The sequence below is a fragment of the Acanthochromis polyacanthus genome, chromosome 22 (genome assembly GCF_021347895.1).
Source record: "Acanthochromis polyacanthus isolate Apoly-LR-REF ecotype Palm Island chromosome 22, KAUST_Apoly_ChrSc, whole genome shotgun sequence".
Taxonomy (NCBI): domain Eukaryota; kingdom Metazoa; phylum Chordata; class Actinopteri; family Pomacentridae; genus Acanthochromis; species Acanthochromis polyacanthus.
The window spans coordinates 8,644,194-8,752,092 of record NC_067134.1 but is presented as its reverse complement, the minus strand read 5'-3'; the positions used below and the strand labels follow the sequence as shown (position 1 = coordinate 8,752,092).

General features: G+C 39.0%; 4 protein-coding genes, 1 long non-coding RNA gene and 1 other non-coding gene across 31 annotated transcripts; 3 read left to right on the top strand and 3 right to left on the bottom strand.

Annotated features, from left to right (window-relative positions):
• Window positions 1-11,781: 11,781 nt before the first annotated feature.
• LOC110969725 (CLIP-associating protein 1-A-like) lies at window positions 11,782-82,359 on the bottom strand. Of its 22 annotated transcripts, XM_051941626.1 has the most exons (42): window positions 82,172-82,359; window positions 81,267-81,630; window positions 77,251-77,329; window positions 76,010-76,113; window positions 75,788-75,879; window positions 74,147-74,222; window positions 67,972-68,069; window positions 63,110-63,180; window positions 47,063-47,203; window positions 46,530-46,606; window positions 46,353-46,445; window positions 46,129-46,274; window positions 43,787-43,922; window positions 43,485-43,555; window positions 42,941-43,000; window positions 41,496-41,573; window positions 41,236-41,403; window positions 39,943-39,983; window positions 38,256-38,456; window positions 37,869-37,895; window positions 36,465-36,554; window positions 36,207-36,380; window positions 35,523-35,627; window positions 34,920-34,976; window positions 34,232-34,329; window positions 32,430-32,453; window positions 30,386-30,636; window positions 29,353-29,416; window positions 27,945-28,108; window positions 26,496-26,718; window positions 26,313-26,408; window positions 24,982-25,122; window positions 24,686-24,783; window positions 23,828-23,950; window positions 20,991-21,138; window positions 19,954-20,170; window positions 19,825-19,878; window positions 18,948-19,150; window positions 17,762-17,890; window positions 16,874-17,080; window positions 16,649-16,765; window positions 11,782-15,709 (listed from the first exon to the last, which is right to left on the bottom strand). In XM_051941626.1, the coding sequence occupies exons 2-42, from the start codon at window positions 81,447-81,449 to the stop codon at window positions 15,626-15,628; spliced, it is 4,809 nt and encodes a 1,602-aa protein (XP_051797586.1). In that variant the 5' UTR covers window positions 81,450-81,630; window positions 82,172-82,359; the 3' UTR covers window positions 11,782-15,625. The 22 variants fall into 22 exon arrangements, with proteins under 22 accessions (XP_051797586.1, XP_051797585.1, XP_051797592.1 ...); XM_051941625.1 differs by having other exon boundaries at window positions 81,267-82,359; XM_051941632.1 differs by lacking the exon at window positions 23,828-23,950 and having other exon boundaries at window positions 81,267-82,359.
• Window positions 64,390-69,249, top strand: LOC127531765 (tripartite motif-containing protein 16-like). Of its 2 annotated transcripts, none has more exons than XM_051941728.1 (2): window positions 64,390-66,291; window positions 68,795-69,249. In XM_051941728.1, the coding sequence occupies exons 1-2, from the start codon at window positions 64,752-64,754 to the stop codon at window positions 68,932-68,934; spliced, it is 1,680 nt and encodes a 559-aa protein (XP_051797688.1). In that variant the 5' UTR covers window positions 64,390-64,751; the 3' UTR covers window positions 68,935-69,249. The 2 variants fall into 2 exon arrangements, 1 of the variants encoding a protein (XP_051797688.1); XR_007938851.1 differs by lacking the exon at window positions 68,795-69,249 and adding an exon at window positions 68,417-68,602 and having other exon boundaries at window positions 64,628-68,385.
• LOC127531767 (tripartite motif-containing protein 16-like) lies at window positions 69,112-74,137 on the bottom strand. Its single transcript, XM_051941729.1, has one exon. It carries the CDS (start codon window positions 71,701-71,703, stop codon window positions 70,030-70,032), a length of 1,674 nt encoding a protein of 557 aa, XP_051797689.1. The 5' UTR covers window positions 71,704-74,137; the 3' UTR covers window positions 69,112-70,029.
• LOC127532224 (U4atac minor spliceosomal RNA) lies at window positions 77,628-77,756 on the top strand. Its single transcript, XR_007939622.1, has one exon. It is a non-coding gene; the product is annotated as a U4atac minor spliceosomal RNA (small nuclear RNA).
• A 1,764-nt stretch (window positions 82,360-84,123) lies between the features above and the next one.
• On the bottom strand, window positions 84,124-93,750 carry LOC110970792 (NACHT, LRR and PYD domains-containing protein 3-like). Of its 4 annotated transcripts, XM_051941652.1 has the most exons (11): window positions 93,602-93,748; window positions 93,399-93,518; window positions 93,143-93,265; window positions 91,460-91,532; window positions 91,071-91,299; window positions 89,107-90,889; window positions 88,856-89,029; window positions 86,627-86,800; window positions 86,156-86,329; window positions 85,291-85,337; window positions 84,124-85,142 (listed from the first exon to the last, which is right to left on the bottom strand). In XM_051941652.1, the coding sequence occupies exons 1-11, from the start codon at window positions 93,688-93,690 to the stop codon at window positions 84,622-84,624; spliced, it is 3,507 nt and encodes a 1,168-aa protein (XP_051797612.1). In that variant the 5' UTR covers window positions 93,691-93,748; the 3' UTR covers window positions 84,124-84,621. The 4 variants fall into 4 exon arrangements, with proteins under 4 accessions (XP_051797612.1, XP_051797613.1, XP_051797614.1 ...); XM_051941653.1 differs by lacking the exon at window positions 86,627-86,800 and having other exon boundaries at window positions 93,602-93,749; XM_051941655.1 differs by lacking the exon at window positions 84,124-85,142 and having other exon boundaries at window positions 85,291-86,079; window positions 93,602-93,750.
• A 2,370-nt stretch (window positions 93,751-96,120) lies between these two features.
• LOC127531779 (uncharacterized) lies at window positions 96,121-96,931 on the top strand. Its single transcript, XR_007938869.1, has 2 exons — window positions 96,121-96,600; window positions 96,708-96,931. It is a non-coding gene; the product is annotated as an uncharacterized LOC127531779 (long non-coding RNA).
• Window positions 96,932-107,899: the final 10,968 nt, after the last annotated feature.

Genomic DNA, 107,899 nt, shown 5'->3' with positions numbered 1-107,899 from the left:
CAAAATGTGACAAAAACATCATAGTTTAGCATGTCGTCTAAAATGTGACAAAAACATCATAGTGTAGCATGTCGTCCAAAAATTGACATAAACATCATAGTTTAGCATGTCGTCCAAAATGTGACAAAAACATCATAGTTTAGTATGTCGTCCAAAATGTGACAAAAACGTCATAGTTTAGCATATCGTCCAAAAATTGACATAAACATCATAGTTTAGCATGTCGTCCAAAATGTGACAAAAACATCATAGTTTAGTATGTCGTCCAAAATGTGACAAAAACGTCATAGTGTAGCATGTCGTCCAAAAATTGACATAAACATCATAGTTTAGCATGTTGTCCAAAATGTGACAAAAACGTCATAGTTTAGTATGTCGTCCAAAATGTGACAAAAACGTCATCGTTTAGCATGTCGCCCAAAATGTGACAAAAACGTCATAGTTTCGTAGGTCGTCCAAAATGTGACAAAAACGTCATAGTTTAGTATGTCGTCCAAAATGTGACAAAAACGTCATAGTTTAGTATGTCGTCCAAAATGTGACAAAAACGTCATAGTTTAGCATGTTGTCCAAAATGTGACAAAAACGTCATAGTTTAGTATGTCGTCCAAAAATTGACAAAAACATCATAGTTTAGCATGTCGTCCAAAATGTGACAAAAACGTCATAGTTTAGCATGTCGTCCAAAAAGTGGAAAAAACGTCTTAGTTTAGCATGTCATCCAAAATGTGACCAAAAACGTCATAGTTTTGTATGTCGTCCAAAATGTGACAAAAACGTCATAGTTTAGCATATCGTCCAAAAATTGACATAAACATCATAGTTTAGCATGTCGTCCAAAATCTGACAAAAACGTCATAGTTTAGCATGTCGTCCAAAAAGTGGAAAAAACGTCTTAGTTTAGCATGTCATCCAAAATGTGACCAAAAACGTCATAGTTTTGTATGTCGTCCAAAAAGTGGAAAAAACGTTATAGTTTAGTATGTCGTCCAAAATGTGACAAAAACATCATAGTTTAGTATGTCGTCCAAAATGTGACAAAAACGTCATAGTTTAGCATGTCGTCCAAAAAGTGGAAAAAAAATCATAGTTTAGCAGGTCGCCCAAAATGTGACCAAAACCTTATAGTTTAGTATGTCGTCCAAAATATGACAAAAGCGTCATAGTTTAGCATGTCACCCAAAGCGTGACAAAAACGTCATAGTTTAGTATGTCGTCCAAAATGTGACAAAAACGTCATAGTTTAGCATGTTGTCCAAAATGTGACAAAAACGTCATAGTTTAGCATATCGTCCAAAAATTGACATAAACATCATAGTTTAGCATGTCGTCCAAAATGTGACAAAAACATCATAGTTTAGTATGTCGTCCAAAATGTGACAAAAACGTCATAGTGTAGCATGTCGTCCAAAAATTGACATAAACATCATAGTTTAGCATGTTGTCCAAAATGTGACAAAAACGTCATAGTTTAGTATGTCGTCCAAAATGTGACAAAAACGTCATCGTTTAGCATGTCGCCCAAAATGTGACAAAAACGTCATAGTTTAGTAGGTCGTCCAAAATGTGACAAAAACATCATAGTTTAGCATGTCGTCTAAAATGTGACAAAAACATCATAGTGTAGCATGTCGTCCAAAAATTGACATAAACATCATAGTTTAGCATGTCGTCCAAAATGTGACAAAAACATCATAGTTTAGTATGTCGTCCAAAATGTGACAAAAACGTCATAGTTTAGCATATCGTCCAAAAATTGACATAAACATCATAGTTTAGCATGTCGTCCAAAATGTGACAAAAACATCATAGTTTAGTATGTCGTCCAAAATGTGACAAAAACGTCATAGTGTAGCATGTCGTCCAAAAATTGACATAAACATCATAGTTTAGCATGTTGTCCAAAATGTGACAAAAACGTCATAGTTTAGTATGTCGTCCAAAATGTGACAAAAACGTCATCGTTTAGCATGTCGCCCAAAATGTGACAAAAACGTCATAGTTTCGTAGGTCGTCCAAAATGTGACAAAAACGTCATAGTTTAGTATGTCGTCCAAAATGTGACAAAAACGTCATAGTTTAGTATGTCGTCCAAAATGTGACAAAAACGTCATAGTTTAGCATGTTGTCCAAAATGTGACAAAAACGTCATAGTTTAGTATGTCGTCCAAAAATTGACAAAAACATCATAGTTTAGCATGTCGTCCAAAATGTGACAAAAACGTCATAGTTTAGCATGTCGTCCAAAAAGTGGAAAAAACGTCTTAGTTTAGCATGTCATCCAAAATGTGACCAAAAACGTCATAGTTTTGTATGTCGTCCAAAATGTGACAAAAACGTCATAGTTTAGCATATCGTCCAAAAATTGACATAAACATCATAGTTTAGCATGTCGTCCAAAATCTGACAAAAACGTCATAGTTTAGCATGTCGTCCAAAAAGTGGAAAAAATGTCTTAGTTTAGCATGTCATCCAAAATGTGACCAAAAACGTCATAGTTTTGTATGTCGTCCAAAAAGTGGAAAAAACGTTATAGTTTAGTATGTCGTCCAAAATGTGACAAAAACATCATAGTTTAGTATGTCGTCCAAAATGTGACAAAAACGTCATAGTTTAGCATGTCGTCCAAAAAGTGGAAAAAAAATCATAGTTTAGCAGGTCGCCCAAAATGTGACCAAAACCTTATAGTTTAGTATGTCGTCCAAAATATGACAAAAGCGTCATAGTTTAGCATGTCACCCAAAGCGTGACAAAAACGTCATAGTTTAGTATGTCGTCCAAAATGTGACAAAAACGTCATAGTTTAGCATGTTGTCCAAAATGTGACAAAAACGTCATAGTTTAGCATATCGTCCAAAAATTGACATAAACATCATAGTTTAGCATGTCGTCCAAAATGTCACAAAAACATCATAGTTTAGTATGTCGTCCAAAATGTGACAAAAACGTCATAGTGTAGCATGTCGTCCAAAAATTGACATAAACATCATAGTTTAGCATGTTGTCCAAAATGTGACAAAAACGTCATAGTTTAGTATGTCGTCCAAAATGTGACAAAAACGTCATCGTTTAGCATGTCGCCCAAAATGTGACAAAAACGTCATAGTTTCGTAGGTCGTCCAAAATGTGACAAAAACGTCATAGTTTAGTATGTCGTCCAAAATGTGACAAAAACGTCATAGTTTAGTATGTCGTCCAAAATGTGACAAAAACGTCATAGTTTAGCATGTTGTCCAAAATGTGACAAAAACGTCATAGTTTAGTATGTCGTCCAAAAATTGACAAAAACATCATAGTTTTGTATGTCGTCCAAAATGTGACAAAAACATCATAGTTTAGCATGTTGTCCAAAATGTGACAAAAACGTCATAGTTTAGTATGTCGTCCAAAATGTGACAAAAACATCATAGTTTAGCATGTTGTCCAAAATGTGACAAAAACATCATAGTTTAGCATGTCACCCAAAGCGTGACAAAAACGTCATAGTTTAGCATGTCGCCCAAAATGTGACAAAAACGTCATAGTTTAGTAGGTCGTCCAAAATGTGACAAAAACGTCATAGTTTAGTATGTCGTCCAAAATGTGACAAAAACGTCATAGTTTAGTATGTCGTCCAAAATGTGACAAAAACATCATAGTTTAGCATGTTGTCCAAAATGTGACAAAACGTCATAGTTTAGTATGTCGTCCAAAATGTGACAAAAACGTCATAGTTTAGCATGTTGTCCAAAATGTGACAAAAACGTCATAGTTTAGTATGTCGTCCAAAAATTGACAAAAACATCATAGTTTAGCATGTCGTCCAAAATCTGACAAAAACGTCATAGTTTAGCATGTCGTCCAAAAAGTGGAAAAAATGTCTTAGTTTAGCATGTCATCCAAAATGTGACCAAAAACGTCATAGTTTTGTATGTCGTCCAAAAAGTGGAAAAAACGTTATAGTTTAGTATGTCGTCCAAAATGTGACAAAAACATCATAGTTTAGTATGTCGTCCAAAATGTGACAAAAACGTCATAGTTTAGCATGTCGTCCAAAAAGTGGAAAAAAAATCATAGTTTAGCAGGTCGCCCAAAATGTGACCAAAACCTTATAGTTTAGTATGTCGTCCAAAATATGACAAAAGCGTCATAGTTTAGCATGTCACCCAAAGCGTGACAAAAACGTCATAGTTTAGTATGTCGTCCAAAATGTGACAAAAACGTCATAGTTTAGCATGTTGTCCAAAATGTGACAAAAACGTCATAGTTTAGCATATCGTCCAAAAATTGACATAAACATCATAGTTTAGCATGTCGTCCAAAATGTCACAAAAACATCATAGTTTAGTATGTCGTCCAAAATGTGACAAAAACGTCATAGTGTAGCATGTCGTCCAAAAATTGACATAAACATCATAGTTTAGCATGTTGTCCAAAATGTGACAAAAACGTCATAGTTTAGTATGTCGTCCAAAATGTGACAAAAACGTCATCGTTTAGCATGTCGCCCAAAATGTGACAAAAACGTCATAGTTTCGTAGGTCGTCCAAAATGTGACAAAAACGTCATAGTTTAGTATGTCGTCCAAAATGTGACAAAAACGTCATAGTTTAGTATGTCGTCCAAAATGTGACAAAAACGTCATAGTTTAGCATGTTGTCCAAAATGTGACAAAAACGTCATAGTTTAGTATGTCGTCCAAAAATTGACAAAAACATCATAGTTTTGTATGTCGTCCAAAATGTGACAAAAACATCATAGTTTAGCATGTTGTCCAAAATGTGACAAAAACGTCATAGTTTAGTATGTCGTCCAAAATGTGACAAAAACATCATAGTTTAGCATGTTGTCCAAAATGTGACAAAAACATCATAGTTTAGCATGTCACCCAAAGCGTGACAAAAACGTCATAGTTTAGCATGTCGCCCAAAATGTGACAAAAACGTCATAGTTTAGTAGGTCGTCCAAAATGTGACAAAAACGTCATAGTTTAGTATGTCGTCCAAAATGTGACAAAAACGTCATAGTTTAGTATGTCGTCCAAAATGTGACATAAACATCATAGTTTAGCATGTTGTCCAAAATGTGACAAAACGTCATAGTTTAGTATGTCGTCCAAAATGTGACAAAAACGTCATAGTTTAGCATGTTGTCCAAAATGTGACAAAAACGTCATAGTTTAGTATGTCGTCCAAAAATTGACAAAAACATCATAGTTTAGCATGTCGTCCAAAATCTGACAAAAACGTCATAGTTTAGCATGTCGTCCAAAAAGTGGAAAAAACGTCTTAGTTTAGCATGTCATCCAAAATGTGACCAAAAACGTCATAGTTTTGTATGTCGTCCAAAAAGTGGAAAAAACGTCATAGTTTAGTATGTCGTCCAAAATGTGACAAAAACATCATAGTTTAGCATGTTGTCCAAAATGTGACAAAAACATCATAGTTTAGCATGTCGTCCAAAATGTGACAAAAACGTCATAGTGTAGCATGTCGTCCAAAAATTGACATAAACATCATAGTTTAGCATGTCGTCCAAAATGTGACAAAAACATCATAGTTTAGTATGTCGTCCAAAATGTGACAAAAACGTCATAGTTTATTTAGCATGTCGTCCAAAAAGTGGAAAAAAAATCATAGTTTAGCAGGTCGCCCAAAATGTGACCAAAACGTTATAGTTTAGTATGTCGTCCAAAATATGACAAAAACGTCATAGTTTAGCATGTCACCCAAAGCGTGACAAAAACGTCATAGTTTAGCATGTCGCCCAAAATGTGACAAAAACGTCATAGTTTAGTAGGTCGTCCAAAATGTGACAAAAACATCATAGTTTAGTATGTCGTCCAAAATGTGACAAAAACGTCATAGTTTAGTATGTCGTCCAAAATGTGACAAAAACGTCATAGTTTAGCATGTTGTCCAAAATGTGACAAAAACGTCATAGTTTAGTATGTCGTCCAAAATGTGACAAAAACGTCATAGTTTAGTATGTCGTCCAAAAATTGACAAAAACATCATAGTTTAGCATGTCGTCCAAAATCTGACAAAAACGTCATAGTTTAGCATGTTGTCCAAAATGTGACAAAAACATCATAGTTTAGCATGTCACCCAAAGCGTGACAAAAACGTCATAGTTTAGCATGTCGCCCAAAATGTGACAAAAACGTCATAGTTTAGTATGTCGTCCAAAATGTGACAAAAACGTCATAGTTTAGTATGTCGTCCAAAATGTGACAAAAACGTCATAGTTTAGTATGTCGTCCAAAATGTGACAAAAACATCATAGTTTAGCATGTTGTCCAAAATGTGACAAAACGTCATAGTTTAGTATGTCGTCCAAAATGTGACAAAAACGTCATAGTTTAGCATGTTGTCCAAAATGTGACAAAAACGTCATAGTTTAGTATGTCGTCCAAAAATTGACAAAAACATCATAGTTTAGCATGTCGTCCAAAATCTGACAAAAACGTCATAGTTTAGCATGTCGTCCAAAAAGTGGAAAAAACGTCTTAGTTTAGCATGTCATCCAAAATGTGACCAAAAACGTCATAGTTTTGTATGTCGTCCAAAAAGTGGAAAAAACGTCATAGTTTAGTATGTCGTCCAAAATGTGACAAAAACATCATAGTTTAGCATGTTGTCCAAAATGTGACAAAAACATCATAGTTTAGCATGTCGTCCAAAATGTGACAAAAACGTCATAGTGTAGCATGTCGTCCAAAAATTGACATAAACATCATAGTTTAGCATGTCGTCCAAAATGTGACAAAAACATCATAGTTTAGTATGTCGTCCAAAATGTGACAAAAACGTCATAGTTTAGCATGTCGTCCAAAAAGTGGAAAAAAAATCATAGTTTAGCAGGTCGCCCAAAATGTGACCAAAACCTTATAGTTTAGTATGTCGTCCAAAATATGACAAAAACGTCATAGTTTAGCATGTCACCCAAAGCGTGACAAAAACGTCATAGTTTAGCATGTCGTCCAAAATGTGACAAAAACATCATAGTTTAGTATGTCGTCCAAAATGTGACAAAAACGTCATAGTTTAGTATGTCGTCCAAAATGTGACAAAACGTCATAGTTTAGCATGTTGTCCAAAATGTGACAAAAACGTCATAGTTTAGTATGTCGTCCAAAATGTGACAAAAACGTCATAGTTTAGTATGTCGTCCAAAAATTGACAAAAACATCATAGTTTAGCATGTCGTCCAAAATCTGACAAAAACGTCATAGTTTAGCATGTCGTCCAAAAAGTGGAAAAAACGTCTTAGTTTAGCATGTCATCCAAAATGTGACCAAAAACGTCATAGTTTTGTATGTCGTCCAAAAAGTGGAAAAAACGTTATAGTTTAGTATGTTGTCCAAAATGTGACAAAAACATCATAGTTTAGTATGTCGTCCAAAAAGTGGAAAAATCGTCATAGTTTAGTAGGTCGTCCAAAATGTGACAAAAACATCATAGTTTAGTATGTCGTCCAAAATGTGACAAAAACATCATAGTTTAGCATGTCGTCCAAAAATTGACATAAACATCATAGTTTAGCATGTCGTCCAAAATGTGACAAAAACATCATAGTTTAGTATGTCGTCCAAAATGTGACAAAAACGTCATAGTTTAGCATGTCACCCAAAAAGTGGAAAAAAATCATAGTTTAGCAGGTCGCCCAAAATGTGACAAAAATGTCATAGTTTAGTATGTCGTCCAAAATGTGACCAAAAACGTCATAGTTTAGCATGTCGTCCAAAAAGTGGAAAAAACGTCATAATTTTGTATGTCGTCCAAAAAGTGGAAAAAACGTCTTAGTTTAGTATGTCGTCCAAAATGTGACCAAAAACGTCATAGTTTAGCATGTCACCCAAAGCGTGACAAAAACGTCATAGTTTAGCATGTCACCCAAAAAGTGGAAAAAAAATCATAGTTTAGCAGGTCGCCCAAAATGTGACAAAAATGTCATAGTTTAGTATGTCGTCCAAAATGTGACCAAAAACGTCATAGTTTAGCATGTCGTCCAAAAAGTGGAAAAAACGTCATAATTTTGTATGTCGTCCAAAAAGTGGAAAAAACGTCTTAGTTTAGTATGTCGTCCAAAATGTGACCAAAAACGTCATAGTTTAGCATGTCACCCAAAGCGTGACAAAAACGTCATAGTTTAGTAGGTCGTCCAAAATGTGACAAAAACGTCATAGTTTAGTAGGTCGTCCAAAATGTGACAAAAACGTCATAGTTTAGTATGTCGATCAAAATATGACAATAACATCATAGTTTAGTATGTTGTCCAAAATGTGACAAAAACATCATAGTTTAGTATGTCGTCCAAAATGTGACCAAAAACGTCATAGTTTAGCATGTCGTCCAAAAAGTGGAAAAAACGTCTTAGTTTAGTATGTCGTCCAAAATGTGACCAAAAACGTCATCGTTTAGTATGTCGTCCTAAAAGGGGAAAAAACGTCATCGTTGAGTATGTTGCCCAAAATGTGACCAAAAACATCATAGTTTAGTATGTCGTCCAAAATGTGACAAAAACGTCATAGTTTAGTATGTCGTCCAAAATGTGACCAAAAACGTCATAGTTTAGCATGTCGTCCAAAAAGTGGAAAAAACGTCATAATTTTGTATGTCGTCCAAAAAGTGGAAAAAACGTCTTAGTTTAGTATGTCGTCCAAAATGTGACCAAAAACGTCATAGTTTAGCATGTCACCCAAAGCGTGACAAAAACGTCATAGTTTAGCATGTCACCCAAAAAGTGGAAAAAAAATCATAGTTTAGCAGGTCGCCCAAAATGTGACAAAAATGTCATAGTTTAGTATGTCGTCCAAAATGTGACCAAAAACGTCATAGTTTAGCATGTCGTCCAAAAAGTGGAAAAAACGTCATAATTTTGTATGTCGTCCAAAAAGTGGAAAAAACGTCTTAGTTTAGTATGTCGTCCAAAATGTGACCAAAAACGTCATAGTTTAGCATGTCACCCAAAGCGTGACAAAAACGTCATAGTTTAGTAGGTCGTCCAAAATGTGACAAAAACGTCATAGTTTAGTAGGTCGTCCAAAATGTGACAAAAACGTCATAGTTTAGTATGTCGATCAAAATATGACAATAACATCATAGTTTAGTATGTTGTCCAAAATGTGACAAAAACATCATAGTTTAGTATGTCGTCCAAAATGTGACCAAAAACGTCATAGTTTAGCATGTCGTCCAAAAAGTGGAAAAAACGTCTTAGTTCAGTATGTCGTCCAAAATGTGACCAAAAACGTCATCGTTTAGTATGTCGTCCTAAAAGGGGAAAAAACGTCATCGTTGAGTATGTTGCCCAAAATGTGACCAAAAACATCATAGTTTAGTATGTCGTCCAAAATGTGACAAAAACGTCATAGTTTAGTATGTCGTCCAAAATGTGACAAACAAAAAAATATCATTTAGTATATCGTCCAAAATTGTCACGCCAGGAAGAACTGAACCCATCTGAAGGAGCACAGAACAGGAAACAGAAGAAGGGACAAAATACCAGTTTATTCCAAAGATTTAAGCCAAAATTAAACCAGATTAAATATATTGATAGAATACCAAGACTGAACTAACTAAGGGAATAAACAGGATTAACTAAGAATTCAATAATCCGAATTAACCAGAAGCCAAGATAACTAGGGGAATAAACTAACTCATAAACGAGGGAGGAAGGGGAGGAGGGCGGCCAGGCTTCCAGGGACTGGCTGTCTGGGAGGACGCTCGGCTGCGGGCTGCTGGCAGAGAGCGGTGGTGATTTCTGGAGGATGAGCCTGGAGAGAGCCGATCTTCTTCGAGAGAGGGAGGAGTGGAGGTTCGGTGGGCTGCCGGCAAAACGGAGACAGGCATGGAGATCCAGAGGCTGAGGCGGGTTTTCCGCCGATGATCTGGCACGGTGGACGAGAGCAGAACTGCGCAGAGCGGCCAGCGGAATGCAGGAGCAGAAGCAACGATCTGGCAGGTAGTGAGAAGTGAAGAACCGGTCTTTGTGGCAGAGGAGATTGTACAGGTTTGCTGGACCGCAGCTGTCCGGAGTTTCTGCTGATTAAAAGAGAGTGATTAAGTCGTTCAAAGTGTCCCAAAAAACGTCATAGTATAGTATGTTGCCTGAAAATTTATGAAAATAACATAGTATAATATTTCGTCCGAACAGTCCACAAAAACATCATAGTATAGTGTGTCGTCTCAAAAGTCACCAAAAATGTTCTATTATAGTATGCCGTCCAAAAATTGATGAAAATGTGATACGATAGTATGTCGTCCGAGAATTGATAAAAATGTCATAGTTTACGCTGTCATCGAGCAGTCACCAAAAATGTCATAGTATAGTATGTCATCCAGCAGTCACCAAAAACATCATAGTACAGTATGTTGCCAGAAAAATTATGAAAATGTCATAGTATAATATTTGGTCCGAACAGTGACCAAAAACATCATCGTATAGTATGTCGTCAGAAAAGTCACCAAAAATGTAAAACTATAGCATGTCGTCCGAAAATTAATAAAAATTTTATAGTATAGTATGTTGTCCAAAAGATCACCAAAAATGTCACAGTATTGTATGGCGTCTGAATATTGATAAAAATGTCATAGTATAGCATGTCGTACGAAAACTGACTAAAATGTTATAGTACAGTATGCTGTCCAGAAAGTCACCTAAAATGTCATAGCATGTCTTCTGAAAATTGATAAAAATGTCATAGTCTCGTATGTCATCTGAAAAATCACAAAAGATACTTTATTAATCTCCAAAGAAAAATTCAGTACATGCAAGCAATGCCAGCAGCACTTCTGAGGATTCTCTCTGATCTTTGGCTTTATATTGGAGTTGGTAGAAGGTCAGATTTGGATTACAGACCAATATGGAGACAACTGGTCTGCTTAGTCACATCACAATAAACGATATCTGATCTCCTGCAGTGTCTGTCTGTCTAAAGGCCATTATGACCTTAGAAAGGGGAAAGAGTCATTTTTCCTTCACAACTCTCGTGACCTCAGAGATTTTCTTACAAAGCTACAATATTAAATCCTAATACATCACACATCACTCTGAAATATCTAACAACATGCTCTATAAATGAATCCAGCTTTACAGGGATACGCTGATGTCTCTGCAGTTCATTACAACATTTTCACATGAGAAAGTTTTCACAGTTTAAATGTGTAGATTTCCACATGTATGTTGCATAAAATCAGCTGTAAATCTGCCCTACCATTAATTTATCAACACAGCAACAGGATAAATAAGATATTTGTTCAGTTTTAAGTTTGTTTAGTTCTGCTCTACTCCAAAACAATAAATGTCTCACATGACAGTTTGATATTTATTAGCTGGCTCTAACATGTCAACCTAAAACATGAACCTTCAAAGTAAAACACATGAAAGATATCCTGTAAATACAGTTTACAGTTCATCCTTCTCTTCCTCAAAGATGGTGTTGTCAGGCTTCTTGACCCATCTAAATTTCAACCCTGCTGTGATCCCTTTCTCTTTCAGCTTCTCTTTCAGCTTCTCCTCCAGCTGAAAAACAAGTTCATGAGCAGAAAGAAAAGATTTTGATTCTTCTTGTTCTTACAGATTTATGTCCCTTAAATTTAAATGTTAACATGAAACTATCTCATCTCACACTGACCAGTTTCAGGATGGCCTCCGTCACAGCGGGGTCATTCAGGTCCATTGTGGATTTTTGTCAAATTTTGTAGTTTTGCATGTGATGTGGAAACTTACCTTCAAACTGCATCAGAGGTAAAAGTAGAAAGATACAACAATAATAAAGTAAATAAAAACCCAGAGACGTGAAGTGTGAACGTTTATTTAATGTAAATTCTATCACAGGTGAGAACCAAACATTTAATATATATACACAGGAAGTAGAGCTACCAAAATAAAAGCATGCGGGCAGAACTCAGCGTATTTACAGGCTCCAGTTTGTAGCCGAAGGCACCAAATGAGGAAGTAGAAGCTCGTTGTTGGAGGAACTAAAGTTTAAACTCGTGGTTTAACAGTCGCAGAGTGAAATAAGGCCGACGAACTTTCTGCTGAGACGTTAAAATCAGAAGCTACAGGAGCTCACAACTTGATTTATTTAACTTCAGACTCCACTTCCTGCTGAAACCCAGTTAGGTTCTCGTTACTGTTCCATTTTGTCTCTGAATTTGTGATATGTCTAAATTTGTCTCATTTTTATCATTGTTTAAATTTGTCAAAGTTGCATAATTTTATGCCTCATTTTCTTCATTTTTTTTGTCTCCTGTTTTGTGTTGTTTTGTGCTAATTTATCTACTTTTTGTCATTTTATGTCTCGTTTGTGTACTTTGGTTTTTATTTGTCCATTTTTTTGTAATTTTCTGTATTTGTTGTGGGTTTTTTGTCTCATTTCTCTAATTTGTCATTTTAGGTCTCGATTGTTTTGTTCTGTTTGTGTCATATTTTGTACTTTTATGTCATAATGTCTCATTTTTTCATTTTGTGTAACAGATTTCCATGAGGTCTGAATTGTTTCAGACAAATTTCAAGGAATTTTGTGCAACTTTTAAGTCTTCTAGGACAGACTGACTTATTAAAGACATTTTGGTCGTTTAGGATAAATTCTGAGCATTTCTGGACACATTTCAAATCTTTTTGGACAGACATTGAGCTAGTTGAGATATTTGTGGTCATTCTGAAATAATTTTGGGCAACTTTTCGGCATTTAGGTAATACTTTCAGTTGAATATCTGTTTTTGACAAGGCTACAGTACTTTTAGACAAACTGAGTAATTCTGAACAGAGTGCAAGGCCTTTTGCTCAACTTTTGATTGATTTTCAGTAATTTTACACAAGGTTTGAAGACTTTTGCGCAATTTAAAAGATATTTTACACCAATTTCAGGACATTTTTAACCATTGTGGAGTTGTTTTTGTCCATGGCGATCAACCTGTAGCTTCATTTTTAGCGTCACAACAAACCGACGAATGGCTCCGGCTCCTCGTTGGTTTGAGGACGATAAAGTTTCTGAGCAGCAGAACGTCGGTTGTGGAAGCGAGGAGGAAACTCCTCACAGTTTATTGCTGACGTTCTGATCGTCCGAACCTTCGGACACATTGGGAATATTTCACATTTTTCCGGTGGAAGTCTCAGACGGACTCGCATTCGGTTCACAACACAAGCAGCTGATTTAAAATGTTTAAGATCATCATCAGATATTTGACAGGAATGAAACCAACAGTAGTCTCCACTCGGCAGCAGATTCACCTTTCAGTGGTTTGAAATATTTACAGCAGAAATACACCAGATCTGACATTTATCGGCTGGTTTCCATTTAAAAGCAACTTTTTTAGTTCTTTAAATCGATGTAAGCATTGGATTGGGGCTTTTTTCTCGACAGCTTTCTACGTTTGGATTGAAAAAGTGGAAAAAATAACGTACATTTATACATTAACATGAGCAGGTCTGCTAATAAAACTTAGCATGAAACTGAACAGACAAAAACAAAGTTTTATAGGGATATTACATTAAAAAGACGTGTTTTTGCTGTTTTGGACATTGAGAAAATTTGTAAATAAATATATATAAAAAAACCCATTTAAGTTAATTATATTCTGTAAAAAAAAAAAAAAAAAAAAGCTCAAATTCTCAAACATAAAATCTCATTTTAAGTCATTGTGGAGAATTGGACACGTTTCAAGTCATTCTAGACACATTTTAAGTCATTTTTTTAAAAACCTTTTTTTGGTTTGTTTAGACCAATTTTGAATTATTTTACAATTAAAGTCCACAAATTTATCTTGAACGTGAAAAGAATCAAGAAAAAAAATAGTTTTATTGGGATATCACATTAAAAAGACGTGTTTTTTTTTAGACTTTTTTAACTAAATATAGGGAAAAAAACACCAAATAAGTTAATCAGATTCTGTAAAAATCTCAAATTTCCAAACTTAAATCTAATTTCGCATCATTTTTTACACTGTTTTTGTGGTTTGTTTAGATCAATTTTGAGTTATTTTCCAATAACAGTCTACAAATTTATCTTTTACGCAAAAATAATCGGGGAAAAACAAAGTTTTATTGGGATATTCCAATAAAAGCAGTGTTGTTGTCGACCTAAACTGCAGCATAAAGTCACGTAAAGCAGTGTTTTCCAATGAATTTTAGTGATTTAACAAATTCTATCTAGTTTAACCAGCTGACACTTGAATTCAATGTTGACTAAACTGTAAAATACCTCCTTTTTCTCCAGTTTTTAGCAGGAACCTGTAGCTGAGTGTCGTTTTTAAATGGAAATCCATCCGATAAGAGTCGCGCAGACAGAATTCTTGGTTCCTTCATACATGAAAAATGATTTCTTAAATAACAACACTGATATTTTCTGCTGCTACTTGGGCCCAATATAATAAAACTTGCTTTGAATATATATATTTCTATCTGTAGTGCTTTAAATCATTGGCCAGCCAAATGATCGATCGCAGCAGACTGACATGAACTTCACATTCTTCCCACGGCAGAACCTTTGACTCGTCAACTCTTGAATTCAGCCTTGGAAGCCTGGAGGACGCTCCAGGGCGGATTTACCAGGCAGTAGTTCAGGAACGGGTGAGCTCTTTACATTCAGCTTACAATAAGGTTTGATGTGTCAAAGCAAAACGTCGCTCAGAGAAGTGAATCAAAGGAGAAAAACACTGACAGTTTAGAGGAACAACTAAAAGTCTTCATAGAACTCACCTCAAGTCTTTGTGAGAACATTTTCACCTCCTCAGATTCAGAAATAAGTTTAAAAAATGGTTGGCTGACTGGTTTACTACTGGTCTTCACGACCTGTTAAGGACTGCTTTCAGACTGTATTTTGGGCAGTTTTGGACTTTAGGAGTAGTGTAGGTTTGGTTTTGGTCCTGGTTCTAGACCTTTTGAGGACTGATTTCAGACTGTCTTAGGTGGGTCTTTGACTTTTTTTTTAATCCAAAACCTAATATCAAGCATGGTGGTGGCAGCACTGGAGTGTGGAACTGGAGCTTCACACAAAGTAAATAGAATAATGAAGGAGGAGGATTACCTCCAAGTTCTTCAGGAAAACCTAAAACCATCAGCATGCGGGATGCTTCAACCTGACAATGAGTCTAAACACACATCAGATGTGGTAAAGAAATGGTTCCATCAGGCTGGAATGAAGGTTCTGGACTTGTCTCCCCAAACTCAATAACTTAAACTCATCAAGAACCTGAAGAACCAAGTCAGAAAGACGTAAGTCAGTTAAGTTGATCATATAATGATACTGCCACCTCCATGCTTGATGGTAGGTATAGTGTCCAGAGGAGTCAAAGATCAACCAGAAGCTTGTGGACGGAAACCAGAAGGGACATTGAACCAAATATTAACTTTTCTGTATGTATATATGCTCAGAGGAGTGAATCAAAGGATAAAAACCCTGATAGTTTCGAGGAAGCTCCGCTAAAACTTTTCGTCAAACTCACCTCGAGTCTTTGTGAGAACGTTTTCTGTTCCTCACATTCAGTCGCGGTTTTAAAAATGGTTTCTAGGAAGTCTTAAGGCTCGTGACTAACGGTGGAGGCTCTTCATGATGGGATGGTGGAGGCACAGGGCCCGGTCCGACACAGAACGCCTTCCTACTGGCAACGGCCGCAGGAAGGAGGAGGTCCTAGTGGAGTCAGTAGGAGGAGATGTCGGAGGAGCTGCTGCTGTTGCTGGTGGAGGTCTGGGCTCTCTTGATGTACAGGTTGAGCAGTTTCATCTAGAAGAGAAACAGCAGCAGGATTAGCAGAAGTCTCCTTCATGGTGCTCCTTCATCAGCTAAACTACACTACAGAGTCTAGCAGGTTTAATAGACGGGCTAACATAAAAACCACGTACAGCACGGTATTCTTTAGATTCCAGTGACTCCATAACTCATCAGGTATTCTAGTCCTTTCATAGATTTATTAAGTCTTCTGGAAATATGACAACATCTACTGGATCATAAAGACATACACAGTAACCTGAATTATCAGTTTTGTTGATGTAGAAAGTTGTGTTCATCAAAACTTCACTCAAGTAAGCTGCTGATCACATGGACAAAGAAAAGGCCTTCTGGAGGAAAGTTCTGTGGTCAGATGGAACAAAAACTGAGCAGAAATATGTTTGGACAGAACACCAAAACTGCCATCAAGCATGGTGGTGGCAGTATCATGCTCTGTGGAACTGAAGCTTCACACAAAGGAAATGGTGACATGAAGGAGGAGGATTACCTCCACATTCTTCAGGAATACCTAAAACCATCTTCGACACAGTTGGATGTTCCAACCAGACAATGAGTCCAAACACACATCAGACGTGGTAAAGAAATGGTTCCATCAGGCTGGAATGAAGGTTCTAGACTGGACTCCCCAAAGTCCCGACAGATGAAGAAACAAGTCAGACTTGAGTCAGTTGAGTTGATAGTATAATGATACCGCCACCGCCATGCTTGACGGTAGCTACAGTGTCCAGAGGAGTCAAAGATCAACCAGAAGCTTGGGGGCAGAAACCAAAAGGGACCTTCAACCAAATATGAACTTTTCTATATGTATATTTTTGACCCAGTAGATTTCATCACATTCCCAGAAGATGTCTTTGACGAGGACAACATTTCCAGACTTAGTTTTCTAGTTCTAGATGAATACTTCCTTTAATTTGACAGTAAGAGCTGGAGGACCTTGCTGCCGGTCAGCTGAGCCAGGTAAGGCTTCAGCTCCTCTCCGATCACAGAGTAGATGGCCACCAGGCAGAAGACGCTGGCCTTCCTCACGCTGCTCTCCGTGTTGTCGTAGCCCTGCAGAAGATAAAAAACACTTTAGAAACGAAAAAAGGGGGTAATCGAGCAGAAGGCTCCTCTGATGAGCTGAGACGGCCTCTTTCACAGCTGATTATGGATTCTCACCTGCAGCAGTCCAGGTATGACGTCCGGCAGCAGCAGGTGCAGCGGCTCCTTGGCGATGCGCTCAATGGCTCTGGTCTGCATCTTGATGGCGGCCAGGTTGATGGGGTAGTCGGCCGTCTGCACGATGGGACACAGCACCTTGATGCATTGCTCCGGCTGGGCGGAGCCAGCCAGCGTGGATGCCGCCTCCTCGGCCGCCCGGACAACCTGAGGACCACAGTTTAGCTTTAGCATGAAACACCTGAAGTAGCTGGCAGATATGTAAAATAAAGTGCACTTTGGGGTACAAGCATGAAACTGTTGTCCATGGCCCAGGGAATATTACTGGTTATGGGGCCAAAAATCTAAAGGCCCCTGTCAGCTGAGGCAGCCATTTTTAAATATGGCTGCCATTTGAAATTTACTGAGCACATATCTTGGCCCCTGATACTTGTAGAGGCATGATTCTGGTGTTTTTATCCACGTTTTCAGGGTCAAGGAATCTATTAAAAACATCCCTGACTTAATTGGATCACCTGGTTGTAGCATTGTGATGTGGCAGTTATTTTGATTTTCAAAATGGCCACCAAGCTCCTATTCATGTCCACATCTTGACTTCTGTAAATAGTAGAGGCAGGATTCTGGTGTCTATTCTCATGTTTTCCAGGTCAAAAAATCCATTAAAGACATTGCTAAGATCGTTTTACTTTTAGTTTCATGCAGGGCATTTTGAAAATGGCCGCCACAGCTGACATGGACCTTATGATTTTTGGCTCCAAAAATATTCTTTGGACCTTGGACAATAACTATGCCAAGTTTCATACTTGTACCTAAAAATGCACAATCCTTAGCTAAATTTACACATATCTGCATGGCTAAAGGTGGCGCCCTGTCCGTCCACGACCTCACCTCTTTGTGGGAGTCCTTGTGGGCCTCTAGTGTCTTCATGATGGTGAGCTCGGCGTAGTTCTTGAACCGGGCCGGCTGGTTCCTCAGGATCTCCTTCAGGACTCGCAGGGCCAGGGCTCGAATCGTGTGCTGAGGAAACAGTTGTTCCACCTTAATTCATCACATTTCTACCTTAAATCATCACAATTCCACCATCTCTGACCTGCCTGGAAACTACGAAGAACAAAATATGGTTATCTAGATAAAATGTTTTCAATGTTTCAGACAAGTCTGAGTCACAGTGGAGGAACTTCAGGTCACTTTGGTCAAATTGTACATGATTTTCAACACATTTCACATCATTTTGGACAAATTTAGGGTCATTCTGGAAAACTTGGAATCATTATAGATCGTTTTCATTTGACATGTTTTCCATCATTTTAGACATGTTTAATACTTCAGACCATTTTGCGTAGTTTTGGACAAGTTTCAAGCACTGTCGGACAATTCTGTATGTCACAAATTTGGAGTAATTTTAGACCATTTTCAGTCTTTTTTGACCCTTTTTTCATAATTTTGCACAAATTTAGAGTAATTTTGGACATAACATGACTGTCATGAGTCACATAATTTTAGATAAATCTAGAGTAATTTTGGATGATTAACTTTGAGTCATTTTTGACAGGTTTGAATTCATTTACAATTTTATGTTAAGAAATTCAAGCCACATTTAACTTTGGACATATTCTCTAGTCATTTTGGTCCAATTCTATGTAATTTTGGAGAAATTTTGAATGAATGTGGATGGATTTTAAGTCATTTTGGACACTAATTGAGTAATTTGCGACACATTGAGCCATTTTGAACACTTTTTGAGTCACTTTGGTAAAACTTTTAGTCATTTTGGACACCTTTGAGTCATTGTAGCACGTTTTTCTTACTTCAGCTCAGCCATAATCAGAGAATATTTGAGCTACTTGTTTAATATTACAGATTCTGAATCACTGAAATGATGAGAAGCAGTTTTTTTAATCTTTAATAGTTCCTGAGACTGTTTGCAACTTTACCGAGTAGACTCCCCACATGATGATGCTGCCACCACCGTGCTTCAGACCGATATGTGAATTCAGTGTTTGATGTGTGGAGTTAACAGATTCTGTTTTAGTTTGTGATGGTCCAGTTTGATACTGGAGGTGTTTCTCCTCACATCTTTGTCTCCCAGAGTCTCCAGCAGCAGCAGCAGCATGGTTTTGAAGTGTTCCTCCCAGACCACCAGGCTGTCCTCTCGGGCCACCTTCAGGAGCTCCAGCAGGGTCCCCCGCCGCTCCTCCGGGCCCCGGTCCGGCGCCTGGCCCTGGGACAGATCCTTCAGCAGCCCCCCGACCAGCTCCAGCTGCTCTGCAGGACCGGCTGCAGTCACAAAAGGCTTCGTTATAGCAGATGTTCAACAGGTTTCACATCTTTAGACATGCCTCTGGTTGTCTTTTGAGTCATTTTAAACAAACTGAATTTGGGTGAGCATTTTGGTCAAGTTGTTGTAATTTAGGAGAAATTTCAGCACCACTTTAGGTAAGTTTCAAGTCATTTTAGTAAATTTTGAGTCACTTTGAACAAGTAGAGAATCATTTCAGAGAGGTTTCAAGTAACACTGAACAAATTTCAAGTAATTCTGAGCTGATTTCAAGTCTTTTCTGTGAAATTTCAAGTCATTTCAGACCAAATTTGTCACTTTGGACAAGTTATTTTAGACATTTCTGGTACACGTTGAACAGGTTATAACTCATTTTGTACAATTTTAGGGCAAAAATGATTCAAACTTTCAAGTCTTTTTGGACAAACTTCAGTCATTTTGGACAAGTTTTAAGTCTTTATAGACAATTTTGCATTTTTATATTTTTACTATTATGCCTCATTTTAGACACATTTAGAGTCATTTTGGATTTATATTTTTTTAAAGTCTTTTTGGTCATATTTTGAGTTACAGACAAATTCTGAATCACTTCAGACAATTTTGAGTCACTTTACACAGTTCTGAGTCCCTTTAAACAACTTGCTGTTTGAAATGTCTGGAACGGTGTTTTTACCCGGGAAGCTTTTAGGGTTCAGGATCTTGTTTTCCACACTTTCTTGCCGGCGTCCTAAAGAAGAAACATAATAAAGTTTCAGCTTTGAGGACTCGACCTGCCGAACATAAATAAACTCCTGAACCCTACCATCTCTCTCCACGGCGTCCTCGTACAGCGCCTCCTTCAGGGCGGCCTTGTCCATGCTGTCGCTGTAGTTATAAGGGTTGTATTCTCTAAACCGCGGCCCAGCGAAGGACCGTGGTGAAGGAGTGTTGAGCAGCGACGTCTTGTTGTCCAGAGCCATCCGACCACCGTCCACCATGTCACCACGAGGGTCAGAGTCCGAGGACGCCCCGACGCCCGGCTGGCAGGACGACAACGGACATCAAGGTTTCGTCATTCGTAGAGTTTTAGTCCAATCCAACTTTATTTCTAAAGCACTTTAAAAACAACACTGTCGACCAAATGCTGTACACATTAAAACAAAATAAATAAAAATACAAATAAAATAGTCCAAGTGTAAAAACAAGACGACATGGTCATCAATATCCCCCGCCACATGTGATGTCTATGAGTCTATATCCAAAATAGTGATAAAGGGCCATAACTCTGTTAAATATTATCACACAGGTCTCATTTTCGAACTTGATCAAGGTGTCCATGGTGTGAAGCTACACACTAAATTTCGTAATCCTAGCTGTAATAGTTTCCAAGAAAAGCTGTCCCCTTCATCTCGGACGGACAGACGGACGGACGGACGGACGGACGGACGGACGGACGGACGCCAAACCTATATCCCCCTTTTCCACTTCGTGGAGGCGGGGGATAATAAGACACAGGTTGTACTGTAAAAGTCATACGTAGAGTTTTAGTCATTCTTCAAGTTTTAGCCATTCACCATTTAAGTAATTTTGGACACATTTTGAGCAACTTCTGACAAATTGAGATTTCTTTTGGACATTTTCAGTCATTTTTGTACAATTCTGAGTCATTTGGGTAAAATGAGTGATTTTTAGTATTTTGGTCAAATTCTGCATAATTTTCAGTCACTGTGATCAAATCATGAGTCATTTCAAACATTTTGGACACTTTCTGCATCATTTTGGACACTTGGTTTTGGTGAACATTAAAGTAATTCAGACGTTTTCCCTCCTCTGTGGTCTTTTGGTCAGTTTCGTCCTCACCATGCCGTCTCTCTTGCCGTCTCGTCTCAGAGGCTCCATCAGGTCTTCTTGGCTGCGGAAGCTGAAGTTCTGGATGGCCTCGGTGACGCCCCGCAGCGAGCTGTAGATCTCCTCCGAGTTCAGGTTCTCGCTGTCGTACTCCAACAGGCTGCAGAGGAACAACACACACGGAGTTTCATTCGTCCACCTGTCGGCAGGACTTTATCTTTAACTGGAAGCTTGATGACTCAGGACTCTCTAGACATGGACGAAACGCCAACTGTGCATGTTTCATTGTTAATGTATTCATTCCAAATCTCCAAGAGTTCAGTGAGAAGAAAACTGCACGTTTCCACTCATTCTGCCAAAAGTTTGAGACAGTCTGGGCCACGCTGAGCTGTTTGAGATGACTTTTTAGCAAAATTGGACAGCTTTGGAGTCCTTTCAGACAAATTTTGACTCGTTTTGGATGATCTTGAGCTAAATTTGTCAAATTTTGAATAACTCTAGACAACTTTTTAGTCAGGTCTCCACCCAAAAGAGCAAAACCAGGACACCAGTACCATCCTTGTGACAAAATTTGATACTTTCTTAGATTTTTAGGGGCCAATAGCTACTCATATTGTAATATTAGACAATTTTGAACCAATATTGAAGTCATTTTCAACAAGTTTCTATTACTTTTGGAGAAATTTAGAGCCATTTTGGATGAATTGTGCCTGAAGTTTTGAGTCATTCTGGATCAATTTTAAGTCAGTTTGGACGAATATTGAATCCTGCTGGACAAGTTTCAAGTCATGTGTGACACCTTTTGTAATTTATAGCATATTTCAAATCATTTTGCCAATTTTTTTTTGTTGCCATTTTTAGATGACTTGCCTTATTTTGGATGATTCTGAGCCATTTTGGGCATATTAGACAAATCTCAGATCATTTTGAACCCATTTTGAGTCAGTTTGGACAAATTAATGCATTTTAGCAAGTTTGATGCCATTTTCATTTAATTTTGCACAAACAGACACATTTCAAGCCATTTTGGACGATTTATAGTCAATTTCATCAAATTTCAAGTAGTTATGATCAGATTCTGTCCCCTTTTGGACAAGTTTAAAGTAATTTATGACACATTTCACAGCACTTTTGCATAAATTTCAAGCATTTTGGCCAAATTTTGAGCCATTTTTGAGTCACTTTAGATAAAATGTAAGTAATGTTGGATAATTTTGCGTAATTTGGGTTAGAAATTCAAGCATTTTAAAGTCAGTAAATGTTTAGAAAAGTTGCAAATGTCCGGGATAAAGATCACACGAGGGTTTGTCCATGACTAGGAGGCTGGATTACGTGGATTAAAGCCGTGCACGTCGACCACAGACCTGATGGATTCAGTTCAGACAGAAAAGCATGGAGGACGTTTAAAGCAGACGAGGATGTTTTCAGGGCTTCACAGTGAAATACGACATTCAACACAAACTGCAGCTGAAAACTCAGAAGAATTGGTTGGATGCTTCTGTTTAAATATGAAGGTGAACATTTGTGTTGCTCCACTGATCATTAAAACTAAACTAAGTTCTGAATTATGACAATTTCACTGGTTTTCAGATCTGCAAATTTTTATATTTTCACCCCAAAAACCTGTCATACAGGGGAGGCCATTGTAAAGGTTCAATAGCTCCAAAAATATAACTTCCACAAGACAAACTTAGAGTTTCTATTAATTTTAGACAAGTTTTCAGTCATGCTAGACAGATTTTGACTTACTGTGGACAATCTTGATCTATTTTCTAATTATTCAGGACAATTTTTAGTCATTGTGGACGAAATGTAAGTTAATTTGGGCAAATTTCAAGTCATTTCAGACGAGCTATAAGTAATGTTGGACATAGTTGAGCCAATCTGGTCAAGGTTTAAGTAGTTCTGGACAATTTTGGGTCATTCTGGACAAATTATAAACAATTTTTGGCAATTCATAGTCATTTCTAACCATTGTGGACAAATTTCAAGTCATTTTAGGTCATTTTGAACAAGTTTTGAGTCATTTGGAAAAATCATTAATCATTCTAGGCAATTTATTATCCTGTTTGGCAAATTTCCAATCATTTTGGGCAACTTTAGAGTCATATATGACAAGATATAATTATTTGGACAAGTTTTAAGTCATTTTAGAAAAGTCTCAAGTAATTTTGGAGCCATTTGGAGAAATTCTGAATAATTTTCGACAATTTATAGCCATGTTTGACACGTTTCTAATCCTTTTGGACAAATTTTCAGTCACTCTGAAAATTTTTTGAATAATTTTGTGTATTTTGGGACAAGTTTCAAGTATTTTTGTCAATTTTTTAGTCATTCTGAACAAGTTTAGAGTCATTTTACACAAGTTATAAGTAATGTTGGACATACTTGAGCCAATTTGGCAAGTTTGAAGTAATTTTGGACACGTTTCAAGTCATTTCAGACAATTTTGAGCAATTTTGGGCAAATTTACAGTCATTCTAGACAAATTATAAGTAATGCTGGACATATTTGAGGCAATCTGGACAAGTTTCAAGAATTTTTGGAAAACTTTGGGTAATTTGAACAAGTTTTAAGCCATTTTAGACAAATTTCAGTCATTTTGGAGAAGTTTTAACAGAAAATAGTAAAACAGGGACACCAGGACTGCCCCCGTTTGAAACCTGAAAACATGAAATTCTCAAAATTATTCACAGAACTGAGTTTTTCAGCTCCAATGAACACGTTAAAGACGACTGATGAAGACGTGAGACGGTGCAGCAACATGTTCCTTGAATCCTTTCCAGGTACTGAGATTGGTGCCGAAGCTGGACTGTAAAGCCCCGCTGGATGAGGAGGAGAGGGGTTACCTGGGGGAGGAAGACGGCCTCAGGGCCTGGAGGGAGCAGTGGGTAGAGGGTGGAGGTAGAGGGGAAGGAAAGGGTGGAGGAGGCAGCCGGGAAAGGCCATCAGAGCTCCAACCCCACAGCCGACTGCAGCCGGTGGGGAACAAGGAGGAGCACGAACTGGTCAGTGTTAGCATCGTTAGCATCATTAGCATCATTAGTGTTATTAGCATCTTTAGCATCATTAGCATCAATAGGATCAATAGCATCGTCAGTATCGTTGGCATCATTAGCACTGTTAGCATCCTTAGTGTCGTTAGCATCTTTAGCATCGTCAGCATTGTTAGCATTGTCAGTATCATTAGCATCATCAGCACCTTTAGTATCATCAGTATCATTAGCATCGATAGCATCGTCAGTATCGCCATCAAATTTTTCAGTTATACAAGAAAATTTTGAGTCTTTTTGTATGCATTGCAAGTCATTTTGGACACTTTTACATCATTCTGGACAAGTTTTGAGTCGATTTGAATATTTCATGCAATTCTGGACAAAAAGTTTTACCATTATGGAAAAAATTTCAGTCATTCTGGACAAACTTTCAGTCATTCTAGATCATTTTGAGTCATCTTGGACAAGTCTCAAGTCATTCTGAGTATAATTTTGAACATGTTTCAAGTAATTTTGGACAATTTTGTAAATAAGTTTGCACTTTCTTCCATTTCAAGGGCCAGTAGTTATTCATTCTGTAATTTTCCCATCATTGTGGACACATTTTTCAGTTATTCTAGATCATTTAGATTTTTTGTGTATGAGTCTTGAGTCATTCTGGGTCAAATTTAGATTAATTTTAGTAATCTTAAAAAAAGTGAATGTTAGTACCTGGGTGAAAGGGAACAGTTGGTGGGTGAAGTCAGCGGACTGCTGCGACTGCCGGGCTGTCGAGGAGGCGTCCGACCGGTCGAGTTACTGGGAGACGCCTGAACATTGACAGAAAAAGAAACACCAGATTGAGTTTGAAATCTGAAAAAGAAACAGCAGTTACATCAACAATACTGAACCAGTTTCTGTAAGAAATCAGGATTTTTGAACATTCTAGAGACACGCGTCTAAGCTGTTTAATGTGAGATAAATCTGGACATCTGAACACGCGAAGCAGCACTTCCTGTCTGCGTTACCATGGCGACGCTGCTGTTCCTCAGGTGGTTGTGCAGCAGTCTGGTGGTTCCGTCCTGGAAGGTTTTAGGCAACGCTCCGAGCAGCATCGTGAACTCTGGAGTGTTGAGCTGGAAGAGAGCGATCAGAACCACCTGGGCCGCCTGAACACACAACAACAGACACAATAATAACACAACAATAACACCGCTAATATAGATAATGACATACAAACCTATTATATATATGACTGTAATATAATTAATGAAGAAATAATTATTAAAATCACTCATTGACTCATTTTCAGAGCGGTTCTTTTCTCACGCTGAAACTTGAGGCTGTTTGAATTTACAAATGAGTTTGAAGCACGGCGGCGGCGTCATCATCATGATGCTGCCGCTGCCGTGCTTCAGACTGATCTGAAATTCATCATCATTTATCACAGATAAACAGAGAAACAGGAAGAAGGTTTCAGATGTTAATGAGCAGACTCGTTACAGTCAGAAAGAGTTTCCACTCCAAGTGAAATGATTTTAAATAAATTCATGCAGAGTTCGCTGAAAAAGAAGTCTCAGTTAGGTTTACATTAGTTAGTCTCCAACATTTCATGCAGAGAAGCTGAAAAAACTCTACTTTTTCCTGATTTTACCAGGTAATGTGAGTAGAAAACAAACTGTTAGTCTTTTCACACCCACTCCAACACAAGGCAAGAGATGTTTATGATTTAAATACAGTAAAAAAGTGAAAATATAGACGTTTATATTTATATGTTTTTATAGTCAACATGTAAATGAATACTTTTTTGGAGTTAAATAAAACTTGGAGAATCCATAAAATATCACCTCAAAGAATTATTTATTTATTATCATTATTTTTTTAGCCACTAATCTGCGTGAGTTTTCTCTCAAATTACAGCAAAAATATACACATATGTAATAAAAAATAAAACAACTTTTACTGTTCTTAGAACATTAAAAATGTATTATTATTAAATACAAATTGTACAATGAAACAACAGATTTGATGTCACCAGTTTATTTCATTGAATCAAATTTAATAACATTTTGCAAATTTAAATATGATAAAATATTAATGAGGATTTTTTTCATTGAACATCTGAATTAATAGCTTTTTTTCTATGATTTTATCTTTAATTTAACAAAACGGTAAAATAGATGTTTTTCTGATTTAAATATAATAAAAACGCTTCATTATTTACAGTGTTTTCCTATTTTTTTCCTCTCACACATTCTAATCTTTGAGTTTTCCCTGGCAGAAATAAGAAGCAGTTCAGGCGTCCCAGTCAGCGTTAGGAGGTTATTCTGGCCGCTCATGCCGATTGGTTGAGCTCTACCTGCTTGCACCTGTCCTCCAGGTGGGCCTCCCCCGGCAGAGAGGCCACGGTGCCGGGTCGGCCGGGCCAGTCCTCCCCTGCCCAGCTATGGAGGGTCTGGGTGGAGCAGGACGGCGACAGAAAACGTGACTAACGGGGAAACTGGAAGTGAAGGAGCTGCGAGGAGCATGGCGGCGGCGGTACCTTTCGGACGTCGGAGCTCTTGGGCTCGGTGGTCCAGGTGATGATCCGGGACACGGCCAGGCGGGTCTCGCTGGAGTTGACGAAGTCGGCCGGGTCCATGAGGCGAGCCAGAGCCTCGATGTAGCGCAGGATGGCCACCTTCACCTTCAGGTTGGGCGTCTGCGTCTGGTCCACGATGAAACGCATCAGGATGTTGAACTGCTGCTCGTACGGGAACGACTCCCTGATTAGAAATAAAAACGTTCACACACCGAGAACTGTGATGGAAAATACAGAGGTGGTAACGTTCAGAAACTGTGGAAATGACAGCAGATATCTGTAAAAGAATCATGATTTAGCTCATTTAAATACAGTACATATGGTGAAAGTTTACAGTCAAACACTAGAATAGAACTAAGTATATATAAAAATAAATATTTTTTCATTTCTGTATTTTTTCCAGTTCCAATATAAATTAATACTTATTTGGTGAATATTTTACTAAAAGTCTGTAAAATAACAGTTAAAAAAAATTGACCATTTTTCTATCCTAAATGTACATAATTTTTCTTTTAAATTACAGCATGTATCTGTAAAGTACAGATTTTTTTGCAGATTTAAATATCACATCGTAGATAAACAAATTACTATTTGTAAAATACAGTTATTACTGAATTTATTATTAAATTATTAATTGAATTATATAATTAAAAAATACGAAAAATATAATTTAAATAATTATTACATGTGTAAATTATCCAATTAATTAATTAATTTATTTATTTATTATTAAACTATTAATTGAATTGCTAAAAAGGTTTAATAATTATTAAACAATATAATTTTTTAAAATGTATTACTAAATTAGCAAATTAATTAATGCATTAGTTCATTCATTATTAAATCATTATTTAATTATTTAATTTCAAAAAATATTTAATAAATAAGAATCTAATTAATAAATTATTAAAGGCATTATTACATTATTAAATTTAAATTCATTTTTAACTTAACTTTTTTTAAAAAATAATTAGTAAATAATAGAATTGAAACAGTAAATTATTAAATAAACTAACAACACAGAAAATTTTATATTTTATAAAATAAAAATCAATAAAGGAAATTCACTCAGCTCCTACCAGATTTGTGTTGTTTTGTCAAATCTAATGTTCGTTTTACATCAGAAACTGTCACAGGTCTCCACTTTTTAGGACATTTTGACAGTATGGATTTTTCCAGGCAGGATTGTTTTGATTTCTTTGAAACTCTTTGAAGGTAAAGTCTTCATAACCATTTAAAACCCATTAAAAATGTAATTATTCCTTCATTATTAAATTATTTTCTGAAAATGATTTGCTGTTTGTAGTCTTAGTGGCTTTAATAAATATGTGCATCGTGTAGATTTCATGTTTTTATGTCTGCTGAGTCATTCTGTTCTTTAAAAAGCCTTCTCTCTCTGGAGGCTCTGACCTGGTGACGTCCAGGGCCTTCTGGACTTTGGCCTGGACCGAGCCCAGCAGGTCGGCTCCCATCTTCTTCAGCAGCTGAGTGAGGAGGACGAACATCCAGTCGTGGAGGTCGTCTCTGTGCAGCAGGATGAAGTCCACCAGCGTCTCCAGGAACATGCTGAACACCTGAAACACAACCAGCGTCCGTCAGAAAGAGAACAGAGCAGCAAGAAGAGATCCACACAGGAGCATGACGAGGAGATCCAAACTTACTCTCTGCAGTCGGTTAGTGTCCACGGTGGCGTTGAGGCGTGCAACGAGAAAACACACGTTAGAGCTGCAGACCTGGACGAAGCTTCACTTTATTTATGGGTGTATCATAAGCAAAAACATTCTCAATGTTACCATCAAATGTTGTCAATTAATCAATTATTTCTAAATTACAGAATTTTTTTCTAAAAAAGTACAGGTGTTTTCATAATTTTTTGTTTTGTATCATTTGTCAGCATGTAAGTTAATACTTTTATTTCTGGGATTTTACCAAATACAGTTTTTTTCTTTCAAATTTGACTAAAAAAATTATGATCAAACATTGTAAAAAAATTACTATTTTTATAATTACAGAATTTTCTTTTTTCTCATTTTTTAATAAAATAAATTTTATTTTTTTTCCAGGAGAAACATGTAAAAAATTATATTGTTGCTGATTTGAATACAGTTAAGTGGAAATTATTTCAGTTTTCTCCTCTTTTCAAAAAAAAAGATCTCTCGATTAAAAAAATGTTTAGCAATTTTAAAATCTTAATGTGATTTGCTTTTTAATTTAAAATGTAAGTAAATATCTGTAAAATAATTATTTTTTTTAAAAATAATTATTTTAAAATAATCAATTTTTTCAGTCCTGAGTGTAATTTTTCCTTCAAATAAAATAAAATATCTGTAAACTCGTTCTATTTCTTATGTATTAAATACAGTAAAATCTTTGCAGTTTTACGGTTTCTGGACATAAAATAGTATTTTGTCTTGAATAAATCTTAACATTCAGAAGTCTCTACAAGGTGCTGTTTAACCTTTAAATCAAGTTGTGTTGAAGAAAAGTTTTAAAATCCTAATCTCAGGAGGAATCAGAACTAAAAACAGGAAGCTGTTCATTTTCCTCGGTGCACTAGGGGGCGCTGTGGCTCCATAATGGAAGAGCAGCTTCCAGCTCTGCAGGTGTTGGTTAGTTCTGAGATTGATTAAAGTGATGAAGTGATTGATTAGTGAGTGATTAAAGCAATTGGTACTTGATTGATTAAAGTGACTAACTGGTGATTGATTAAACTGGTTAATAAGTGACTGATTGAACAGGTTAATAAGTGATTGATGAAGTAGTGATTGATTAAAGTGATTGATGAATTAGTGATTGATTAAAGTGATTGATTACTGACCTTGCTGTGAGGATCTGCAAACATCCTGGTGAAGATCTCACAGAGCCTCTTCAGCTCCACACGGCTGAAAAACAGCAGCACAAAATCAATATATTAATCTATCAATATATCAGCAGATCAATATCATCTCAGTCCCACAAATTTAAAGCTACAGAAGTAAGTTTTGGTTTTTGGTTAATTTCAGTGTAAAGAAAAACCTAAACAATCTAAATTTTTTGTGTGTTTTTTCTGCTCTTTGACAGTCCATCAGCTTCACTTTCAGATGTTTTTCTGCCTCTTCTGTTCAGTTTGTTCAGTGTTGTTGAAGAAAACCCTCCAGACTTGCATGTTTTCTGTGGTCTCTGGCTGCTCTGAATGCTCTCATTCTGTATTTTTTACTAGTTTTATCCTGTCTGAGTGTTTCGCACACAGAAATGTAAAGTTCTAGTGCAGGATTCCCAAATGAATAAGGAGAATAGAATAAAACCAGCAAACATTTTAAAGAGTTTTCCTTAAATCTTCAGTCCTAAAAACTGCCAAACTGAAAAAGAGTTTTTAAAAATACGAGTGGAGCTGTGAAACTGCTGCGAAACGCTAAAGATAACAGACTTTTAGAGGATCAAACTGTTTCCTCCAGACTCTTTTTACATGCAGTATCTATTATCTTACTTGATGAATCTGATGTTAAACTTTTTACTTTTTTAGGTATCTGGCTTCACACGCTGTTTTGTAGTTATTTTATTTTGACTGTTTTATTTTTTCAGTTTTCTTATATTTTCACAACAAAATATGTGATTTATTTTTTTTTACAAGCAAATATTTTTAGTATTGATTTAGATAAAACGGGAGGATTTATTAAAATGTAAAGTATATTTATTGATAATTGCATTTTATAATTTCAGTTGTAGTTAAATTAGACTAAACGCCTCTGATTTTACTTGGTTGGAATCTTTTCATCGTTTTTGTTTCTAGTTCAGATTTTCTTTTTTACTGTCTTGTCGTTTGTTTTTCTCGGTGCATCTTTACTTTTTTCCTGATGCTTGTTTGGACCCACCTGAGCGTCCTGTGGCTCCGTAGAAGGTTCTGCAGGCCCAGCAGACCCTCCTTCCTCTCGGACCAGTTGGCGCTGGCGCAGCGGTTCAGAACCTCGGCCACGTCCTCCGTCTGACGCAGGAAATGCGGCGGAGCGTTGCCTCCGTTGCGGGAGCCGTAGGAGCGCTCTGAGCAGGCGCTGGAGGCGTCGCTGTTGGCGTCGTCATCCGAGTACATCCCTGGAGACTCGAAGCGCCGCCGGACCGGCCGCCGCTGTAGTGAGGAAAACAGGAAGTGAGGTTCTAGTGGAGGAACCCAAACGTTCTGATCCGACATGCAGCTACAGACTCATGCAGCTCTGAGATTAGGAGGTTAAACGCTGAACGGGTTATGAAAAGATCATTATTATAGTCATCATCTGTACCTAAACAGAGAAATTCTACAAGATGTTTATGCACATTTAAATACATTATCTTATATTCTGACACAACATGAAACAGCAGAAACGTAAAATAATTTGTTTTTTTGATTGAAATACAGTAAAAATAGCAAAATTTTATAACAATACAATTCATGATTTTACTGAACACACTTTTTCTTTCAAATTTGACCAAAAAACTATTTTATGATCAAATGTTTTTAAAAAACAAATTACTATTTTTATAAATATTTGTAATAATTATAAATTAATTATTTTTCCCTTTTATTTTACAGTTTCTGAACAATTTTTTACATGTAAATGAAAAACCATAGATACAAATACATTTTATATTTTTAAAAATCTTCTGCAGAAACTCAAAACATATATTTGTGGCTGTTCTGAATATTGCAAATTATATCAATTTTCTCTTTTCAAATAAAAAATATTCTAAAAATAAATAGAAAAAATGCTGAGCAATTTTCAAGTCTGAACATAAATGTTTTTTATTTAAAATTTAAATAAATATCTGTATCGTATGGTCAAATGTTGTAAAAAGAACAGATTTTTATAACACACACGCTTTATTTTATTTTATCTACAGCTTTTGAACAGTTGTTTAACATTTAATTTACAAAAACATAAAATATTTTCATCATTTTTAATCTTTAATATCCACATTTTTTCTTTCAAATAGCAGCAGAAACATGAAATAAAGGGATATTTTTTGCTGAATTAAATACAGTAAAAAAAATATTTTATGATCAAATGTAAAAGGAAAAATGACTATAGTTAAAAACATTGATTTTTAAGTGGATTTTATTCACAGTTTTGCTCTTTTTTTCTTTCCGTGTTTTTACTAAAAACTGTAACACAACAGTTTATTATTCAGCATCTTTCAGGCGTCAACATACAGAACTTTTCTTTCAAACTGCAGCAAATATCTACAAAATAATGAGTTTTTTTACTGTTTAAATATAGTTTTTTTGCTGTTTAAATACAGTAAATAATGGTGCAATTTTACAAAAATACAATTCATAAAAATACTTATTTTTAAGTGGATTTTATTCACAGTTTAGGTCTGTTTTTAACAGTCAACATATAATTGAGCATTTTGTGTTTTTTTTTCAAATCTGTAACATAACTGTTTAAAAAAATTATTCATCATCTTTCATGTGTTAATATACACATAACCATTCTTGCAAATTGCAGGAAATATCTGGAAAATAATGTGTATTTTTCTTTTTAAAGACAATAAAATGTTGTAATTTTACAGTGAAATGTCATTTTAAAAAATGCTGTTTTTAAAACGACATATTTCTGATGTGTCCTTTTTGTTGTTTGTTTTTTGGATTAATTTTTATGAACAGAAATGAGGAAACAGAATGAACAGCTGCGTCCGTGTCAGAGTGCTTTCACGATTTCAGTATTTAAACAATTAAGTTCAAACATTTCCTTTTATTTTCATGTGTGAACACTTTTTGGAACTTAATAAACCTGGTTTTTAATCAAACCTCCCACACTTGACACGGACGCTTTATTCTGAAAGGATGACGTTAGAAATAACTTCAGCTGATAAACGATCTTAGATGTGGAACAAAGTGAAGCTTCGTGCTCGACATGCAAAGACCAGCAGAGATTTCTGTACCTTACTCCTTGAGTCTCCTAAGAGCTGAAATTTACAAAGTCCAGAGACAAAAGAGCAAAGAGGAAATTAAACTTTTTTCATTTGTGTTACAGGATAAAGCTGCTGCTGTTTTACTCTTATTCAAACCATCACTTTCTCTTCACCTGATCTCTGATTTGCTGCAGCTTTTTAAAGCATGAACTGTAGATATTTCTAAAGATATGTGTGAAACTTCAGCTTGATGTAGAAAAAAAAATGAGATAAAATGATCTTAAAATGTGCCCGTCAACCCACTTTCATCAAGTTTTTACTCAAATTCAAATTTGAGGCTGTTTGAATTTACATATTAGCCTAAAGCACGGTGGTGGCAGCATCATGCTGTGGGGATGCTTCTCCGAAAAGTTGCAAACAGTCTCAGGAATTATTAATTATAAAAACTTTGAACGGTAGTAAAGTTGCTCTATATTAGTGAAAGTTATTCTAAAATGAGTTAAAGTTGCTCTATATTAGCTTAAGTTGCTCTATATGATTTAAAGTTGCTCTATATTAAAGTTGTTTTATATTAGTGAAAGTTGCTCGGAATGAGTTAAAGTTGCTCTATATTAGCTGAAATTGCTCTATATTAGCTTTAGTTGCTCTATATCTTGCTAAAGTTGCTCTGTATTAGTTAAAGTTGCTGTAAATTAGTTAAAGTTGCTCTATATTTCATATTATTTCATGTATTTGTTCAATATTTTACATTCTGAATCAATGACATGATAGCCTAGCTGCGCTAGACAACCCACAGCAACGAATTTAATTCTCTGCCAGGGTGGGTCTAGTTACCCTCCATAAGGCTCGAGGCTGGATTCTCCTAAAACTGGCCGGACCAATCACCATGAAGTGTAGAGTCAGAAGGCGGGCGTAACTAAGTGACGACAGAGGCGCGACGATTCTGACAGAAACAACCGGCGCACAATAAACAGTTATCTTTGGACTCGGCTTTGGCCACAGCCCTTAAAGATTTGAAGCTAAAATTCAACTTGAAAGATAAACAAAGGGCGGCACTGAAGTGTTTCATTGAGAAGAAAGACGTATTTGGACTTATGCCGATGGGATATGGCAAATCCTTAATATACCAGTTGGCTCCGCTGGTTGGGAAGCTAATGGGACTTAGCCACAATCCGCCGGCGCTCTAGGAACTCCGTCAGCCTATTCGTTGCGCTGATTGGTTGTATACCTACCCAATTGCTGCAGAGGGATTTGATAGACAACCTTTTAGCCCGCCTCCCTCCCTGTCGAGAGTTTCTACACCCTTGTGCCTTCAGAACATGGGTCTAGCACGGCTAGGCTAATGACATGATGATTTACAGTGAAAATTTTCCATCTTTAATTGTTTCTGAGACTGTCAGCAACTTTACAGAGAAGAATCCCCACATGATGATGCTGCCACCACCGTGCTTCAGACCGATAGGTGAATTCAATGTGAGAAAAAAAAGCTGAAAGTGGGACGATGGGTGATTTTTAAAAATGAAATGACATCTCAGAAAGTATCTAATATATGTAGCGATAACTGTGAAAGTTTCAGGTTTCATCTTCAACAGTTCCTGAAATGTTCTCTTTCAAACAGCCTCAAATTTAACGTGAGAAAAAAACCTGATGAAGGCGGGGTGACGGGCTATTTCTTAAAAATTTCTCTCAGAAAGCATTTGATATGTGAAGCTCAAATTTCACAGATATTTCTAAAATAGCCACAGTCTAATATAAAAAGGTTTCCAGTAAACCAGAGTTGGTGGAGCAGAAGACCCGGATGATTTGAGATGGATTAAATTCTCTTTTCTTACCAGAGCGTCGGCGACGGCAGCCTCGACTTCGGTGCCGGTGTTCAGGATCTTCATGGCGTTGACGGAGGCCGAGATCCGAGCCTGATGTGAGAGTCGGTCTGGACAGGAAAAGACGAAGCACACATCAATGTCAGGATCACGATGGGCGCTTTACTTCCACATTCAACTGTATGAAGCTGTGAAGAGCGCCTTGGTTCAGGAACTGAGCTCAAATTACATGAGATGATTTCACAAATAATTGTTTAGGTTGGGCTGTTCGTGACCATTGACAGTTCCAGTTTAATCAAGGTGAGTTTGTTTGTTGACAAAGACAACATGACGGTTTTAAACCAGACCCAACCCAAAGCAATGAGCCGTTATTTGAACCAAAGACGTCCAAATCTAAGCAGCAGAATAACAAAGAAAATGCAAAAAGTCAAACAAATGACAAACTAAAGCCGCTCTTTCCTGCAAATAATAATCATAAAACCACCACAGCAACAAAATGACGTATAAATGTGAGGTCGGCTGATGTTTAGTGTCGCCCCCTGCTGGGGAATGAGATGTTTTGCTTTATGCAGCTCTGAGCCGACTTCAGCCATGCAGGGGGAGGATTCACTGAGCAGCAGGACTCCTTTAGCCGGATAAATGAGCGTGAGTCGTGGGAGGATAAATGGATTTATTCTGCTTTATCTGCCTCACAGGTCACCTGAGTAGCACTCTGCAGAGGACAGGGCGCTGGTAGAACGGGAGTGACGGCGGGTCGCTGGAGGAAAACGCAAAGTTAGAAGAGACCAGGAGTAGATATTTATTTAAATTCTTAATTGGAAAAAAAATATTTCTGGCTGCATTAAATCAACAGAAGTCTGGGCGGCATAACTGAGCTAATGCTGAGGTTTAAGGGTGGATGAACTGCCTGGGTTTCACCAAACTGGACGTTTTTGTTTTGTGCTTTCACTGTAGCGGTCTAGTCTATCAGTGTTTGTTATCGCCCAGGCCTACGCCAACATGCCGCGTTTGTTGTAAGCCAACCTTTACAACCTGTTTTTTTATATAAGAGCTCTAGTACACATTTTCATGCCTTTGCACTATTTAATCAGATTATTCATTAGAACAGACATTAGGAAGCAGAGCATGCAGAGGAACATCAGGAACAACAGTGATTTAGGCATGCAGGTTAAGAAGAAATGCCATTGGATCTTCCAGAATGCTGAAAGCTTCTATTCTCCAACACTACAGTACCTTAAATTAAACCAACATGACGGGGAGGATAGAGGATTTTTCTGGGGGGATTCTTCGGTGCCATACTCACCCAGGGGGGAGAAACCCCTGGCGGGGCTGGTGTCACGGCTGCTCTCGCGACTGGTTTCGCGGCTGCAGCCTTGACTCATGCTGGGTCGGGGGATTCGACTCCGGGCTGGACGGACAGACGGACGGACGGACAGATGGACAGACAGACAGACAGCAGTGCAGGACGAGAGTTTAGCTTGTAGCACATCAAACACCTGAAGCTAGATGGTTAGCGATGCAGGAGAAAAAAATGGAGGAAGACTCCGGGAGGCGGCAGGTTCAGTTTCAGTTATTAGTATGAGGTGAGATCAGCATGCAAGTCGCCTTCAGGAAGAAACAACAAAGAATATCCCATCTCAAGAGCTTGATCTAAAGAAGAAGTCGGTGTTTCTAATTTGCAGAACCGTTATCGTCTACACTGTGATCCTAAAGCTCAGGATCATTCAGGAAATGGTGATTCTGCAAACTCAGACCAATGATTTGGTTTTCAGTCCTTGTATTTCAGCCTTAATCAAAAACTAAGCACACACATGCAGCTGAACACACGCTAACAACGTGGCAAAATGTGTATTTTTTGCAGTTTCCCTGAACTGACACCTTCAACACCTTGCAGTCTTTTTATTTGAGCTACTTCTTTCAGTAATTTCCAGATTTGGAGAGGTGTGTTGTAGAGATACGCAGTAAATTCTCAGTTTTCTGTCCTCACCGGTGCCGGATCTGGTGGGGCTGGTCTCTCGGCTGCAGCCGTGGCTCCGGTGACCCCGAGGTCGGCTCTTGTCGGTCAGACTGCTGCTGGCGGCGGCGGTTCCCATGGTCGGTCTGGGGATCCTGGCATAGGTGGAGCCCAGAAGTCGACCTGGAGAACCGGACCGACTTCCAGCTGAAACACAGGAGGAGATATCTGGAGTTTAATGTCACATATGAGAAGCTTGATCAGACGGAAATGAAATGAGAATCTGCTCACGTTGAGACTGAGACACGACTTTTCCTCGGCTGCGACCGCGACTGTCTGACGGACCGTTTCCTGCACTCGTTCTCCGGGTTCGGACCCGACCTGAAGAGGCAGAAATGACGATAAAGAAAGGACAGAAAAGGAATCAGATTAAAGCTCAAACTCTGAAAAGAAACACCGATGCTGGTTTAAACTTCTGTCATGCAGAAGCAGCAAAACAAAAGGAGGAACACTGACAGTTTTCAGAATACACCGAGCTGTTTGGTTTCTCGAGAGAAAATTCCAGAAAAGGTGAATTTATGAAGGTTTAACGTCCTTAATCGGAAACTTAAAACACAAAATAAGAGAATTTTATTTATCTTTATTGTAAGAAGACATCTGCTCTCTAAAATGATTTATTTTATTCATCTTTAATCATCAGGGATCTTCAGCTCGACCATCTCTGATTTATTTGAAACTCACTTTTAACATACAATATGAATATTTAAAATGAAATTTGTGACATTTTAGCTTCACATATTTAATAATTTCTTCTACAAAAGTTTTAAAAATCACTCATGCACTTTGAGCAGGTATTTCTCACATCGAAAATTTCACGTTTTTAATTTTCAATAGTTCCTGAAACAATTAACAATTTTACCGAGAAGCGTCCCCATACCATGATGCTGCCGCCGCCATGCTTCAGACTGATATGTGAGCACTAAGGTGTCAAAAACCTGGATATTAATGTACTAAAGTAGCAAAAACTGGGATATTAATGCACTAAAGTGTGAAAAACTTGGATATTATTTTATTAACGAGTCAGAAATCTGGAGATTAATGCATAAAATACCCCAAAAATCTGGATATTAATGTAATAAAGTGTCAAAATCCTCTATATTAATGCACTAAAGAGTCGAAAATGTGTATATTAATGTGCTAAAGAGTGAAAAACCTCAACAGGTATTTTCCTTTAAACAGCCTCAAATTTCATTGGGAGGAAAAACCTGCTCGAAGTGAGTCGACAAATATTCACATTTTATGCTATATAAGCTTCAGACAAATCCAAGATGGTGGAGCAGAAATTTAAGGTGGAATGACTCTTCTATACAAACAGAATAGATGGACGTGCAGTTGTACTTTGAAGACAAAACAACAAATACAGACTCAGAGAGAGACATCAGATCAACATGCAAGTTTTCCTTCAGTTCAGTCATTGAAGTGAGAGAATAGGACTGTAAAGGAGGGTAAATGCTAATACAGAGTTCAGTCTGAGGATGTTTTCATCTTCAGCCCACGTATCGGAGCCGACTGATCTCCCGTAAACATGCTCAGACAGTCCATGCACTGACAGATCCACCACAGACGAACCAACACGTCACCATGATGGAGGGTAAACACAGCGAGGAGCTTCGTTCCTCCGTCCACTCAGCTTACCGTCTGCACCGACAGACCACGAGTCGTCTGACGGGTGGGCGACCAGGAGAAACACAACAGGTGTTTAGGGTCAACAGGTAAGACGAGGAGGAGGTGGGGGGGCGGAAACAGCAGGTACGACTTGGACATGGACATTATTGGACTTAGTGTATTGTTGTATTATTGTGTCAAAAACCTAAATATTAATGAACTAAAATGTCAAAAATCTTTAATAGCAAAGGGGTTTTTGTCGATTTTGTACATCTTTTCTTGGTCTGTATGCCTGTTGGGCTTCTGTAATGTGAACATTTCCTCAGTGAAGGATCAGGAAAGTTTGTTTTCTTTTTAGAACTTTCCACACAGACTGTTTTCAGAACTAATAACGTTCCATCTGATTTGTCGTCTTACCCAGCGAGGCGTAGGATCCGGGGGGCAGAGCGGAGGCCGAGCTGAAAGGTGAAGCGTGCATGGTGGCGGTGGTGTGCACGGGCGGCATCCTGGTCCTGGCGGTGGCGGTGGCAGCGGCGTTCACGTCCACGTCGCTGCGAGAACGCTGCAGAGAACCGGGAGACGAGGCCGCCGGCGTCCGGGAGGAATGAGGAGCTTTGGCTGCAGGACGGAAAAACTCACTTTAGCTTTTTTAACTTTAACACAACCCATCAACAACCTCTGATCTGTCTGAAGTTTAAATACCATCAAATATGAGTACGTATGCTCATATTTCTACGATTTCAGATTCACATATCAAATATTTTCTGACATATATAAACATTAAAACTTGATGCTGCTAGAATTTACATAATAGTCTGAAGCACGGTGGTGGAGGCATCATGATGAATTTACATATTAGTCTGAAGCACGGTGGTGGAGGCATCATGATGAATTTACATATTAGTCTGAAGCATGGTGGCGGAGGCATCATGATGAATTTACATAATAGTCTGAAGCACGGTGGCGGAGGCATCATGATGAATTTACATATTAGTCTGAAGCACGGTGGCGGAGGCATCATGATGAATTTACATATTAGTCTGAAGCACGGTGGCGGAGGCATCATGATGAATTTACATATTAGTCTGAAGCACGGTGGCGGAGGCATCATGATGAATTTACATATTAGTCTGAAGCACGGTGGCGGAGGCATCATGATGAATTTACATATTAGTCTGAAGCACGGTGGCGGAGGCATCATGATGAATTTACATATTAGTCTGAAGCACGGTGGCGGAGGCATCATGATGAATTTACATATTAGTCTGAAGCACGGTGGCGGAGGCATCATGATGAATTTACATATTAGTCTGAAGCACGGTGGCGGAGGCATCATGATGAATTTACATATTAGTCTGAAGCACGGTGGTGGAGGCATCATGATGAATTTACATATTAGTCTGAAGCACGGTGGTGGAGGCATCATGATGAATTTACATATTAGTCTGAAGCACGGTGGTGGAGGCATCATGATGAATTTACATATTAGTCTGAAGCACGGTGGTGGAGGCATCATGATGAATTTACATAATCGTCTGAAGCACGGTGGCGGAGGCATCATGATGAATTTACATATTAGTCTGAAGCACGGTGGTGGAGGCATCATGATGAATTTACATATTAGTCTGAAGCACGGTGGCGGAGGCATCATGATGAATTTACATAATAGTCTGAAGCACGGTGGCGGAGGCATCATGATGAATTTACATATTAGTCTGAAGCACGGTGGCGGAGGCATCATGATGAATTTACATAATCGTCTGAAGCACGGTGGTGGAGGCATCATGATGAATTTACATAATAGTCTGAAGCACGGTGGCGGAGGCATCATGATGAATTTACATAATAGTCTGAAGCACGGTGGTGGAGGCATCATGATGAATTTACATAATAGTCTGAAGCACGGTGGTGGAGGCATCATGATGAATTTACATAATAGTCTGAAGCACGGTGGCGGCAGCATCATGATGAATTCACGTACATTTAAAAACATTTGAGATGAAACAACTCCATAATTGTCTCATCTTTTGGTCAGGATTTTCCACTTTTTGACAGATATTTGATTGTGTTTGTGTAGATGGAAGATGTTTCAGGTTTCACTTACATCTGCTGCTTCCCACAGAGCTTTTAGCCGTCAGAGGTCGACTGGAGGAGGAAAATAAAAGAGAAAGGTTTGGAGAAAACAAATGAACAAACAGCTACTAAATCACAGGAGTAATGAGAGGTTTCTAGGCTTCCAGATATTTGAGAGAATTTGGGTCATTTTGGACAAATTTTAAAACATTCTGGTCAAATTTTGTCCATTTAGGACAAATCTTAGTCACTTTTAATTAATTTGAGTCATTTTCATTTTGTTTTTCAAGGCATTTTGGACGATTTTTGATTTGTTTTGGACAAAAGTTGATAATTTTGAGACATTTTGGGAAAACTTTAAGTCATTTTGAATAAATGTTAATTTGGGATAATTTTTGACTCATTTTGAACATGTCTCGACTCATTAACACACTGTTGGTCATTTTGGAATCAACTATCATGAATTTGGAATCATTTCGAGGAATCAAGGAAAAATTGTGCTCATTTTGGACGAATTTCAACTCATTTTGGAGAGGCTTTGAGTTATTTAAGAAAATTTTGGTCATTTTGGAATAATTTATGAAAAATCTTCACTAATTTTGGAAAAAGCTCTGAGTCATTTTGGACAAGTTCTCGTAAATTTCAACAAAATAAGAGTACTTCTGGAATATTTTATGGTAATTTTTGATCTATTTTACACAAATGTCAAGCCATTTTGGATAGTTTGGCAGTCCGTTTGGAGTCTTCTTATGCCATTTTCGACAACTTGCTGTCATTTTGAAAAAGAATTGAGTAATTAAAAAAATGCACAAACTTTAAATAGTTTTTTGGACAAATTTCAAGTCATTTTGGACAAATTGTGTTAATTTTAGACAATTTTTTGACTCATTTTAAACATGCTTTGGCTCATTATTAAGACATTCTTGGTCATTTTGGAATCATTTTTGATAAATTTTGAATCATTTTGGAAAAAACTTTGAGCTATTGAGGACAATTGATGTTCATTTTGGACAGATTTTAACTAATTTTGGACAGGGTTTGAGATATTTATGACATTTTGGTCATTTTGTACAAGTTTTTGTAATTGTTGAAAAGGTAATTTTGGAGTACTTCAGGGTCATTTTTCATCTATTTAACCCCAATTTTGAGTCAATGAACAGTTTATAGTAATTCTCGATAAAATTTGGAGTCCTTTCAGATAAATCTGAAGCCATTTTGCACAAATTCTGAGTAAGGGTGAAGAAAACTGTGACAGGAGCTAAAACTGCTCGCTGCTCTGAGGGTTAATCAATAAGCCAATCAATCAGAGGAGGAGTCGTCGTACTTGAGGCTCTCCTGAGACGACGAGGAGGATCGATCGGAGGCAGGAAGTGACGCCAGACTGTCGCCGCTCCTCAGGTGAGCCTGCAGAGCCTTCTGATAGGACGACTCCAGGCCCTGGAACAGAAGCTCCGCCTCCCGGCTGAAGTGAGCGTGGAAACCCCAGTAACACCTGCAACATAAAACCCAACAGATCACTGCTCCGGCGTTGCTCGGATCACCTCCAGCCTCTAATCCTGACGCTGGTCCGGCTGCTCCACCTACTTCCTGGCCACGGATCGAGCCTCGGCGTCGGCGTCGTGGATTCCTTTCTTTATGGTTTCCATTAAAACCGCTCCGTGTCTGCAGGGACAGAAAACATGCAATTTTATTATATTCCACATTCAGAAGAATCTGTGTATTTTTAAAATTTCTACATATAAAAAAAATGTATCCAGTACCAACTTGCGTGTATTTCTTTGTTTATTTTTACTTTTCTATGGTCCTAAGTGATGTGAAATTGATCCAGAATTACTCAAAAATTTTCTGAAAATGTCTCAAAATCATTGTCAAAAATTATTCCAAAACAAAGCAATTGGATCAAAAATTTCCAAAATGACTTCAACTATGTCTAACAGGTTTTTATTGATTTGAAACTTGCTTCTCAAACTTTGCTGAAAATGTCAAAATTTTCCGAAATGGTTAAAAATGTTTTTAAATGATTGAAAATTGTCTTAAATGTGTCCTAAATAAGTCAAACTACATCAAAAATGTCCTCAGTGACTCGAAAGCTGTGAAAAAATTACTGAAACTTTGTAAAAAATTACAAAAACATGTCCAAAATGACTCAAAAGTTTCAAGAAATTACCAAAAGTTGCCCAAAATTATCCTAGGATTTTTTCTCTTTCAGCTTTTTCAAAAACTGAAAAAAAAAAATTTGGTCAAAATAACAAAAAATGTCCCAAATAACTCAACTTTTGTCAAAAAATCTGTCACAAATGTCTTTTATTAGTGAAAGCCTGTCCAAGATAACCTAAACTACATCCAGAATGTTCTTACTGATTTGAACCTTGTCTAACATTACTCAAATTTTGTTGAAAATGTCAAAAAGTGACACCAAAATGATCAAAAATGCCTCTTAAAAATGAAAATCTGACCAAAATGACTGAAAACTTCAAAGAATAGACTAAAATCTGTCCAAAATAACTTCAAATACACTAATATTTGTAGAAAACAACTGAAAATATCCCAAAATCTGTACAAAATGACTGAAAATATCTAGATTTTTTTTTTACCACTGCCAGTGAAATCAGAAGTCTGAGCAGCGTCTGAGTCAAACGGTGGAGAACCAGAAAAGTTTCCGTCTTTATGATTCTAATAAACTGATTATCTGAGGCTCTTTGTTTGGTGCTTGATCGATCAGAACCAGAGATCTCCCCCCGGTAACGAGGATCAGCTCTGGTTTCTCCCCGGCGACGGAAACACAGCGAGCCTTTGGGAGGCGTCGCCATGGAAACCGCCGAGACAGGCCGGTGTCACGTTTCCTCACACCGACAGTCAGTGTCTTTGTTTTCGATTTACTGTGCAAAAGTCTGTCAAGTCCACAGTTTGAATGTAGAAATCAACAAAAAAAGAGACTGTTTGTGCAAATTTAAAGCATGAAAATGTGAAATCTGAAGTCTTTTCCAACGTTTTCAATGAAAAGCAGTCGACAGCGTGACGTTTCTCACCTCTCCAGAGCGCTCGTCTGCCACTCGTGCAGCAGCAGGTCCATGAACTCGAAGCAGCGCCTGAAAAACCACAAAATAAAACCTCACAGGAAGTCTGATACCACCTCTAAAAACTACTGAGAATAAATACAGCAACAATTTCTGGATAAATATCAGGAAAACTGATGAAAATAATCCTAATTCTCAATTAATATGTAAATTAAAATAGAAATAAGTCAGAAAAAAACAATAAATATTCAAAAAAGTATGCAAAAATGTTACAATATAAATAAAATATAAATACATTAATATTGATAAAATAAAATAAAATCATAAACAATATTAAAAATAAAAAGTCAAAAAAATATACAACGGCATAAAAATAAATTAATAAAATTAAACAAAAAACTGTAAAAATACATGAATATAACTGAAAGGAAAATATATATAAATTAAAAATATTTACAAAATTTTAACATAAAAATAGTGCAATTAAATAACTATAAAACACAAACCTACTATAAATGCATGGGTAAAATAAACTAAAATAAAATGTGACTCTCACCTTCTGACAGCCACAGATTTGGAGGTACAGTTGCTGGTGATGATGGGGATGAGGCGTGGGTAGTGTGTGTGCTGCAAAACAACAACAAACAGTTAAAAAAAGCCTATTTCTCATGTTTTTTAATGAGGCTCACGCTGTGCCATTAGTAACTGACAACAACAAAGTGTTTTCTTTTGGACATGAAATGGGATTTGCAGCACTAAATCTGATTTTTGTCTGTTGCTGAGCTAACGTCATTAGCTGCCGCCTGGTGAGCAGCTAAACCAGATTAGACGTGTCTGCATGTCGGTGTGTTTTCGTACTCGGAGGATGAGGCGGATGGCGGCCACGCCGGAGGTGGCCATGACTTTGGCACTGTTGGGGACCAGGTTGAGGAGAGTCGGCATGATGGCCTCGGCTGCGTGGTCGAACCGGCCGCCGAGCACCGAGGACAGGTGGCTGGAGACACGAAGGGTTGGAGGTCAGCACAAAAACAGTGACAAACAAAAGTGACTGGAATTTAAAATCCTTCTTCTGACATATAAAGCTCTTAATAACCAATCTCCATCATATCTTAAAGATCTGATAGTACCTTATTATCCTAGTAGAACTCTTCGCTCTCAAGCTGCAGGCTTACTTGTTGTTCCTAGAATTTCTAAAAGTAGAATGGGAGGCAGAGCCTTCAGTTATCAGCTCCTCTCCTGTGGAACCTGCTCCCAGTTTGGGTTCGAGAGGCAGACACCCTCTCTATTTTTAAGACCAGGCTTAAAACGTTCCTTTTTGACAAATCTTATAGTTGGGGCTGACTGGGTGACCCACAGGGGTTCGGCTTGTGTCTTCATTTGCACAGCTGACTCCCTCTTGGACGTCCCTTCGTTCTGCCTCTAGTCATGCTGCTATAGGCCTATAGGCTGCTGGGGGACTTTTCTTGACGCACTGAGCCCTTCTCTATCTACCTTTACATTTAATATGTATACCGTTATTGCAGTACATTCACTCTGTTTCCCCCTGTGCTATTTCTCCGAGTGTCCCTGGTCCCAGAGCTGGATGCTTCAGATCTGCGGTCGATGTTCCACCAGCTGGTCCAGTCTCCACCATGTCCACTGTGGGATGCTGCTGCTGACCTTCCTCCAGCCCTCTGCTTCCAACTCCCTTTTTCCACCAGTCAACTCTGCATTGCCTTCACTATACTGTTATGCTAACTTACATACTGTTTGAATTTTACTGCTAGCTATATATGGAGTATGTTTAATGTCAGAGCCGTACATCATAAGAGTAAACTATGAGTCAGTTTTCAATGTTAGCTTATACTTTGTCTGTGTCACATATCCTGTCATGCATGTATCCAAATGTGTGTTGTGTTTTCCTTGCTTTCCTTGCCTCCATCTTCTCCCATCCCTCCCCCTTGCCCTCTTCTGTCCTTCTCAACCCGCCCGGCCAGCAGGCAGATGGGTCCCCCCTATATAGAGCCGGGTTCTGCTCGAGGTTTCTTCCCTGTTAAAAGGGTGTTTTTCCTTGCCACTGTCGCCTTTGGGCTTGCTCTGGGGGTCAGGCATTTGGGTTCTGTAAAGCGTCTTGAGACGAGTTGACTGTAATTGACGCTATATAAATAAAATTGAATTGAATTGAATTGAATTGGAAATGGGTTAAAATATGTCTGAAGTGACTGAAAAACTTCTTAAAATACCTTAAAATATCGCCAAAATAACTCAATAGCCTAAAATCTGTCCAAAATAACCGAAAAAACTGCTGATAACAGCCTAAAATCTGTCCAAAATAATTGAAAATACCCTGAAATCTGTCTGAAGCGACTGAAAATAGACTAGAATCTGTTCAAAATAACTGAAAACTGCCGAGCAGAGCTTAAAATCTGTCCAGAATAATTAAAAATAGTCTAAAATCTGTTCAAAATGATGTAAGATTGACTAAAATCTGTCCAAAATGACTGAAAATAGCCTAAAATATGTCCAAATTAACCAAAATAACATAAAGTCTGTCCAAAGTGACTGAAAAGGAATCTTCGTTCGATGTTTGTTTAAGTTAGAAACCATCCGTTCACTCGGTTTACTTTTCAGGGTTAGGGTTTGAACTTTTCCTGACTTGCAGGGATTTACACCCAAAGTTTCCATCTAATTCCTGTCACTCTAATATAATTTTCTATGATGGAATCATTCAAACATGTGAAAGCAATCAAGCATTTTGGTTCTTTTATAGATTTATTATCATGGACAAAGAAAAGGCTTTCTGGAGGAAAGTTCTGTGATCAGAACGAATACTGAGAGGGTGAGGCCTTTAACCCCAAGAACACCAAACCTACCATCAAGCAAGTTTAGAACCAGGATCTAAATCTAATCTAAACCAGTCCAGTAAAACATTCACAACCAGTCAGAACACAGTCTGAAACCGGTCCTAAAAAAGTCCAGAACCAGTCCAACAAACAGTCTGAAATCAGTGCAGAAGCACTTCTAGAAAGCCCCGAGCATGATGCTGCCACCTCCATGCTTGGTGGTATGTTCGGTGTTCTGGTTTAAGGCCTCACCTTCATGCATGATTGCTTTTTTGTGACAAAGATTCACTTGTTTCAATGGTTCATTATAGAAAACTCAGAGTTCTAGGAGTGGACGTATGTTGGATTGATCTGATCGGTGACGTCCAAACGTCTTACCCCAGGGTGATGCAGGCCTCTCTAACCACCTGAGACCTCAGGTCCTTGGCAGACAGCTTAAACGACGCCTCCATGAGTCGCAGCTGCTGCAGAAAACCATCAAACTCTGCAGCTCCAGCGAGCAGCAGCGAACGCACCTTCTTCAGCTGCAGGAACACACAGGAAACAGGTCAGTGGGTGTTCTCACCCAACCCATAACTCAACCTGAGATGAGGACTTCTTACGGCTGCAACCCGGAGCTCCCAGTCCCGCTTGTCATCAGACAGAACATCTCGTATCTTCGCCATGGCTTCCTCCACCTCCCTGTTAGAGTAAATCTGATGGAGCAGGACGACAAAGGATGAAGTTTAACATTAATTACTCATCTGTTCTGTCTGTGTGGGATAAAGACGAGCTCCTACCTGCACTGTGGGAACATCCTCAAATGCCTGGATGAAGTCCTCCTCATCCACAGCTCCAGCACCGGATCCATCCCTCCCTGCAAACAACACCGAGACCACAGTTTAGCATCCTTCCAGCTTTTTACTGAATTACTTCTTTTGTAAGTGAGTCAGTGTTTACTGTTGAGGAAAATTCTAAAAAACTGACTCATTTTCTTCAGTGACCCTGACAAGATGACATGAAGTTTTTATGAGTTGGCAGAGAGCGTAATGCTGCTCAGAAGTGAGAAAAGTCGACACAAACACCTCATGACTTTATTCATGTCTCCATAGATGTCTCAGAACTTTGCTGGCCATGTGAGAAACTGAACTTTAGCTCGTTGCTTCCACTTGTTTAGGAGTCTTTCTTCTGAGTTTATTAAAAACCTGCAGCATTCAACAGCAGCAGGATCCATACAAATATGTCCAAAGACAGCACAAACATCTCCAGTTGTGGTGTTTCAACTCTCGCACTGATGTAGTTCTGTTTGTTTCTTCCACTTGTTGGTTCTGACCTGTAGACTTGGTGCTGGAGGCTGAGGCGGGCCGTCGAAACGAACCCATGCTCACCGCCTTCCTCCCGGACAGCGAGGCGCCTTTGGACGAGGACGAGGAGCGACCGCCGTCCACCGAGTCATCGTCCTCGAAGTTCTTGTCTGAAACAAAGACAGACGGAGGCTTCTGGTCACGTGACTGGAGAACAGAGGAAAGGCCATCGGGCAGGCGGATTCTGACATTTCTGCATCTTATCTTTCTGCTGACACAGAGGACATAGCTGGCATTCCTGCAACACAACCAGCTGAAGATCAGACACACAAACTGAACAGTAGGTCCAGTGTTCTTCCCAGTATGGAGAGACCACAGCAGGACATGTGAGGAAACATTGTACAGCAGCAATACCACATGTTACTGAAAATGAATTATTAAAGAAAAGTATGAGTATTTGTTGCTTTTATGTCATTACAGATAGAATAATATTTTGATTTGAACAGAAGACATAAAAAATAAGTTACATTTTTTTTATTTTTTGAAAGCTTCATGCCAACGTCATCAAAAGTTTTCTTTTTGTTTACATTTTATTTGTAGTTTGATTTAAAAAGTCCTTAAGTGATTACGTGCAAACATTTTAAATATCTATAATCTCCTGGTGTTAAAACTGTATTCTGCAGAAGTTCAAATGTGAAAATAAAAACATAAAAAAAAAAAACACTAAATGGCCGAATATTTTTTCTCTAATGTCCAAAAAGGTTCTGAATCTACAAATTTATTAATAAAAACGATGCTGATGATTTTCTTGGTAAATCAAATAAAGGGAGTAAAAATGTCAGAAGATCGAGGCTTAGATTCCTCATTACGCATAAAAATTTAAAGATTTATAGTTTATTGCTACTTAAGAAGAAAAACAAGACTGCAACATTCCACAAAAAGATGCAAAATCACCACAAAACGACAGAAAACTCCACAAAAAACACTAAATTACCACAGAAGACACACAAATCCCATAAAAAGATGCAACATTGCCACAAAAACACACAAGAAACCTTCAAAAAGACACAAAATCACCAAAAAAAATACACAAAATCACCAAAAAAAGACATGGAAATCATCCAAAATATGCAAAATCACCACAAAGACACACAAAATTAAAACAAAACATACTATATTACTAAAACAAGGCCCCAAAACGACACAAAAAGATGCAAAATCACCACAAAAACACAGAAAACCTCCTGAAAAACACTCTAAACAACCAAAAAGCACACAAAAATCCTACAAAAAGATGCAAAATCACCACAAAAACACAGAAAACCTCCTGAAAAACACTCTAAACAACCAAAAAGCACACAAAAATCCTACAAAAAGATGCAAAATCACCACAAAAGCAGTGGAAACTTCACAAAACATACTAAATTACCAAAACAAGACAAAAAGATGCAAAATCCCCTCAAAAAGACATACGATATTCAAAAAAAACACCCTAGATTAAGAAAAAAGATGCAACACTTTCCCCAAAAAGACCCAAAATCACCACAAAGGCTTAAAAAAACCCTCAGATTTATTTTGTACTTTCACACGTGGATCTGTTGAATGTTATTCAAGAAGGAGATTAAAGCTCCTGTGCTGGATTTTAACTCCTCCAACAGCCGGGTGAGTTTCCCCTCAGCTCAGGAATCTGCTCGGCCAGCGATCGATCCTTCTTCATTATTTAACGTTTGCACACACACAGCAGCAGGACGCTTAGAAAACGCATCGGTCATGGCCATCAGGTCGCAGTTCCTCCTGCGAGCAGAATCCACAGCTCCCAATATCAACACAAGGGGACTGTGTGAAGGAAAAAACCCTGAACTTAAGATCAACAGAAACGCAACACGACGGGACCAAACCAGGACCAAAGATCTCTGCCAGCAAAGCACACTTTCCAGCCTAAAATCAGTTTATTGGGACATTATTGAGTAGAGAGGCAAAGTCTAGAGAGGCTGGAAACCTGTAGCGTTTGCAGGTTAACAAACATGTCTGACAGAGTCCTCAAAATGTTTAAAGGTTACAGAGAAAGGTCACCACAAAGAAGCAAAATCTACACAAAGAGTCACAAAAACTCCACAAAAAGATGCAAAGACACCACAAAGGCTCAGAACTCCCACAAAACGATGCAACATGACCTCAAAGACACAAAACCACCACAAAAACACTAAAATCACCAGACAAGACACATAAACCCAACAAAAAAAGCAGAATCACCATAAACAGACAGAAAACTTCACAAAACGTACTAAATGACCAAAATAAGCCCAAAAAAACTTCACAAAACCACCAAAAATACATGGAAATCCCCCCAAACACGCAAGAGCACCACAAAATGATAACACTCCACAAAACATACCAAGTTACCAAACCAAGACCCAAAAACTCCATAAAAAGACACAAAATCACTTCAGAAAGCTATAAAACCTCAACAGAAACACACCAATGTATCAATCGAGAAACATAAACCCTACAGAAAGATGAAAAATCACCACAAAAACACTCTAAATGACCAAACAAGACATATAGACCCCACTAAAAGATGGAAAACTCCACAAAACATGGCAAATTACCAAAATAAGACCCCAAAACTCCACAAACAATTTGAAAAAGTGCGACAAAATACTCAAAATTTCCCAAACAAGACCCCAAAACTGCACAAAAAGACCCAAAATCTCCATAGACACAGTTAGGGCCTCTTTAAAAATGTACCAATTAGGCTCAAAAAGTGAAAAAAACAACAACTTTATTTATGAATAATCCAACTAATCAGGGTAGAAATCATGGTGAAAGGAAAAGGGCTGTAGCTGCTGGCCAAAAGAAACAAAAGAGGGGTGGTGAACGAGGCTAACCCGGCAATGGGCCCTCGGACCAGTCACCATCCCTATCTAAACCGCCTAACCAAAAATAACTGCTACGAAAGGAAAACGGCAAAAAGAGGACTACCAGCAACTACAGCCAAACTAAAACAACAAATCCCAGCAATCTAAACACGCATGGGGGGAGAATAAATCAAACTCATTGTTAATCACGAAAGGAGAGTTTCCCCAAACACCCTCACACGTTTACAGAGGGAGGACATGTGGCTTTGTGGTGCTCATGCCTGCCTCCCTCTCCTGCCTCCCTAAATACCCTCCTCCTCCCTAAGCGCTGACAGCACTCAGGTGTGCTGCAGCTGCACAGGTAAAGGGAGGAGTGAGATCAGAGAGAGGCAGCAGCCAGCCACACATAACACTATTTTACCAATCGAGACACAAAAATCCTACAAACAGACACAAGATCATCACAAAAGACACAAGAAATCGTGTAAAAAACATGCAAAATCACCTCAATAAAACAGAAAGGTCCACAAAATACTCTACATCACCAAAATATGAGCAAAAAAACTTCCCAAAAAGACGCGAAATCCCCTCAAAAAAGAAACAAAATCTCCACAAAAACACTCTAAATTACCAAACAACACACATAAACCCTACAAAATGATGCAAAATCCCCACAAAAATCACCAAAAAAGACACGGATATCCACAAAACAGTCTAAATGACCAAAACAAGACACATAAACACCACAAAAAAAGATGAAAAATCTCCACAAAACCGACCAAACAGAACCAGACCCGTGTGATGAACCTGGACAGACCATCTAATGAAGCCACTGGCGTTAATTTTAACGTTGACGGAGCAGCTCTGTCCTCTTAAAGTCCACTCTGTCCTGACCTTAACTCTCAGACTGTGTTTACATTCTCTCTCCTCTTCCTTCATTCATTCATCGCTTTCATCCCTGCAGCAGCTTACAGGAGCAGATCCGCCTGCAGACCAGTTTCCTCAGCATGCCGACGGACGGACAGACGGACGGACGGACAGACGGACGGACAGACAGGCCGGTGGTCCTCCTCACGTCTCCCCCAGACGAGGAGACATCAGAGGGGAAGAGCAGCCTGGCCTCCCCCCTCTCCTCCCTGGAAACATGTGCCTCGATCCTCCTCCTCCTCGGCTTCGTCCTCTAATTCACTCCACGGGATGGAGGAGGAAGCAGGAAGAGCAGGAGGAGCAGCAGGAGTGGACCAATGGGAGGAGGAAGGAGGCGGGGCTGGTGGGCGGGGCCAGGGATGACGGAGACATGATGACTCAGGAAGGAGGAAGAGGAAGGACAGCGGGGTTCATCCAGCTGCTGCAGAGGTTTCATCTCTGCGAGCTCAGTTCTGCTCGACGTGCAAATACGCAGGCTTTAAATCATAAAAAGGCAAAGAAAATGATAGAAAGTGACATACAACTCCCAGAAAAGCACACAAGCAGACCAAAAGAACACACACAACCCTACAAAAAGATGTAAAATCACCACCTAAATATGCAAATTCACCAAAACCAAACTAAATCACACAGAAAAGATGCAAAATTACCAGCAAAACGATGCAAAATCAGCGCAGAGAGGCACCAAAACCATAGAAAGAGTGGCAAAATTCTCACAATAAGATGCAAAATCACCACAAAAATACAGAAGAACAATATAAATGACCAAAAAATTAGCATAACCTTTACAAAATACAAGAAATCACCACAAAAAGATGCAACATGACCGCAAGCACATGTAAAATCAGCCAAAAAGACACAACTCCCGCCTCTCCAAAAAAAAAAAAGTTGCTAAATCACCATTAAAAGGCTTAAACCCCCCATACAGGCACACAAAACTACCAAAAAAAGACACACAACTCTACAAAAAGCACCCAAATATGCAATTTCACTAGAACCACAATAAATCACATAGAAAATATGCTAAATTAACCACAAATAGACACCAAAATTATAGAAAGAAATGCACAATTGTCACAATAAGATGCAAAATCACCACAAAAATACACAACAATATGAATGACCTTTACAAAATACAAAAAATCACCACAAACAGATGCAAAAACCTCACAAAGCTCTCCCAATACACAAAATTACCCAAAAAAAGAAACAAAAACCTTACAAGAAGATGCAAAATCACAACAAAAAACCTACAACTCCCACAAAAAGACACAAAAAAATAAAAAAATGCACATAAAATCCTCAGAAAACACACTCAGTTACCAAAAAAGACAGAAGAACCTTACAAAAGGACACAAAAACCTCACAAAAAGACATTAAATGAGCACAGAAAGATGTCGACAACAACAGAGCAGTTCCAGTGTTTGTCCAGCAGAGGGCAGCGTCACTCAGCTGCTAGTTTTATCTGGACACCAGTTCTACTTCCTCCTTCCTGTTTCAAAGGTAAACATTCAGAGAAAACAGGAAGAGGAAGGTCATGAACTGGTTAGAATAAAGACTTTGCACTAAAACAACTGATTATTTACACAAATCTTCGATCTGAATCCACACAGACGCTCCAAGATCTGTAAAAATCCAACATACAACCTTCAACCGAACAAACCTTTAGACAGAAGAGTTCTCCAAGATAAGGATCGTAAAGATCTACATCTGGACAGTAACAATCCAACATAAAACCTCCAGATTGTTCAACAAACCCTTAGATAGAAGAGTTCTCAAAGACCATCATCAGGAAGATCTCCATCTGGACAGTAACAATCCAACATACAACCTTCAACTGAACAAACCTTTAGATGGAAGAGTTCTCCAAGATAAGGATCGTAAAGATCTACATCTGGACAGTAACAATCCAACATACAACCTTCAACTGAACAAACCTTTAGATGGAAGAGTTCTCCAAGATAAGGATCGTAAAGATCTACATCTGGACAGTAACAATCCAACATACAACCTTCAGCTGAACAAACCTTTAGATAGAAGAGTTCTCAAAGACAATACTCATAAAGACAACAACCATGACTGAACTCAGCACAGAAAATCCCCTGTTTCCTGTTTAAAATGTCAAAAATAAAATACATCTCCATCCTGATGACATTTACAATGATAGAAACTGGAACAAATCCTGTTCTGGTTACAAACAAATTCAGTATTTCAATGGACATTTTTCATTGGGTTACTGTCTTTCTGAGGGGAGTTTGCGTCTTCTTGTAAGGTTTTTGTTTCTTTTTTTTGCTATTTTAGTGTGTTTTCGTAGGGTTTTTGTGTCTTTTTTTAAATCTTGTGTCTTTTTGTTTGGGACTTGTAGGGTTTTTGTGGTAATTTTACATCTTTTTGTAAGGTTTTTGCTTCTTTCTTTGGTATTTTCATGTGTTCTGTGGGAATTTTGTGTATTGTTGTAGGGTTTTTGTGTCTTTTTGAGGTAATTTTGCATCTTGTAAGGCTTTTATTTCTTTTTTTGATAATTTATTGAGTTCTGTGGAAATTATGTGTGTTTTGTCGGGTTTTGTGTGTTTTTTTGCTATGTAGTGTGTTTCTGTGGTGATTTCGCATCATTTGTAAGGTTTTTGTTTCTTTTTTGGTAAATTTATGTTCTCTTGTACGAGGGTTGCAGGGTTTTTGTATCTTCTTGTGGTGATTTTGTATGTTTTTGTCAGGTTTTTGTCTCTTTTTTGGTCATTTAGTGTGTTTTGTGGAAATGTAGTTTGTTTTTCTAGGGTTTTTGTGTCCTTTTTTTATGTTTTCTAATCATTTCATCCAGAAAGTAGCGGCTAGACTGACTGATAACAAACATACTGGTTAGCTGCAGTCTTATTTTACATCATAATTCTTTAGGGGCCAAGAACACACTGTGATCTTTTCACTTTGAAGCATCATCAGTGATTAAATTTCACACTTCTCTGATTTGGTCATTTGCATCTAATTTCTCAGTTAATTAAGCTTTTTAAGTCATTTTTCAGACTAAATAAAGCCCAGAAATCACTAGTTTCAGCTGCTCCAATGTGTAAATCTGCTGCATGTCATGTCTTAATACAACAGCCAACTACAGATCTTTGATTCTGATCAAACAAATCAGTATTTAAATAGACGTTTTTCATATATCCTTGATGTTTTGCAGAACAATAACTCATTTAAATGATGAAGAGAGGAACTGGCAGACAGACTGGTGATAAAAAGCTGCAGGGTAAGACTTTGAATTGACAGATTTGATGTGTGCAGCTCCTCTCCCACGCTCCCCGGCTTCTTTTACTCGTAAACTTAAATTCATTTTGTGAATTCACATCGGTGAGATCAGCTGTCAGACTCCATCAGGCTTCCAGCTCCTGAAGACTTTTAGGCGCTGCCAGGAGGAAAGCTTGTGACCTGGCTTTCAGACGAGCGTCGCAATTAGTCTCAGACACTTTGTTCCCCCTGGTGATTATCACAAATCAGTTTTTATTCTCTCCAACAAAGCTGTAAAAGTTCTGGTGGCAGCGCTTCAGTTTCAGTTTTACTGGACTTCAACTGAACTGACGTCGCCTGAAGTATAGAATTATGATCACGCAGCTACTTTCTTGATTAAATGACTCGAAAACCTCAAAAACAATAAAAAAAATGTCCATTAAAATACTGATTTCTTTGGGGAAAAGACCACAATTAAAGATCTTCAGTTAGCTGATATATTAAGACACAAAATGCAACAGGTTTACACATTTAAACAACTAAAACTAGGAAAATTTTGTCTTTTCTTTTGTCTAAAAGTGACTAAAATGCTCAAACCGTTATCAAAATAGCTGTAGATTATTAAATCAGAGGTGTGAAGTTTAAATGTGGTTGACACTTCAAAGTGAAATTATCACAGTTTGTTCTTAACGCGTACAGAATTGTGATGTAAAATCAGACTGCAACTAATCAGTATTTTTATTATGAGTCAATCTAGCAGCTACTTTCTGGCTGAAATTATTAGAAAACATCCAAAAACTATCAAATTTGTTCATGAAAATATTGATTTGTTTGCCCAGAATTGAATATCTTCAGTTTGCCGTTCCATTAAAGTCAAAAATTCACCAATTTACACACTAGAGCAGCTGAAAGACACAGAAGCCCAACAAAAACATTAAATTAAAAAAAATATATATAAACCGACACAACCCCCCTCCAAAAAACCACACTAAATTACAAAAAAAAGAAAAAAAAACAGACACAGAAGCCCAACAAAAACATTAAATTAAAAAATATATATATAAACCGACACAACCCCCCTCCAAAAAAACCACACTAAATTACAAAAAAAAGAAAAAAAACAGACACAGAACCCCAACAAAAACACTAAATTACAAAAAAACAAAACAATAACAGACAGACACAGAACACACAAAATTACCAAGAAGACCTACAAATGGACACAAAACCCCAACAAACTAGCCTAGCCGCGCTAGACCCATGCTCTGAAGACACAAGGGTCTAGGCACGCTCGACAGGGAGGGAGGCAGGCTAAAAGGTTGTCTATCAAATCACTCTGCAGCAATTGGGTAGGTATACAACCAATCAGTGCAACGAATAGGCTCCTAGAGCGCCGGAAATCAGAGGATGCGGTAGTTCGGTGAAGCCTTATTTATACAGTCAATGGGTGAAGCTCAAGTATATTACAGACATGTTAATAGAAAGATTATTCAGAGTCGGTGCTAATGGAGCTCAACGACTGTTGTCGTTTTTGTTGTCGACCCTGGCAGAGAATTAAATTTGTTGCCGTGGGTTGTCTAGCGCGGCTAGGCTACCAACAAACTACACTCAGTTACCAAAACACCCTCAAACTGACACAGAACGCCAACAAAACAAGAAAAATTACCAAAAAGACCCACAAACAAACCCTAAATGCTCTGTTGTGTGACACAATCTTTTCCTTAAGATGACAGGCAAGAGTAAGACAGGCAAAGTATGAACAGAATTGTCCATGCAAGCTACAGTAGAAGCTAATTAGGCAGCTGTGCACAGAGAAGCTTCTAGTCTCCACTCAGACAGCTGTGAAACAAAAAATGCTTTAAAACTAGTGAAACGAGGCATACTAATGTCACATCGACCCAAACTGAAACCAAGTGGTTTTATCTACATCTGTAAGATGCCAAAATCAGGATTAATACTAGATTACATTTTCAGCACTACAAACAATTAATGAGATATTTCTATGAGCCTGAGATATTCAATTTACAACAATAAAATCTGTACATTGGAGAAGCGGGAAACAGAATATGTTTCTGTGATAAATGCCTCAAAATGCAACCTAAAAGCAAAAGCACAGCATCAAAGTGCTACTTAGCATCTGTATTTGTGCTCCTTTCTTATGTTTTCAGAGTCAGCTGGTCTCAATTCCTGTTGGGGATAAAGATTTCCTGGCTGATATCCTCCAGCGTCTGTGGAGAGGACTTTTCCTGTTGTGTTGTCTGCAGAGTCTTGTTGTGTTCTGTGTATTTGCACAGTTACAGGAAGGTTGACGCACTTTGCAAACTTAAATAAAGTTATAAATATTATCACTATTTACTTAAAGGGTCAAATCTTTGGTACATTTTTGAATTCACGTTTTACACTATTTAGTGCTGGTAATCTTTTTTGTCATATAGTAACTTGATGTAACTTAAAAGTAAATTATGTTGAATTTCCAGGAAAACGCGCTCACTTTCTCTGTTGCTGTTGGCTAAATTACCAAAAACAGACATGAAACCCTACAAAAAGTTGCATAATCACCACAAAAACATGCAAAATCCCCACAATAATATTTAAAAACCCCACATAAAGACATGAACCCCCACAAAAACACACTAATTTACCAAATAAAGACACAAAGCCATGACAAAAAGCTGCAAAATCCCCACAAAAAGACTGCATTGCCTAAAAAGACAACAAAAAATCCACAGAAAGATGCAAAATCATCACAGAAATATGACACTTCACCCCAGAAACAAATGATATTATCAAAAAATGATGCAAAATCACCACAAAAAAGAAGCAAGATCAAACCAGACACAGAAACCCAACGAAAACACAATAAATTAGCAAAAAAGACCTACAAACAGACACAAAACCCTAACAAGAACACGCTAAATTATCAAAAAACAACCAAAAAACACAGAACCCACACAAAAGTACCAAAAAAAACACAAATAGACACAAATCCTAACAAAAAAGCCAACAAAAAGATGCTATAACAACACAAAAACTCACAAAATCAACAAAAAAGACACGAAAACCAACAAATACACCCAGAAACCCCCCAAAAACACACTAATTTAACAAAAAAAACCTGCAAATAGACAAAACACCCCAACAAGAACACACTAAATTACAAAAAAACTCTAAAAAATACCACAAAAACATGCAAAACCAACACAACTGGATACTCATGCATTTCCTCTGAGACATGTTATGCTTTAAATGAACTTTATCAGATGTATTTTCTTTATCTTGGGTTGGTAAGCAGCTAGTGAGACACTGGCTGGTCCCTTCAGTCTCTGCTCTGGTTGTGTTTTGGTGCTTTTAAAGTAAACAGTCTTCATTATTCAGGAGCTTTCCAGCCGGTTACCTGCCTCGTCTCTCCACGCCTTCATTCAGAGCCGCTCAGAGACCAGAAAACACCAAGCCACAGCGTCACGTGCAACGAAACGAAACGTGAGCAGTGAACAGTTGATTTCATGACCGGAAGGATGTTATCGATGGCTTAATTTCATCCCGTCTGGAATGTCGCAGAGACAAAGCACTAAATTATGTTCAGATGGTGCAAAAAAATGCAGCTGAGAGACTTCAAAGCAACAACTTGCTGGAGAAAATCAGTTAATCACTAGATAGAGTTATGAAAATACACAAAAACTGCCCTTGTGGTATTAATTACGACTAAAAATACACCTTTTGTCTACTTTTGCATCTCCAGAACGACAATAATTCATGTTGTCTTGACTTCATTTGTGAAGCAAAGATCCATAAAAAGACAGTTTGTATTAACATCCGTAGTGACTGACACAGAACCCCAACAAAAGCACTGAAGTACAAAAGAAAACAATACACAAACACAGAACCCCAACAAAAACACACTAACGTACCAAACAACCCTAGAAACAGAGATAGAACCCCTCCAGAAAGAAACACAACTTCCAAAAAGACCTACAAACAGACACAAAAGCTCAACTACAGTTTAAAAAATGCTACAAAAAGATACAAAACCCCAACAAAAACCATACAAAATCACCACAAAAACAGGTAAAATCACCAAAAAAGACACAGAACTCCAACAAAAACACACTAACGTACCAAACAACCCTAGAAACATTGACAAAATCCCTCCAAAAAGAAACACAACTTCCAAAAATACCTACAAACAGACACAAAACCTCAACTAAATTTTAAAAAAGCAACAAAAAGATGCAAAACCCCAACAAAAACCATACAAAATCACCACAAAAACAGGGAAAATCACCAAAAAAAGACACAGAACTCCAACAAAAACACACTAACGTACCAAACAACCCTAGAAACATTGACAAAACCCCTCCAAAAAGAAACACAATTTCCAAAAAGACCTACAAACAGACACAAAACCTCAACTAAATTTTAAAAAATGCTACAAAAAGATGCAAAACCCCAACAAAAACCATACAAAATCACCACAAAAACAGGTAAAATCACCAAAAAAGACACAGAACTCCAACAAAAACACACTAATAGACCAAAAAACCTACAAACAGAAACAAAACCCAAACAAAAATTGCCCTCGTGGAAATAATTATGAGTAAAAATACGCCTTTTGTCTATTTTTGCATCTCCAGAACGACATTATTTCAAGTTTTCTTGACTTCACTTGTGTAGAAAAGTTCCATAAAAAGACATTCATGGTGACAAATTTAAACCTCCTTTAGCAAACAGAATGAGCTTAAAACAAGATGTTAGTTTTTCATTTTGCAAACAAAACTCCTTCACATGTCTGATATTGATATAAATGCAACCTGAACACTAGAAACAATGACAACAACACAGCTGGACAGCAGGTGTTTTTCTTAAATTACAGAAATAATTTCTGTCAAAATAAGTGGAATTATCGACATATTTCACGTGAGGAGGCTACAGACAAGAACAGAGCAGGATTACATGCATCGCCGAGCTTCAGTTACTTGTGGCATCCAGTTCCTAATTACGATCCCACTGCAATTATCCAGGATTATGAGCGCAAAGTTCCCAACAGAGTTATTAAATCAGAGGTACAGATTCTCCACGAGGCTCAGAGACGCTTACAGCAGGTGTTGAAATGAAAAACCTGCTGGGTAAATTTACCTTTGCGGCTTGGCGAGGCGACACTTTCCACCTACCGGAGGAGACGCACTGAAACCCAGAGCTGCTGCTGCCTCCTCCCTTCCCCTCCAAGCCGGTCTCGTGACTACAGCCAACACCACTCCTACAAAATAAAAGCCCTGGGCAGCTTCAGTGAGGACACTCGCTCTGTTTTTCCTCTGGTTTCCTACTTTTCCTTCCTGGCTTGGAAGTCTTTTTCTACTCTTTATCAGGAACCAGGTCAGACTGATGAGAGAAAAAAAGATGCAAAACCACCACAAAAACAGATCACATTACCAAAAAAGACAACAAATCTACACAAAGATGCAAAATCACCGAAAAAGGAAGCAAAACTCCACTCAAAAACAGATTGTATACCCAAATAAGACCAAAAAAATCACCACAAAAATGCACTCAATTTCCAAAGAAGACAGAAAACCCAGACAAGAAGTTGCAAAATCACCACAAAAACAGACTACATCACCAATAAAAGACCACAAAGATGCAAATTCAACACAAAAAGAAGCAAAGTCGCCACAAAAGGAACCAATCTAGGAATTGAAAACCTCTATATACCCCAATAAGACCAAAAGAGCCACAAAAAGAAGCAAAAACTCTGTACAAACACATAAAACCCTCAAAAAACACACTACATTACCAATAAAAGGTACAAAATCCCGACAAAAACATGCAAAATCAACACAGAAAGATGCGAAAGTGCCACAAAATTACACTCAATTTCCAAAAGAAGACATAAAACCCAGACAAAACGTTGCAAAATCAGACTGCATTACCAAAAAGACCACAAAACCCCCAAAAGACGTAAATTCAGCACAAAAATTTACTACATTACCAAAAAAAAGACAAGAAACCACACAAAAAGATGCAAAATCAACATAAAAGCAGACATGACCAAAAAACACACAAATATATGCAAATTCATCGCTTCAAAACGTTGTTAATTAGTTCTCTTAACTGAAACATCTTTCTGTATTCTCTGCAGAAATCAAAGACACACTTTTAGGAAACAACCAACTGATGTCATGACTGGTTATTATGAACTCAAAGTTTGTCTAAATTAGCAAAAATCACACAAAAATGACTGACTAACAGTCCAAGATAATTGTTTTTTCCCATAATGACTCCAAATTTGTTCAAAATAGAAAAAAAACTGTCCAAAATGACTGTAAATTTGTCGTAAAGTATATAGAAATGCCTCCAAAATGACTACAAATTGTCCAAAATCACATGAAATATGAGCGAAATAGCAAACATTTGTCAAAATTTTTTAAATAATTAATAATAATAATAATATTGTTTTAGGTTTTTGAGGAGACTTTCTGTATTTTCTGCAGAAATCAAGGACATAGTTTAAAGAGTAGTTTAAAACTAGCAACTGATGTCATGATTTGTTGTTATGAACCCAAACATTTCACCAAAACAGTTCGTCCAACATGACAGAAATGTTTTCAATACGATTCAAAACTCATTAAAAACAGCAAGAAAATGACTCTAATATTGTGCTTGAGTACAAAACTGGGCCTCAAAATGACTCAAAAAGTCTTCAAAATCACAAAAAACTCTGCAAAAATGTGTAAAAATTCATAAAAAAATTACTGATTTTATCATTTTGCCAAATATATTGAAATAATTACAAATTCTTGGCCTCATCTGCGACTGTGTGATGTGTTTTCTCCTCCATGTGACAGAAAAAAAGGATTTCACGGCTTGAAAAGGGTCTAATCTATAAAAATCAGGACGATATTCCCATGGAGCTTTAAATAGGCCTGTCTAAAAGGACTACTGTTTGGATTTTTTAGGGGTATTTAACAGATCTAATGAATGCTCAGCACCATGTCTCCATATTTTCCCACATTGCTGATATGTGGGTTGAGACTCTGTTTACTTTCGAGGCACAAACTGCTATTTCTGCCTTCAGAACCTGATTAAAAACACAGAAACATCTAAAAATCCGTCCACAACACATGATAAGAGCGGCTGCTTTCTGTCCCAGTTCTGCCGGCTCAGATTTCCACTTCGCTTTGAGTCGAGAGCACAAAGAAACCGCTCAGGTTGCATTCGGACTGAAAGACGGCAAACTCAAGGGCTTCCCTCAAACGCTGCGACTTACGGACAGAAACAGTTCAGAATTCTGTCAAAAACAAGTACATCCATTTCTTAAATCACATCGTAGAATCGCTGTAACAGCACAAGAATGTCGACCATGGAAAGTCAAATGTTACAGCAGTTCACTATGGTGCAGTGAAGCACAAGATAAACCCTTTATAATGAAGTAATCTGATGACTAATCAGATCTGAAATCAGTTTTATTATCTGGAGCCAACGTTAGCCTCTAGGCCGAGAACGTTCAGAGTTCCTTATCAACAGCACCCGCTGCTCCAATGGTGGCATAATAATCATAACCATCCAGACTTTAACTCCACACTAAATCACCAATAACCAAATCCTGACAAGAATCATGACAAAAACAGACTACTATACCAAAAAAGACACAAAAAGAAATCCAAAATCATCACAAAAACATGTAAAATCATCACAAAAATGAGCAAATTCACCACAAAAATATACTACGTCACCAAAGAAGACACAAAACCCCAATAAAAAGATGCAAAATCAACATAAAAACAGACTACATTACCAGAAAAGACACAAAAGCACACAAAGAGATGCAAAATCAACACAAAAACAGACGACATCTTATCAAAAAGAAATGTAAATTCACCACATAAAGATGCAAAAATTCTGAACAGATTCAAAACTCGCCAAAAACACGCTAAGTTGCCAATAAAAGACACAAAATCCTGACAAAAACACGGAAAACCACCACAAAAACAGACTACATTACCAAAAAAAGACCAACAAAGAAAACCGAAAGATGCAAAATCACAACAAAAACACGTAAAATCAACACAAAAATATACTGTTACCATAGAAGACACAAAATCCCAACTAAAAGATGCAAAATCATCTCAAAAAGATCCAAAACACCACAAAAACAGACTACACTATCAAAAAAGACACAAAAGAACCCACAGAAAGACACAAAATCAACATACAAAGAAACTACATGACCAAAAAACACCAAAAAACACAAGACTGATGCAAAATCACCATAAAAAGATACAAAAACTCCACACAAAGACACAACCCTGCCCCAAAACACACTAAGTTACCAATAAAAGTCACATCTCCCTGACAAAAAGATGCAAAATCACAACAAGAGACTACGTTACCAAAAAAAGACACAAAACCCCGACAAAAAAACACCACAAAAACCGACTACATTACTAAAAAAAGATGAAAATTACCACAAAAATATGCAAAAAACCCCCACAAAAACAGACTACATCACCAAAAAAGGCAGAAAACCCTGACAAAAAGATGCAAAAACCCCACAAAAACATTACCAAAAACCCTGAAAGATGCACTAACCCTGTCCCTAACCAGATGACAGCATAATAATGACAACCATCCGGACTTTAACTCCTAAGCAGCACACAGGTTTGACCCTTTTGCAGTAGATCTGTAAATAATCTGGGTTCAGAACATCAGTTCAGACCCAGATCCCTGACCACACTTGTCCTGGGACAGGTGGAAGAGGGATGAAGTGGTCCACTTCCTGTCAGGTGAGTTTAGGGTCTCCTGTTGAAGGTGAAGTTCCCCGGGCCTTGTTTCGTCCCCTTTTAGGTCTCTTTTATGGAGTTTATGGAGTGTTTGGTGCAGTTTGGATGTGAGCAGCGTCACATGTCGGTGTCTTGAGGCCACGTTCAACAAGAAACAGTACAAAGTGTGACATCAACAAAACAACACTTCCATGACAACAGGTTGATCCCACAGCCAGCCAGAACCATCAGGGCCTTAAAACCAGCCTGAGTCCAATAAACAAAACCACAATGACGAAAGCAGCCGGTGGGCTCTTACCTGACACAGGTGACAGGACCATGTTCCCCGACCTCTGGACTTCATCGAACTTACTGAAGATCACGTTGAGCCTGCAAACAGAGTGGGAGCAGAGGATCAGCACCAAATACCAAACAGGAAATAAACCGTGGTGGCTTCAGGCGCTGAAAAACTGAAAAGTGGCTCATTTCACACTCCCCAGAGAGCAGAGAAATAGGCCAAAGGAACAGTCCGTCGAGTCTCTGCATCCAAAAATACCCAACCAAGAGAGACTGTGACGCCTGCCGGGGAATATTATTAGAACAAACACTAATAATCACAATGTCAGTGGAGCACCAGCCATCGGTGGCTCTGAAGTTAACTAGACAATAGCAGTGTGCTGACGGTAAAGTCACCTTAGAAACCATGGATTAAGGTCAGTGTGTTCAAGATAAATGCATCCAGGTGTTGAAATGACGGGTCAATTATTCAGGCAGTCGTCACCAGAACAGCAACGGTCAATTAATTGAATAGATCACAGGAAAAAACAACTAAACTGGCAAACATGTTGGCAATTATTTATTCACCGGAGACTTATTCACATTTTTACAACAATTATATGAAACCTAAATAACTGTACACTCGAATGTCAATAATCTGGATATTAACTATTGAAGAGCAAAAATCTGTACATTAATGTACCAAACAGTAAGAAACTTGGATATTAACAAACAAAAATCTGGAAATTAAGACGACAAAAAGCAAGAAATCTGGATATTAACAAACTTAAATGGTGAAAATCTAGATATTAACACTCGAAATGGTCAGAAACCGGGATATTAATGTACTAAAGAGTCAGAAACTTGGATATTAATGTACTAAAGAGTCAGAAACCTGGATATTAATGCACTAAAGAGTCAAAAACCTGGATATTACTGTGTAATAAAGAGTCAGAAACTTGGATATTAATGTACTAAAGAGTCAGAAACTTGGATATTAATGTACTAAAGAGTCAGAAACTTGGATATTAATGTACTAAAGAGTCAAAAACCTGGATATTAATGTACTAAAGAGTCAGAAACTTGGATATTAATGTACTAAAGAGTCAGAAACTTGGATATTAATGTACTAAAGAGTCAAAAACCTGGATATTAATGTACTAAAGAGTCAAAAACTTGGATATTAATGTACTAAAGAGTCAAAAACCTGGATATTAATGTACTAAAGAGTCAAAAATCTGGATATTACTGTATTAAAGAGAATAAAATTTGGATATTAATGTATTAAAGTGAATAAAACTTGGATATTAATGGATTAAGAGTGATATGTTTCAGAATGGACATTAAAGCATGCTGGCTGCAGATGTAACTGGACATCCTGGTGTTCTAGGTGACCTCCAGTGCATTGGAATGTACTGAATCACTGTGAGGCGGATACAGTTTGGTCTTGTGGATACTGGAACACAACCAGAGTGTTTCAAAGCGCTACTCTTCCTGGAATGAGTCTATAAACCCTCCCTCTTCCTGCCGCTGCCAAACACAGCAGATCCAGTTGTTCCCTCTCTTCAGATCCATAAAACTGGGTGGAGCCAACATGTGGTGATAAAAGAGAGCTGACTGGCTCAGACTAGTTCCACTTCTCTGAAAGCAGAAACTCACTCAGTCGATGCTGCTTTGAAGAGAAAATGGCTCATAAAGGAAATAAACTTTATTCAGAAAAGTTCTTTTGTTCCATCTGTCTGGATCTCCTGAAGGATCCGGTGGCTCTCTCCTGTGGACACAGCTACTGTATGAAGTGTATTGAAACCCACTGGGATGGAGAGGACCTGAAGACAACCTACAGCTGTCCTCAGTGCAGGAAGACCTTCACACCAAGGCCTGTCCTGGAGAAGAACGTCCTGTTAGCAGAGTTAGTGGAGGAGCTGAAGAAGACTGGACTCCAAGCTGCTGCTGCTGATCACTGCTATGCTGGAGCTGAAGATGTGGCCTGTGATGTCTGCACTGGGAGGAAGATGAAAGCCTTCAAGTCCTGTCTGGTCTGTCTGGTCTCCTACTGTGAGAAACACCTTCAGCCTCACTATGAGTCTCCAGCCTTTAAGAAACACCAGCTGGTGGAGCCCTCCAAGAACCTCCAGGAGAACGTCTGCTCTCATCATGATGAGGTGATGAAGATGTTCTGTCGCACTGATCAGCAGTCTATCTGTTATCTCTGTTCTATGGAGGAACATAAAGACCATGAAACAGTCAAGGCTGCAGCAGAAAGGACTGAGAGGCAGAAGACGCTGGAGGTGAGTCGACTGAACATCCAGCAGAGAATCCAGGACAGACAGAAAGACGTGAAGCTGCTTCAACAGGAGCTGAAGGACATCAGAGTCTCTGCTGAGAAAACAGTGGAGGACAGTCAGGAGATGTTCAGCAAGCTGATCCATCTCATCCAGAAAAGAGGCCGAGATGTGGAGCAGCAGATCAGATCCCAGCAGGAGACCAAAGAGAGTCGAGTCAAAGAGCTTCAGGAGAAGCTGGAGCAGGAGATCAGGGATCTGGAGAGGAAAGACGCTGAGCTGAAGCAGTTCTCAGATACATCAGACCACAACCAGTTCCTCCACAAATACCCCTCAGTGTCAGCACTCAGTGAGTCCACACACTCATCCAGCATCAGCATCCGTCCTCTGAGATACTTTGAGGACGTGACAGCAGCTGTGAAAGAGCTCAATGATAAAATACAGGACAGTCTGAAGAACACCTGGACAAACATCTCAGGGACAGGGACTCAACCAGATGTTCTTCTCCCAGAACCAGAACCAGAACCAAAGACCAGAGCTGAATTCTTAAAATATTCACGAGACATCACTCTGGATCTAAACACAGCTCACAGAAAGCTGTCACTATTTGAAGGGAACCGAAAAGTAAAGGTAATCACATGCCACCACTTTTATCCTGATCATCCAGACAGATTCACTGACTGGTTTCAGATCCTGAGCAGAGAGAGTCTGACTGGACGATGCTACTGGGAGGTGGAGTGGAGAGGAGATCGACTTTATGTCGCAGTTTCATACAAGAACATCAGCAGAACCGGGAGCACATCTGAAAGTGCTTTTGGATTAAATGACAAGTCCTGGGCTTTATATTGTGACACCTACAGTTATAAATTTTGGTACAACACTCAAACTCCCATCTCTGGTCCTCGGTCCTCCAGAATCGGAGTTTACCTGGATCACACTGCAGGTATTCTGTCCTTCTACAGCGTCTCTGAGAAAATGACTCTCCTCCACAGAGTCCAGACCACATTCACTGAGCCGCTACATGCTGGAGTTCGACTTTATTATGCTGGAAACACTGCAAAGTTCATTAAACTCACATAGCAGTGTTTCTTTTACATTAATTCAGGAGTGGGTTTTTTTTAAAATGTTTTTTTGTTATTGTTGCTAATACACCACCGCCACATGTCTCCACCTTCACAGCAGACTTCTGCACTGTCAGGTCCTCGAGAGTACTGAGGTAAACTTCAGATAACTATCTTGCTCAGTATCTACTCTTTGATACGTCAGGTTAATACGACGTTAATTACTAGCGAGAGCGCGGCCTTGAAAGTGATGTCATGTCAAGCACCCAGGCACCAGGTCAGAGAGTCACTGGAGGGTCGTCTTGGAAAATAGAGCAGTGACTTATCATAGAAAAACTATAAACTTAAAATAACTTATTATATATTTTACAAGTTAAATAGACATTTGCAAAATATTGATGGCCAGTGAACATTACGTAACATATCAGTAGCTTCATTTAATTGAGTCCGGTGCTAACTCGGTATTGCTAACGTGAGTAAACTATTGATAGCATTAAGCTAGCAATAGTTTACTGATGATGTAACTCCTGACTGTGTTTTCAGATGAGCCTGTTCAAATTATTTTATCTATTTTATTTTATTTATTTCTACATTTAGCCATTAAAAAGCTATTTGCAATTGGCTATTTAATAACTCAATTGTAAAAGTAAAATCTGCAGTCAAGTGTCATTTGTTAACGCTGCCATGGCTCCCCAGAGAGCCTGCTGCCGCTACTGAAAAAAATCCTAAAGGAAACACTGCATAGTGTCAGAAACTTGCATGTTAACACACTAAAGATACTAAATTTCAATATTAATGCATGTATATGTCAAAAACCTGAATATTAAAGTACTAAAGAGTCAAAAACCTGGATATTAATGTACTAAAGAGTCAAAAACCTGGAAATTAATGTACTAAATAGTCAAAAATCTGGATTTTAATGTACTAAAGAGTCAAAAACTTGGATTTTAATGTACTAGAGAGACAAAAACCTGGATATTAATGCAATAAAGAGTCAAAAATCTGGAAATTAATGTACTAAAGAGTCAAAAACCTGGATATTAATGTACTAAAATGTCAAAAACCTGGATATTAATGTACTGAAGTGTTTTGTAGTTGTTACTGGTTAAAATTTCTGGCATGTCTGTGAACACATCTGTGACAAGTAGCCATTGGTTGTAGAAGTGTTTTTTCCACAATCAGTGTTATTAAACTTATCTATTCTGTTGACATGTTCAGCTTCAGGAATTACCTCTAACGTTTCGTGCCACTTTGTAATCTTCTACATCACAAAATACCTGGTTTAGATTCTTGCTATGAGCACCTGTGAGGCTGAAAAACACATGAAATGTTTTAAGTTTGTGTTCACCACTTCAATACTTTCCGATCTATTTCATATTGAGGTTAAGAAAGCATGCTAAAGGCTGATTTGTGCAGAGGTTATTACGGTGTTTACACGGTGGAGTCTCGATAGCAGGAAGTACTAAACAGAAAGGTTGTAAATATTAGAAATAACTCAACTATAGCACCCCACAGATCTCTGCTTTGTAAGCCAGTATTGAGTTTCCAGGCCTTGAACGCACCGTGACTGTGGCAGGCCCTTCTTCCCCAGGTCCATTCGCACTCGTTCTCCAACATGGCGGTAGATCTCCACCAGGCAGCTCATGGCTCCATCACGCACCTGCAAGACAACGACAAAAACTGAGCATCAGCACAAACCATGGCGATACAATGGACACGCTTCCATCAAGTAGGAATCTTTTAAGGAATTAAGAGTCACTTGAAGTTCTCTCAGTAATCATTTTTTTTCATTATATCAAGACTATCGCACGACTCTCACATTTCACTGCATATTTTTACTCAAGTATATTGCTGCATACGATAGTTTACGGTTTACTTTAGTAATGTTTTACTCATGAATACATTAATTTCCAAGTTTTAGAGACTCTACTACTTTAATATCCAGGTTTTTGCCTCTTTAGTACATTAATATCCAGGTTTATGGAATTTTACTACACTAATATCCAGGTTTTTGCCTCTTTAGTACATTAATACTTTACGGTTTACTTTTGTACTTTTTCACTCATGGTACATTTCGTACTTGAGTATATTTTTCTAATTTATTTGTATTGTGCTGGTGATCTCTTTACTCTTTCTGCTGCTACTGTAATGACAGAATTTCCCCTTGAGGATCAATAAAGTCTTTCTATTCTATGTCTTTTTCCATTTATTTATTTATACAATCACTCTGCTCAAGTGACTCATATTTTTCAGATTATACTTGAATCTATGTGCAGAATTAAATGTACTAGTTTTATTTTGTGAACAGCCTGACTGTGTGTATTAAGAGTTTTCTGCTGCCTTCCTGCTCGGCCTGATAAAATCCACTCATTATTTTCACCACAGAAGAAGAAGAATGTGATGCTTGGCTTCAGGAAGGAAGGGTCATGGGCAGGGCTTCCTGTCTTTCTGGTGATGACAGACTTCTGCAGCCAATCAGAGGAAACCAGATCTACAGTTTTATCCCTGAAAGTCTCCTCAGCTGAGTCGGTCCTGCAGTGTTTGGACTTCACCATCAGAGGGCAGTCAAACACCAGAAACACTGCAGAGCATCTTTATGGCAACAGCAAACGCTCCACAAGACACAGTAATAATTTAAACTGCATTGATCATCCACCTACACACAAAAGAAAATGCAAAATCAATATTCTCTACACGTGGAAGGCTATGTGGGAGAAGTTTATTCCAAATGTTGTAACCAAACGAAACACCATTTAGAAAAAATACAGATTGTTGATTATTTTGCAAATTTTCAAATAAAATTGATTGAAATCACAAAAGTAGTTTTGAAGTACATGATGTATTAAAAAGCTGTATTAAAAGAGGACAGAACCGTAAGTAATCCACATCAAGAATTTGGAAATAAATACAGAAATAATTCTGAAAATTGTTTTTGAGATTTTTCTTCTGTTGAATTGCAGAATAAATGTGTGCTCAAGAGTGAAAAGTCATACATTTTTAACTGTTATTTCATAGCATAAATACGGTGCAATAACTAGTAAACACTCCACACAAATGTCTTAGTTTACGTCATTAACTATGAAAAAACAAAACTGTCAACAGTTTCCACATCAAAAACCTTGTTGATTTAAACCAGCTAAAAAAAACATAATTTTTGACAGTTATTTTCACACTTTTACAGTTTCAGAATGTTACAGTTTATTCACCAGCTTGATATTTTACAGTTTACAGTTCAGTTCACACTTTAGTACATTAACATAAAGATTCCTCACCATTTTCTCCATGTTGTGTATTATTATGCAGGTTTTTACAGTATCATACATTAATATATAGGTTTTACACTTTTTACTACATTAACATCCAAGTTGTTGATACTTAGGTACATTAATATCCAAGTTTTAGACAATATACTACATTAATATCCAAGTTTTAGACAATATACTACATTAATATCCAAGTTTTAGACAATATACTACATTAAGATCCAGGTTTTTGTCCCTTTGCTACATTAATATCCATTTTTGACCCTTTATTACATTAATACCCAGGTTTTTCACACTTCAGTACATTACTATCCAGGCTTTTGACTCTTTAGCACATTAATATCCAGGTTTTTGACACTATGTGAGTTTAATGAACTCTGCAGAATTTCCAGAATGATAAAGTCGAACTCCAGCATGTAGCGGCTCAGTGAATGTGGTCTGGACTCTGTGGAGGAGAGTCATGGTTTCAGAGACGCTGTGGAAGGACAGAATACCTGCACTGTGATCCAGGTAGACTCCGATTCTGGAGGACAGAGGACAAGAGACGCAAGTTCCGGTGTTCTTGTGCCTAAATTTAGAATTGCTGGTGTGACATCGTAAAGCCCAAGAGTTCTCATTGAGTCCAAATCCACATTCTCGTGAGCTTCCTTCTCTGCTGATTCTATTGTTTGCAATGGCGACATCAACTCCTCCTCCTCCCCTCCACTCCACCTCCCAGTAACATCGTCCAATCAGACTGTCTTTACCCAGGACCTGAAAAACAAAAGTGAATCTGTCTGGATAATGAGACTGAATCGGATCATGTTGTTTCATTAATGTTACTTTTCTGTCTCCATCAGATAGTAGCAGATGGCTGTGAGCTGTGTTTGGATCCAGAGTGATTTCTCGTGAATATTTTAAGAATTCAGCTCTGGTCTTTGGTTCTGACCGTAAACCTCCCATTACAGTAACTTCCACTGAGACGTTTGTCCAGATGTCCTTCAGAATGTCTTGTAGTTTATCTCTGAGCTCTTTCACAGCTGCTTTCACGTCCTCCAAGTCCTTTTGAATACCGATGTTGGTGCTGGATGAAGGTATGGACTCATTGAGTGCTGACACTGAGGGGTATTTGTGGAGGAACTGGGCGGGATCTTCTAGATCTGAGAGCTGCTTCAGCTCAGCGTCTTTCCTCTCCAGATCCCTGATCTCCTGCTCCAGCTTCTCCTGAAGCTCTTTGACTCGACTCTCTTTGGTCTCCTGCTGGGATCTGATCTGCTGCTCCACCTCAGAGCTTCTGTTCTGGATGAGATGGATCAGCTCGTTGAACATCTCCTGACTGTCCTCCACTGTTTTATCAGCAGAGACTCTGATGTCCTTCAGCTCCTGTTGAAGCAGCTTCACATATTTCTGTCTGTCCTGGATTCTCTGCTGGATGTTCAGTCGACTTGGCTCAAGCGTCTTCTGCTTCTCAGTCCTTTCTGCTGCAGCCTTGACTGTTTCATGGTCTTTATGTTCCTCCATAGAACAGAGATAACATATCAACTGCTGATCAGTACGACAGAACATCTTCATCACCTCATCATGATGAGAGCAGATGTTCTCCTGGAGGTTCTTGGAGGGCTCCACCAGCTGGTGTTTCTTAAAGGCTGGAGACTCATAGTGAGGCTGAAGGTGATTGTCACAGTAGGAGACCAGACAGACCAGACAGGACTTGAAGGCTTTCATCTTCCTCCCAGTGCAGACATCACAGGACACATCTTCAGCTCCAGCATAGCAGTGATCAGCAGCAGCAGCTTGGAGTCCAGTGTTCTTCAGCTCCTCCACTAACTCTGCTAACAGGACGTTCTTCTCCAGGACAGGCCTCGGTGTGAAGGTCTTCCTGCACTGAGGACAGCTGTAGGTTGTCTTCAGGTCCTCTCCATCCCAGTGGGTTTCAATACAGTCCATGCAGTAGCTGTGTCCACAGGAGAGAGCCACCGGATCCTTCAGGAGATCCAGACAGATGGAACAAGAGATGTTCTCTGAATAAAGCTCGGCTTCTTTCTGAGCCATTTTCTCTTCGAAGCAGCAGCGACTGAATAAGTTTCTGCTTTCAGAGAAGTGAGACAACTGGAACTAGTCTGAGCCACTCAGCTCTCTTTTATCGCCACATGTTGGCTCCACCCAGTTTCATAGAACTGAATGGAGGAAACAAGTAAATATGTGGTCAGACTGGTTCTGCTGGGATTGTTCTCTCTTTTGTTCCAGGAAGAGAAATGCTCTGAAAAACTACAGTCACACAACAAAACAAACCTCTGACCACTGACGTCTACCTGCCACAGGTAAACATGTCTATACAAGGTATCCACTTCCTGTGGATGTGTTCTCCTTTTATTGCTCCTCAACATGGAATCACGGTCAATTTAATTTTGCTTCATGTAAAAACAACAACAAACAAACAAAAATACAAAAACAAGTGATTGTATAAGAATTTCCTGTCTTCCAAATGACTTCACCTAATTCAGCACAGGTGCAGCTGGTTGGTGCTCGAAGTTACTTCGTCAAACAGATCACTGATTGATGTCTTTATTTTCGTGTCATGCACACAAGGGTGCCCTTCCGTCATGGATTTACAAGACACCAATATAATAGTATTGCAGCAATACATACAAAACACACAGCATTCTGCTGCTTGGTCCTTAAACAAAATATGCTCCCTTTTATTCCAGGCCTGGCAAAGAAATTCTGCCATGAAAAAGGTTCCTCTTCTCAAACATAACGCTAGGTTCTCCAGCTTCCAGCTAGGTTTTTGTCATCCAGCCGAAAAGAAATCAAAATAAACAGAGGACATCTGACTGAAAAGTACCCCCCTTACATCTTCATCTCGAGGACAATAAAACATAAAATGAACCTCATTCTCAACTTCACCTAAATAACACAACAAACCAAGTCTGTCCTTCTCTGGAGCAGCATTTAACCTCCCAGTCTCTAGAGCTAATGCTAATGTTCCTGAGTGTAACAGAGCACACAGGGATCTCTGTCTTTTACTTATACTTCACAAAAGGTTCCACATTGTATCTTCCCTTTATAAGACAATAAGTTCGCATTTCTGGTTTATACCAAATACCAACAGACCATTTATCTCTAAACCTCAGAAACATATAACTCCTCATCTCCTGAATGTCACATAATAACCTATCATGAAAAATAAATGATGAGCTGTTCAAATGAAATAAAGACTTAACTCATATGCCCAGGGGTGAAGATTGGAGACGGCCCAATAAAATACCTTTTTTGTGATTCTCTGATTGGACATCCTCACCAGTCTGTTCCAAAGGAGAAGCATTTGGTATTTATGTTGATCATCTGAGTGAAATGAATTCTATATACTTCATTAATCGCACAAGAGGAGATCTCTTTTCATACATCCCAGCTTGTTGGAGTCAGGGGTCAGAGCAGGACAGACATGGTTAAGGGCCTTATTCAAGCTCCCACCAACACACCTCTGACTCCTATGACTGACTTTTCATAAGTTAAATGATAGATAATAACTAGTAAAATCTTATTTAAAAGTGTTAATTTATGTGTCTCATCAAACATCTGTATTTTTACAAAAACTGTAAAATGATGCTGCTTTTACTGGAGTTGTTATTTTCACAGTTTTTAATTGGAACTTTTTTTTTTTCTGGCATCCGTACCATCAGATTTTCACAGTTTGTTTTACAGAATGTTTTCACTAATCTGAACACCAGGAAACAAGGAGCTATGTGCTCAGACTGGATCTGATGGGGTTTTTCTCTCTTGTTCCAGGAAGAGAAACACTCCAGTCACACAGCAAAACAAACCTCTGACCATCACCGTCTACCTGCCACAGGTAAGCATGTCTATAAAAGGCTCCACTTCCTGCTGATGTTTTCTCCTTTAGCTGCTGCTCAACAGTGAATCATGGTCAATCGAACTTGGCTTAAAGTCCATACAATTAAAAAATAAACTAATGTTTACTGTCAAAGAGAAAACAGATTTCTACAAAATAAAGTCAGATAATTAAAAACATAAAAGCTGAAATGGGTCGTTCCATCTCAGAACATCAGATTTTTACATCTCTGATTTGCCTGAATTCTTATTAATGTATTTACAAAAATGTTTGTGAAATTTTAGCTTTACATCAAATACTTTTTATTGCCAGCATGAAAAATCAACGTGCAGAAAAACCTGCTGAAAATGGGTCAACGAGTCACTTTTTAAGAAAATGTGCCCCAGAAAGTAAACAAAAACTACACAAATATCTCCACAAAGAACCAAATTCTACGCTATAAGAATCTGAGATGGTTGAATAATGTTTTCCTGAATATGTGCAACTGCTGTCTGTTGTTATATTCATTGCTTCCATGTTATTATACATATTTCTTGTTTGATTTTATTTGTGACTCATTTCTTCAACTGGACAGAAATGTAGAAACAGGAGGAGCTCCACTGAGATTGCTTTCTGCTGATAAAATAAAAACCTTTTTCCTACCTGACTGGTGGGATCTCCGAGGAGGTTACAGATGTGAGGAACAATTTTACTGAGCGTCAGACTCTGAGATCCAAACCTGGAAGAACAAAACACAAAGATTCCACCCTGAAAAGAGACTCTCTGAGCAACAACTGAGCGACACGTTGAGTGGATTCTGCTTGAAGCTCCTCAACTTCTACGAACACCGCCTTCATTTCCTGTTGTTTTATTTTAACCAGATCTTAACTAGAAGCTCAAATATTCAGTTAAACAGGAGGTCAAGTCAAACTAGAAAATATTCACATTTGAGAAGCTGCAATCAGAGAATTTAGACAGTTTTACTTTAAAAAAAATCCTGTAACTGATTCTTTTTTTGTATCAAAATAGTAATTATTGTAAAAGTTGATATAAAAGCAATGATTCTCTTCTAAATAGACAGATTTGCTGCTTTTCTTTGAATAAAACAAGCAGTCTGAAGATGTCACACTGAAGCAGATGAAGTATTTTCAGAAAAATTATGCTTAAATAACTAAAAAAGACCAAAAAGACAAAAGGATGCTGAAATAACTAAAAACGTGCCGCAAAATCATGCTTAAATAACTAATAAATGGCACAAAAAACACAACCTGATGCTAAAATAACACAAAAATGACAAAATGATGCTTAAAAAATACAAAAGGACACAAAAAGAGACACAAGTGATATAAAACCATGCTCAAATAACACAAAAATGACACGAAAAAAAACAAAAGGACGTCAGATTTAACACAAAAAGACAAACACACAAAAGGATGCTCAAATAACTAAAAAATGACAGCAAAGACACAAAAATAACACAAAAGCATGCTTAAATAACACAAAAATTACACAGAGAAACAAAAGAAAAATAGGGACTGCTAAAATAATGACAAAAAATATTGAAATAACACAAAAATGACAAAGCGATGCTAAAAAATGACAGAAACTACTCAAAAAGACACAAAAATAGCATAAAAGAATGTTCAAATAACTAAAAAAATGAAAAAAAGGGACACAAAACGATGCGAAAATAACACAAAAATGACAAAACAATGCTTTAAAATGACAAAAACTACTCAAAAAGACACAAAAATAACACAAAAGCATGTTCAAATAACTAAAAAATGACAGAAAAAGACAAAACGATGATGAAATAACACAAAAATGACACCAAAAGACACAAAAGGATGCCAAATTTAACACAAAGCAACAAAGACACAAAAGGATGCTAAAATAACTAATAAATGACACAAAAAGACACAAAGCAATGCTAAAATAACACAAATGATAAAATGATGCTTAAATACCACAAAAATGACACAAAAAGACACAAAAGCATGCTCCATTAACTAAAAAAAGACACATAACAATACCGATATAACTAATAGATGACACAAAAAAGACACATAATGATGTTGAAATAACTAATAAATGACACAAAAAGACTAACCGTTAGCAGCCATCATTAATTTGTGAATGAATTGTTCTTTTAAATGCATGTTAACGTATAAAATGCAGAAAAATGTCGACACAAAACCAAACAGATATTCACTGCATTTCCTTTAACATTAATCTGTCCTCGTCAGCTTCAGTTCAGTTCTATGTAAACTCTTTCTTCTTCCACCAGATCAAACATCTACTCACACGTTGAGGGTTGAGATGAGACAGAGGCAGAGTCCTTCTCTGGTCCGGCTGTTCTTGTGCTTGAATCCTCCCATCATTCGCTCCCAAACGTACTGAGGAAAACACAGGAAACACGCTTCTGTTACAACCTGCAGCCGTCAGAGTAAAATGAAGACCGTATAGAAGAGTGATACATGAAAGGAGAGAGTAAAGTCGTCGTCCAGCTGTTGCAGTGGGTCAAACCTGTGGGTTTGCAGCCTGGTCCATGATCTTCAGCAGCAGAGCCTGGTCCTGGTCTCGGACCTGGTCCTTGGCGTCTCCCAGTCGATCCATCAGACTGGGCAGAACTGAGCCGACACAGAAACACAGGCGACGTTTAACACTGAAAACAACGTTTAGTCTGCTCCTCATATTTCCTCTTTCACTAAAATCTGCATCTGTTTGCTCTGTGGTACTAAATAAAATATATTTTAGGTTTACACATTTCACAACGGTACGAGCCAGCAGCCATAGATGACACCAAGACGACATTTTACAAAAAAAGCACAAAGCAGAAACACTATTACATGATCATATAAATACATTTAGAATTTCTGGTAGTATTTGAACTATTTTCTTTTTTTAAAGCAATATTATATATAAATCCACAAATAGATATTTATTTAATACATAAATGAATGTGTAAATTTATTGCATAAATGACAGATTTTGCACATTTCTTTATTTTTATTAAATATTAATTATTGTTTATTTAAAATTAAACAAATCAAATATTATTTCAAAAATGAAATAAAATAAATGAATTGATTTATTATTATTTATCTCATAAATAAATGACAAATATGCATTGTACATTTGTCTTTATTTCTATTTAATATTAAAAATGATCATTTAAATAATATATTATAAATAGAGATTTTATTTAATACATAAATGACAAACATATTTCAAGTAAACATAAGTGAATGCATTTATTTATCTATTATAAATAACTGCAGAAATTAAGAATTGTTGCAAAATGTATTGCATACATTAATAAAAAAATATATTTTGTATATTTATCTTTATTTCTATTCAATATGAAATAGAAAAAAATAATTATTTCAACAACAAATGCATACACTGACAATGTATTGCATAAATAAATGGCAAATACACATTTAGTACATTTTTCTTTATTTTTCTTTAATATTAAATACAAAACAAATCAATAAATAATGTCATATTAGAAATAAATGCATAAATACAGAATTAGTATATATACATTTAGTAAGATTTTATTTATTTCTGTTTATTATTAAAAAGAAATAATTACTAAAACAATTTAAACTTATCAGTAAATGCATTTATTTATCTGTTATAAACAAATGTGTAACTAGAGAAATATTTATGGCATGAATAAATCTTAATTCATAATAACTTTAGTTTCTTGTACTTTATTTTGTTATATAGACTGTAAATGTAAATAAAGTGAAGCAGCTCACCGGTTCCAACCTGCGTCCTGAATCTCTCCTGCAGTCTGCTGACCAGAGCTGACAGAATATCCATCCCCAGCAAAACCACCTGAGAAACACAAAAAAGAACGAAAAAAAGCTGAAAAACCGGCACAGAGAAGCTGCAGCCACAGCGTTGGACACAGAGTCTGAATACAGGCTGCAAAGGATTATGGGTAATGACAAAACCAAGAGTTTATGCTCCAATAAAGCAGAACATAGGCAAAATAAGTACTTTTAATCTGATCAAATACATAGACAAATGTCTAACCTGTCCTCCTGTAAGATAAAACTGTAATTTTTACTGCAACCATGAGTGAAGCCGGTAGTTGGATCTCACAATGTGCTCTCAGAGCCGGTCCTCCTTAACTTTCCTTGTCATGGGGTGGTTCGGGAAGCTCAATGAACGCGTAGTGAGAGTTTCCCTGCTGACACCATATCAACACATACGCACCTCCTGAACTCTCAGTTCGGGTTCTGGTGCAATTTTTGGAAACTCTCTTAGAATGTGAGAGAAACGACGCGGTAAAAATAAAAACGGAACTCTGCGTGCGGCGAGCCGGTGACATCTGCTGGACTGACGGAGAAACTGCATGAGAACTACAATCCAACATGGCGGACCTGCACCCGGACTACAAATCAACAGAGGATCCACATATGGCGCTTTCAGCTCCACTGAAGTATGAACAAGATACGAACTACAATCCAACGTGATGGACCTGCATCTGGACTACAAATCAAGAGACGTTCCACATATTACGGCGCTACAAACTGCACTCACGTAGGAACCGCATGCGAACTACAATCCAACATGGCGGAGTTGCACCTGAACTACAATCCAACATGGCTTCACCGTCACTGCAGCTTTATTTACAAAAAGACGTCACTGATTAAACGCTGAAGATTATTATTAACAATTTCTTTGACAGACTTACAGAAATGGGGCGAATCTTTAAATTTGTTCTGTGTCAATTATCAAAATTTATTTTATTTTTTAATAGCACAATGGCAAACTTTGAAGAAATAATAGCAGACAAATAAAAAGTATGCAGTGTTTTGGTGTCAACGTGCAGAACATTTTTAGAGAAGGATCAAAAGATTACAACAGAAAGCAGAATGTGCAAAATTAATAAACTATGGTTGTGTTTTAATTAATGTTTAAATGAGACTGTTAAATTTCTGAAACTGGGAAATAAATAAAAATAAATACACCATTTATCAGCCACAATCTGTAAAAACAAAACAAAGAGATTTTCAATTTTCAAAGTTCTTGAAAATACCAACGTGATTAAAACTGTGATATTTAATCAAAATCACTTCATTCCCATTAAAATAATCACCAATAATAAACTGGCTGCACCAGATCCTGTTAAAAAAAAAAAAAAAAAAAAAAAGATCTGAAGTGAAGCGTGTGACCAACAACAAGAAAATTCAGTTTATTGGATGAAACCAAAGCTACTGGATGAATCAAATAAATGCAGCATGGTTCAGAAACAGAGAACAGAGGAGCAGGTTGTTGGAGATACATTCAGCATGGAGAAACATCTTTCTCCAGACGATGAGCAGAGTAGAGAGGAAACGTCTGGAGAGGAAGCATGGAGATAGAAAGACGTGAAATGACATCTTTAAAGATGCTTAAACTTAAATGGGAAGTTAGTTGAAATGTGAAAGTGTCCAACATCCTGCTTTTCACAGTTTTTTATTCTTGCAAACTGAAAGATTTCTATTTTCTACCAGTTAGAAAAAGACTTGTGAGGATTATTTTTCCTGCCATGTCGTGACATTTACACATTAAACAGTAAATCATGAAAATTAAAACACATGATTGTTAGATTTGGGTTCCACAGCTCGTCTGACAGCATCTCGTGTAAACGCTGCCATGATGCTCACCGACTGAGAGCAGCCTGAAGACTGACGGCACACTACGCCAGCAGACAGGAAGTCGGTCCACACTGACTTCCTGTCAACTTCCTGTCGGCCTCAGCGGGAAGAAAACTGGGCTAATGGAGACGTAAATGAAGCTCAGAGCCCAAACGTTCACCTGGGAGACTCGTCCCCATTACTGCCCCACCGTCACCACGGCAACCACAGGATGCTGCGTTTCCAGGGCAGCGCATCTGTGTGTGTCTGCGAGGACCAGGAGCAGAGATAGAACCAGAACCAGGAGCAGAGATAGAACCAGGAGCAGAGATAGAACCAGAACCAGGAGCAGAGATAGAACCAGGACCAGAGATAGAACCAGGACCAGGAGCAGAGATAGAACCAGGACCAGAGATAGAACCAGGACCAGAGATAGAACCAGGACCAGAGATAGAACCAGGACCAGAGATAGAACCAGGACCAGGAGCAGAGATAGAACCAGGACCAGGAGCAGAGATAGAACCAGGACCAAAGATAGAACCAGGAGCAGAGATAGAACCAGGACCAGGAGCAGAGATAGAACCAGGAGCAGAGATAGAACCAGGACCAGGAGCAGAGATAGAACCAGGACCAGACATAGAATCAGGACCAGAGATAGAACCAGGAGCAGAGATAGAACCAGGACCAGGAGCAGAGATAGAACCAGGACCAGAGATAGAACCAGGACCAGCACAGGACCAGGACCAGAGATGGGATCAGGACCAGGACCAGACAGACATACAGCCAGGACCAGAACCAGAAACAGAATCAAGACCAGAACCAGAAATAGAATCAGAACCAGAACCAGAGATAAAACCAGGACCAGAGATAAAACCAGGACCAGGACCTGGACTAGAAATAGAACCAGAGACTGAAATAGAACCAGGACCAGAGATAGAACCAGGACCAGGACTAGAGATAAAACCAGGACCAGGACCTGGACTAGAAATAGAACCAGAGACAGAAATAGAACCAGGACCAGAGATAGAACCAGGACCAGGACTAGAGATAGGATCAGGACCAGAGATAACTTTTTTGTGTAATCGTTTGTCTTTTTTTTGTTTGTTTCATGTCGTTTGTCTCATTTTTGCCATTTTGTGTCTTGTTTTTGTAATATTTTGTTTTGTTTTTGTCTGACTTCTGTGGTTTTCTTCCTCCAGTAAATCCTCACTGGTTCAGTTCCAGATGACTAAATGTTGTGTTTCTTTGTCGACACTCTGTGATCTGGAAGTTTTAATGTGGAAATGATAAACTGAGGCTGAATGTTGATGAAACTGAATTTATTTTTCTGAAGAAATTTCAGGTTGTTCATGATGTTTAATAAAAAGATAATTCCTTAAATGTAAACATTTTCAGATTAGACTTTTTTGCACTAAAAGAGGAAAAATTTGGACTTATATGTAAGTTCTTACACCGTAATTTACTGGTCACTGGAGACCACATTGGGCTGAATGAGGAATGAACCTGAACTAAAATGAGTTTGACAACGATGTTCAAAGGTTGTAGCTCTCTAACAGTGATGTTTAAAGTGAATGTTTAGCTGCTGCTCTGCTCGCTGCATTAAAACAGGACGACAACCTGAAGCAGCTCCACCGTCATCTCTGTGTTGATGAACCTGCAGAAATCACACAAACGCTGGTGTTCTGTGGAAATCAGCAGCTCAGATATGCACAAGTTACTCCATCAACCTCCATGGGGGACTGTGGGAAGAAACTGTACAGAACTCAGTAATCTAAGAAAGAAAACAGACACTGACAACGTAAGCTTGGGTGCAATTAATTAGTGATTACACTAATTAACAGGCTGCAGCCAGAGTGTCTTACTAAACCCACAGAAGGTCAGCTGATCATGAAAACATGTGACATTTGTCAACAGGAGACCGAGGAGAAAAAACTAAAAACTGGACTAGAATTTGTAATGTGTGGGTTTAAAGTGAGCGGCTTCTTTCTGTGGTTTCTACTAAATCACAGCCAAAACAAAAAATTGCTGGATAAAGAAATAAACCAGGAGACAGTAAATGAAACAAACCAGCAACATTTCTGTGTTGGTTCTGTTATATTTTAGTGCCCAGTTAAACCACAGCAACAGGATTCAAACCACCAACCCACCTTGAAGTTGCTGGAGTTGACCCAGGAGCTGGCCACGGCGTCCACCACTCGGTCCAGCGCCGTCTGGTCCTGCTCCAGGTCGGGACACTTCTCCTCGTCCAGCAGGAGCTCCAGGACCTCCGGACCCGCCTGGAGCCTCCCGCCCAGGTCCTTCTGCAGCAACTGCTCCAGCAGGTTCTCCATCTTCACCTCCTCCTCCTTCTACAGGAAATCTGACTTCCAGGCGGACCTTCACTCCACCGAAGCCCCGACAGCGCCCAGGAGCTGCCGCAGGATCAGACACCAGAGGCGGCTTTAGGAGGCGGCTAGTGTCGCTGAAGCATCCCGCGGCGGAGAGCTGCGCCGGACGTTGCTCCTCATTCTCCTGCGCGGCACACACCGAGAATCAGGAGAAGTTTCCAAACTGGGACGTTTAAATTCAGTTCTAACGAGGGCAGAGATGTGAGCCAACCTGTGGGTCAGAACCAGAACCGGCGCCACTACGTTACCGGAGCGAACCGTCCGTTAAGTGACGCAGCTCAAGTTAAATGTCACAACAGTACATGTAGCCGTTAGCTTCTGCTGCTAACAGCTACACTAAATACCACATAAGAACATGTAGTCGTTAGCTTCTGATGCTAACACCTACACTGAATGCAAATACAGGTCATGTTAGCTTCTGCTAACAACTACACAATATCACTACAGTTCATATAGCATTTAGCTTCTGATGCTAACAGCTACAATAAATATCAGTACAGTTCATATAGCCGTTAGCTTCTGATGCTAACAGCTACACAGAGGCGAGCTCCACCGTGCGTTCCGGAGGAGCTGCTGCGGGCGGAGGGAGCCGGTTTACAGAAGAGAACTGCTCGCCTGGTTCTACCAGGTTAATTAATTCGATAATCGCCTGTAGCTTCACCCACCGGACGGACGGAGTCATTCCTCGGAAGAAAAAAAAGTCCAAAGTGGTAACGCTGCTTCCGGACCGAACTACCGTTAGTTCACATCACAGACAGAATTAATCTCCTACTGGAACTCTGCGAACCCCTAAAGGTCGGCCCGGTCCAACTACAAACCGGGAACCGGAATGAAAAGACAAAGAAATTATTACTGTCGGAGTGAAACACAACTTGTCCCACCACAGACACCGTAGAGAAGGAGGCCGAAGAACAACGCCCTCTCCCGGCAGGACTGAGCAACTGCACTGAGCCCGTGGCAGGACCAGAACCGGAGTTAGACCCAGAATCATAGACTGTATAATACAGATAAAATTGATAAATAAATCAGAATAATACAGTCAATGAAATAAACCCTGTTTTCACTGATCCTTTGGTCTGGTCATGAGTTAAAGATTGGAGCTGTTTGTCTTCTATCGCTTTAATTCTTCCTTTATTAGCCACTTTTCAACTCACTGATCTTTGTTTTGTTGTTGATGCTTTTCCAGAGTAATCTCCATCATTGATTATTGAGATATTAAAGCAGCCTTCAGTCTTCAGTCTCTTTGCTTCATTAACCTCCATAGATGCTCATTTAACCACACTAACACATTCTTTGATCTGAATGAGGGACTTTTTTTTTTACACCATTGTTTTAGTCTCACTATCTCCAGCCATCAGAATATTAGAAGCTGTTTCTACATCATCACACTGCAGGACATCATTCAGTCAAACTGCTTTAGTTTTTAACATTACAACAACTTTGACACTGATGTCTGGAGAAAAAACACTTCATTAGTGAGTTCTCCTGGAATTAAAGTCAGCTGATGATCTGATAGTTCCCACATTCAAATATTTAGCGATTCTTTCAGGTCTGTCAGTTAAAATAAGATCTATTTGTTCAAAAATGTCATTAACTCTTTATGTTGTGTCCAAACAACATGTAAATAATCACAAATTATGAGGAAATAAAGAAGTAAAAATGACTTAACTGAATGAAAAAGTGGTGAAATGTTTTAGATTTTTACGTCAAATGACTAATGATTACCAAAATAGTAAATCTATTCATAGAAACATATTTCTCTTCCGATTCTGTCAAATGTATTTGTGACCAATAACAATGGCTTCTTGTATTTGGGAAATGAAAATCACCTCAGATGTGTATTTAGTCCTCAAATAAAAGTCCTCAGAGTTCTGGATTCATGCTGTTGGTTTTGTGTCCTTTAACTCTGAGCTTTTAATCGTCTCACCTTTGGCTCCAAACTCTTGAGCTGCTGTAATTAAACAGTTTGACCATATGAGGGCGACATTCAGTCAAAGCATCAGGAATCAAAACTTAAATGTTAATCAAGGATTCCCATCCACCCACATTCAAAGCTCAGGATAATAAAGTCTGTGGAAACTGGATGATGAAGTGTATTGCTGAGAGAGAGAACAGCAGCAGGTAATGCAGTAAAATTTGGATGCATTTCAGTTCCATGGATAAAACAAAGTCAGAGTGTAGAGGATGAAAGGTTCACATCTCATATGGAGACTCTACAAAGAACCTGTACAGGAACATTAGAACCGTTCATCCATCAGATGGAAGAAGAAAGAGCAGCAGGTGAAGCTGCTACTAATCAAAGTGTTGGTTTGTCTACAGCCTCATCCAGTAACCATGACAACCACCTGGACCTAAACAAAAGTCTAGGAGACAGCTTGTCTAAAAGGCTCTGACTGATGAGGAAAGATTCTCTGAGCTTCTGTCGTTTCACTGGAAAAAAGGTCAAAGTTGATCAAATGATCCAATCAGAGAGAGGAACCTTTCAGTCACATTGAGATGGGGATTTGTTTTTGGACTTTAAACGTATATTTTGGAACCTTGTTCCATGCTGAGTAGAATAAAGCAGATGATTAATAAACAGCTGATATAATATATGTTTGTAACGAAGAAGTCAGAGTCAGGATTTTTAGCCACAGCCCTTTATTCTTCTCCATCACACACAAGATGAAGGGAGTTCTCATTTCATCACTAGAACAGGACTTAAAGACTCACATCAGGATCAAGTGTGGCTGCACAAAAACCTGATTTTCACTGGACAATAATGTGTGAAAGTCTGTCAGCAGTTTGGAGATTCACTGCTTCCTCTCTCATTTCACACTTTGTGCAGCTCAAATGCTTTTAGTTCCAGTGAGCGTCAGAGGAACACCACATCCTGATTTTCACTCTCAACATTTGACTGGAAAAAGACGCAAACACCACATTTGGCTCCTGGAAGAATCACAACTTCATCTTTGAAGAGGAACAAGTTTACAAGGAATCATTTAGAAGGATTTGACAAAGAAACACATTTAATCCATGAATGTGAAAACATGTTTGTGAGGGACAGAGTCATGGAGAGACTCAACCATCTGTTCAACACTGTTTCTGTACCAGGAGGAGACTCTGGAGACGAGACTCAGCACAGAGACACTGAGGAACCAGAATAGAACCTAAATCCAGGATAGAGAGTTTCAGTGAATGTGGTGTTGAAGGTGTGGAGGAGGATCAGAGAGTCAGAGGAGACTCTGTAGAAGGACAGAGTTCCAGCAGGAACGTCCACATAAACTGAAACTCTGTGAGAGACTGAGGAGGACCTGATGAATGTTTGACTGTTATTGTGAATGACAGAGTAACCATCATCAGAGCAGAACAGACTCCAGGACTCATCATTCCATCCAAACCAACTGTAAAAACTGTGTCCTTTCCTTTTGATTCCTTTGTAACTCACTGATATATAAACCCATCCTCTCCACTCCACCTCCCAGTAACAGCGACCAGTCAGACCAGTTCTACACAGCAGCTGTTCCCACCAGTCAAACCTGTCTGGATGATCAGGATACGACTGATCCTCGTCCACTTGTGTCACCTTCCTGTTGTTGTCAGACAGTTTGAGGTTTCTGTTTACTGTGTTTGTGTCGACTGTGAGTTGACAGGAATCTGATGGAGAGAACAAACAACACAGCTGCAGTTATTGATGGATCATGTGATCAGTATTAAAGCTTTGATGATGACCTCAGAGATGTGACACTTTGAAGATGCTTGAATGTGCTGCTTTGTTTCCATCAATCCATTCAAACACACTTACACTTCCTCAGACCTGGTGTCAACCATCGGACTCCAGCAGGCGTCACCCTGAAAGGAGGAGGACGGTCAGAGCAGCAGAGACTCTTTCAGCAGCACACATGGACGTTACATGGCTCTCACACTGTTCCACTGATAAAGGACCAGTCCAACATGGAGACACGGACACCTGAATGCAGCATCTCTAAAGTCCTGTCCTGTGCTCGTCACGTTCCAGCTCAGTTTACACTCATTATTCAGCTTTACTCACTGATGCTTCCTCTGTTCATGGAGCTAGTTCACCCTGCTTCCTGTCTTTGAGCTATGCTAGGTGAACAGTTCATCCTTCTTCCTGTCCGTGAGATAAGCTAAGCTAACAGATTACACTGTCTCCATTTGTTGAGCTAAGCTAGGCTAATAGTTTCCTCTGCTTCCTGTCTTTGAGCTAAGCTAGTGTTACCAACCCAGTTTCATCGGCTTCTGAACCGCAGTTGGACAGCCTCAGGCAAAGTATAGCTCACTTAGCTTAGCGTGGCTCGCTGCTGGTAACAAATTGTATTTAGAGTCCAGACCAGCTCTGTGTTGGAGAACGAGGAGCTTTATTCAAGCTCTGCAGCACACTGTACACACACTCAGCTTCTCCAGAACACACTTGGATCTACTTATCTGTTTGGACCAGAACATGCGCTGTGACTGCAGCTGCACCGCACACATCACCCTTCTTCAGCTTCACTGTTCTTCCTTCCTTCCTCCAGCACTTCCTCTGATGTCTCACACATCCTGAAACTTACCGATGGAAAGGAGCAGGCTTGGCCTGAAACACTAGGATGATAGCTTCCTGAGAGTGTCTGTCTGTCTGTCTGTACCTGAGAGTGTCTGTCTGTCTGTACCTGAGAGTTTCCAGTCTACAGTGTGGATCCTCCACTTTAGCTCTCAGCATCTTCTCTCCTGAGTCTCCTGGATGGTTGTAGCTCAGGTCCAGCTCTCTCACATTTGAGGTCTTCAAGCTCAGAGCTGAGGCCAGAGAAGCACAGCCTTCCTCTGTGACCAGACAGCCTGACAGCCTGCACACACAAAACAACACAAACCTGATGGACAACACTTGGATGGATGTTTCTCTCTCTCTTTTCTTCTTTGTCTTTCAGATACATTTTGCTGCACATTTCATGCGTCTCAAGCAAATCAACAATCTCAACAATGATTAGTGGGATTTAATCATGTCAAAAATAAACCCTGACAAAGTCCTGCACAAGTTCAGTAAAAGCTCATTTGATGAATCCCATCAGCAGAAATGATTGTACTCAGGTTAGCTGTTTATCCACTGATAGAAATCACATCAGTTTCAAAGTGTGAGTCCTGACCTGAGAGCTTCCAGTTTACAGTGTGGACTCTCCAGTCCAGCAGAAAGACTCTCCACTCCTGAATCCTGCAGGTTGTTGTCACTCAGGTCCAGCTCTGTCACACTGGAGGACTGGGAGCTGAGGACTGAGGACAGAGCTCCACAGCTTCTCTCTGACAGATTACAGTGATTAAGTCTGAAGAGACAAAGACAAGAAAAGAAGTAATACATGAAGTATTTTCTGTCCTGTTGAAAAGAAAGCAGTGAATTTAACAACAAATACATCCCACTATGTCCAGAATACAGCAGCACTGAGGACAGTCCTCTGAAATATTATTTAAATGTGAAAATAATCCAAGCAGTAGCACATTACAGTAATCAGATTACTTTGAAGCTGAGCAGTAAAGTATTTGATGTGATTAAAAACAAACTGACAGTTTAGATTTCCTAAATGAAGAATACAGGCCAAACAGCAAGAAATGAATCCAATAAAGGTCAGTACATCTTTCATTACTGTCAGTAGAATGGTGGATTTTTTCACTACTTTCTACATCCACCTTTATTTTTGATGACACATTTAATCCTCCTCAGCGTGAAGAAACCACATTTCTGCAGAGATGTTCCTCCATCTTCAGAAACTAGGTCTTCATCTGCTCTTTGTTGGAGGGTTTGTGTTGCTCTACCTTTGTCTTTAAAATACCCCAAAGTTGGTCTGTTGGATTCAAATCAGGACACACACTTGGACCAGTCACACTTTGGACACTTTCCTTCTTTACAACCTGAAAAATAGTCAACTTGATGCTGATGTGGCAGCGATTAAATCACTGTCAGACTCGCTTTCATCTCTGATGTTGTTCCAGAACAAATGTCTTCTGATCTCCAGTCCTTGTTCTTCAGGTTCCTTCACTTCTACTTGTGCTGTTGAGACTCATGCTTTGGTTTTCACTCACACATCAATCCCAATGGAACCAAACTAAGGATCTCCAAACTCATGTGTTTAAACTCTTTATCTCCACTCTTGATGAAGTCTGGACTCCTCAAAGCGTCAGTGAGCTGGACTCTTCATTCTCTCTCAGTCTCAGGAGACACTCTGCTGCCCAGTGATTGACGCTCAGTCCCTACAGTCTGAAAGGAACCAACAACCTTTGAACAGCCTCACATCTGAAAAGGCTCATAGGGTCCCTATGAGGGTGTAGCTCCTCTTCAGGGAGAGCAGAGAGACCATGAACCTCACCACAGGTGGGATGGATGTTCTATCCTTCACCAACACTTTAGTCGATGGGACTCAGCCATCAGTAGCAGGAAGACTGGACTGACCTTAACCACAGACCAGAGGACATGAGGACACTGCTTATCAACAGTCATGATGACTGTCCTCACCTGCAGGGCTGCTGCTTCACTCCATCATTTCTGACACACCTGAAGTCCTGGAAGCTGCTGTTCCAGGAAGTCTTCCCAAAAATCTTCATCCAGTATCTGAGTATGTTGTCATGTTCTTCAACCCAAAATCTCAGTTCCTCATAAACGACATGAGGTAGGGATGTGTCCTGCCCTCCAGTGAAGACAGAGTTGGGAGTGATGGGATCAGGATCCACAACATCTAAGGAGGTATCCCAAGAGGATGTGAACTGAGCATCTCTTTGATCTCAGTGAAGACAGAAGGCAACACTGCTTCAGTGGCTGTTTGGACTCCAACGGTGAGAAGGAATTGGACCTGAACCTCAAATAAGAATGTAAAGAACAATCCAACTGTCCACCAGCTGAACTGCACTGAGTTCAGTCATTGAACAAACTCAACATTCTACAGTTTCATTTAGCAGACATTTTGATCCAAAGCGACAAACATCTGAGAGTAGAAACAACATCAGCAAAGATCTAGTCAGGAGAAAACAACCTGAAGAAGATCCATAAAACAAGTTCAAGTGTGAACATGAAATGTTTGTTCTGGTGTTTCCTTTTTATCAACATCTATCTGAAACATTCTATTTAGTAAAACAGTGGAAACTAAAACAGAACTTGAAACCAAGACTTCACAGGTTCTTACAGGTTCTGGTTGTGTGATGCAGGTTCCAGGTTGTTCAGTTCCTGTCATGTAAGAGGCCTCATGAAGAAAAATTAGTGCTAAAGGCCAGTAATTTAATTGATTTGAGTCATAAAAATACAGAAAACCTCCAACCTCAGCTGTTCTGCTCATCATGAATAAAAACACATTTTAAATGGTCATAAGTTGAACAGGTTGATGAGTCCTGACCTGAGAGCTTTCAGTTTACAGTGTGGACTCTCCAGTCCAGCAGAAAGACTCTCCACTCCTGAATCCTGCAGGTTGTTGTTAGTCAGGTCCAGCTCTGTCACACTGGAGGACTGGGAGCTGAGGACTGGGGACAGAGCTCCACAGCTTCTCTCTGACAGATTACAGCCACTCAGTCTGAAGAGACAAAAAGCAGATTATATTGGTGAAACAACAGTAAAATGAAAAAGGATCTTCAGTCTCCAACTACTTACACAACTTTCTTTGAGGCTTTGACCACTGGCAGCAGCCTCAGAAGAACCTCCTCTGAAGCTGAGTATTTCTTCAGATCAAACACGTCCAGATGTTCTTCTGATGACAGTAAGATGAAGCCCAGAGCTGACCACTGAGCAGGAGACAGTTTATCTGTGGACAGACGTCCTGATCTCAGGGACTGTTGGATCTCCTCCACTAGAGAAACATCGTTGAGTTCACTCAGACAGTGGAACAGATTGATGCTTCTCTCTGCAGACACATCCTCACGGATCTTCCACTTGATGTACTCCACTGTTTCCTGATTGGTCTGTGAACTACTTCCTGTCTGTGTCAGCAGGCCTCGTAGGAGATTCTGATTGGTCGGCAGTGACAGACCCAGGAGGAAGCGCAGGAACAAGTCCAGGTGTCCGTTTGGACTCTGTAAGGCCTCGTCCACAGCTCTCTGATAGACAACTGTTGGATCAGGTTTGTTGGAGGTTGTTTGTTGTTCTTCCAGCAGGTTGATTCCAGAGTTGATGAAGGTCTGATGGACATGAAGAGCAGCCAGAAACTCATGAACGCTCAGATGGACGAAGCAGAACACCTTGTCCTGGTACAGTCCTGTCTCCTCTCTAAAGATCTGTGTGAACACTCCTGAGTACACTGAGGCTGCTTCCACATCGATGCCACACTCTGTCAGGTCAGACTCATAGAAGATCAGGTTTCCTCTCTGCAGCTGATTAAAAGCCAGTTTTCCCAGAGACTCAATCATCCTCCTGCTGTCTGGACTCCAGTGTGGATCTGTCTCAGCTCCTCCATCATACTTGACCTTCTTGACTTTGGCCTGAACCACCAGGTGGTGGATGAACATCTCAGTCAGGGTTCTGGGCAGATCTCCTCCTTCTCTGCTTCTCAGCAGCTCCTCCAGAACTGTAGCAGTGATCCAGCAGAACACTGGGATGTGGCACATGATGTGGAGGCTTCGTGATGTCTTCATGTGGGAGATGATGCTGCTGGCCTGCTCCTCATCTTTGAATCTCTTCCTGAAGTAGTCCTCCTTCTGTGGGTCGGTGAACCCTCTGACCTCCGTCACCATGTCCACACAGTCAGGAGGGATCTGATTGGCTGCTGCAGGTCGTGTGGTTATCCAGAGGCGAGCAGAGGGAAGCAGCTTCCCGCTGATCAGGTTTGTCAGCAGCACATCCACTGAGGTGGACTCTCTAATATCAGTCAGGACCTCATTGTTGTGGAAGTCCAGAGGAAGGCGACACTCATCCAGACCGTCAAAGATCAACACAACCTGGAAGTATTCAAAGCTGCAGATTCCTGCTGCTTTGGTTTCACTGAAGAAGTGATGAACAAGTTCCATCAAGCTGAACTTTCTCTCTTTCAGCACATTCAGCTCTCTGAAAGTCAATGGAAACATGAAGTGGATGTCCTGGTTGCTTTTGTCTTCAGCCCAGTCCAGAGTCAACTTCTGTGTTAACACTGTTTTCCCGATGCCAGCCACTCCCTTTGTCATCACTGTTCTGATTGGTCCATCTCTTCCAGGTGAGCCTTTAAGGATATCTTCTGCTCTGATGGTTGTTTCTGCTCTGTCTGCTTTCCTGGATGCTGCTTCAATCTGTCTGACCTCATGTTCATCATTGACCTCTGCAGTCCCTCCCTCTGTGATGTACAGCTCTGTGTAGATCTCATTCAGGGGGGTTTTCTGTCCTGCTTTAGCGATGCCCTCAAACACTCTCTGGAACTTCTTCTTCAGACCACGTTTAAGTTCACGTCCACAAACTCCAGCAGCAAGTTCTGAATGAAAACACAAGAAAATAACAGTGAAGTAGAAGTAACCTGGATATTAAAGCATCAAAGTAGCAATAAAGTGAAGGTGACAGTTTGTCCCCTAAAGACTGATTGTGTGAAGATATTCTGAGACTTTAATAAATGTTCTGTTGATCAGCAGCTTCAGTCTTTACACAAATCCTCTTACTGCTCTGCAGACAGTCAGCCAGCTTCTCCTGCTTCATCCTCCTCAGGAACAACACTGTGATCTGCTCAAACATCTCTCTGCTGCTCCTCTCATCTTCATCATCACCCTCCAACTCCTCCTCATCCTCCCTCTGACTCTCTGAGGAGCATTCTGGGTAATCTGGACTCACAAGCTTCTGCATCTTCTTCAGCTCCTTCTTCACAAAAGTCACCATGTTGTCCTCCAGCAGCTGGAACAGAGAAATGTGTCAATGAGTCCATCAGAGTCAAATCATGGAGCCAAACATCAGATCCATGTTGGACACACTGACAGTCCACTGGTCTACAAAGAGCAGCATGGGGACACCTGAACACAACAGATGGAGAACAACTTGTTGTCCATGAACTCACCATGAATATGGAGTCCAGGTGATGCTGCTGGACAGACTGAGTTCTGGGAACCTCTGAGTTCTGCTGCTGCACTCTGTGGATCAACATCAACAGTTAACTCTTACTTTATCACACAAACAAACATCAGCTGAAGGTCCATGATGTTCATTAGAGATCCCAACATTAGTCTGTTTTCCACTGCAGGGACTTTCTCTTCATTTTGTCTCATCAATCTTTCTTCTGACTGTAGGAACCGTGCCTGTAGAACCTCTTTCCGGACTGAGGTGAAGGGTTTCTTTCAGGCAACTGGACTTATTCTTGTGATCTTGAAGATGTTTCGCCTCTCATCTGAGAGGCTTCTTCAGTTCTAAAACTAGTTTTGAGAGGTCCAGGTATTTAACCACGAGCTAAGGCTGATGGTATGTACTATCAGCAAGGTGATAAAAACTAAAAACATTTTTCAACAATAGGTGTTGAATCTCAGTGAGGTTTTAGTATGCTAATAGAGGGGGGCTTATGAGAGTCGTTGATTTCACGGCCCACTGAGTAGCCTCCTACCTATGACTCATCATCGTGTGAGTCGTTAGGCTCACCTTAGGAAAAGTGTGAAGAGTGGCTAAATCTTCTGGGGAGAGCTCTCAAGGCTGCCTTGTATGTGGCTGAGAGGTGGTGTCTGAGGCCTCCCCCTGTGTTCAGAGTGGGTTGCTCTCGATGAACATAAATGGCCTCTTTCATTCCTCTCTCAAACCATCTGTCCTCTCTGTCTAGAATATGTACATTTGAGTTCTGGAAGGAGTGACCTTTACCCAGTAAATGTAAATGGACAGCTGAATCTTGTCCTGAGGTGCTGGCTCTTTTATGTTGGGCCATGCATCTGTGTAGAGGCTGCTTGTTCTCACCAATGTAAAGATCTGGGCAGTCCTCACTGCACTGGACTGTGTAAACTACATTGTTGAGTCTGTGTCTTGGTGTTTGTCCTTTGGGTGAACCAGTCTTTGTCTGAGTGTGTTTTCAGGTCTGAAATGAACCAGGATGTCATGTTTGGAAAATATCCTCCAACATGGACAACAATGTTCTTTCTTTTGTTGTCTGGGTCTTCCCTGATGGTAGTTGGCTCCTTGTCTTTCCTGTTCCTGGTGGACTTTAGGAAGGCCCAGTTAGGATAGCCACAGGTTTTTAGCGAGGTCCTTATGTGTTGGTGTTCTTTCTCCTTTCCTTCCGTCCTTCCGTCTTCAAGATCACAAGAAGTCCAGTTACTTGATCTAAACCCTTCACCTTAAGATGACCTAATTGAATGAGAACCTTCACAGACTCTTTCAGGACTGTTTATAAGAGTTCCAAGTTCCTACTCCAGGGTTGGGACTTCTGTAGGTCTTGATGCTGACTGATTAAACTCAGACAGGACAACAAGAACCATTTTTTCTGTCCTTTCCATCCTCATCCAGCATCAGTCATCTCCATCAACAATGTCAAATTCACCCTATAGGCAAACATGTAGGCTACCGTGCAGGCTAACATGCAGGCTAACGTGAAGAGTAACATAACTCAGAGTTCTTGCTGTGATCCACCTGATTCGGTTTTTATTGTCTCTGCGGATGATGTTCACGTTATTAGTATCACTTCTTCAAAGCAGTTGCTGTGTTTGATGAGGAGCCAATCTGCTATCAAACTAGCAGCTCTGAAACCTTGTTGTGAACATCTTACCCCTCTGCAAAAGGATGTTGTTCTCCTTTAAAATAGATAGGACGATGCATGGACCGGTCGCTCTTGATGGACACACAGCTGGGTGGAGGTCCAAGTCCAGAGGACTCTGGTCTCTGATGGATTCTGTTAAATAGAGAGGAAGACCACCAGGAAGGAAAAATCAAGTCGCAGAGTTTCAGAGTGATTTAATGATGGAACATATTTGGAACGATAGAACATTTGACACAACAGTTATTAGTTTGATTTCACAGCTTACTTCTCTGTAGCAGGAGGCTGATGATCTTTAAAATTAATGAGGGAATCTTTAGACCAGTCGCTCTTGAAGGACACACAGGTTAATGCAGGTTCAGGTCCAGGTTCAGGTCCAGGTGGATTCCTGTCAATAATGATGCAGCAGTGATGTGATGCTGAGCTCTGACATGCAGCAGAGTCCTGGACAGTTAGAGATGGTGCTCTCACCTCTGAGCTTTGCTCTGGTTCTCCTGTTCTCCACACAGAGAGCTTTTAGAGGGAGGGACTCCCTCCTCTCTGTCCTCATACTGATCCATGATGCTCAACTCACAGCAGGTCACACACACTTTCTACCTTCACCTGCACAGGAAACAAACATCATTCATCCACTCAAATCCTCCTGGAAAAGATCAGCTGCTCCTCCACTGATACACTCTTATCTTGTGTTTCTATCAGCTGGATCCAGTCAAAAAACAGTCTGAGGATGTAGAACCTCCTCCTCATATCTCTGTGGTTGTCTATATGGATGTTGAAGTTCTCCAGTAGAACTAGAGAGCCCTCAGGTAGAACCCTGTTGAAAAAAACCATCCAGCAGTCCAAGAAGGTCTGAAACTCTGAGCTGCTGTTCACCACATCAGCAACAACAACAACATTGAGATCTGGCTGTTCTCCTGACCACAACACATTTAGATCATTAGTATTTTTACACACATAACTGGATTGTAAACTTGTTTTCATAAGTAACATATTTAGTGAGTATATTAACTTGTTGTGTAGCATATTAAAATAGAACATTTATACATTAAGTCCATTTAAATACGTAGTTTGTTTAGACAGTCCATTAGCTTAAATAATATATTTACAATCATCTATTTAGCGTCTTTAGCTAATTAACAATTCAGACAGTATTTACACAGGTAACGTATTCAACTAAGTAGCATATTTAACTCATGAGCATATTAACTAGCTAGTATGTTAGGTTAGTATGTTTAGATAGCATGGATACTGTAGACAGCTATGTTGCTAGATAGTGTATTTAATTAGTCAGTAGTGTAGATTTTTAACACATTTAGCTACTCGGTATATTTAAATATTTTGCCCATTTAAATAACAGCTTAGGTAGTTCGTTTGTTTAGCTAGTTAGCATTGTTTGACAGCATTTGTAGCTACTTGGCAAATTTAGATAGCACTTTTAATTAGCCTCCACATCACTGACTCTAGAAACAAAAGCTGAAAGAGTGAAATCCTCTCAGCTGAGATGCTCAGAAGATATTTCACTCTGTTGTCTGGGAATTTCTCTACCAAGTTTCGGCTGGATTTTATGGAGGACTAAAAGTGTCAAAATTAAATAAATAAATACATAATAAAATAATTAAATATATCACTAATTAATTAAAATTGGAATTAAATACATAAATGTGTTATCAAATGTGTCATTAATTCATTAAAATACCAGTTCATTTTAGGTAAAAAACAAACAAACCATTATTTCACTATTTAAATAGACCCTGTATTTGTTTACAAACATTGTGATGTTTTTTGTGGGCGGGGCTTATGCTGGAGGCAAAAACGGAGCGAGAAGTCAAGCAGGACTGGGAGTATTTAGTTTGCGCTGGGAGTTTGTGCTGCAAACTCGAGCATTTTTAACCCGTTAAACTTCAGTGTACCACCAGCGGTACACTTACTAATTTGCATAGGAATTTAAAGAATGTCCGAAGGCTGCAAACACGATTATATAAACACTATACGCAGATGGAAAGCTTAGATTCTCATGAATCCGCCGGTATAAGCCACTTTCGGATGTGATTACCACAGCGGGTAATATAAACACATTTGTCTGACAAACAACATCCTTTCTCTGTACACGGCTTTAACGTACACAGCGCGACTCACATTTCCGGGTTCATTATTACACACAGATGAAAATATTCCACAACGGCCATAATCTAACCTTGGTCATCCAGACGACACAAGCCAGTAAACTATTTTGTCCAAAACATGTCTTGAAGTCGGTATAAAATCCACGAATCGGTCGTTTTCAAGGAAATGCACCTCGCGATGCGCGTCCAATATTCCCTGTATTTCTCGTCATATTTAACGGGTTACTGTTTTTGATTGTATTTTTTCTGTGTCTTGTTGTGTCCTTGTTCTTATGGTGTGTGTATTTGGACCCAGTGTCTGGAATAAAGCTGAATTGAATTGAATTGAATTGAATATTTTTTATTTACAAATAGAATATTAGCGATTTTTTTGTACTGAAAATGGCTGGAATTGACTGCAGCTGATCGTCTCTGTCCAGTCTTTTCGCCTCAGTGCATTTAACCACAACTGTCTTCGTTCCCTCTGAGCACGAGTGTTCGGTGGAATCCTATAAAACTTTAATTTGCGTTCGCCAATGTCATTCCTCCTATTATGGCATCAAAAAACACAGCAGGACGACATTTTAGAAATGTTAATAGAGCCTAGTCCCTCAGTCGTTCGCCTTTCTGTCCGGCTTCGGGCTTCCTCTTTTGCCTCCAGCTAAAGCTGTGACGTCATTAGTGACGTGGGTCATTAAAGGGTCTATTAATTATTTCATGGTCTTTGTGTTGCAGTGGATCATAAATTTATTTTATCTGTCAGCCTCGCCCATCAAAGTTGGTGGGCAGATTCTAACACCTGATTGGTTACCCTGCCATCAAGTCAAGGCAAATCGGTTCCAGATAATGGATTGCTGCAGAGCTTGTGAACACGTTCTGATACACTGGGTGGCGCTATTCACCTCTACATTGGTTTAGATACTCTATTAAACAAAACTTTATTGGCAACCGCTAACAACTCTCTGCCCCAATAGTTACAGCGCAGTGCATAGTCGCATTTCGACAAGCATCTGCACGGCCCGGCACGGCTCACCACTACTGTGCTTGACTCGGCTCATCTCGGTTTAATTGTTTTTCCATTACACTGAGTACCACCTCATTGTGGGTGGAGTCGTCATAGCACCGCAGCCCGAAAATCCCTTCATGTCATTTGTGTTCGATACAAACGCAACACAACAACATACATGGAGACGATGGTACACCTGCTGCTCGGTCTGTGGCTTTTGGTCAGATTCAAAGTAAAAGAAGAGTTGGAGAGAGCTGAGAGTGGCAAGTCGAAACACTCAGGAGACACACAGGAGAGTTTGGGAGGCGATACAGTAGTATTAAGCCGAAGACAAGAGGACATGAACTAGACGACATATGAGGGTGAGCTAATGCTAGTTCGCTAGCTATCGTATATCAGTCCCATGAACGACCCAGTAATGGCTGCAATTTATTGCTAATAGGTATTAAATATCTGTGCTGTGTTTCAGATGGCTCTCTTATAAGACTTCATAGGACGTACCTGAAGCAGCAGCACAGGAGCCTGCGGTGGCACAAGGTGTAGAGGAGGAGGGCAGAGATGTACAGGATGCACTGATGCAGTACATGTCATGCAAAAGTTAATTTATTCTTGTTATACTTCTATTTTTCGGTCCCCAGACCGCTATTGTTTTCTTGAATGCAATTCTGACAATAAACTTTTGTACCTGCTGCAGATGTGTCTACGCTATTGTGTTATTTGTGAAGGTTAGCAAGATTACATGACAAATTAAAGCCAAAACATTAAAACAGCTGTTTTAGGAATATTCCAGTTTGATAAATCAGTATTGCTTTGATGTAATTCAGTCAACAGAATTATGAACCATAAAGTAGTTTGTAAAACATGTTAAATCTCATTAAACATAAATGCATTATTAGGGAATGCAGAATTCTTTGGTTCAGACTGTTGACTCTTTTCCTACTAGTGTTGTAGCAGACAAAATGAAAAGCTATGATGCAGTCAGATAAGTCACAAAATAGTTTATTATTCAGCAGCAAAATCAAAACTATTTACAATGTGCAAAGTACAAACTGCGGTGGGCCTCTTCTACAATGGAGGGCTAAAAGTAAAACTATACACAACTAAACCTCCAGTCTCTGGGAGGTGGACTCACTCACACTCACTGGGTGCCCACTGCCTGCAGCAACTGCCCCAGCACTGCCTGCACCAGTTGCCCCAGCACACCCAGGACTGCCTTGTTGAAGGCAGCTTTCTGGGCCATCTCCTGCTGCAAGGCCGCTTCATTCTCTCTCGCCTCGCTGAGGAGCAGCTGGATGTTCTCATCATGCTGGGCACGGTTCCACTCCTCCTCAGCCTGCATCTCCACAAGTACACTTGGAAGGTCCAATTTTCTGTGGCCCCTTTTCTTCTTGCCTAGACCAAAGACAGAAAAGTGATCAGAATCAGCTTTAATGGCCAAGGAAGTACACAACATGCAAGGAATGGCATTTTGGCTGTTTGTGTCACCCTGGGAATATGGAAGAGAATAATATAAAATGAAACTATAAAAAGAGGAACAGGGAGGAAAAAGACACAGTAAAATTAAACACAATATAGACAGAAATTTACAGCTAGAAAGGAATATATGAACACATTAGCAAAATGATAATTGCGATAAACACAGTAGTGCAAAAAGCAGAGAATGTTGTTCATGGTGAAAAAAAAATACTGTACATGTCCAGTGGAATACTGACTACTGCACAGGTGAGTAGGAATGGCTCAGCTGTTTATTACAGTGATGGCAGTGGGGAAGAAACTGTTTTACTGTCTAATGATTTTTGTGTACAGGGCTCTGAGGGGGGAAACAGGGTGAGTGGGTCTCTGATGATGTTTTTTGCAGTCCATACGACACACTGTAGTCCCTTCCTGTCTTGCTGTGTGGCTGATCCAGAGGTGCACAGGACAGACTGGATGACCGCAGTGTAGAACTGGATCAACAGCTCCTGTAGCTCCTCCATGTCTCCTCAGCTGTGGCAGGAAATCCATCCTCTGCTGAGCCTTTTTCAGGATGGAGTGGATGTTCGTCTCCCACTGCAGCTCCTGAGAGACTGTAGTCCCCAGGAGCTCGAAGGACTCCACAGCTACGATGTGATGTGTTTAGCCACCCGTCCATCCATTTTCAATCACGATCATGTCTGTGATAGTTTTACTTTAATACATTTTTGTCACTCTTTACTTTAACCGAAACACAAACAGTACCTCCACCACAACTTAAAAACAACGTGGAATGAAACTTGATTTTGTCTTGTGCACATTTCGAAGTTGCTAAGAGCAGCTCTGTTTCCCTTTTTCTGCATATTTTCGTCCAGACATTCAGTTCCACAGTTACCTAGTGACTATGAGAAGAACGGCTGCAATACTACACTGCACCAAAACGTAAATTAATTACACTAACTTTCTAGTTAAGTCAATGGAAAAAAACATGCAGCTGCATGTGTTCTGTTTATGTGTCACTGTAGCTACATGTAGCTTTCAGCAGGCGTTCCTGAGCTGGCGTGCTGCATAGTTTGCATTTACACCTGCAATAATAATAATGGGAAATTTAACCATGGTCTCTGTGTACCGTGTCTTACCAGTGATAAGACATTGCTGTGATGTGCTGGAGGTTGATGTTGTCAGTGTCAGTGTCCGAGCTGGTACTGGTGTTGAAGCTGGTGCTGGAAAGGAGGCAGAGGGGAGCTGGGGGCTCTGTGATGGAGGGGAAGGAGGCTTCGCATGTGGAATGGGATTCTTGAACAGAAATAAACACCCTAAGCACACGAAAAACATAAAATTGTAACTTGTGAAAAAAATAAACCCATAAGACCACTAGCTTCATGCTGACTGAAGTATTAGCTTCTGAGAGCTAAACGTTAGAAACAGCAGCACGAAATACAAGCAGAGTACGGAGTTACCATTGATGGCTAACTAACTAGCACTGATGGCTAACTAGCAAGCTTTTTGTCTGCTACAGGATACAGCGATGTTACTTTCTAATGTACTTGTTTTCTTAAAGGGAGCTTGCCACCAATGGGATAAATGATGTAGAAGTGTCTTGAAGTCACAAAACACTCACCGTTCTCAAATGTCTCCAATAATGCAGCAGAGTCTCCCTCCCGTTGCTCGCCAGTGCAGTGCCAGTAAATGGTGTCCATTGAACCACTTTCAACATCTCCTGGTTGACCCACACCAGCCGTTGTGGTCCTTGGTGAACCGATAGTCACTTCTTCTAAATTTGCAGTCACTCTACAGTCAACATCTTGGTTGGAAAGTGCAGAAATGACTCCAAGAACTTCAATAAATTCCTCTGCTTTACACACTACATGCTCGGGGTCAGCAGGTCCTGCTTCCAAATACTCTGCAAGGTCTAAAATATCTCTCACCAAGTCTCTAGAAAGTTTGTGGACATCCTCCATCAACACAGCCGCCATGTTTAGAAAGACTTCTTCTACCTCCGGTTTCAAGACAGACCAAAGCAGTGGATTAGACTCGATTCGCGTTAGTCCTGCCTACCGACTTTGACGGGCGAGTTTGACATAAAATAAATTTGTGTACCACTGCAACACAAGGACCATGAAATCATCAAATAGTGAAATAATATATGTGTTTTTTTTTACCTAAAATGAATTGGTATTTTAATGAATTAATGACACATTTAATAACACATTTATGTATTTAATTCCAATTTTAATTAATTTATGACATTTTTAATTAATTATTTAATGATGTATTTATTTAATTTTGGCACTTTCAGTCCTCCATAGCTTTGGGTTCACTAGTAAATTTATACAACGCATTAAAACAATACTCTCATCTCCCACCACCAGGATCAAAATAAAGGGGAATCTGTCCAACTCTAGAGCTCTGCAAAGAGGATGCAGACAGGGCTGCCCACTTAGTCCCGTGCTCTTTAACCCTTTAGAGAAACTCTGACCCAAACCATCAGACAGGAAACCAGTTTGGAGGGTGGATCTACTGAAGGAGCAGAAAGTTAGTTTCTATGCAGACGATGTGTTGCAGACGTTGTAGAACCCAGGCTCAGGAGAACCACTGCTTCTGGATATTTTAAAGATATATGGCAGCTATTCTGGATACAGACTTACTTTTCATAAAACACAGGTCTGGATGTTCAACTACAGCCCATACCCAGAACTGGACAAAATGGAGAACTGTATCATATATCCTGTAGCTGGGGGTTTATTTAACAAAGATATGTCCTCATTGTATGTCAGAAACCACGACCAGATTAACAGTTCCCGGGAAAACCCACGCATGCACAGGGAGAACATGCAAACTCCATGCAGAAAGATCCCAGGCCAGGCCGGGATTTGAACTGGGGATCGTCTTACTGCAAAGCAAGAATGCTAACCACTAAGCCAATGTGTAACCCCAGAACTCAACATATGAAGTCAAATACAAAGAAATGGAGTTTTGATTGATGGACATCCATCAGTCAGTCCTAGGTTGTCTCAATAGTCTGAAGGAAACAGTGTTTCTGTTGAAGTGTGTCTGGAAGCAATTACAAGCTTTAAACTCTACAGCAGGGGTGTTCAACATGAAGCCTGTGGACCAAAACCAGCCCTCCAGAGGGTCCAATAAGGTCCTCAAAGTGTAAAATACTAAATTGTTCATTTGTCAAGTCGTCATTTTGTCTCAGGTTGTTGTCAAATTTTGTCTTCTTTTTTGTTTCGCTTTTGTTTGTCTCATGTTTTTGTCATTTTGTATTTCCTTATTGTCTGGCTTGCATTGTTTGTCGCTTTCTAATTTGTTGTCTCTTTTTTGTTGTTTTTTTCTCAGTGTTGTCATATTTTGTCTTGTTTTTCATCTCTTTTGGAAGAAATGGGACTGTTAACTGTTGGACGCTGGCGGTCAGGGGCCAAAAGTATAATCTGTTTTTCTGACCAAACCAACAAACGAAAAAGGGAAAAACAGCTCAATTTTCATTTTTTCGTTTTCAACCAAAAACGAAAAAACGGTTTTTTCCTTTCTCAATTCAAAACCAAAAACGAAACCAACACAAGCAAATTACCCGCGAATTTTGTTTTTTGGATTTCAATTTTCCGTTTTTTTGTTTCAGGTCTCAAAACGAAAAAACGGAAGCACATGACCCCTGACCGTCACGGGTCAAATGGACTCCCTACCAAAATAAAAGCCTTACTGATAAATGGGTGATAAAAGATAAATTACGTTAAATAGCGTTTTTATTTTTGCACAGTATTTATTATATACACTACTAGGCTTGTGATAATGTTAGAAAATAATAATAATTATTATTAACAACAATACTACTACTACTACTACTATAATAATAATAATAATAATAATTAAAGGTCCGCTGCCTGGCCTGGATACATCTAATGAGCGGACATGAGATCGTTAAATGTTCACCTTTGCGATAAGTGTGACATCAACCGGCACTCCGGTTGATGCTATGTCTGTTGATCATAAAATACGTGGGTCATTTTAACTTTGTGACATGTCAGCTGCATGGCGTGTGCTGATGAGAAACTCGGTCGTCCAGGGGCCTGTTTCACGAAGCAGGTTCAAGAAACTCTGAGTTTCTTCCTCAACTCTGAGTTGATCTACTCTGTGATAGAAAACTCTGAGTTTTCGGTTTCACAACGGCTGATTTGAGTTGGTTTAATCAACTCGGAGTAGTTTGACCCGGAGTTACACGCGTGCACCGCAACTCTGAAAAGACAGCATGGAGCCCTGATTTGACGAGTCACCATGGAAACGGGGAAGCGAAAGTCTGCGTTTTTGAACTGGAAGTTTTTAACGCGCTCATATGGCGAGTTTGAACATGTTTTTAGAAAGAAGTGCAACACCGCTGCAGCTGCAAAAGAGAGAGAGAGACGGCGTGGAGAACAGCCCGGATCAATGCGTAAGTTTAAATGTAGTCCTTTGTAATCGTAATAATATTACAGGGAAAAACTGTCTAAATGGTAGCCTAGTAAGTTAAGGGAAACGGTTCTTTTCGAGCTGCCTCATCCAGCTGTTCTCAACGCGTAAAGCGGCATGAAGGAGCAGCAGTTCTACTCCAAGCTCCTCCCGGACGACCGAGTTTCTCATCAGCACACGCCATGCAGCTGACATGTCACAAAGTTAAAATGACCCACGTATTTTATGATCAACAGACATAGCATCAACCGGAGTGCCGGTTGATGTCACACTTATCGCAAAGGTGAACACTTAACGATCTCGTGTCCGCGCATTAGATGTATCCAGGCCAGGCAGCAGACTTGTAATTATTATTATTATTATTATTATAGTAGTAGTAGTAGTAGTAGTATTGTTGTTAATAATAATAATAATTATTATTTTCTAACATTATCACAAGCCTAGTAGTGTATATAATAAATACTGTGCAAAAATAAAAACGCTATTTAACGTAATTTATCTTTTATTACCCATTTATCAGTAAGGCTTTTCTTTTGGTAGGGAGTCCATTTGACCCGTGACGGTCAGAGGTCACGTGCTTCCGTTTTTTCATTTTGAGACCTGAAACGAAAAAACGGAAAATTGAAATCCAAAAAACGAAATTCGGCCGTAATTTGCTTGTGTTGGTTTCGTTTTTGGTTTTGAATTGAGAAAGGAAAAAACCGTTTTTTCGTTTTTGGTTGAAAACGAAAAAATGAAAATTGAGCTGTTTTTCCCTTTTTCGTTTGTTGGTTTGGTCAGAAAAACAGATTATACTTTTGGCCCCGGACCGGCTGGCATTGAAGAAGAAGCTGGGAGCCGTACTGGAACTTCCATTAGTCTCAGACGATACTCAGATCTGACCTCCCTGGATTTTGTGTTGGAACTGTTTCTGTTCTACATATAAAAGTGTAAAAATGAAAGCTTTAAAAACAGAAATGTGTAAAGTTGTTCCCACTGACCTGTAGCTTCTGAACCATCTGAGAGTCTGTCTACTGAGAGCTCTGAATGATGTTTCTCTGTTTAACAGCTGAAAGCATCAAACTTTGTGACAGCCAGAAGAATGAATCTAAACAACACATTCATTTGATAGAAGAAACAACTGGACACTGAAAGATGAACAAAAAGATCAGGATTACTGGAAATGTGTGCAGCTTCAGGATCATGTGTAATATTCATTTACTTCTTCAGGATCTTCACCACTTTGACTTTTCTATTCTCCTCTGATTTCAGCTCAGTTCTTTGGATTCCCAGGAAAATTACATTCTGATTTCTGATCGCTTTGGTCGACTCATTTTGTTTTCTGAACAATATCTGGTTAATGATTTTCTCTGTGGTCCAGGATCAGAGCCTCATATCAGGTTTATAGTTTTATACTGAGCCTGTTCAGAGTCCAGACCAAACACTGACTGATACTAAACACATCATTACTGCACTAAATGTCTCTCATGGACTCCACATTCATTTCATTCAGATCCAGATGCTGATCAGACAGCAGGATTATTGCTCAGGTGTTCCTCAGGCTGGCCTCAATAAAAGGACTCTCTGAAATGTGCACTTTAACTGTACTGGGGGGGTCAGAAAGCCAGTCAGGATCTGGTGGGACCATTTTCCTCCCAGTCCAACACATTCCTTGGCATAGATGTGATCATTGATCAGCTGATTGTGTGAAAGCTGGTGTGGTGGGGGGGCAGTGATGGCCTGAAACGGACCAAAAACACCATGAAGTGGTCAGGACACCACAGAGAAAATAAAATAGAGGAAATAAAGGACATTAATGTGTAGAGTACTGTTACACACTGGTAATAGTACAGTTTAATGATGGAATAGTACTACTACATGCAGAGTAGAAGTATTCAGAATACTGTACTATTATACTGCAGAATAAATATCCACACAAACTGTATGCATGTGTTAAAATGTAATGAAAATACTCTCATTATTCATGTACTCTGTAGATCCACTAGCAGTCAACGGTTTGGACCTTGTAGATGAACACTGAACACATCCAAACTACAAAAGAACACAAATGGAACCATGATGGAAACAGAAAAGTGTTCATATTCAGGATTAATCTACAATGTAGAAAATAAGATGAATAAATAAAAAGCACTGAATGAGAAGGAGAGTTAGAGTACTGATATACATGTACTCTGTGTACTAATATTCATGTACTCTGTGTGTGCTGATACACATGTACTCTGTGTACTAATATTCATGTACTCTGTGTGTGCTGATACACATGTACTCTGTGTACTAATATTCATGTACTCTGTGTGTGCTGATATACGTGTGTAGTAGGATACACTGCAAAGAAGGGTAGTCTAAGTATAAGATAAACACAAAATTTTAGAGTAAAATCACTCCAAACTAGTGAAATTATCTGTCCATGCAGCAAATAAATTTTACTTAAGAAATCTTGAAATAAGACTTTCAGTTCTAGAAATAAGATCCCAGGTAAGAATCAAAAAGATTAAAACAAGGTAAAAAAAAATACTGATTTTCAGTTCGAAATATTTGAAATCAGACTTGATGTTGCCTAATAATTGAAAAATACTAAACATGAGCAAATAATTCTTTTTAATTAAATATTTTCTTATTTCTAGCAAATAAAGATTTAAAAACAGGAAAAGCACGACTAATTTAAGTAAAGAGTACTCAGTACTAGTGCAGGATAATTACACTGTGGCTGGATAGAAGTTGGTTTATCTTGAAATAAACCTAAACCCAGGTTAAAACTAAACCCAAAAACTTCTACAGATACATGAAGATTCTACATCCTGACTGACTCCTGAAACCACAACCAGGACTGCATGTATGATCGGATCAACATGTGACCAAAATCAGCTCTGACGGCAACATTTAGTAGAATTACTCTCTAATATTGATTTCTACATACAGTGCTAGCAAAGATTGCTGGTTGTTTCTATAAATATAAAGAACTGCTTGAATCATTTCAACATAAACACTAGAAAAGCACTCAGAGTGCAGACCTCCGCCAAGGATAGAGAGGAAAACAGGAAACCCATGCAGTAAAGGATCATGAGCTGGAATCAAACCTGTGTCTCTGACACAGTTCTGTTTACAAATCACCTTCTTAACCAGCTGAGCTATCTGGACACCTTGTTCTAATCTGTTGGACGACATACTAACCTATGATGTTTTTGTCATATTTTGGACCACATACTAAAACATAGTAAAAAATTCAAAGTGATCCAGAATCCAGGATCCTTTCCGGATTGCCACCAAAATGAAATCAGCTCTTCCTCTTACCATAGTCTACATCCCCTCAAAATTTCATGTCAATCTGCCCAGGCGTTTTTGAGTTATCTTGCTAACAGACAGACAGACGGACACACAAACGTCACATAACCTCCTTGGTGGAGGTAATAAAATGTGTGTCACATTCTACATTTGCAGCTTTCTGAGACACTGAGCTGAGAGATGCTGAAAGCTCATTGATCAAACATGGTACTAGCCAGTCAGTTTAACAGCAGAGTTTATGTTCACAATAAACAGAACCTGGATGGAAACTGACCTGAAGAACCAGGATGAAGATGTGGTGATAACACGTGTTCTGTTGCTGTCTGTGCTGTAATAATGAATGGATCCAGATGTGATGCTACTCTTTAGAACAGCTCTGGAAATAAATGTGTTGATGTTGGTCCAATATCAGTGTTTGGAAGAATTCTAATAATGTTGTTACTAGGAGGTCTGGAAACCAGTTTTTACAGCTAAAAATGGTCTGAAAAGATCAACTGTGGCATCAGTCTTTTCAGACTGTGGATCAAACAGAGTCTCAGACAGTCATTGATCTTATTATGCAGTAAAATACCTCAGTTTAGGATTTGCAGATGAAGGAAGAAATACAAGACAAATAATCTTCAGACAAGATTAATAATCTGACAAATTCTGCTCTTGCAGAGTAAATTATTCTCAAAACAAGATCAAAATTTTTTTTGGCGAGATATAAGATTATCAGTCAAGGTCAGAGAGTTAATTACTGCAGTGTAGATGTACTCTGTGTGTAGTAGGATACATGTACTGTGTGTATCAGAATGTCCTTCAGGTTAATGATTTTCTATCTTATAAAGGATCAGAGCCTCATATCAGGTTTATAGTTTTATACTGAGCCTGTTCAGAGTCCAGACCAAACACTGACTGATACTAAACACATCATTACTGCACTAAATGTCTCTCATGGACTCCACATTCATTTCATTCTGCAACTTTTCAACCAAACTCAAACTTCTGTGAGGATTCTTCTCCCCACATTTCTCCTGACAGTAATCAAAGCTGTTCTCTTGGATTTCTTTCTGCTCTCTTTGACTCTTTATCAGTGTTTTCAATCTGTTTCTGTCTTTTTAGACAGATATTTGTGATCTGCTGATTTCTACACAGCAGCAGCAAACTGATGCTGATTTCTATGAGACTTGATGTCAAATGGAGGCTGAAGCATGAAAACAGCTCTGAGGTCTGGACTACCAAGCAGGATCTGAGCTCATGGAGGAACTTCAGCTTTACTGTCGTGTCCTTTTGTTTCCTCAACAAGAATTTCCTTCACCTTGAATCATTTTCTGTCTGAATCAAAGAGAACCAAAGTTCCACTCACTCAGCTTCTTCCTCTGCAGCTCTCTGCTGTGTGGACCAGGTCTGAGAGAAAATCCTCCTCTGTGTCTGCAGGCTGCCGTCACTCTGAGACACAAAGTTCAGCTGCTGCACCTTTAGATGAAAGGTTGCTATAACTCCACCTGTCCACCAGATGTCACTGAAGCCTTGAAGCTTTGAATCTTATGGAAAGTCTCAGAGCTTCATGAGGTCCACCTGCCATCACTACTGAATGTAAAAACACCAGGAGCTGAACTGAACCAGGAGCAGAACTAACAAACAAAATATGCGATAGAATTAACACAAATATGAATAAAATGAACAAAATATGACTCAAAACTACCACAAATATGAATAAAATGAACAAAATATGAGCAAAAACTACCACAAATATGAATAAAATGACGAAAACATGAGATAAAACTACCACAAATAAGAATAAAATGACCAAAATATGAGATGAAACTACCACAAATCTTGGTTGATTGGTTGATGATGTATCAGTATTGTTATTGATTATTGATGGTTACAGGGACAGAGGTTTGTGTGTGAGTCTCTGCTGCCATCTAGTGGTGGATCAACAACATGACTTTTCCCAGATTGAATGCCACAGAGTCCTGACTTGTTGGTTGGATCAGAGAGACTTCCAGTAAGATGGAGCTCTGAGCAGCAACACTTTCCTGAAATCTTCAAACGCTCCTCATAGTTTGTTTCATCTGAAGTTTAGTCTAAATCAATGAAGTGTAGGACTTTGAACAGAAAGGAGACTCATTTTCTCTTCCTTTGTGGATGTTTGGATCACCACTACTCTGCAACAACGTCAAGTGAAGCGGCCGTCACCATGAACAGCAGAAGAAGCAGCGGCAGCTACAGAGGACAAGCTGCAAGCCTGGAAAACAAGAAATCAGAGGAAGAAGAAGACAAAGAAGAGCCAGGAGACACTGGTACCACGAAGAAAAGACTAGAACAGGGCTGTTCAATTCATTTGGAATTGGGGCCAGTTCATGAAAGTGAGAAACAACAAGAGGCCGGACAATATGAGTCATCACGGTAAGAAGAGAAGAAACGATAAGAACATGCTGAAGAAATGAATAGATTGTGTTTGTAAGTGCTAACAATGCACACTGTGACACACTG

Coding starts and splice junctions, on each gene's coding strand:
- LOC127531767 (XM_051941729.1), bottom strand. CDS start 71,703: ATGGCTCAGAAAGAAGCCGAGCTTTATTCAGAGAACATCTCTTGTTCC.
- LOC110969725 (XM_051941625.1), bottom strand. CDS start 81,449: ATGGAGAACCTGCTGGAGCAGTTGCTGCAGAAGGACCTGGGCGGGAGG. Junction 46,446..46,529: donor AGGATGTTCCCACAGTGCAG/GTAGGAGCTCGT, acceptor CTGCTCCATCAG/ATTTACTCTAACAGGGAGGT. Junction 37,896..38,255: donor CGGATCCTACGCCTCGCTGG/GTAAGACGACAA, acceptor CCCACCCGTCAG/ACGACTCGTGGTCTGTCGGT.
- LOC110970792 (XM_051941652.1), bottom strand. CDS start 93,690: ATGGATCAGTATGAGGACAGAGAGGAGGGAGTCCCTCCCTCTAAAAGC. Junction 93,519..93,601: donor AACCAGAGCAAAGCTCAGAG/GTGAGAGCACCA, acceptor CATTATTGACAG/GAATCCACCTGGACCTGAAC. Junction 91,533..93,142: donor CAACATCCTTTTGCAGAGGG/GTAAGATGTTCA, acceptor GTTGATCCACAG/AGTGCAGCAGCAGAACTCAG.
- LOC127531765 (XM_051941728.1), top strand. CDS start 64,752: ATGGCTCATAAAGGAAATAAACTTTATTCAGAAAAGTTCTTTTGTTCC. Junction 66,292..68,794: donor TTACCTGGATCACACTGCAG/GTATTCTGTCCT, acceptor TTTTCACCACAG/AAGAAGAAGAATGTGATGCT.